The sequence below is a fragment of the Sinohyriopsis cumingii genome, chromosome 8 (genome assembly GCF_028554795.1).
Source record: "Sinohyriopsis cumingii isolate HCF-2022 chromosome 8, ASM2855479v2, whole genome shotgun sequence".
In the NCBI taxonomy this organism is placed as follows: Eukaryota; Metazoa; Mollusca; class Bivalvia; order Unionida; family Unionidae; genus Sinohyriopsis; species Sinohyriopsis cumingii.
This window is the reverse complement of record NC_142968.1, coordinates 60962569-61106747: the sequence shown is the minus strand read 5'-3', so window position 1 is coordinate 61106747 and position 144179 is coordinate 60962569. Positions and strand designations below refer to the sequence as shown.

At 35.7% G+C, this 144179-nt stretch overlaps 1 protein-coding gene and 1 long non-coding RNA gene across 2 annotated transcripts; one reads left to right on the top strand and one right to left on the bottom strand.

The window, feature by feature from the left end:
* Positions 1-24502: 24502 nt before the first annotated feature.
* Positions 24503-26102, bottom strand: LOC149793656 (uncharacterized). The gene is made up of 3 exons (XR_016422582.1): positions 25969-26102; positions 25387-25698; positions 24503-24569 (listed from the first exon to the last, which is right to left on the bottom strand). It is a non-coding gene; the product is annotated as an uncharacterized LOC149793656 (long non-coding RNA).
* A 57800-nt stretch (positions 26103-83902) lies between these two features.
* LOC149793655 (uncharacterized) lies at positions 83903-119208 on the top strand. Its single transcript, XM_089967633.1, has 11 exons — positions 83903-84014; positions 86894-86977; positions 91186-91485; positions 91812-91933; positions 93100-93286; positions 94149-94271; positions 105263-105334; positions 108978-109037; positions 111971-112033; positions 113882-113944; positions 117102-119208. Exons 2-11 carry the CDS (start codon positions 86905-86907, stop codon positions 117317-117319), a joined length of 1281 nt encoding a protein of 426 aa, XP_089823759.1. The 5' UTR covers positions 83903-84014; positions 86894-86904; the 3' UTR covers positions 117320-119208.
* The last annotated feature ends 24971 nt before the right edge of the window (positions 119209-144179 follow it).

The window sequence follows — 144179 nt, the reverse complement described above, 5'->3', positions numbered from 1 at the left end:
CTAGATGACTCTGAAATGAAATGAAACGATAAGTTAAAATTTCGTCTGCACTATCAACATAAATCAGTCTAACTTCTACTATTTCCATTTTCTGAGTAGAATCCGAAACCTTGAGAAAGATTACCCAGATGGCTAAATACTTGTCATATACTTAATTTTTTCATTGATGCGATTTATAAAAGTAATAATGTATACAATGCTGTCGGGCATTTCTGCGTTCCTAAAGTTTCCGTAACCAATACTGAAGCGAAACGCATACAGAATTCGACCGATTGACGAAAATAAAATACTGCAATGCTTACATTTGAAAAGAGGCAATCTTCACCAGAATATTCTGTTCAAAATAATATTAATTTTGGACACACGGGATACTACCCGCGTGTTTTCATGACTCGCGATATGTCGGCCTATTCTGCGCACTGCTTTGAAAAGATGTAATGTTTATCTATTGGGCTATGGAAATGAAATACATTACTTTGGACTGTTTCTTTCACCAGTTCAGTCGAGTAAATAGGTCAGATTTACAGCTAGTTTTACAAAATTCAACGTAACAATGCCAATAAATGGCAAGATATATTAAGCAAACTAAACCGATCTTGTAAAAAAGTTAGTAAATTTCAACATTTTATATAAAATAAGCTATATGTGGAAGAGAAACAACAATGAATAGGATGTAGTATGTTTACAACGTCTTGTTTATGGGGAAAAATTATTAAAGAATTTAGAAACAGACTATACCTCGGGAAATTTCTTGAGAATCCCGTTCCAGCGACAAGTAGACACGTTGGGTAGCAGACGATTTTGTACGTATGGGACAAAGTCTTGCAAAATTGGAAACTTGGATTAAGATGCAGAATTTTTTTAGGTATACATTTCCATCTTTTAAATAACGTAATTATTTTTATGATTCTAAAAGATACATTGTAAATATGATTTTCTGGGTTACAGGTTCAAGAAGATCATGGAGTGGGTCTTCATGTTGACATTTAGAATTCACATTTTCATACGCATTTCGAGTCCAAATATTGGATATTTTTGTACACTTTATGAATGTCACTTTTCTTAATTAAAGTACGATCGTTCTTTCTTGATACAAAATTGATTTTTTACTCAAAATAACACGTGATCTAATGTTTACAGAAATGACGTATCGTTGTGCAGAATTACCTGACTAATACTAAGAAATATAACATAAACACAACATCAAAACGCCCATATGCTTAACATCTGGGGCTAGTACTGTATCTATTGGAATTGAACAAGGTTTTTCTTATGGTTATATACGGAATTTTAACACGACGGGTGTGGTTTAATGGCTACCTGTTCACCAAGCTCTTTAAGACTAAAACGCTCTTCATGTACCCGTTTCTCAACATGCACATGTCCTATCCATACAGGTGTCAGGGGAATTGATAGTTTGTGCCAAACTTGCTTGTTGTCACTCAAGAAATTATCAAAACTTGATTATGCAATATGTTGTCAATTTTTAAATTATTTTCCCGTCCGTAATACACAAATCAAATTGTTTGCAAATATATTGTTTACTATGACAGGGTAAATCGCATTGAAATTCGTAATAGGCTGACGAAAGACTACATGTGTGACATGTTTAATAAGACTTTGGAAAAATTCTCATCTCTCATTCGCCCTCTCTATCTTAAATGCACTTGCACACGCGCAAATTCACGGTTGAGATGGCTTTCGTAATAAAAATAAATGATACAGTTTAATCATGAGGTCGTGAATGAGTACCAGTATCATATTCATTACGTTTAGAATCCGTTGTCAATTCTTCAGTATACGTCGCATTTGATTACATTTGTTTAATAGGGATTCAGTTTTGAAGCATGTTAAAGTACTCTCGCTGACAACAAACTAACGGTGACTGTGCTAAATTTATTTTACTTTTCACCAGAGGTTAAGGGAGAAAAGTGTTATCGGTTTAGCCTGTGAACTAAATGACTTTGTGGAAATGACTATCAACATTCTTAATTTCATCATTAAAGTTAAAGTATGGCTTCACATGCACATATTGCGAAGTGAAGCGAGGAAGACATTTAGGCTTTGTTTTGAATACACCCAGGACAAAACACTTTGACCACGAAAAGCCAAACATAGAAGTTGGCAATAACGCTTAGTATTCTGTTTCTAAAATGGTAGGTGGCCGTGACACGACCATTGTTTGATTACTGTCATCATTGAAGATGTTAACGCACATGAAATTTTCCATGACATGTATTTTTTCCATTCTCCATCACAAACGTCTTTGTATTACGGAGTGAGGAGTCGACATGGCTCAGTGATTTGAAAACCAGTGCCATGTCAAAAAGGGTTCGAATCCTACCATCGGGTCAGTCTGTATCAGGTATTGTGGTTTAGCCATAGGCAGGGCAATCCATTCCTATCTACGTGGCATTCAATAACCTACTTGTATTGATGTGCCGTAAAACTCCAATCCAAACTAAGACTGCATTTTCGAGTACTCCTTTAAGAGACCATTGTATTTTAATATATTTTCTCATAACAAATATGACGTACTCTGTTCTTTCCTTGACTACCCTTTTGATTGTCACACAAATGTACTACACGGAGTAATGGAGATGTGAGTGAAATACTGACACCAAGCAATATATTGATTCTTTGAGAACTGATAACAAAACTGGTGAAAATATGCACTGAATATATATAGTATTTCTGTTCTCTGCTGTTCAGGGTGTCTTATCCTCATTCTATTAATTGGTTGTTTTTTATCTACCAAACTAATTCGGGATGATGAATGACCTGTGTCTCTGGTAGTGTACAACATATGGAAGAAATAATTTAGGTTTTCAGTGAAGTACGAACGAAATGAAGTTGCTTGACAAGCATTCCAGATAGCATGCTGGGAAGCAGGGCTCAAAATGCGCACCGATAAAGGGAGAAGTGACTTATTTATACAAATAAAAGAGGGAAGAAAAGAGTTTGATTTAGAAAGTTAGTTTGAATGTATGTTTAATTCCCAATTCGCCAATGTATTATTATTAATTTCAACTATTTTGAAGAATGTAGTTGTAATTGTTGTCAATTGAACTATATTTGGGCACACATTAGAATAGAAAGCTCTACCAATATTTTTGGAGAAAAGATAATAGTTCTACATATTTATGCTTATAATATTATTGTTAAACGAACGATAGCGTTTTCTAAACGTTCGGTACTTGTCATGGTGAAAAACCGATATTATTAAGGAGTTATTTATACCTTTTGAAGACTGTTTACAACAACCTTTCAACAAGAGTATTGCAAACATATGTATAACTATTTTTCTGCATAAAATTGTGGTGTCCATAAAAAACCCCGAGAAGAACAGTTTATTTAACAGGAAAACTAATGTACCCGGATGTTGTGCATTGTCCATTGAGTGCCTGTTTTAAAAAGAAACACATTTTTTATCAATGACACAATGCCTACCACAAAAACATATCGCCAACATGATATATGTAAATAAAAAGCAAAAGATGAAAAAGAACACGTGTTTTAGTTTTATATTATGCAAATATGAATGTAATTTTCCTATAATAAGGTGTTGTAAAATATCCGAATATCAACGCTATACGGAGGATGTTTGGTTCTTTAAAATGTTTTCGTTTTGTCGACATAGATCTGATATGTTCACTGGCCTGCTACCTTGTGCGTTTTCGATAAACACTGGCAGAAAGAATGAGTTATATATATATATAGTCAACAATGCAAGGAGCAAGTTTATTTATTTTCTGTCCAATAAGTCTACTGGAGTAGTTGTTAATGTAAAGAATAAATTAATCTTATATCTTGTTGAGGAAGTAGGGAAGGAACTGTTGATATTGTCCACACAATCGCAGTTTATTCTTTTCCTTATTTGCTGCTAAAGTATAATTTTTTTTTTACTGGCCATGATATGAATAGCAGCAGAGAGACTGAGCCCACCGACTATTTCGTCAAACAGAACCTTCTATCGAAAACACTCTTGATAGAAGTATTGTCTTCACAAAATAAACCCTTCTGGTCAGAAAACACTGATAAATAGGCTTTCTTCGCTGACCAGAAGGGTTATCTCATGAAAAATATCTACCTATATAACTACTTCTCGATACAAGGGTCTACTAGACGAAACATTCGGTGTTGTTTCAGTCTCTCTGCTGCTCAAAATACAAAGTATTTCTAGTTAAAAATTGTATCTAACCCAACTCGATACCGTGTCCGAGGATCATGTAAATTTATTGTTACAAAATCCGTGTGGTTTTGCCTGAGCACGACTAAAGAAATTTCTGAATTTATTTATGTCCATGTCGCCGCTGCACCAGGTCTGATGAATATTTCGTAACGTGTGTGCGTCAACGCCGTTAAATACCGCGAGAACGTTACAGTTATCTCTGATCACTTTCGGAATTTGTGTATACCGCTGAGTTACATAAATCACATCAACGTTTTTGTGTCGTCCACGTGAGAATATCCTGGCAGGATTTGATTGTTTATCCAACATCACATCATCATACACAACTAAATTATCAATACTCCCATCAATATCATCGATACTCGGTGCTTCATCAATATCTTCAGTTATCGATTTTGCACTTTCGTTAAAATCTTTTAACATGCTGTAGCATCGCTGATCGTCCACAGATGGTGCTATCAAATATAATTTATCCCACTTCATCCACTTCATTATTAAATTAAGTAACAACTGTGTCTTACCCGACCCAGATGGACCAATAATAATCATTCGAATTGAATTTGGTAGCACTGATTTATGTTTAATTGGCTCTCGTCGTTTTGTAGCAGAAAAGTCAGTAATCTCCATTAGATATATCATAAAAATAATATGGATTTATATTGTGTGAAATGCCGAGCACGTACCCCAACTGCGGATATGACAAAAATTACAACAAAAAATAATCGACAAGCGCTTACAGGCAAGTGTGAACGATGTGGCACAAAAAAGTTTAAATTTATTTTAAAAAAAAGGAGGTGATATTGCAGCCAAGTTAGCCAAGTTACCAGGGACTCCGTGGGCTAAATACTCAGGAGAAAAACATCTTCCAGGATATAATTACTGTGGTCCTGGAACCCGACTTGATATCAGACTTGATGACCAAGATCAACCAAAACCAGGTGAGTATCCGATAAACGCTATTGATAAGGCGTGTCATGCTCATGATGTAGCTTACCGAAGTAAGGATTTGCAACAGCGCCGTCTGGCGGACGTGAAATTAATTCATGCGTTAAATGCCATCACTGATAAATCTTTCAAAGAAAAGTTAGCATCCTGGTTAATAAAATCCGCAATGAAATCTAAGCTTGTATTAGGCGCTGGTAATTAATTATAATGGAGTCGATTTATTATTCCCCAAGTGGATATTGGAGAGGTAGTGCAGCAATTAGTAAACTCGCTGAAGCAGCAAAAGTTACAAAAGTTACTGCTAAAAATTGGTTATCCCGACAGGCAATATGGCAAATTTATCTACCGCGCCCTAAACAAATTCACTTTGCACATTTTGATGTTGGTGTACCAAATGAGGTTCATCAGGCTGATATATTATTTCTGCCACATGATACTATCCGAAGACGTACATACAAGTACGCGTTAACTGTAGTTGATGTTGCAAGTAGATACAAAGATGCTGAACCGTTAACGACTAAAACAGCATCTGAGGTTGCTTCTGCGTTTAAACGAATTTATCAACGTGGTCTACGTTGGCCAAATCTATTACAAGTTGATCCTGGCAAAGAATTTCAGGGTGCAGTATCATCACTGATGAAACAACATAACGTCACCATCAGACGAGGACATACTGAAATTCATCGCGATCAGGCAATTGTTGAGCGATTCAATCGAACACTTGCTGAGCGGTTATTTAGATATCAATACGCGAAGGAATTTATTCAGGATACGAGATCTCGTGAATGGGTTGCAAGATTACCAAGCGTGATAGCTGCACTTAATAATGAGATTACACGAACAACCAACATGAAACCTGCCATCGCGATCACAAAAAGACATATACCCGTACGACGTGATTCTTCAGCACAGCCAATACTGGGTGATGTTACAGTTAGATATTTATATGAACCAGGTGAACTTGAAGGTGGTAAACGAAGAGCGACTGATCCTATTTGGAGTGTTACCACACACAAGATATCTAACATAACAAGATCCACTGGTAGACCAGCAATCTATAGGTTGGATTCAACTGCTCCTCAACGTGGATTCACACGTGAGCAATTACAGGTGATTCCTGAGGACACACAATTACCACCGCGATCACTTAACTAGCACCAAGGGTGCCTGCACCCCGACGTCGATTGCACTCAAGACAGGTCAACATGATATTATCACGTGTATGACCACGATTGATATCTTTTCTGTCTACGGTAAATTTTCTTGAATTTTTATTCGAATACTGCCATAGCATTATACAATTACAGCTCGCGCAGTGATTATTCTGCTGTTGTTTTAACTCAATAATAAATTCAACATCAAGATCAAAGTCGCGATTATTTTTTTTTGTCACTCTGTTTGTAACCAGAGAGTTTTTTTCTTATTACATCACCATCGGTGATGCTGTTGTTTTCATTATTAATTTTATCAGCTATTGAATCTTCCAATACAATTCTTCGCAGTTGATATATTCTTCTGACTCTGGATACAGCTAGGTAGACTAAGTTTGACCATTCGATTCGATCATCAACAATCCAGACAGTTGTATCACTGATAGTTAGTCCTTGAGATGAATGAATTGTCATTGCGTATCCTAGCGTCCACGGGGATTTATTCATTTTTAGTGCATCTTTGACAGCATTAATATCAACTAACACAATATCATTCAGTACTAAATTCTGTTTCTCTGTCCCTGACGCAGTCAGGCGCCCTGGTATATCAACATCTATATTCTGTAACCGCGTATCAGCTGGTCTATAACATAACGGCACTGGCAGCATTGGAAACTTTTCTTGTTGTAATTGAAATAACTGCTGTTGAAATGTGTCTCTGATTATATTTCTACTTGCTACTATCAAATCGTCTGGTTTCCACACGCCCCAAAAGTCGCTCATCGAAGTTTCAGGAATCATCTCGCGCATAATTTCACATTGAATTTTATTCGGTTGTAATCTGATTAATGTTTTAAATTCTTTCAACGTTGCATCAAGTGCTCTATGATCATCAGACACTTCTTCGTAATAATCAATAAAATCTTTTAACCAATCATGTGGAGATGCGCCGACAAACGGAGGTGGTTGACCGTGATCGCCGCACATAATCACTGCAGTATTTTTCGTTAGCAGCTAATCAAGAAATGTTTTTAATGTTTCCAAGGGCACTGTACATATCTCATCCCAAATTATTTTCTCGGGAATATATTTTGTTCCCATTCGATCTGACGTCCACACACCGCCGCTGTATTTGAAAAAGCTGTGATAAGTACAAGAATTGACTCCTCGTTGTTTCATCTCCCTGGCAAGCCTGTGTGTAGGTGTTAGCACAATCATATCCGATTTTCCAAATAATTCAATCGCTGGAGTTGTCTTGCCAGACCCACCCGGCCCGTTTAAGTAAACGGTTTTGTGTCTAGTGATTGGATCATACACAGATGGTGCGTTCGACATTTCTGACATTTCTGATTTACAATAATCATCCTTAATTGCAACATCAGCGGATTCACAATATTCGTGTAACATCTCCGCTTTTATTCTCCAGGAACTCCATGATTCATCGCAAAAGTCTTCGACTTTCCTTGTAAAAGCCAGTGATTCTGAATATTTTTTATTGATATAAAGTGAATCCGTTGCAACTCTAACTGCTGTGTCAGGAAATCGATTTATCATTGAAAGCAAATTTATAGAAACATAACCCATCATTGAAGATCTTAGATGTGTGTATTGAGGCGATTCTCCGTCGATATAATTTACAATTGTGCCCAACTTTTTCCCGTCGGACAAGAACACATCCTCCCGATTACAAAATATATTTCTCGCAACAGCGTCAGCAATTAAAAAATCCAATTCAGCATCATCGATAATCAGTCGCGAGTGATGTAGTTTGTGATCATATGCAGCACCTTGAGTAAATTTACCAATTATTCTTCGTCCGAGATCTTTTGCTATTTTTTCACTATTGCTATGTTTGATCTTGAGAACTTTAGGAGTTTCTTTAATAATGACATCCTTCGGGGTATTTGGACTCTCTCGTGCATACTCGCTAATAACTTCATCTACACTGACACGCTCCGGTGTTGGAAACCAAACTGAGGTCTGCGGTCGATATGATATGATTGCTTCACTGATAGTCAACGATACCAGTATTCGGCTGTCAAGCATATATCGCAATAACACTATTGGTGCCCAGCGCTTTTCACTGAAGTGTCTGCCAAACCTAACATAACAGCACGGATGAAGTCTCGCGACGAATTCAAACGAAGTCACATGAGCAAATCCCGTCAGGTCAAAATCGGGTAAAGGACCGTTTATAGCAACTCGTGTCATCGAGTTCGTGGGATGTCCAAATCTCTTAAAATATTCGCGGCACTCGCCCATCCCGAGAAAGCTTCCTGGGTAGCAAGCAATCATATCCACGGAAATCATATCCCGGTAGTCATACCGGGTATTCCACAACCCGCCATGTACATACTCGACACAACTTAATTGTATATCCGAAAGAAGCTGACTTCGGGTTGGTCTCCACGAATTTCTTTCTCTTGCGGCGTGAGCGGCAACACTTGGAACTGTAAAACAATTAACCAATAACTGCTCAATGTTTTCTTTCACATATTTCTCTGCTAGTTTTTTCATTTCTTGTTGCAACGACTCCGTCCGGTATAATTCACCGTTGGGTTTTACAAATTGATCATATTCGCCATCTTCGGAACTCTTAAATAACCACACTGACACAGGGTCGGTTTTACTCAGCATCTAAATAACATCAAATATGTTTTCCGAGTAAAATTTTACAACACGATCTCGTGGAAATATTGTAACCGCATCAGTCCAGGCATGAGAGTTATGATCAATAATTTCAATCGGTGATCCTGACTTTTTATAATGCTTCGAATTATATAATATTTCCCCGGTTAGTGTTTTTACTGTTATTGAAAATTTTAATTTACTTGATAGCACAGCAACATCATTTATTGATGCTCCAGTATCCTTGACTTGCTCAGCCCATGCTGTTATTTTTTCACGTCGCAGATCGGTTAAACCGTTTCCTCGTTTTGCGTTTTTAAAATGTTCCATTACTAGCTCGGCTAAACAATTTAACGAAGTCGTCAACGACGTCTTCATCGGGGTGAGTTTATCAATTTTTTTTTTTACCGGATAGATTCCACAAACGACTGCGGTCACAGGATACGCTCGAGAGTAATATGGTTTATCAATCCCGGTCAGCATTCCTGGTTTGGAATCTTTACTTAACAGAATAGACTTTCCGTTAGCAAGAACAGGGTCGAGTTTGTCACGGATAATCCACGTATCGGAATCTGCTTGCACAATAAATTTTATTCTGAAAAAATATTTCTTACCGCGTTGATGTTCATCACTTTGATATCCATCAGCGAGGTAATCAATAATTGTTTTTGCTCGGGCATCAGTCATTGTAGCATCGATGACTTCGTCAACATCGATGCTGTCATCGATGATTTCGTCAATATTGCGGATAATTTTAAATGACGGCCATACATGAGAAGCGCCGTCATCGCGGAATTCTTTTTTGGCATCCCTGATAATATTAAATAGATCAGTTAGATTTCGTCGTCGTGAGTCTCTGTTTAGTCTGTCAAGATCGAATCTCCCGGCGCCAAATAACTCCTTCATATTATATTTAAGACAAATATTTAATAAGAAATATTATATATACAAATGAATAACTGCAAGTGGTTAAAAGTTGGATCTGTAACAGTCTGTAATAAGCCCTGCAGGAAGGAATTCTGAGGTGAACACATACAAAGCATCAAACGAGGAAGCACAGGACCCATACCGTGTCTTCGATGTGGCATTGGGGTCAGAGATAAAACACAGTTATGTGCGGGATGCGGAGGTAAGCGATACCGTGAACTCAAGCGATACTACAATAAAAAAATAATGGAGATGCGCTGAAATCCGAGAGTGATTATATAACTAAGTTTTCAGACAAATTATAAATTAGACAAATATATTATTATATAAATGAATCAAGAATTTGTTCGACATCCAACCATTAAGAATTATGAAGCATCTCGCGAGGGAATAGTGAGACATCGTAAATTAAAAAACCAGTTGGTGTTGTTGAAAAATTTGGTTATCTAAGATTTACTGCTGGAAAGAAACGTTATTATAATCACAGGGTCGTGTACGAGTGTTTCTTTGGAGAGATCAAAGATGGTCTCGTAATTGATCACATTGATGGACAGAAACTTAATAATAATTTATCCAATCTGAAAGTTGTCACACAGCGCGAGAACTGTCAATTCGGAAACACTGGTTGTTATAGTAAATACGCCAAGAAGGTTGTATCGATAAACTTAGATGCAAATGAAGAAATAATATTTCAATCGTTGAATGCAGCTGGCAAGCATTTTGGTATTTGTAGGGCTTTGGTTCAACGTGTTGCAGAAAATATTATCAAATCAACTTTATCACGTAAGTTTGATAGCTGGATCATATTTTCTTATGTAGATAACTCTACAGCGACTGCGTGAAAGTCAGTGATACAATTATTTCCCCCTTGTCACCTTGACAGCGTCAAGGATGACAGCGCGCTATAACACTTTACAGGTAACAGCAGACGGTTTTCTGCACAAGGAAGTAAATAACTTCCCTTTATTTCCCCTTGATTTTATCAAGGTGACAGTGTCAAGAATGATTTTATCCCTGACTTTGTCAGGGACAAACGCGTATTTATCTTTTTTTACAGACAATATCACTATTTTATTACACTTGTTCGGGTTTATGGTTCATCTGAATTTTCCACACGATCATATTTAAGAAAAAACATTTTAAACAAGTCACGCTGAGCTATTTTTGAACTTCAAGGTATCAGTCGGTTTATATACAATATCGTCCGAATAATATACGGGGTTTCGAAACCCAACGAAGTTGCACAACTTTCTCCGTTATCGCCCCGTCAGGGGTGGTCTTTTACCACCCAGTGGGATTGATTTTGGGGATGGGGGTGCAACTTCGTTGGACGTAGAATATAACCCCGCATCTGTCTGTGTTGTCTATATGTTTGTATCCGTCCCTAGGATAAGTTAGAATTAAGTTATATGTTTGTACCGTCCTAGGATAAGTTATATAATTGTAAATACAACTGCTGTAAATATTGTAAATACAAGTGCTGTAAATATGCTTCTACTGTAAATATTGTAAGTACTATGTGTTTGTGCCGTCTTAAGATAAGTTAGAATTAAGTTATATGTTTGTACCGTCTTAAGATAAGTTAGAATTAAGTTATACTACTGTGTAAGCTTGCTAAAATGCGGTGGCAATTTAGAAGCTTTACAGATGTAAATACTACATGTTATGTGTTGTCCCTATATGAACCTTGCTAGCATATCAAATGGTAAGCTAGGGGGTTCACAAATGGGGAATGTCTCGTCGTTCGCAAACACACCCTCTGGGCTTTCTAGACTGTTATTTGATAGTTTAGGAGCTCATTGTTTCCGCTCCTGAGTTTGGTAGCCTATCATAGAAGCTCAAGGAGATGTGATGTTTTTTTATTTTAAATATATAAAAATATATATAAATATGAATCACGAAAATATCAATAATGTGATTGATGCTATTAAAAAATTGGAAAAACAAGGATTTAATTTATCACTAAATCCTGAAACAATTCTGTCTGATTTTGAATCATTATCTGAATCTAAATGCGCAGGGCATTATATTCTTCCTGCTCAGTATCGATTCATAAAGATGATTCAAAATAATTTGTATAAATCGCTGGCCAGCGTAGAAGAAGCACAAATAAATGAATTTGTTCCATTGTCTCGTGCAATTGAAAAGATCAGGCTGGCACTGGCAGCCGAGTATGAAACTAAAATGATAATAAATAATCGCGTTAGAAAATTGAAACATTGTATGTCCCTTGAAAATGCTTGCATTAAAAATCCTTTAGGATTTTCAGAAGTCAGTGACGAGGAAGTAAATACCTCACCTTGATTTCGTCATTGACTAAGTCAAGTACTTGGAAGTGAAATCGAAAGTAAAAAAAAATATTACTTTTTTTTACCGTCCGATTTACTAGTAAATACCCCAGAATAAAGTATTTGAAAACGCTAGCGTTAAAAGTGCTTGCAATATCTTATTAAGATGATCCCGTGAAATACACGAGTGAGCATAATTCATGATTTGGTCTGGAGAACACATGATCATTGTGATATGATTCTCTTGTAGTTGTTTCAACTGTGATTCTGTCAGTAAAAAATCATCATTACCGTATTTATCAATAACTATTTTAACTTCACCTATCAACGACGTTCTGCTGAATAATTTTTTGATATATTCTTCAAGTACTTGCTTGTCGTGTATGAAACATTTCACGTGCTGATACATGCTATATTTTTTTTTATCATTTAATATAATTTATTTTAATGGTGTTGGCACTGTTATTGTTGCCGACATCACTGTCGGTGTCGTCACTGTCAGTGGAAATGTCAGAGAGATCACTGTCACTAACAATAAAATCACTGTCGGTGCAAATGTCAGAGACACTTTCATCATCATCATCATATTTTTCGGAAATGCTTTGCATTTCTGGGAAGTATTTGATTTGAAAATCGAAGATTTTTTGGACATTATTATAATATGATATTATTAATTGAAATTATTTAGGACTTTACCAGCAAATTAATACTAATAGTTTCATTTCTCAGGTCCAAAAGTCTGCCCCGTTGGTCAGTGACTTTAAAATTCATCCTTGTCAGCATTGGACTTAAACACTGCAGAAATACTGGATTGATTGGCTCTTGTACAATCAAAAACACAGGTGGTTCTTTAGGAGTAAATGAGTATAGTATAAACCCTTGCTGGGCTTGATTTGATACTCTTGTGTCTATGTTGTAACTGCCATCAATTGCGTCACACACAAGATTGACCGCGACCACTTCAGTGATATTTACGATTCCCGGAGAAATATGTCTGCCATCACTGGCTGTGGAATTGTCATGTCTGAGGATAGTTGGCGGTGGTAGTATTTTTTTGTACTGGTCAAGTATGTCATCGAAGTATTCATCGACGATATCAGTAACAAATTTTTTCAAGATGACCGAGGAAACGTATCCTGGAAATTTATAATCCGGCAACGTGGCTTCCGTCAGTGAATATGCAGCTAGAAATCTTCTCTTAATATGATCTGTGTCGGTATCAGTGTGATCAATTATTACCTTAATTACTCGCTGGTTAATATATTCCATGTCTGCGGCAAGCTGATTTAACATTTCGATTCGTGAAATGATTTCGCTGCGTGAACCTGTTACATCGGAAATATGTTCTTGGAAGCGTTGCCGTAGATGCGTTAGTTGTGTTTTATGTAATTGATTAATTTCTTCAAAATATTTATTAATATCTTTTAGGTGAAGAATGAAAACATCTTCTTGGGGTTTCTCATAACCAACACCAGCACCCCAAGAAGCAGGGTCTGGGACTTTTCCTTTATAACCAAAAAACCAATAAAATTCGTCCGCACTGAGGGAGCTCAAACCACTATTCAACTTTGAATTTTTCATAATATCCAGTCGTTCTTTGTATGACGGGGTAATTTCGTGATATGACTGCGCGTCAGTGATATAATCAGACTTTTTTGGTTCAGGTGGTATCGGTGGTGTCGGTGGTGGATTTTCAGGCCATCCTAATACTGTTCTGATTGAACTGTTATAAATGTCTACGGCGTAACCCGGTGAAGCGACTTCGATGATCGTTGACAACGTTGGCTCGTGTGCACTTATTGATATTTTTGCTTCTTTTCCCGTGATACTCTTTATTTGACGCTGCATTTCTTTGTTGATTTCTTCTATCTGATAAGACCCTGTTGGCAAATGAATGACGTTCCAATCTGGAGTACCGTCGGGGTTATTCTGATACGAAAATACAAATGAATTATCTGGCAACTGTCCGTGAAATGATATCGACCTGATGCTGGGCCAACTGTGATATACTCGTAATTGTGCCAGTGCGATTTCTTTTACTGGAATTGCAGTTGGAAAATTCCGGTTGCGTTGAAGATATTGTTATGATTGATGTTTTTACCGGAGCTGTATTTGTGGCTATCTCTTGAAGTAATTCCGTCATTATTTATCTTCATCGTTTTCAAATCAAAGTTCTTTGTGTTTTCGTAATCGTTGTATTTCCTGGACATCAACGTGAATTCGGAATCGGATATAACTGTATGGTCAAGGCTGGATGATATCAACGAGGACAATTTCGAGTAGGTGCTTGTGGCCGCGCTGTTTGACTTTTCATACTTGTGCAATTTTGTTAACGCACACGAGGATATTTTTTTCGCAATTATATTAGCAACTCCTGCAATTGTCGTTGATGTTGAAACTGTAATTGTGACCGCGATTGCAGTTGTCACTGGTGTCAGCGCTGATAATAGCACCCCAGTAGATGCAACTACCGCGGATACCGAATACACTATTGTGTCTAATACAGTTACACGCCGTTTGTATTTTTTTTTTATCTTTGTTGCGCATTTGTCAATAGTGTTTTTTAACTCTGACTGATATTCGTGTACTTGATCATATCTATACTGCTGAGCATTTAATGACTCTGTCATTAGTGTTGTCGTTGATGCCATTTTATTATTTTACGCGGTAGCCAATTGAGGCGTTTCAGTTACAAATTCCAAACACCACCAGTAAGATGTTGCGGTTAATTTCTTGTCTGCGGCTTCCAGTATAAATGTTTCTTCGGTTTCCTTGTTTAATATGATAGTCACAACCCCGGAATACTTATCGGTGGAACGTCTCCAGGGATATGTTGTGAAGATTTCAAACTTAGCGGCACTGAATACAGACAGTCTATACACACCAGTGGCTGTTGCTGTATATTTGATAGTATTATTTTGTCGGGACCATGTTGCGAATCCCAATGATACCGTGTGTACGATGTTGGTGATATGCCCGGGGGTAACTTCAGGGGGGACTTTAATCAGACTGGTTTTGTTAACGATCTCAGGAATTCCCGATACGATATCTTGCTGTGTTTGTTTGATCGTGTCAATGTTGGTCTTGATATCAGAAAGCTTCATATCAACGGTGTGCGGAGTACCAAAGAACTCATCCGTGGTCTCATCGGTTTTTCTAAAGTTTCTACGGAGATTTGTAAACGCGTTTACATGAACATCATACTCGGCTCGCAACATTGTTAGTTTACTGTCAACGGCGCTAGCGCATGTATCAACATATTGTTTATTTGCGGCATCTTTCGGCGATGTTGGGTCTGCTAAAACAGTTATTTTATTGTTGCCGAGATTGAGTTCACCTGTCATTGTATCACCGGTATTTTTTAGCCGAGTAACGAGTATGCCTCCGACGGTTGTAAATAGCGCGTCAACATATTGTTTGTTTGCGGCATCTTCCGGCGATGTTGGATCTCCTAAAACAGTTATTTTGTTGCCGTTCATGCTGAGTTCACCTGTCTTTGTATCACCGGTCTTCGCTACACGTTCCTCTGCGACTTTTCGTGCATCATCTCGCAGCATCGCAATTGATATCAGCGAATCCCGGATTTTTCCGCTGTCGGTGAACACAGGGATGTTACCCGGAGTAGCTCCAATAACCCTACGAATTATTTCATGCCATTTGATATCGCTGGTTTTTAGTTTTCCGTGCCGGTCCTGAAAAATTACAACCTCATCTGGGTCTATTCCGGTTAGATTTAAAAGATTATCGATTTCATCTTTGGTCGCATACTTTGATAAATCGATATCTTTTTTTTCTTCCTTTGTTCTGCTTGATCTTCCGTAAATATCAACCATTATTAGTTATGTGGTTGTTTAAATTTGGAAATCACATCTGTGATTTCAACGTGTATTCATGCACGACTTTGTGGGGAGAAATCTTTGATTTCGAGATTGCATCAAGAACATTTAATACTTCACGGCCACATATCGGAGGATCGGTCAGTGTTTGTGTTGGTAACGTTGAATACCAAACTTTCCCTGTCAGGGGGATGTTTTTTGTATATCGAAGAAACTCAACTGGCGGTGCTAGCCCGTACGAATCAAAATAGATAATTCCACGTGGATCGATCGCGTAAGCAACCCAGTGAGTTCCTGGACCATCACTGTTATCAAGATTAATAATTCAGGTTTCTGGATTATTCGGTCGTGCTGGTAATTGATCTCGCATAAAGACGCCTCTGAAGTTCTTTATATTTAATTGTTTAACAGCATCAAACAAATCAAAATTAGAAGCTGGAAGCTTCAACATCGGTGTGAAAACACTTTGTGTTTTTAGAACCGTTTTGGGTACCATGAGGGTGGAGTTCCTGGAAGTCTTAACCCGCGTCCCTTTTTTTGTATCCATTTCCTGTTGCTTTCTTTAGTGCCATTCCAGCAGCGGTTCCAACAGCTCCTAACGCGGCTGCTTTTGCGACTGCGGGAGCAGCAGCAGCTATCAGTGCTGGTATGGCTGCGAGAAGAGGAAATATACCGCCGGTTTTAACCATATCTTTGACAGCTGCAGGAGAGAAATCAAGTTGAGTTCCAGTCGTTGCTTGCTTTGCTTTATTGAAATGTTTTAGTTGGGTTTTAGTTAATGACAGTTTGTTTGGACCGCCCATTAGCTGATCGTGTTTTAGTGTTATTTTTGTCCCACATGTGCTCGCGTTCTTCGATTGTAATTTCTTCACCTGACCAGGAGTCAGAGTGACATTAACATGACTGTATGACATTTTATTTAATACGAGATTGATCTAATTGCATTGCTAGCAGCGATGTTACATATTTTTGAAAATTACATATTTTCCACCGGGGCATCGATGACTCTCATTCGTCCACCAACACCTTCAAGTAGCATTGCTTTATCGGAGAGTATGACAGCAATCGCTCTGAAACCAGCAGGAATTACAGGTGGACCTGCAGCACCAACGGGAAACTCACCCACGGTAGCCTTGAAGTGTATATCAACGACAGATTGTTTGGTTAAATCAAGATGTTCCAGCGAAAAGTAATAAATCAGATACAACGTTGTGAAATCCAACTGTGATATCTGCAACCCGGTATCAATATTTTGATCACGTCCCATAAATGTCATCAGACGATGATACGCACGTGCGACTTGATTGCTTTCAAAATTTATCAATATGTCTTCGGATGGTTCTTGATGCCCGTTTATTCGCAGCGAAACTTCAGAGACATTAAGTTTGTCAAATATCATATGACTTTGTAATTGTGAATTTACTCTCGCATTAGCCTGGAGTGCAACGAAAATATGTCGTGGTGCTGACACTCCTTGCTGTGATGCTATGTGCCACGTGAATTGCCCGGGCCCGGCGCCCTGAATGGAATCTGTGGATGTTGTTAACCATGATATCAGTGATTTACCACCTGTGTCCATGAAAGAGAGTAGCCGTTGCTCTTCAGTGATCGATGGGGACATTACTGGCATCCACAACGCAGGCTTGAATACTATTACTTTACTGGCAGCAACGCCGTCTTCTCGCCAGATAGCGTCGTTATCATCACCTTTTCGTTGAAGTACAAGTGTATGTTTGGCTCCAAAAATAACCTTCCGAACACCTCTGCAAAATCCGAAGATGTGAGACAGTGGAATTACACATGAAAATTTTCTACGATTACCCGATAACATTAATTTACGTGTAGCAAAAAAAAGATTGTAATTAGGGTTGGGAAATGCTAAATCTTCTACTGTGTTAATAGCAACGGGAGGAGTATCACGGTTTGTTGGTTGTCTCACAATGATAGATCTACCATCTGGATGATTAGCATTATCCTTAGCAAACATCATAGTCGGACCAGCTGATCTAGTGTAATCATCTGAGTATCGTGCTAACCCGATAATTGTTGTAGCAACATCAACATTATCCTGAATTATCTCAATTTCCTTTCCATCGATGTTGTATGAAGCACTTTTGAATAGCGCCATGATGCCATTATTAACAAAACCAACTCGGACATTAGCTCCGTATTCTGTATTAGCGACAACATCTGTTACAAGTTCCCCCGTGACTTCAAGGAATGCTTCAGCGGGTAAGAAATATCTACTTGTATCATGAACTCGTAATTCAATTCGTCCACGTTGATTGGGTGTTGTTGCTTCATAAGAATAATACTGATAATCGCGCACAGACTCACCTTTGAGTACTGGTGCATCCAAATCGAACGCTGGATCTGATACACGTCTAAACATTTTATATAAATTATTGTCGTCTAAAACGAAGACCATTTCCTTATATCAGACTCGTATTTATTTGCTCGGGTATTCCCTGGTTTACTAAGTATGCTAGTTTTTGACTTGCGGCTTGATTTATTACTTTACTGACATCAGCGGGCATAAGTTCTGTGCTTGGTAATTTTACTGGTTGGACCGCTTTCGGTGAACCTCTTTGAGGTTTGCGTATTAACCGCGCCAGTCTGTCCTTGATTGCTGTGAATGCTTTACCCGCAAGATTACCAATTGCTCCAGAGGTTTTATCCTTGACAACATCAATAGCTTTCATAGATAATTGTTTTGTGATTGGTAATGCCTTAGGGCCCATTCTTCTAAACAAACCCTGAATAACATCACCAAGACCATCTCCGTAAGTTACTTGATAGACTGGTAATCGTGAGTTTACTACTCTGACTGGGTTAGGTTGAGCATTGTGTATGATCATGTTATCTAATTAATATTTCTCTAATCGTCGATGAGCTCATCAATAAATTCCCGATAAATATGAGAGTCTATAATTTTATTTTGAAACAATCTTTGGCAGATACTCGCGGCCTCATTAATTACTTCTGGTGAGTTATTTCCGGCACGTCTTCCTCCGATGAGAACTTCTAGCCGTGATACATGATTGATGATATTATCAGGACAAATAGCTAGACCAGATCGGTTTTAGGTTCAAACAACTCAAGATCTTCAAGAATATATTCTTCTGGAGTCGGAGGATCTGGGATATCTTGGTGTGGCACTGTAATTGCACTAGTTAGTGTTTTTGGTGGTCTTCCTCGTTTTTTTTTAGGTTCTTGTGCTTTCTGTTCCAGAGCTCGCTTTCGCTTTTCCTTCGCTTGTATTTTCGCTCCTTTTTCTTCTTTTTCTATTTTTCTTTTATCTCTCAATTGTTTATTATACCCAACTACACCTGTTTTTATAAAATTATAAGTATCGTCAGTTTTAGTTATTCGGGATATACCTCGATTTATTTTATACGCATAATCAGTCCACTCATCTTGAGTTATACCTTTTTCAGTAGTTTCTGGTGTTAGAAATTCATGTTTACGATGAAAATTATCAACAATCCAAACAGAAAACTGTTTAAGTTCCTCTATGTTACTCAGTGGAATATTTTTTATTTCTTCGATACCATCATCAGTAAATTTGTCTATAAATGATGCTTTGACAGTTACAAGTTGACCTACTGCACCTGGATCAGCTACAGCTTGTTGTTCACTAAGTTGTTCTATTGCTTGAAGTAAACCTCGCTGTGGTTTTCCACCCTCTCTTTCAACATCCTCGGGAGTTCTTCCTGCGATTGCAGTTAAAACTTTTCCAGTGACTGCAGTGACAGGTTTGAATAATTCCTCTGTAGACTCTACGAAACCTTCTCGCAATTGCTGTCTCGCTTGCAATTTTTCTCTGACACTATCACGAGCAGGAAGAAATTGTTTGATTGCTTGAAGTCGTTCTGGAGCTAATCTAGTTGTGAGAGCTTCTCCGATATTTGCCATTATTTGATAATTGATAATTTAATTTACAGCAGCAGAGTGAGGCGACACTTGCAAAAATTCCCGAAAAACAAACAATTATTTCAGCAGAAATACTTTGTATTAAAAATTCTAGAATTTTGAGCAGCAGAGAGACTGAAACAACACCGAATGTTTCGTCTAGTAGACCCTTGTATCGAGAAGTAGTTATATAGGTAGACATTTTTCATGAGATAACCCTTCTGGTCAGCGGAGAAAGCCTATTTATCAGTGTTTTCTGACTAGAAGGGTTTATTTGTGAAGACAATACTTCTATCAAGAGTGTTTTCGACAGAAGGTTCTGTTTGACGAAATAGTCGGTGGGCTCAGTCTCTCTGCTGCTTGAATGTATAAAACAAATAACTAAGACTTTCTATGGAACACTAACATTGCGAACGCACTATAGGCGTTATGAAAGATGCCGTAGCACGCTATGATCTTCAAATTGAAAGAATATTTTTAATTTTTAAAAGATCTCTATATTATTTAACAGAACAACCAATGAAACAAGTCTACAAGTCATTTACCTTATTTGAAGGAAAAGTGTATTTGTCAATACCTAATGCATACTCATCTGTAGTGTGTGTGTGTGTGTGATTTAGAATTTTAACTTAGTTTTAACAATTTTGCAGTCATATCGCTACGATGTATGCAGTGTGTCAGTTGATGGTGATGTTTTGCACTTGGGCATCATGCCGCAGACATATAGCATGATGTCCCACCCAGCCACTTTATCCTGACACCAGGCTGACCAGACCTAACACTAACCACTTAATGCTGAGCGCCAAGCAAGGGAGCTGTTAGTACCATTTTGATAAATCTTTGGTATGACTGGTCGGGGTTCGAACTAGCGACTTCCCGCATTGTATCATTTGTTTCGTAAGGTATATATATATATATATATATATATATATATATATATATATATATATATATATAGAGAGAGAGAGAGAGAGAGAGAGAGAGAGAGAGAGAGAGAGAGAGATACTGGGATTTACAAATCCACCTGACCCACTCCATGGACAAGCTCATATTTGGATTGATTCGAATCAGGTAAGCTCAAATTTACAAGTTACTCGTACAATGTCAAGTCCAACAAAATTCGGAGATAGATACAACAACAATATACATGAATATTTGTTGTCTGAGTAAATTACAGTAACTCCATTCGAACTAATTTACAGAGAAGGAGTCGTGCTCGCTTCCTAATTCGTTACATTCTACCAGTTTCCTACTCTGCGATCTCGCCTCCATACATATTTCAATACCTTTATTTAGAATTTGTATGCGGCACAGTATTCTTCTGCATACCTGACTATAGTTTCATTCATTTATTGGAGTGTTTCATTTTGATCTTGTAGTTAATGTCAGGGCCAGTCTCGATTTTTCAGACGCGATAACTTGAATATTTACTGCTTAACGCAAGTTTTGACAAATAAGAAAAATAAATAGATGTATAAAAACATCTCTGTAAAGTAAAGCGAAAAGAACTACTATACACGTTAATGTGCATTTACGATTAAATAGTCTTTTCCGTTGATGTGCAGTATTGTAACATCAAACTCAGTATGAATAATCTCTGATCGTAGAAGGAGCAGAATTAATATAGACTTGAAAGTGTTGGAAAGCCAATATTAGAGCGAAACACTCATCGATGGTGGAATAGTTTCTCTTGTACATATTTTTTATATATAGACAAATATCATAATGGATGATCAACGTCATTTTTATCTTCGTGAATCAATACGCCACCATCCACTGCATCACATGCATCTACACACATATTACTACTTTGGTTGAGGTATGGAGTTGAAATAACCGGTGCACTTTTAATTATGGTCTTTAATTTACCACAAACGCCCTGATATATATCAGAACAATAAAACGTGGTCATTTTACATAATAAATTGTTCAAGGGCTCATCCATTATATAATGCTTTGAGCAACATTTCTGATAATAACTGCCATATCCTAAAATCGCATCAGTTGCTTTTTACTGATTGGCACATGAAATTAGGAGATTGCTCTAACCTTAGATTCTACAGGCTTGACGTAACCATGCCCCACACAATGTCCCAAACATGTGACACAAGCTTGGCAAAATGCGCTTGTATTTTGATTCATTGTCAGATTTGCCTCTCATATTTTGCATTTCCGATTATGTCAATACAGTCCTCAATTCTTGGTAATGGAAATGAGTCTATTTTTGGCGATACTGTTCATTTTTCTGTAGTTAGTCCACATACGGAAATAATTATCTGGTTTCGGTACAGGAGTGCACGGCGAACTCCAATTACTTTTACTTGGTAGAATAACGTCATTCTGATGCAAATATTTAACTTCCTTCATCAAACATTCCTGACTGAGAGGATCCATCCTGTAAGGATGTTGGGTCACAGGCTTGACATTTACAATTTCAAAATCATGGTAGATTTGTTTGTTCAAGTTGGAACATCTGCGAACAAATGCCCATATTGAATTACCAGCTGTTTTTTACTCGTTCTTTTCGTGTGTCTGTAGATGTGATATTGTATTTCCGGATTCTTTAATATTTTAGAATTTCTAAAACTCTTTGAACCAAAGTCAATACATTCGGTCAGCATTTAAATATTCACTGTGTGGGGCAGGCATAACTAAATTGAATGATTTTCAGAGCTATCTCAATCAACATTCTCCTTAAACATATTTATATGACTGGTGATGCATTTGTTTCTGTTTTTGCACCCCATGAGTGTTGATAATATAAATTACTTTTTTTAACTTTATAGATTTTGAAATATTGGCAAGAGAAACAGACCCTTTTTCGCCAGGTTATTCAGTTCGTTCCATTGCAGTTGAGAGCAGCCTTAATTGTATTTTAGAGTGAGTAACCAGACTAATATGTCTTGCTGCTTCACAATCAGAGATATTCTGAAATATTATGTCATAATCCTCTGTCAAAAGAAATCTTTTCTAAAAAATTCAATTTGTCCATACACAGCATGTCCGAAAATAGTTCATAAGAACTTCACAAGCTTTGTCAGTAAGTAAACTCTGTAATAACAAAGTCCAGTGCTTTCTATGCCTTTTCAAATTCTACTCTATTTGATAACACTAAGAGATGATGTGTTTTTTATGCTTGCCAGTTCTAATACCTTTTCATTTTTATTGCATTTCCATCTCTCTTTGTTCTTTTTGTATCTGAATCTGCATTTCGTCACATTCCTTTTCTCTTTTGTCTTTCTATTATCTAATTTTTATGTTCAATTTTGTCAACATCTCTATTCTTGTTCTGAATTAGTCTCTCTTTCTTTTTCCTGCATTTGCATTTTTATTTCCATTCCTTTTTCTTCTTTTGAATTTGTCTCCCTTTTTTCCTTTTTTCAAGATCACGCTTTCTTAGGTTCATTTCATTCTTAATTTTAATTTCAGTTACATAACTTGCAAGTTAGAGTCAGATGAAGACTTACTAATCAAAATAACGCACTTTTATCCAAAATATTCTTGTATACTATATATTGCACCGAAAAAAGTTCTTCTTGTTTTACCAACGATGGCTTTGCTTTCGAAAGATCAAATTATCTCGCAATTCGGAGAAATTCATCCTTTTTCAAGACAGATAACTTTTCCTGGGTAAGATTTAAAACAAAATTCTCCACTTTAGAAGACATTGCGAAAGCTTTCTGGTTTCACTATGTAAACTTCAAAAGAGCAGGGACAGAAAAATGTCCGACATCAAACAAATTTACAGCATAAAAATGCATCTGCGGACTTACAACAGGAACATAAGAAATGAGAATGACTCCAAAAGAGTAATGAATCTGATCGCTCAATTCTCTCCTTATATACACCTTCTGTTATTACAATATTTCACAACATGCCCCACGTGAAAGATCTTGCTAATCAATTTGTCTAGAAATAGCCTATTCATGTGACTTTGTCCAACCACAGGGAAGTTACTGAATTCTTCTAGTACCGTCCTAACCCCATCAGCCAATGAGAAAGTAACCCCAGTCCGTCCTCATATCTTATTATTAGGGTTATTATTAGTAACTGTCAACACATACGTAAGCATCTATTTATATATCCTTGATCACGCAAGCAAAATCTTACTAAAGATAATCTGTAGAACTTATAAATATGAATAACAATTGCAAAAATTAGATAAAATCATATACCAGGAGTTACAAAAATATAGATGTACATTCCATTATACATTAATAACTATTCATCAACAACAAGAGGAGTATTATATCATGGATGCGTAAGCTGAATTTCTGGTGCAGAGACGACTTAAACTTTAACTTCTAATCATTTAATTTAAAAAAATACCTTATGACAAAAATATTTATGACGTTACCAATGCCTCATAAATCATGGTAATAACATTTTGGCATACTTATTGCAACACGTTTAGCACAAAAAATGAAGATAATTTGTGATTAGCTTGTAAAGAAACCAAAATTACCTATCTATATATGTGTATTTTGAGTGGGTGTCTTTATTTTTTCATATATAGCTTCTCTGTTTTGTTTTGTTTTATTTGGGGGGGGGGGATCTTATCTTTAGAACTAGGTCATCATATATACGTTTGATTTCGTGTACACATTGATGTCACGGTCTACTTAGTGTGGTAAAACTGTCAACAGATCACTGTCTTCAGAGTTACAGCTACTATTTGCGCACTCGCTATCTGGATCGTAAAAAATAAATATTTTAGAGCATGTCGTGGTCTTGCAAAATCTATATAAATCATCGAATATCTGATTAAACGTGGATAAGGCCTGTCAAGAGCATTTTCAGAAGTTTTTTAAAATTGTACAGATTTTAAAACATGTTACCTAAATATTCAGCAAAAGATTGGAAGTCAAATGTTACTCATTGTTTATAATGTTCTCTTAATTGTGTTTTTTTGCAAGAAACATCAATACAAACAGTATCTCAATCGTATGCAAGTCAATGCAATCTTGAGAAGAAAATTGAAATTTTTGTATTTAGTCCTCCTCAAAATGAGCGTAAACGAAGCACGCATACATTTATAGTTTGGCCTTCGTGTGTTTGGTGTTCGTATGCAGGACTTCATATAAAAAAATATCTTAATAATGGATCATAAATAGTTGCATGCAGTAACGTTATGTCATGGTTCTTTTTATTTGTTTGATTTTTCTTTCTTAGCATTGGTTTTCGCCCAAACGAAATTGGAATGTTATTGTATGCTATTATAAGGCAAAAAACTATGTTTGATTCTTTTCATTGGATCTTGTAAAGAAAGCAAACAGGATATGTTTTAAAATGAAGTTTCAAACTTATATTTTATTTTACCAAAGAGTCATACATTGATTTAAAGGATGTTTGGTAATTATTAGTAAACCAAAAAGATAATTTCCACTGGAAACGTTCATCAACATTTAGAAAATCAGCTATTTGTCTTGGTCAGCACTGTGTTTTAAAGAAATATATTAGAATTGAAACAATTGCTATTGATAAACTATTTTTGCCTTAGTACATACCTCTCCACATCAGCTGTTTTGCATACTGTATGTATGTAATTCCTTGTTTGACCCATGCTGTGTAATTTCCAATGTGATTTGTTGTGACGTTGATAATAGATAACACAATATTCAATTCTTTCTTTTCTTGCGATACTGTGCATTTCACAGATAGATTCTGCCGACTGACGCACTGGCCATATTGAACTTCAGCAATAACGTTCCCAGTAGAATCTTTGATGCTAACGACGTCTTCTTCGGGTGTAGATGACACATTGTCCAAATTCCACTCTAAACTGGCATTACCCCCAATAAATGCAAATACCTCTGTATCTATTGAAACATGCACAAAATATAAAGTAAGTAATATTATCTTATAAATTTAGAAACGTACAAAACATTAATAAGCAATAAATTGTCAAGTATTGAGAATGGTAACAGACTAATCGTTGACACTAACATTAGATACATTATTCTTTTCATGACAAAAGCATATAATTGTCTGGCCTTGGTCATAAGTATCTCATATTATTATCACATTTGGATATTATGCATGTTTGGATATTATGTACGTACGTTACGTACGTATATATGACTACCTACCATTACAAAGAGCGAAGTAGTTCATGCAACAAAAATACACGCAAATTGCTTCAAGAAAAAATCCAATCATTGCAGAAGCAGCAAGAAAAAAGTCAATAGCATGTTTGAAATATTAACAAATCCAGCACGATAGCCTTATGTCAGATTCAGTTGTATTCATTAGTCAAGCATTTAGCGAACCTCTTTCTGTCGTTGGCATGCGCATAGCTATATACTGTACTGTTCATATACAATGACCGGAACGTTGTAACTAATACGAAACTTATATAGTTTCCTCAACGCTTAGGGGTAAGTACGTCCTTCCAAGAGGAATAGGGAAAAAAAGGACAAAACAAGACATAAAATATATTAAGATGCTACAATGTTTATCTGAAGTCAGGATAGATAGTTGTAAGAAATGTTATTTACACACACACACACACACACACACACACATATATATATATATATATATATATATATATATATATATATATATATATATATATATATATATATATATATATATATATATATATGTGTGTGTGTGTGTGTGTGTGTGTGTGTATGTGTGTGTGTGTGTGTGACAATTCAAATTTGACAATTCAATTATATATATATATATTATCTTGGCATCCGTCCGTCTACGGGAGACGATGGCGTAGCTCCAAAGCAAGCTTTATATATATATATATATATATATATATATATATATATATATATATATATATATATATATATATATATATATATAGCGTATAAGAAAATCTGAAAGAAAAGTGCTCTGACTAACAAACGACCTACTCAAGATGTCAAAGTATCTGAGCACAGAAAATATTGTCATAGAACAAGATCAACATAATGAACATAAGTGAAATGGCAAATATCATTCATTGCAGTTTCAAATATCATGTAACAGTAGTTATGTAAGGTACAATAGAGACATATGCATTTATATGAGGAAAATAGCGGAAACATTTATAGGGACAAGGGGAATTTAACATGGGTGAAGTCACGGCACTGGACACAAGGGAAAAACGGCAACAGTGTTGCAAGTGGCTGACCTCAATAGGGTAGTGATTCAGTATCAGTGTTCGAGTTGATCTCAATACGCGCTACTCCTGGTACGTATAGAAAAAGCGATGTGAAAGTTAGATAGGGACAAAAGGGATGATAGGACAGAAGAGTTTATAGGGACAAAAATGGTTTTTGAAAGGACAGAAATGGCTTTATGTGGACAAACATAAACTTAGACATACACAAACAACAAATACACACTTATACAGTACAAAAACTTGTTTTTCTTTCTGCAGGAGTAGAATATGATATCCTTTCTAGGCAGGTGGGAAATGGAAAAGCGCTAGTATCTGTTTATAGCTTTATCTTGTAGGAAAATCCTATGGAAATCCGTAGTATCTGTTTATAGCCTTAACTTGTTCAAAGTCCTACGGAAAAACCCCAAAATATATTTATAGCCACAATTTGTGGGTAAATGCTGTGGAAAAAACTAGCATCTATTTTTAGCGATCTATTTTGTGAAATCCTATGGAAAACCTTAGTAAATATTGACAGCCTCAAAACATTGCAGTGTTTCAAGTTCCTGGCCTCAAATGGGCGTTGACTTAGTAACAATGTTCGAGTTGACCTCAATACGTGCCAGTTGAGGAAAGAATGAGAAACTCTATGTTAAACGGACAATAGATCTGATATGCGTTAGATTATATTACCTTAAAAAAGGGTTTAATGAGTGAAAATGATTTATAGGGTCAAAGTGGAACGGTAATGATATAAGGTTTTAAGTTTGAATTGTCAAATTAAACAGACACTCACACACAAACTATCAGACCAAACGAGGAAGTGTTAAAAGGAAACTACATCTAATGGCAAAAACCTGCTATCCATCACACCATAAAAATAATATCCATCACAATCACACCATTTATAAAATCCAGTATTATTCCCAAAACAATTAGTATCTAGTTATAACCTCAACTTGTAAGAAATTCCTCCGGAAAAACATAATATCTTTTTTTAGTCACAATTTGTGCAAAAATCCTATGAGAACCGTAGTATCTAATTTTAGTCTCAAAACACAAACCTTATATATATATATATATATATATATATATATATATATATATATATATATATATATATATATATATATATATATATATAGGGGTTCCGTTTTGTGTAGAATCTAGTTATTTACAACTTTACAATCAAAATGAATCAATCTCAAGTTTCATTGACAGAAGAAAAACGTAGGAGGCAACCACGTTACATCTCGCCTCGCATACGAGCTGAAGTCTTGGCTCAGATCCACGCCAGTGATTTTGAAGACGAAATGAGCTCGCATGAAACAACAACTTCTACATCTGCGCCCAGACCAACAAACCAGTAGCACCCGACAATTATTACCACATTTGAGAGACGGATAAAACGCTCCTCCAGAAAATGAAGAATCACGGCTTGCACGTACACGGAGAAGTTTAAAGATTTCAAGTTTGAAGTACCGCTGGATAAATCAGAATGGTTCGGCACCGATTTGTGGGATTCCCTGTCAAGCACACTGAAACGACAATGCCTAGTCAAAGAAGGCGACCGTTTGGGACTCTCCATGTATCAGATCAGTTTGAAGTCGCCCGTTTTGATAATGTTTATCAGCCATGCAGAACTGTCACCTTCCAAAGTCATCGACAAGATTCAACACGTCAAGGGTACGGACACAGAAATGTATTATTGCTAGACGAACTTCGCAGCACCAAACAACACAGCATCGTCCAAATTAACAACAGCCAATATCGAATGTGTTTGGCACGAGCCATCGCCGTGGGACGAACGCACGCCGACAAGAACGGCAAGGCAGAATGGAAAAGACGCCTAGAGAATATTCGAAATCGGACTGAACCAAACAACGAAAAGAGGCAGAACTCCTGTTACAGCAAGCTGGCAAATCCACAGAGACGGTATGTGGCGTTCCTGAAATGCAAAAAGTGTAATACCGCTTAGCTAAACGCTACACGTTAAAAGTGCACCCTCAGGGGTGCGAGGGCGTTTGGAGTTTCGTGGCAAAGATTTTCCGAACGGTAAATACATTTACGTGTATTATCACGAAGAACATTTCGATGTCATTACCAATATCACTGGATGTATCGGATGCGCTTATTATTGTGAGAAAAGTGATTGTAGCAAGATTCATGTAGGACGTGAAAAAAATATTTCGAGGACCTAACACGCTTCCCGATTTTGCCCGATGGATCTTAGACCATATCGACGACACGTGCAGTCATCATACGCCATCAAACTACGGATTTCATTTAATGTTGATTCTTGGTCAAATCTCTGCGCTAACTACATTACTTGTGTGACATGGAAGACAAATGGATCCAACATTCCCAAGACGGAGGATTCGAAAAGAAAATTGGAACGCATTTGGTGGACGATTACGACCGCCGTTTGAAAACCGCCCCCGAGTTTAAACGCTTCGCGGAAAGTTACAACTTGGTGGAGCCTCTTGACTCAGAGGACAGTTTTGTTGGAGTATGAACGAACCCCATATATGTTTTCGGTAACAAAGGAAGAGAAGAGAGAGAATAAATCAAATTCCTGGAAGTGTATTCACTGAATCCTTATGTACGCTAATGCCGTCACTTTTCGTTACTTATGTGCTGAAACTAGTAACCAAGATCAACATTGTCATCACACTCCGGAAGAACGCGCATTGGCACGAATTTCAGTCAGCGTGAAATTGTTTCGCGCACTAGAAATGGGATACCAAAAACTAGAAGTATTCGAAATTGACCACGTTCCCAAGACATAAAAGTGCCAAAAGTTATATGACACTCAGAAAGGCATTTTGCGGGCTACTTCGATGCCCCTTTGAAACTCAAACAAGAAGCTAGTGGCCATCCTTCCTGGTGTCAGACTCTCGACGACCACGACAAATTCAATGAGGAATACCGTTCAAAGAGGGGCATCTCTTGACACCACGTCCAAAAACGCTCGTCTGCCAAAGTCATGCAGAGTTGCTTGTGGAAAAAATGACACAGCCACCGTGCTTATGTAAGACTCAGTACTTGACAGATCCCTCCGCTGCTTCGTCATGATTCACAACGAAAAATAAATATATGAAAACCGTGGACGTCGTTCGCCAAGATCTGAACCTAATCAATTAAGAATAAAGAATAAGAACTAGAGTTTGTACAACCCGACGAATTTAGAATTGTCATTATTGCTGCTTACGTGTCGGCTCACGCTCCCTTAAATGTGCACGTACGCATGTTACGAGATCATGTCCTGTATTTTGACACTGAGAGTTGCATCTAAAGAAATCGCCCTAATCATCCTCACGATGAGGTTGAAGGAGACCATTTAGGAGAATGGATAGACGAACACCGTAAACAAGATTCTGAATGTTGCTAATCGTGGCCCTAACAATTACGGTTACGAATATTGAAACAAACGAGGAGAATTGCGCACAATCTGAAAAGTCAGAAGGTTGACGCTGACCCATCGAATGAGTCAAGTGGTGTAATTCGGTAGGTTTGAAGTCTAGACAGGATCAAGACATTTGAGTGACCACCTACGAGCCGCACAAACTGTACATTTACCCACTCAATAAACAGACAGCCGACCCTTGGAAGAATATATCAACCTGTGTACCAGACGGGAGTACGACTTCCCAACCACTTTTTCCCATACGGACACGCCAATATTGACCGACATATAAATGGAAAGACGACCAAGATCGACACATCATTGACGGAGAGAAATCCAGAGCTAGAAATATGAATAATTTCGCACAGACACAAGCGAACAATTGGTTCAGGTCCAGTGAAATCTGGAGTGGGATGTAGTGTCTTGCGATTGCAGCGATGTCATACCCTGCGATATCACAATTTAGTACGACATATACACTTATCTACTACCACAACTACAGCCACCATAGCAAAGGATGTTATGCGTGTCAAACTCTACTAATGCGAAAGCGTTGCTACTCATTACAGTATACCTTGCCTCTTTACTGGTTTTTATAATCATCGTGATACTGTGTGTTTACCACCCTACGGATTCAGTCCATGTCTGTGCAAAAAAATCGGAAGGTCACCACCACCTCAATGACATGCATCCGTGAACGAAGAATACACGTTCCCTGTGGATTTGTCTGGCTAGTACGACTTTGATATCGATTCCAAAGGTTCAGAGGAAAGTAGCTTAAATATATTTGAGGACCTACACCCAACGAATTAGCCAGAGCTTGATTTATATACTTGGCGGAAGGAGATAAAGTCAAATGATTCGGTTGCTGTGTATCACTTCACGAGTGGGAGCAGAATGTCTCGGCTTACCAGGAACGTGTTCGATGGTCTCCACACTGTAACTTCCTTCCCCTATTGGGACCCCAGTAATATTTTCATGTATACTCTACAGGAGAATATTTTGGATTGCCTCTGGATTTGAGAGAACGCATGTACTGAGAGATCATCAAGATAGAAGTGAAACGCAAAGAACAATTGCATCCTTTAAGGCACTGACGTTTTAACCACTGGTGCCAGAATGCTATAAGAATATTGATTCTTATGAAAATATTCATATGCTAAAACATTTATTAACTACTTGAGAATCTGAGGAGTCTGGATTTCGAGACCAGTAATGACGGACTTTAGAGGTTGAAAGCTACGCACAGGCTGAATGTGTTACAGGACATTCCAGACGACACATCCAACATGGAGGATTACATAAAACTTTTGAAGAAATAGTAGTGATGAAATATGAGGCTTCACGGTGTGTGGCCTGTATCTTGTTAGTGAATAACCCAGTTTCCTAAAATATACCACAAAAAGCTTGTGGCAAAGCATCGGCTATAGTTTCCAAAAAAGCACATAGGCTGGACTAAGGGACATTCAGAAGTTGCCTGACATGGGTATAAAAGCTTATCATCATGTCACGATCTTTATCGGTTTTAACATATGGAAGGACGTCAATGACCATAATCAGACCTTGGAGGATTACCAAAAACGCTTACAAGAACTGTTTCCTTTGAATTTCGGACACCATGAGGTGTGCATGTTAGTGACTGCGTTTCTGACATTTCGTTTACAAGCAGGTTCCTTGTGGACTATTTACTAACTGTACTTACACAGACATCATGATTGCTTCTTTAAATGTCCTCGAGAAATTCATTATGTTAAAAGCATTGCGCTTTTGCAGATACTTCTCGACCTCTGCGTCAAGAAAAGATTCGTTAAACTTTATTGACTTTGAATTTCGTATAATATCGCCATTTTTTTTATCAACGAATAAACTTGTCCTGACGTGTATAAAATCTCTTGTGTTGTCAATGTTATTTTCATACTTTTAAACACCTTTGCTTCGACTACATCTTCCTCCTCTATCTCTTCTTCTGCTCTCAAAGTCATTGGCGAGAATTAAGATCATTCCAGTTGGAAGGCACTGAATCTTCGACAACCTTTTAACATCTTGATTGGTAGACCGAGTGGTTCAGACAAACCCGAACGTGTCAACCTTAATCTACCAGAAAATCCATTTAATCGATTGTCCACTCCAACGCACCATGTGGTGTTACAAAGTGTGGCAATCGGTTTACAGCTTATTTCACGAAAGTCAAGGAGATTTTATTGTCTTTGTGGAAGGTATTCGTTGCGAAGATGACGGGATCGTGTCTGACACAGGTCAAACACATCTCGTCATCTTTGACGATATCTTAGGTGAAAGTGAAGAATAAATTAAACCTTGTTTTATACACAAAGGTCATCATCGTAATACCAGTGTCATTTCAATTACTCCAAATTTGTTTCAGCAAATACAAACCCATCTTATCATGACTCAGATAAATCTCAGGTGTTAAAGTTAGCCAAATGGTTAGGTACTCCTCGTCTAACGTATGCGTACGACGATGCCACTCAAAAACCTCAAGCCTATTTAATCGTTGATTTAAAACCCACCACACCCGACTATTTGCGATGTAGTACCCATCTGTTTCACAACTGGTGCCAACATGGATGACCAATCGTTTACACATCCTCGTCGGCTTCAAAAAGTATAAAAGCCTCAATCGTCGACATGACTTTCGTTCAATCTCATCCAGCCAAATCGCCCTGTGCGGAATCAGTCGCAAACAAAATACACAAGTGCGTGCTCATGTGCTAGAAGACATTCTTAGAGACATTTAACGATGGTTTACGATGACAGCGCATCAATTACTTCAAGAAACTTTACTCCCAATAACCATGATATTGTCTCCAGCAGCAGCTTCTTCCACTTCGTCTTTGCGCCTGATCATAGCCAAACTCGATCTGACACGCGTCGTTCCCAGTTTGATGAAAAATTGAAACCCATGTCGAAAGGAACTTCTCCACCGATGTCGACCTCATCTTCATTATCTATAGGCGCAGAGGCAGCCTGTAAACCCATAACCCCTCCCTATCAAAGCCCAAGAGAGATAGGAAGTGTAACAGAGTTTACCGGATTTATCCAAGCAAGAACTGTTACGTTTTAGTCCGTTGCAAAACTCTCGACGTCGAGTGATACCTGTCAAGAAAATGATACAACGTAACGACAATCGGTGAAGTATTCCCGTATAAGAAAGAGTCGTGCCAGACGATTTACTTCTGTGCTTTTGCGCTCCAGAAAGAAAAAAGATGTCACCCAAATGAAGTGCACACCACAATCATCGTCACTTTCCTGTCAAAAAAATTAAAAGGACTGCTTCCTTGCATAGCCAAACATTGGGACGTGTTCTTGGTCCTATCCAAAGCCCATAATGCGAAAACAACTCATTAAAACAGCCCCAAAATATATCATCGATACTTTGTGTAAATGTTGTTGGAATGTCTTGAAAGAAATGTCTTTGCCTAAACACCAGAAAGATTGCTTACCAAAGCATCGTAACGTTCTTCGCCAAATAGTCAGAAAGAAAATATCCATCAGTCAAAAGAAAAATATGTTGGTGCAATGTGGAAGATATTTGCTCATGCTGTTAGGACCCTTGGTTAAAGGACTACCTGGAGCGTTGCTTGGAGGATTTGTTGGAAGAGTTTTACCCAGCAGTCCTAAGTAATAAGAAAGAAGAAGAGAAAAAGTACCTATTTTGTGGAAACGTGTCATAAGTGTACTTTGGAATTTCGAAGAAGGACAAAAGCTTACTTTAGTGGCTACAAACGATGGATGGAAGTCCATCGTTGGAAAAGAACAACGTACCAATCAATTACATCCAAACCAATATCTGACGTAGATGTCAGGTTACAAAGTGAATTTCAATTGTTGATGGATCGCCCCGATTTGTCAGAAACGGAAATAATCGTAAAGGAACAGTCAGGTTTTACAAAGTTTTCAACTGTTTTACCAGAAAGCCTTAGACGAAACAGCTAAAAAGACTCTGAAAGATTTCAAGGCCATGAAGAAAAGTCAATCACCTCCACCGACAGTGACCAAGACAGACGTAGCCAGACGGATGTCAGAAGACGTAGACGCACGTGTGGTATTTCATACACCGTCGGCTCCCATCCATAGTAAGATTTCAGCGTCCTTTCGACATGGCAGTTTCAAAACAACTCCATCAAGGCAAGGGTATCATCCGTTTATAGTGGGTGACTTATTAAAGAGAGTCCCTATGCAGAATCTCTTAGCCAGCATTTATACAGTCCTGCCCATCCAGCAAAATTGTATCGTTCTGCCAAATCGCAACTGAAAGTGTACGTTTAGTCCAGGTGCAACGATGGTTACAAGAACAAGTCATGTACATATTACACAAATCCATTCGAGAAAAATTTCCCAGAAGTCGCACATAAGTGGAGCGTATGGATTGTCAATGGCAAGGCGATTTAGCCGATGTCTCTCAATTTGACACCTACAATCTTGTATACAAATATTTGTTTTGTGTCATAGACGGTTTTCCAAATTTGCCTGGGTCGTGCTTTTACTTCCACGACGAATTAGTGCGAGCTTTAAACATGGTACCGAAACTAAGCGGTCGTCACCCTCATTGATGGAAAACAGAGAAAGGCACCGTATTTCTGAACTAAGCTTTCCAGAAGGAATAGAAGGAAAGAGACATCCATTTGTTACCAACGAGAATCCCGAAACCAAAATCAGCATCGGGAAAGTTTTCAGCGCGCGTTTAAAGAACACATGTGAAAGTAATTTATGCATCGACGTCGTACAGTGCCTGGTTAAGGCTTACAACTTATCATTAAATATCTGATGCGTCCGTGAAGAAGTGACTCATAACAACAAAGTAGCCGTGTTTGAGCTACTGTTTGGTACATCCTATATTGTCCCCTAGAATGTTGGACCGTTGACGCCGGGAGATTGGGTGTGCATTGGAAAAGTCCAAAGTACCTTCGATACAGGTTATTTATCGAAGTGGACAACCGAATTATTTCGTGTCACTGTAAGAGAGAGTGGCCGTCATCCTCCCTTCTATAAATTGGAAGACATGAACACCCAAGTGTTAAAAGGAACTTTGTACTTGATCGACTTACAACGAGTGACCTAAAAGGAGGATGACGTGTACGACACCGAAAGTGTTCTCAATCAAAGAAACCGTAAAGTTGGATCTACGCTTCGCAAGTGATCGACTATAAAAAGCTATAAAAAGCCGTGACGGAAGCTGGCAATCTTCACTATGTGGGATTTAAAGAAAGAAAATAACAAATGGGCACCGTTTAGAACTGGACATTTGGCTGCAAGTCAAGTATTTGCTGAAAGGAGTGGTTGTCCGCCATAGACTGAGTCGATGCAGTGCCACTTTCCATCTGATGGCCAATTCGAATGAGTAAAAAACCATCATCCAAGAAGCTAGATTATAAGTCGAAGCGTGGAAGTGTTACCTAAAGTGGGAAACGACATCACTCACACTTTGAGCAGAACGACCGCCAAGTATTCGATACGACTAGTGGAAGCGAAAACCTTCACGATTGCTACTAGACTCAACTTTTCCAAGGACAGTTACCAAAACATTTACTCAGTGACATCGTCAACAAAGAAGCATTCAATGGATCCATCATTCAAAATCCTTTCAAGTTCAAGCATTACTAAGTGTCCAAGATAGAAGTCAGTTGAGATGGTCAGACCTTGTGTACCATACCCTTCAAACTTAACTTTGAGCAGAAGTTATTTGAGATCTTACTTGTCCCTGTATGAAACTACTGCATAATTAGGTTCCAACATCAGCCTCGGTATTTCGTACGACGAATATGCAAGAGGTTATGCTTTGTTGGGTTTTGATTTTACAACAGACCAAGACAACGACGAGGGATATTTCCACCCTATAAACTCCGGCCAACTTCGTGTAGAACTTCATTTAGCAGAAGCTCTACTCAGCACAGTGAACGGCATTTTGTATGCGAAATGTGACAATACTTTAGACGTCAACAGCTTGACAAAAGTAATTATATATTATTAGAAGCTATGGCAGAATTGTATCCCTCTTAGGAGCCTCTTTAGAAAAGCGAGACGACGATCTCGTTGAACCAGAACAAACAGACCAAAAAATACTACATAAAAAGGCAAATATATAGTAATGATGCCAGTATGGCGTGATGAAGATCATGTTTTATTCCCCCGTTTTACTAACGAGCTGGCAGAAACAATTAGATAGAACATCATTGAAATGGAATGCATACTCTAAATTTAAGATAATGAAACAAGAAGAAAAGTTGGAAAAGTATCGGAATGACGCTTGGAGTTTAATATCAGAAGAGAAAATATTTGAAAATTGGTATAGGGAATTGAACGATGAACTCAACATAGGATTGAGTCGCAGGAGATCCAACTGATCGATGATTTCTTCAAACAGATTAAGAAAACAAAGTGTGGTGAATCACCTTTTTTTGACGTATTTTCAAGGACAATGTGAGTCCACAATTGATAAAATTACATTACATTGAAATTCTTCAACCAAGGAATTGCGATTGCAAGGACCCGATTCCGTGTTCATTGTTGCTTATGTTATGTTTATTTTCGTCATCAGCAAAATCTTGGATATCCCTTAGAACATTTATTGGCTTATTCGGATAGTAACTATTCTAGAAATGACGATAAAGTAGAAAGATGGTGTTGTGAACATTATTATCTTTTTTGTCTTTAGCTATGAAACTTAGTATGCACCGATAGCCAAAAGACCTAGATAATTGGAAGTCGAGGCTTGACTTTGCAACCTTGCTAACCTTGTAAGTCTGTTCCTGTTTGAAAAGGAATTGATGACTTTTTGATTAGCATTATAGAAGTTTCTTGTTGTGTGTTTTTTTTTTTTTAAAATGAAGCTGTATGAATATATACTCTTTCAACTCTCTGTATCCCTCGGTCCCTCTGTGTCATATTTTGGTTCGAATGGAGATGGAAGTGATATTTTTCTTCAAGTACATTCAAGAGGGCATTCAAGTGGAAAAATGTGTCAGTCCGTTCATCCATCATTGTTGTGTCTTGGTTTTTATACTTTTAATAAATACTCACACACACGGACAATTACATTATAGAATGATGAGTTCAAGGGATATTGGATAGTGTGTTTGATGGATGTTGGAAGGTATTGTTGGTGTAATGGATAGTATTTTTGTGGTGTCCTGGATATTATATTTTGTGACATTTCGTTTTTGTGGTAAAATTCTAAGCGAACACGAAGCAATTTGAATAGTGTGTGGGTGGTTATTGGATGGTATAGATAGTGTGTGTATGATTGTGAGATTTCATCCCATTCTCTTAGTATTCTAAGTTAACATAAGGCGTTTAGGATAGTGTGTATATGGGGTGTTGAATGATATAGATTGTGTGACTTATGATGTATAGTAGGTTGTTGAGATTTCATCTCCTCTTATATTCTAAGCGAACAGCGTTTTGGATAGTGAGGGTATGAGTTGTTTGATGGTATAGCTGGTGTGATGAATATTATATCTTTTGGGGTGAGAGATAGTAGGATTGTGCGATTTCATCTCCTTCTTTCAGATCCTAAGCTAGCACAAGGTGTTTTGTATGGTGTGTATGTATGGGTTTTGAATGGCATATAAAATGAGTGATATTATTTTAGTTGAATTTCATCTTTGTATCTTACACTCTAAGCTAACACAATGAGATTGGTACAGTGGGTATGGGGGTGTGGGATGGTATAATATTTGTGATAAGTATGATGTTTGTGAGATTTCATGTTAAAAATATTTTTATTTAAGCGGTGTTTCCGGATTGTTAAGTTGTGGTGTATCATTATTGAAATATATCGAGGTGGCTGTAATGACTACAAAGATACAGTGTGCCATTGCATTCGAATTAAAGATCTGTGAATCGTAGTATCATTACTGACAAACATAGATCACACACTGAAATGCATCTGCAAAATTGCAAAAGAAAAATAAACACATTTTAATACTGGTACGCATGAAACTGCACGTGAAAGACTCCATTTAGGGAAACAGCACCAAATCTGGACTATGTAAACAACTAAATACATTCCATCAGGTTTTATGTACATTAAATCAGTTTATATATGTTATAGATTATGTACGTGAACGACGTTCGCATTCAGATACTTTACAACTGGTTGAAAAGCATAGCAAAACAAGACAGCGAAGAATTGAGACTAAACATGCAAAAGCAATGGTATTCACAGATTAAGGTGTAAAACACTTCAATATTACAAACAGCGCAAGAATATCTCAAAAAGTAATATATTTAAAGATGAGATCCGTGACAGTGATCACTTGACTGGAATGTAGTTCCTATCTGTAACGAATGTAATTTAATTTTCTCTGAAACAAATACAAACCATTGTTCAATGAGAACTAATCTGGTTGCGACAGTCATCTCTTCATCAAGTCTCATGTACATAATGATACAGCTGAATCAGTGAAAATAATGCCGAATAACGATGAAAAGTGTATTTAATGCATCAAGAATTTCATAGTTATGAGGTTAATAGATGATGTTAAGAAAAAATGTCAAAATAACAATTACATTTTCAGACTATAATAGCATTGTATGACAGTCTATAGAGCATCTGGAACAAATCTGCGTGATCAAATGTTAACAGAAACACTTAGACATTGTAGTGATGCAACGCTGTTGTGAAACAAAAGGTTCACACTGTAGGTACAATTAAAATAAAATATATGGGAACAAATATTTATTCTGATAAACATGAATAGCTATGAATGATTTAACGATAAAAACGTGCAACCAGTCGAAACATTACATTCTGGTCTAAGTTATTCCTAACCATACTATGACGATAAGCAGCAAGAAAATGCTTTGATGGAAATTTCAAGCTGATAACACTTATGGAACTATTTAACTGTTATGTCATGAAGGCATCGTCGATGTTATGGGACAATTTCGAGGACCTTTTAAAGTATTTATGAAACACTGCATTATTTTAGCGCGACCTGTTTAACTCATGATGACAATTTGAATCTTATCTGGTGTAGCATTTGAACCTCTTATTAACTGCGACTTATTTCTGATGATAGAAAGGGAAATTCGTAGCGGAATTGGTATGACACTACATCGATACACAAAAGAAAATATTACATAGTATGCGGACAATGAAGCTAAACTTTTAAGTTATGGCGACCAGGATACGTCATTGTCTATCATACCAAATTCCAATCATTGTTATGCGTTTTCCAAGAAATAACTGCCAACAAATAGCTTTCATATGTTGAATAAATGAGATGCGAAGATGAAATTTATTTTAAATTGCTTACTACAATAGCAATACAATTTGAGATTCAGTTACACATGCACCACGATCATTTGAAAGACCACTCACTGTCACAGGCAAAATGAGAAAAATAATTGCTTCAACGAGAATAATTCATCTTCAGTGCTACAATCGTTGATTAAAAATTAAAGAGTAAACTGTACGTACATTTATATGCACAGTGAAAAAGAAAGGCGAAGTAATAAGCTCTAGAAAATGTTTTGAAATGAATGTCTCATGCATTTGATAAACATGTGGAGAAATTGGTAGAAATAACAACAGTAAAGATAAGCACAAAAGAAAATAAATTTTTCCAATGGCAAAGATATATATATATATATATATATATATATATATATATATATATATATATATATATATATATATATATATATAATTATTATTATCATATTATTATCATTATTATTGTTATTATTATCATTACTGGATAATTGTATTAGGAGATATAACTTTACATTTTGACAGAAGAAAATAGATGAATACTAGGATTTGTTCTTCACAAAATAAATCATTATTTAATTTCTATCTAATGTTGGAGAAATTCAAATTTGAACGTAAACGACGTTGTGTTTATAATCTATGTAGTGTCAGCCAAGTATAGATAGATAGATAGATAGATAGATAGATAGATGACAAAACAATTATCATCATGAATATGACTAAGGTAAATAAAAGGCTTCACCAAGAGTCAATGTATGACCAATTACATGCATAAGAAAGCCCAGTAATAGTATCCAATGATCCCTAACGTTTACATAGTCATATACGTGAAACGTTTACTCAGATACAGAAGAAGTTATCACACACGTGTCGGCACTTCATTGGGTAGGTTACCCATCATAAGTGGCCTTATAAATGGTAGATTTTTTAAAACATGTTTTTAAACCATACCATCTCTACATTTTATAATTATCTCCGTGTAATGTTCCCTTTGGAACCTCTTTCGCCGTCAAAGTTGGTATGATTTTTAATTTGAATGTAGGCATTGAAGCCAGAAAATTACAGTTTAGTATGCATAATCGAGTAAGGGGAACGAGGATGATGAGGACACAACATACAAACATGTCCTTTTGATTTCTCGCTTAAATGTATTCTCATGTTAAATAGACATGGACTGAACTTTACAAATTATGTGAAATGCACAGCAATATAGAAATATAACTGTTGTAAGATAGTCAACATGCTTGTAGAAACAATGTGATATACCTGACTGCCAACTGCAGCAGTTTTGTATCCACTTTGTTGAAAGTGTTTATTCGGATGCAATCAAAATCCTGAAAAGTACCATAAGGACATGACGAACAGCATTAAAGTTATTACTTAAGAAGGTTCAAGAAAGCAAAAGAAATCGTTAAATGGCCTCTTCTCAAAAATTGCTCAACAGAATTTGACCAAATTTGACAGAATGCATGCTAACATAAATTTATAAAATCAAATATTATCTACCATCAAATATGGCTACTGATATGAAAACAGAAAAATCATTAACGACTTCACAACATTTTCTTAAAAGAATTTGACCAAATCTGACAGAATTCTAAAATAGAGGACATTAAATTTTATACAAATGATTTTGACCACTCTATAGTCCTAAATGAAGTAACAGAAAAGACTGAAAACAACACGTTTTATAAAATTCAATAATTAATTTACTTCTCTAGAATACAAAGTGAAAAATTTAAAAATAACTTACAGTATTGTGAACTAAATCCCAAAAACATAAAAATGTTCTATCACTAGTCCTAATGAATTAAGTTCTAATTAAATTCCAGTTGTATTCAAAATAAGATCCAATGCTGAAGGTGTTAAAGTCTGTAGTCTTGAATGTACTAATGTACCAGTAGTTTGATGGATGATGATGTGCTAATAGATTTTGATTAATCGCAGTAATATAATCCAAGATTTCCTGTTTGAATTCACTATAATTCCATGTTAACGTCTCTGTCCAAGAACATTATTGAGTACTTCTAATTCTAGAGAATAATAATTTAAATAAATCCAAATCAAAAACTGAACACAACAGTATCAGTGATAACTGCTTCTGATGTTATCACAGGAATGAGTAATTTTTTTAGTAAGCAATATTATATATAAAAACCTAAGATGCAAAAGAAAAGCCAGCATGTATGTCAAAAGTTCATTCCAAGAACCATCTAGGATGTTAACAAGACAAGACCTGTCACTAAAATTATAATAAAGAATGTGGTAAACATCAGGTGCACCTGGCTTATCCATGTGGGAATACCAATGTCCTTGGCTCGGACCAAGATAATAATTATAACATTTAACCGACACTCACAGAGAAATATAAGTTATGTATTTTGTTAACAGAAAGACTGACTTTAGTCAGGAACACAATGAACTTGATTTTGGATAAGGTCAACTAAAAATACAATTTCACATACCGGTAATCCATAATAATTGAGAAACAAAACTAGCAAACAATTCAAATTAAATTACATAGCATGATACTGATCTGCCATAATGTATGGCCACAGTTGATAACAACTGAAAAAAACCTTTAAAGCAAACAAAATTGAAACAATCTGGGATTTCAGGGAGGTAAAATCAGGAGTTAGAATCCTAACAGTACCCAAGGAAGATGCAAAGAAAATACAAACTTTCTTCTACGTCATGGGCTTTCTGCTCAAAAGTTGGTACAGGGGCAGTGAAATGGGCAGTGCCCTAGGTGCAGACAAGTGGGGCATAGTGCTAAGGATTGTAAAAGTCACCCAGCAGCACCCACCTATGCCATCAAAGTTGCAAATATCCAACAAACCCCAACATAGACAACCTGGATATAAACACACAAATAGTAAATCTAATAGAGGAAGTAAGAGGGGAAAGCGAAATAAACAATCCCAACAAGGAATGCTCTATCGATGGGAAATCAACAGAACAAAGTGAGAGAAAAAAAAACGAGTATCGATCTGACTGAAATAAGGGATGAAACACAAACACCCCAGAATGGGAAAATTTCCTAAGCCCAAACAAAACAGGGAAAGCTTCCACTCCATATAAAGAGGGGCATTTTGCACTAAAAACAGATTTGTGCTTTTGCTGGAAGATGAAAACTCCCTGAAGTGCGGGCCATAGACTTAATAGGACTGAAGTCCATGATTTCGACCCCAATACCTAGGGAAAATATTTAAAAAAAAGAAAGCTCCCAGGATCAAGCTCCTCACAGGGGAATGAAAATACCAAGACTGAGTTAGATACCCCACAAACGGCACACAACAAAATTGAAGCCAACATACTAAAACTAAAAAAGATTAGACAGGACTGTGAAAAGAACGTCGACAAAGAAAACGAAGACGATAGCCAGGAGAATGACAATGACAACGACAAGGACGACAGCGACAAAACGTCTGACACGGACATGGAAATAGGAACTGAAACAGATAAAGAAGAAGACTGACAGCAAACACGCTGAAGATGACATGGAAACAGATACGGTATACACTGACAAGACTGGAAATAACATGACAAAAGAAGAAATGAAAACTGAGAAAAAAAACCAAATTAACGTATTTTTGGGGGCGGGGCGGTGCCCCCTCAAACTAACTTCTAAATTATTATTTGATCCCCTAGGTGATATTTCAATTTTAAATTAAAACCAATAATAATTAATGTATAACCGAAAATTCGACAACCTGGTGGAGAGACAAAAATGGAGATAAAAAACTTCCGTGACAGCAAACAGCAAATGAAAACAGCAAATGTAAATTGAATAAATAGGGAAAAATTAATTCAACTAAGCAACGAGACAAATTATGATAAGATTTTCTTACAAGAAACCCATAATAAGTTCATTAAAGAACTAATAACTTTATATGAGGAAAAATTAAATGGGGTTATAATTGTGAATAATTATAAAGGAGAAGATGTAAGGGGATGGGTAGCTACTTTTATCAAGAATAAAAAGGGAGCAACTTGGGAGCAAAAAAAACGAGGGAAACTTTTTTGCGGGAAGATTGCTACATATTGTGATGGAGGACACTCATTCCATAAATGTATACATACCTGCTAATAAATACAAAAAGCAACAATTCATTGAAAACCTGTTAAATAGAAAAAATTTCAATGGAAAACCTCACATTAGGAGGGGATTTTAATTGGGTGGGGGATAATATAGACAGGGTGGGTGAACTTACTACTAATGATATAAGGTTTAAACCTGAAATAGAGAACTTTTTCACTAAACATAATTTGATAGATATATACAGAAGGTTAAATTTGCTCAGAAGGGATTTTACGTATAATTACAAAGACAACCAAGGTAGTAGACTACGTAAGTTTTATTGCACAAATTATGAGCACAACATTTACAAAAGTGCAGGGATCACAGATATAAAAAATATCTGATCATAAATTAATTTAACTGGAAATAAATACAAAAAGTAAACATAAATGGGGTAAAGGGCATTGGAAATGAACAATAAAATCCTGGAGGAAAAAGACTTTATTGAAGAAATCAGGGAAGAAATATAAAGTTTTACAAACAAAGGGAATAGAGATATAATAAATAAATGGGACAATTTAAAAACCACTTTCAAAAAGAAAGCGATAAGAGATTCTGCAATAAGGAGAGAGAAACAGAAAATGGAAAAAGAGGCAATTAAAAGGCAATTAGAGAAAGGAAATATAGGGGAATTGGGAAAAACACTTAATGAGAAACTTGACAAAATACTTGATAAGGAAAATCAGGGAATCGAAATAAGAGCGGGAAAATTTACGGGAGTATATAAAAAAGCGGAAGGATTATATAAAAGGAGGAATTACGAAGGAGTGGGAGACAAATATATGGAAAATTTTTAAGATAATGGGAATAAAGCAATATCGGAGAAAAGGAAATCAGCGACCTATATTCATCACAGACGATTGAAAATGAAACTATAGATGATTACTTAGAGGGGATAAAGTGCGAAATAATATCATCAGAACATAAAAGCCTATGTGATGATTTCATCTCCATAGACGAAATTAAAAAGAGTATAAGCCAATTAGCAAAAGGGAAATCCCCAGGTGGAGATGGACTCGCCGCAGAATTCTATAATAAGTTCCAAGGTGAGTTGTCGCCCATCCTAGAATGGTTATACTACAACATACTACTGAGAAATGAGACAATGTCTAAAACAACGAGGGAAGGGATCATAATTTAACATGTAAAGGGAAAGGGGATAGGGAAGACCAAAACCTTGAGGCCCATCTCCCTCCTAAATACCGACTACAAAATTTTAAGTAAAATATTAGCTGAGAGAATTAGAAAAGGAATGGATAAAATTATTAACTTTAATTAAACATGCGGGGCAAAATGGCGGGGCATATAAAACATCATATTGAGCATAAGAACTATTATATATTATTTACAGGAAGCAGGTTTGAAAGGTGCTATTGTACTTTTCGACCAGAAGAAGCATTCAACAGACTAGAACATAACTATGTACAAAAAGTATTGGAGAAATTTGGATTTGGAATTAATTTCCAAAAATGGACTAAAATCCCGTATAACAAAATAACTGCAAGATTACAGGTAATTGGCGCTAACACTGGGAAATTTGACATCCAAAGATCAGTAAGGCAAGGTTGCCTACTATCAATGCTATTATATGCAATAGCGATTGAAATTCTAGGCGTAAAAAAAAGACTTAATAGAAATATCGAAGGTACTAAAAGTCCCAAATGTAAGGGATGAAATAAAAATATTACAACATGAAGACGATTGTATAAACTTTATGAAAGACCCAAATTCCTTCAAACATCTAGAAACTGAATTTGAATTTTTTTTTTTATAGCATCAGGGACTAAAATTAATAATGATGAAACCGAAATACTTAAAATATGGAACTGGTGGGGAAATCATCCAGGGTTACCCCACATTTGATCAAGGATCGAGCAAAAGCTTTTGGAATTTGTTTTGAAAAAGGAGAAGAAAGGGAAAACTAAAAATTTATGAAGAAAAAAAACAAAATAGAGAGCAATGTAAATACCTGGGTACTTACGCCACTATGTTTAATGGAACGGGCCCAAGTGGCCAAGACATATATGTATTCCAATATTAATTATATTTTAAAATCCATTGACATAGAAAATAAAACAGTACATATAATAGACAATAAGATTATTAACTATATATGGGGTTATGAGACCCATTATGTAAACAAAGAAACCTTATTTAGAGCAAAGGATGTGGGGAACTAGCACTACCTAGTTATATCATAATTAAATGAGTACATTTCTTGAATAGAATAAAGAAAATTAACTCAGAACCAAAATGACTGTGTGAGGGCTTATACATTTATTGGTTTGGGATTTCAATGAGGAATGGGGGGGGGATATTTATAAAAATAACAAGTTGACTAAGAAACTAGAGGTTCCGAGAAAATCTAAATATATAAAAGACCTATTAGGTAAATACAGAGATAAGAAATAACAATGGGAACAGGATTGCCAAATGTATAAAATGCAAAGTGTGACAGGAAAACATAGCAGTAAATTGGGATAGGGCATGGGGACACTGGTTAAATTTAAGCTCCCTGAAAATACAAAGCCTCTGCTATAAGGACATGCATAATGCGTGGCTAACGCAAGAGGTAGCTATTAGGAGACACATGATTAGAATATCGCCAAAATGTCTGCTATGTAAACAGGCAAGCTTCACCAAGTACCACACAATGACAAAGTGTGACAAAAGGAAAGAAGAGAGAATAAAACTGATAATGGAAATCAGCAAGAAAGAGAGCTACCGGAGGGATATATTATATTTAGACGGGAACTTTGGTAAGAAAACTTTATATATAATCACGGATTATATTACAAGTACCATGTTAGCCTGTGGACAGGCTATCACAACTGGACGATAGTCTGACCTTTACAACAATAAAACCAGGGATGGGAGGTGGGGAAGGGTCTTCGGTTTACCGCCCACGTATGGGCTTGTACCGCCAAGCGCGAGATGGAGCCCCGGCCTCACCTTTCACCCCAGGGAAAACAAGAAATGAATCAAAAACTAGATAAGAGCCAAGGTGGGTCCGGTTTACCTCCCGTTTAGGGGAGTTGTACCGTCAAGCACGGGCTGGATCCTTGACCTTATCTTCCCCCTCATCGAGGAAAATAAAAATAAAAATACTTAGACTTTTTCAAAACCTCTCCTGTGCCTCCAAACTACTCAACCAGGAAAACTAACATGCTAATCAACAAATATAGAATATGAGATTCTCTAAGCATGAGGCCACTAATATTTAATATCTTTCTCCCCCTTTTTTGCTCTATACTCTCTGACTAGTAAAAGGGACAGGAAACCAGCATGCTGGCAAGGTATGAAACATAGACGCTACAGAGCTATGCCACAAGGCGCCATGTGAAGTGAACAGGTCTGTAGCAGAGCCTCGGAAAAGCCAGCATGTGGACATGGACAAACAGTACATGGACAAGGGGTATTTTTTTCTTCAAACCAACAATAGATTAGAATCCCTTATAAAATTAGGGACTAACCTTTTTTGAACCTTTTTGGGTCCTTTTTAGGTAATTAGGATAAATAATAGAAAGAGAAGGACTAACTCGAGTCAGGAGAAACATAACAAAATAAAAGAAATGTGGATCCTCACTCGGAAACAGCCTGCCTCATTTCAATAAATAATAGATTAATGCGAGAAACGACACTGCATGAACACCCACATAAAACACTATGTTTTCCTTTGAGTAACAAATTAACCACTGTTTACTCGCCAAAATTCTAAATGGAAATTAATATATATATATATATATATATATATATATATATATATATATATATATATATAAAATCTGGAATAAAGAGAATACTTAGACAAACCAAAGGGGAATTAATTTGACATAAAGGCTGCCATTACATATATATATATATATATATATATATATATATATATATATATATATATATATATATAGCATACAAACAGTCTAGCAAAATACACATAGCAAACACAGGGCATATGGAACCTCTAGCATAGGTCACAGAACTTTTGGGGAAGGAATTTCGAGCTAGGTGAATGAAAACTGGCTCGGATGAACAACACTATAGATAATACTAAGAACAATAAATAAATACCTCATCAAAAATGTAACTTAAATAAAAAATTTATGAATCCTTTCTTTTATATGAAAAACACAACACACCTTTAGGGGAAACACTCACACATAAAACACCTTTTTTTCGGCAAGTAGGGGGAGCATCTGTCTAGTGACCCCCCCCCCCCCAAAAAAAAAAGAAATATCTGAAAGCATGAAAGAAATAAGAGCTTACATATCAATGCAAATGATGTCGATTTCAAACAATATTGAAGAAATTATGCTTCCAGAACACAAATCCAAAACCATTAAGGATACCTCTTTGAATTTTCATTACATATATAAGTGATCCAAAACTGGATGTGCCTTTCTCTATTCATTGTTGTTCACTTTCAATATTTCTAACGTTTTGTCAATATGTTATTCATCTGCTGTTTAATTGTCCTCGGAGCAAAACTCTAAAACTCACAAACTCTTTATCACATTTAATACATTTATTTGACTTATGACATGAATGTGCCCTTTGTTATTTAAAGTCTCCATTTGTTATATATTATACATGTTCCTGTCCATGAACCATCCACCACACATAGTTTCATTTCTAAAGAACATTGTAATGGCAATCATTTCTCTGTTATGTTTGGATATGAATGCTGTATGTATGAATATCAGACCAATCAATGTGTCCCAGCAGACATTTGGGAATGTGGAGTACTTCTCGATTTTTATTTTGTTGATTTTTTATTCTCTTTACACCTCCTTTATAGTGGAATAAAATGGGGTAATATGGTGGTAGGAGTCAATAAAATTAATAGGACTTGAGAGTGGGGTGGAATGTCATACCTCATGCAAGCGAGTCTGGATGCCTCTATTCCATTCGCATGGGAGCACCTTTTGACGCCTCTACTCTATTCGTATGAAAGCGCCTTTTGACGTCTGCTGTAAACATCAGCCATTTTAAGCTGGTTTTCGTAGAGCCACCTTCGGGGAAAACCCACTATTTGACACTGAAGTCATTTCTGCGAATGACCATTACGTCAGATCACGTGGTCACTGTTTATGCTCTGGTCGAAATCTAATTTTAAAGTAACTGGGTCGTATTCTCCACTCTCCCAAATGGAGGTCACGGATTTCGTACTTACGAAGTTTTCACGATTAGAATCACAACTATGAAAACTTCATTAACTTAGGTAAAGGCTCTGATATTGATGTAGGCAGCTATTAGTTTTTATGAATTATAAAATTCAGATGACTTAGTTATGTAGACGCAGACAAAAAAACTTGTAAATTTCGAGAATGAGAAATGGCAGCTATGGTTGGTCACGCGGCTTTACTGACTTGACGGTGAATGAATTCTCTCAAGATTTTAAAGCACATAAAAAATTCTTCCGGTAAAAATAATTACACAGCTATAACAATCAGACTTTACTCTTAAATTTTTCCGCACATAATAGATGTGTACCAAAAACGTTAAATAGTTAAAATTGCTGTTAAACGTAACATACGCAACATTGGTAAACAGTTAACAGACAGGCCTATGCGTATGGAGTCGAATAGGTAACAGGTGTTCTATTTATAGCGCACTGCACTGGGTAACTTTGCTCTATGAGGCAATTAGGAACTTAGTCACTGACATCTATTATACGAAAGGAGGAATCTGGACTATGTTTATTTTCTAACCAACATTTAGGCGGAATGAAGAACTTAGTCATTTACATCAGTTAAATAAGGCATAATTAGGACTTGGCTTTTGTGTGCCTGTATAGTTAAATGACTGAAAATATAGTGATATTTTGTGATTGTAATATCACTGACAGTTCAATAAACATATCAATAAGATATAATAATATTTATTGTTTCTTGTACAATTTGAACAATTTTCAGCAGCATTTATATTTCCTGTTTCTGATAGCTGTAATTTTATTGTTTATTTTGGGCACAGTTTATAATTTCTTTTTACAGCTTCCATGTTAAATTTCTTTTTCAAATTTGTTGTTGTTGTTGTATTTTTGTTTAACTTCAAATGGATTTAACTGCCCTCGAACAAGTTTTCATCTTGTTTTCCGTTTTAAAACAAAATTTCGCTTTTCTCCTGACCCGAATTTCCTCGATATGGACCCATTGTTTAATATCGTCTCCGAAACTTTTTTAAAATAATGCTCCATCCGGTCCCATTCCACAACGAGCTTTCAAATAAGTATTTTTTTCCGTTCATTGTTGAACAGATGATTGTTGTATAAAGCTTTCTGATTGGCCAAAATATTTTAATTGACCAATGAATCGTCGCGTAACAGAAACTGATGGGAAAGAGCATGTTTGCTAAACATGGCGATTCGAATTTTTGAGCGGGACGAGAGATTGAATAACCATTTGAAAAATATGCGGCAATGAGAATATCCTGAAGGCAAATTTGATGGGAACATAATTGATGAATCTGTATGAAAACTGAACGCTAGTTCAAGCATTTTGCATTTTGTGCCATAAAGAGCTTTACAGTAGCGGCTAACGTGCTAAATAAGACAAGGAATTGAATCAGGAATCAGGGTGATTTCGAAGTTATACAACTCCAAACTGATTAACTTTAAGGAGGGACAACGTGTAGATCACTGGTGGGAATTGTTGCCAGATATCCATGTCTATCACAGATAGTCATATCTTTGCGGAATTTTCTTGACTGAAAAGTAGAATATACTTTCAATCTCGTGAGGCATTATTGTGTATATTGTCAAAATATTCTTGGTGTGTTGAAATTCAGTGTAAAATAAGAGTAATTATATCATAATAAACGTTTGTCACGGCTGCTTATGGAACAAGGACTAATTCGAGAGACCACAACAGCATCATAGTTTGTGCAATCAAAAATCCAGCCTACAGTACAAGTCACTTCAAGGTCAAATCAAAATTGGCGACAAAATATTGAGGTTGGCGATTTTTTTGGCGACAGCTTTTTAAAAGCCAGGACCATCCCTGAAGTGACATAAGGCAGGCTCATAGCTTTTCTTCTTCTCATAATCAAATTGTCTCAAATGGATGCTTTTCTGTAATTTTGCATTATTTTCACGGCTGAATTTTTCAATGCAGATTAATATTTTATATTTTATATATGTTTATGTGTTCACAGATGCCTGTGCATATGTTCCAGGGGGCCCCGAGTGGCCGAATGGTCTAAAGCGTTCGCCGTTATGGATCACTGCCATCTCACCTCTGTCTGCACTGGTTCGAGTCTCAGATTCAGCCAATGTAGATATGTGAGAAAGCATGCCAGTAGCTTCTCGTGGGTCGGTAGTTCTTTTCAGGGTTTTCCCGGGTTCTTCCTCCACCATTAATACTGGCCGCCATATATGGCCTATCGTGTGCTGAAAAATGGCATTAAACCCCACAACAACAACAACCAGGCTTGATACTTGGATTTTTAAAACCACTTAATTATTTAGTGTCAGATACTTCATATCATGTTGTATATACAGTATATGTTGTACATCACAGAAGGCCTCAAGGTAGTTCTGTAACTAATTGAATTACCTTCTCTAAATAAAGTCATATAATAGTATTATTATTATTATTAACTCCCATTTCTCTTGCCTTGGATGTCATATAATTACAACATCAGTATAATTGTTTTCATGCACACTTAAATATCACCCTGGTTAATGAAGTCATGTTTAATTCATATCCATTATTTCTTTGAAACCAGATGAAGTGTCTGAAACACCAAAAAAAACTTTAGTAAAATGCTATATAATGATCAGAATTTTAGTGAAATCTTATTAAAGTTTTAGTCAGTTTTTTTTGTGAAACCTCACATATTTCAAAGAAATTTGAGTGAGACCTCAAGAAGAAAGAAAGTTTTGGTCAAAATATTTGTGAAATCTCACCAAACTTTAAAGTGAAATGAAAAATACTTAAGTGATGCCATGTTGGATAAGATTTTGTATGCAAGAAAGAAAATGGCATTGCCCCTTAGGACAAGAAAAACCTAAATCTTATTTGATAATGTCTGTCAAAATAATATTTATGATCCATTTTAAAAATTACTGTGAATATTTATCATTGATTCCCAATAATGCCTAAAAATCATTAGACAGTTTAGGCCGAAATTGCTTAAAAAATCCGCCTTGACATTTTCATTATTGGATGGGGTTTCTGCGGGTATTTCCATCTAATTAGGCAGAAGTAAAGATTCCGCCTACTAACAGTAATTTGCGTATTTCGAGCTATATTCCACCCTGAATCTGTCTAAAAGTGATAATAGGGGAATCTAGGCTAAATAAGCGGAATAAACAAGATTCCGCCTAGTAGGTGGAATAAACAAATACCACCTAGTAATAGATGGACTAATTTGCATATTTCGGGCTGTATTCCACCCTGAACCCACCTAAAATTTATAATAAGTGGAATCTAGGCTTTAAGTGAAATCCGCTTTAAAATTCTACCTGGAATCTGGTTAAAGTCAAGGCAGAAGTTTTCGTACAGGCGGCGTCACTTGGTCGAGTGAAAGACGAGTGATAGGGTTTTGAATATTGAATTTCATTTGAGGAATGACTATCTGTAATTGAATGGCATTAAATTTGTTGTTTATTTGAATTTCATCTTTTGTGTATTCAGTAATTTAACTGTCAGCATCGCTAACTGGGGGCTCGGAGCTTTACATCTCTAGCACTACTTCAATTTCTAACAAAAACGAGCCAGGGTGGGTCTTCTGTAATAATTAAAGATAATACTGGTAGCACCCCACCCCAGCCTAAGGAAGTCTACGAGACATTTACACGTACACAGCCATTATGGAAGCCATGTTGAAAATTGTTGTTCATGGTCCCCACGCTTTTCTTAATATAAATTTCAGGTCTTTTCCAGGTTTTTTCCAGGATGAAATTAATTTTTTAAAGGTTAACATATGACCATTACTGAATGGAATTAAAGAACATTTTGGATTATAAAACATACATTTTCCAAATATGAAGATGTTTCTCTTTTAAGACTCTCAAAAACATATACATGTATGTCAGAAAATAATTGATCATGTACAAAAATTTATAAACCGCAAAATGAGTCACACGAAACAAATCTGACTATATTCCTATAAATTGGCATTCAAAGCAATTTCAATGTACAGAATACAAATTCTAACTTTACTTTGCTGACCTGCATTATGTTGCTACGTGGAAACAACATAATGAGCATAAATCGTTTTTTCAAACCTTTAATTCTAAAGAATTCTAGAGCAATATATGTGCATTTTATACAAAGTGAGCATTTCCTATCACAGTATAAAAAATCCACAATAAATGGAAAGCATTAGAATCTTATCTTGTAATGAAAAAAGTTTAACCCTAAATTTGTATGTGCCAATAAAATCTCAAACAAGATTTTTCAACCAACCTAAACCCCTTAAGACTATTTGGTTCAAATTATAAAGACATTTACAAAAGGAGTGATTTAAATTTTGCAGAAGACCTTCAAAGTTATATATTGCTGTATAAACAAGGGCTGAATTTTCTGTAAAATCAACCTGTCTTCTTGTAGTTCAATAAACCAGTCCCCAAACCTTTATTGATACATGGGCTCTTATTGTTTCATAATATATAATAAAAGGGACAACAATTTCCCATTTCTCCTGTGGTCCATTTAAGAACTGAAACCAATGCTTCAAGCTACAAGTTACTGTGTAATAATTTCACACCAAAGACCAGCTCAGAGATTCAACAATTTTCTAATCCGGGTTTCTCTGAATATTCCAAACCCATTTTTCACATATGGACATTTAGGATGGTGTGTGGGTTCAGAGCAATTACATATAAAAAATTTGGAATCCGCCACCACCGTAAGATAGCTTACCAGTGGGCCTAGCAAATTTAAACTAGTATTATATTCGTTATGTCTTTAATCCACTGACAGACTAGATGAAACTCAGTTTAGATGAAACCTGACCCAGTACTTGCCATTTGCGTTAATATTCACAACTTCACAAATCTCAAACAACGACATCGGAAGTCCAGTAGTCATGTGATATCAACAACAAATTCTTTTCCATTGTTGTTGTACACAATTTCAGTTATATTAAAGGAAAGGGGATAGGGAAGACCAAAACCTTGAGGCCCATCTCCCTCCTAAATACCGACTACAAAATTTTAAGTAAAATATTAGCTGAGAGAATTAGAAAAGGAATGGATAAAATTATTAACTTTAATTAAACATGCGGGGCAAAATGGCGGGGCATATAAAACATCATATTGAGCATAAGAACTATTATATATTATTTACAGGAAGCAGGTTTGAAAGGTGCTATTGTACTTTTCGACCAGAAGAAGCATTCAACAGACTAGAACATAACTATGTACAAAAAGTATTGGAGAAATTTGGATTTGGAATTAATTTCCAAAAATGGACTAAAATCCCGTATAACAAAATAACTGCAAGATTACAGGTAATTGGCGCTAACACTGGGAAATTTGACATCCAAAGATCAGTAAGGCAAGGTTGCCTACTATCAATGCTATTATATGCAATAGCGATTGAAATTCTAGGCGTAAAAAAAAGACTTAATAGAAATATCGAAGGTACTAAAAGTCCCAAATGTAAGGGATGAAATAAAAATATTACAACATGAAGACGATTGTATAAACTTTATGAAAGACCCAAATTCCTTCAAACATCTAGAAACTGAATTTGAATTTTTTTTTTTATAGCATCAGGGACTAAAATTAATAATGATGAAACCGAAATACTTAAAATATGGAACTGGTGGGGAAATCATCCAGGGTTACCCCACATTTGATCAAGGATCGAGCAAAAGCTTTTGGAATTTGTTTTGAAAAAGGAGAAGAAAGGGAAAACTAAAAATTTATGAAGAAAAAAAACAAAATAGAGAGCAATGTAAATACCTGGGTACTTACGCCACTATGTTTAATGGAACGGGCCCAAGTGGCCAAGACATATATGTATTCCAATATTAATTATATTTTAAAATCCATTGACATAGAAAATAAAACAGTACATATAATAGACAATAAGATTATTAACTATATATGGGGTTATGAGACCCATTATGTAAACAAAGAAACCTTATTTAGAGCAAAGGATGTGGGGAACTAGCACTACCTAGTTATATCATAATTAAATGAGTACATTTCTTGAATAGAATAAAGAAAATTAACTCAGAACCAAAATGACTGTGTGAGGGCTTATACATTTATTGGTTTGGGATTTCAATGAGGAATGGGGGGGGGGATATTTATAAAAATAACAAGTTGACTAAGAAACTAGAGGTTCCGAGAAAATCTAAATATATAAAAGACCTATTAGGTAAATACAGAGATAAGAAATAACAATGGGAACAGGATTGCCAAATGTATAAAATGCAAAGTGTGACAGGAAAACATAGCAGTAAATTGGGATAGGGCATGGGGACACTGGTTAAATTTAAGCTCCCTGAAAATACAAAGCCTCTGCTATAAGGACATGCATAATGCGTGGCTAACGCAAGAGGTAGCTATTAGGAGACACATGATTAGAATATCGCCAAAATGTCTGCTATGTAAACAGGCAAGCTTCACCAAGTACCACACAATGACAAAGTGTGACAAAAGGAAAGAAGAGAGAATAAAACTGATAATGGAAATCAGCAAGAAAGAGAGCTACCGGAGGGATATATTATATTTAGACGGGAACTTTGGTAAGAAAACTTTATATATAATCACGGATTATATTACAAGTACCATGTTAGCCTGTGGACAGGCTATCACAACTGGACGATAGTCTGACCTTTACAACAATAAAACCAGGGATGGGAGGTGGGGAAGGGTCTTCGGTTTACCGCCCACGTATGGGCTTGTACCGCCAAGCGCGAGATGGAGCCCCGGCCTCACCTTTCACCCCAGGGAAAACAAGAAATGAATCAAAAACTAGATAAGAGCCAAGGTGGGTCCGGTTTACCTCCCGTTTAGGGGAGTTGTACCGTCAAGCACGGGCTGGATCCTTGACCTTATCTTCCCCCTCATCGAGGAAAATAAAAATAAAAATACTTAGACTTTTTCAAAACCTCTCCTGTGCCTCCAAACTACTCAACCAGGAAAACTAACATGCTAATCAACAAATATAGAATATGAGATTCTCTAAGCATGAGGCCACTAATATTTAATATCTTTCTCCCCCTTTTTTGCTCTATACTCTCTGACTAGTAAAAGGGACAGGAAACCAGCATGCTGGCAAGGTATGAAACATAGACGCTACAGAGCTATGCCACAAGGCGCCATGTGAAGTGAACAGGTCTGTAGCAGAGCCTCGGAAAAGCCAGCATGTGGACATGGACAAACAGTACATGGACAAGGGGTATTTTTTTCTTCAAACCAACAATAGATTAGAATCCCTTATAAAATTAGGGACTAACCTTTTTTGAACCTTTTTGGGTCCTTTTTAGGTAATTAGGATAAATAATAGAAAGAGAAGGACTAACTCGAGTCAGGAGAAACATAACAAAATAAAAGAAATGTGGATCCTCACTCGGAAACAGCCTGCCTCATTTCAATAAATAATAGATTAATGCGAGAAACGACACTGCATGAACACCCACATAAAACACTATGTTTTCCTTTGAGTAACAAATTAACCACTGTTTACTCGCCAAAATTCTAAATGGAAATTAATATATATATATATATATATATATATATATATATATATATATATATATATATATATATAAAATCTGGAATAAAGAGAATACTTAGACAAACCAAAGGGGAATTAATTTGACATAAAGGCTGCCATTACATATATATATATATATATATATATATATATATATATATATATATATATATATATATATATAGCATACAAACAGTCTAGCAAAATACACATAGCAAACACAGGGCATATGGAACCTCTAGCATAGGTCACAGAACTTTTGGGGAAGGAATTTCGAGCTAGGTGAATGAAAACTGGCTCGGATGAACAACACTATAGATAATACTAAGAACAATAAATAAATACCTCATCAAAAATGTAACTTAAATAAAAAATTTATGAATCCTTTCTTTTATATGAAAAACACAACACACCTTTAGGGGAAACACTCACACATAAAACACCTTTTTTTCGGCAAGTAGGGGGAGCATCTGTCTAGTGACCCCCCCCCCCCCAAAAAAAAAAAGAAATATCTGAAAGCATGAAAGAAATAAGAGCTTACATATCAATGCAAATGATGTCGATTTCAAACAATATTGAAGAAATTATGCTTCCAGAACACAAATCCAAAACCATTAAGGATACCTCTTTGAATTTTCATTACATATATAAGTGATCCAAAACTGGATGTGCCTTTCTCTATTCATTGTTGTTCACTTTCAATATTTCTAACGTTTTGTCAATATGTTATTCATCTGCTGTTTAATTGTCCTCGGAGCAAAACTCTAAAACTCACAAACTCTTTATCACATTTAATACATTTATTTGACTTATGACATGAATGTGCCCTTTGTTATTTAAAGTCTCCATTTGTTATATATTATACATGTTCCTGTCCATGAACCATCCACCACACATAGTTTCATTTCTAAAGAACATTGTAATGGCAATCATTTCTCTGTTATGTTTGGATATGAATGCTGTATGTATGAATATCAGACCAATCAATGTGTCCCAGCAGACATTTGGGAATGTGGAGTACTTCTCGATTTTTATTTTGTTGATTTTTTATTCTCTTTACACCTCCTTTATAGTGGAATAAAATGGGGTAATATGGTGGTAGGAGTCAATAAAATTAATAGGACTTGAGAGTGGGGTGGAATGTCATACCTCATGCAAGCGAGTCTGGACGCCTCTATTCCATTCGCATGGGAGCACCTTTTGACGCCTCTACTCTATTCGTATGAAAGCGCCTTTTGACGTCTGCTGTAAACATCAGCCATTTTAAGCTGGTTTTCGTAGAGCCACCTTCGGGGAAAACCCACTATTTGACACTGAAGTCATTTCTGCGAATGACCATTACGTCAGATCACGTGGTCACTGTTTATGCTCTGGTCGAAATCTAATTTTAAAGTAACTGGGTCGTATTCTCCACTCTCCCAAATGGAGGTCACGGATTTCGTACTTACGAAGTTTTCACGATTAGAATCACAACTATGAAAACTTCATTAACTTAGGTAAAGGCTCTGATATTGATGTAGGCAGCTATTAGTTTTTATGAATTATAAAATTCAGATGACTTAGTTATGTAGACGCAGACAAAAAAACTTGTAAATTTCGAGAATGAGAAATGGCAGCTATGGTTGGTCACGCGGCTTTACTGACTTGACGGTGAATGAATTCTCTCAAGATTTTAAAGCACATAAAAAATTCTTCCGGTAAAAATAATTACACAGCTATAACAATCAGACTTTACTCTTAAATTTTTCCGCACATAATAGATGTGTACCAAAAACGTTAAATGGTTAAAATTGCTGTTAAACGTAACATACGCAACATTGGTAAACAGTTAACAGACAGGCCTATGCGTATGGAGTCGAATAGGTAACAGGTGTTCTATTTATAGCGCACTGCACTGGGTAACTTTGCTCTATGAGGCAATTAGGAACTTAGTCACTGACATCTATTATACGAAAGGAGGAATCTGGACTATGTTTATTTTCTAACCAACATTTAGGCGGAATGAAGAACTTAGTCATTTACATCAGTTAAATAAGGCATAATTAGGACTTGGCTTTTGTGTGCCTGTATAGTTAAATGACTGAAAATATAGTGATATTTTGTGATTGTAATATCACTGACAGTTCAATAAACATATCAATAAGATATAATAATATTTATTGTTTCTTGTACAATTTGAACAATTTTCAGCAGCATTTATATTTCCTGTTTCTGATAGCTGTAATTTTATTGTTTATTTTGGGCACAGTTTATAATTTCTTTTTACAGCTTCCATGTTAAATTTCTTTTTCAAATTTGTTGTTGTTGTTGTATTTTTGTTTAACTTCAAATGGATTTAACTGCCCTCGAACAAGTTTTCATCTTGTTTTCCGTTTTAAAACAAAATTTCGCTTTTCTCCTGACCCGAATTTCCTCGATATGGACCCATTGTTTAATATCGTCTCCGAAACTTTTTTAAAATAATGCTCCATCCGGTCCCATTCCACAACGAGCTTTCAAATAAGTATTTTTTTCCGTTCATTGTTGAACAGATGATTGTTGTATAAAGCTTTCTGATTGGCCAAAATATTTTAATTGACCAATGAATCGTCGCGTAACAGAAACTGATGGGAAAGAGCATGTTTGCTAAACATGGCGATTCGAATTTTTGAGCGGGACGAGAGATTGAATAACCATTTGAAAAATATGCGGCAATGAGAATATCCTGAAGGCAAATTTGATGGGAACATAATTGATGAATCTGTATGAAAACTGAACGCTAGTTCAAGCATTTTGCATTTTGTGCCATAAAGAGCTTTACAGTAGCGGCTAACGTGCTAAATAAGACAAGGAATTGAATCAGGAATCAGGGTGATTTCGAAGTTATACAACTCCAAACTGATTAACTTTAAGGAGGGACAACGTGTAGATCACTGGTGGGAATTGTTGCCAGATATCCATGTCTATCACAGATAGTCATATCTTTGCGGAATTTTCTTGACTGAAAAGTAGAATATACTTTCAATCTCGTGAGGCATTATTGTGTATATTGTCAAAATATTCTTGGTGTGTTGAAATTCAGTGTAAAATAAGAGTAATTATATCATAATAAACGTTTGTCACGGCTGCTTATGGAACAAGGACTAATTCGAGAGACCACAACAGCATCATAGTTTGTGCAATCAAAAATCCAGCCTACAGTACAAGTCACTTCAAGGTCAAATCAAAATTGGCGACAAAATATTGAGGTTGGCGATTTTTTTGGCGACAGCTTTTTAAAAGCCAGGACCATCCCTGAAGTGACATAAGGCAGGCTCATAGCTTTTCTTCTTCTCATAATCAAATTGTCTCAAATGGATGCTTTTCTGTAATTTTGCATTATTTTCACGGCTGAATTTTTCAATGCAGATTAATATTTTATATTTTATATATGTTTATGTGTTCACAGATGCCTGTGCATATGTTCCAGGGGGCCCCGAGTGGCCGAATGGTCTAAAGCGTTCGCCGTTATGGATCACTGCCATCTCACCTCTGTCTGCACTGGTTCGAGTCTCAGATTCAGCCAATGTAGATATGTGAGAAAGCATGCCAGTAGCTTCTCGTGGGTCGGTAGTTCTTTTCAGGGTTTTCCCGGGTTCTTCCTCCACCATTAATACTGGCCGCCATATATGGCCTATCGTGTGCTGAAAAATGGCATTAAACCCCACAACAACAACAACCAGGCTTGATACTTGGATTTTTAAAACCACTTAATTATTTAGTGTCAGATACTTCATATCATGTTGTATATACAGTATATGTTGTACATCACAGAAGGCCTCAAGGTAGTTCTGTAACTAATTGAATTACCTTCTCTAAATAAAGTCATATAATAGTATTATTATTATTATTAACTCCCATTTCTCTTGCCTTGGATGTCATATAATTACAACATCAGTATAATTGTTTTCATGCACACTTAAATATCACCCTGGTTAATGAAGTCATGTTTAATTCATATCCATTATTTCTTTGAAACCAGATGAAGTGTCTGAAACACCAAAAAAAACTTTAGTAAAATGCTATATAATGATCAGAATTTTAGTGAAATCTTATTAAAGTTTTAGTCAGTTTTTTTTGTGAAACCTCACATATTTCAAAGAAATTTGAGTGAGACCTCAAGAAGAAAGAAAGTTTTGGTCAAAATATTTGTGAAATCTCACCAAACTTTAAAGTGAAATGAAAAATACTTAAGTGATGCCATGTTGGATAAGATTTTGTATGCAAGAAAGAAAATGGCATTGCCCCTTAGGACAAGAAAAACCTAAATCTTATTTGATAATGTCTGTCAAAATAATATTTATGATCCATTTTAAAAATTACTGTGAATATTTATCATTGATTCCCAATAATGCCTAAAAATCATTAGACAGTTTAGGCCGAAATTGCTTAAAAAATCCGCCTTGACATTTTCATTATTGGATGGGGTTTCTGCGGGTATTTCCATCTAATTAGGCAGAAGTAAAGATTCCGCCTACTAACAGTAATTTGCGTATTTCGAGCTATATTCCACCCTGAATCTGTCTAAAAGTGATAATAGGGGAATCTAGGCTAAATAAGCGGAATAAACAAGATTCCGCCTAGTAGGTGGAATAAACAAATACCACCTAGTAATAGATGGACTAATTTGCATATTTCGGGCTGTATTCCACCCTGAACCCACCTAAAATTTATAATAAGTGGAATCTAGGCTTTAAGTGAAATCCGCTTTAAAATTCTACCTGGAATCTGGTTAAAGTCAAGGCAGAAGTTTTCGTACAGGCGGCGTCACTTGGTCGAGTGAAAGACGAGTGATAGGGTTTTGAATATTGAATTTCATTTGAGGAATGACTATCTGTAATTGAATGGCATTAAATTTGTTGTTTATTTGAATTTCATCTTTTGTGTATTCAGTAATTTAACTGTCAGCATCGCTAACTGGGGGCTCGGAGCTTTGCATCTCTAGCACTACTTCAATTTCTAACAAAAACGAGCCAGGGTGGGTCTTCTGTAATAATTAAAGATAATACTGGTAGCACCCCACCCCAGCCTAAGGAAGTCTACGAGACATTTACACGTACACAGCCATTATGGAAGCCATGTTGAAAATTGTTGTTCATGGTCCCCACGCTTTTCTTAATATAAATTTCAGGTCTTTTCCAGGTTTTTTCCAGGATGAAATTAATTTTTTAAAGGTTAACATATGACCATTACTGAATGGAATTAAAGAACATTTTGGATTATAAAACATACATTTTCCAAATATGAAGATGTTTCTCTTTTAAGACTCTCATAAACATATACATGTATGTCAGAAAATAATTGATCATGTACAAAAATTTATAAACCGCAAAATGAGTCACACGAAACAAATCTGACTATATTCCTATAAATTGGCATTCAAAGCAATTTCAATGTACAGAATACAAATTCTAACTTTACTTTGCTGACCTGCATTATGTTGCTACGTGGAAACAACATAATGAGCATAAATCGTTTTTTCAAACCTTTAATTCTAAAGAATTCTAGAGCAATATATGTGCATTTTATACAAAGTGAGCATTTCCTATCACAGTATAAAAAATCCACAATAAATGGAAAGCATTAGAATCTTATCTTGTAATGAAAAAAGTTTAACCCTAAATTTGTATGTGCCAATAAAATCTCAAACAAGATTTTTCAACCAACCTAAACCCCTTAAGACTATTTGGTTCAAATTATAAAGACATTTACAAAAGGAGTGATTTAAATTTTGCAGAAGACCTTCAAAGTTATATATTGCTGTATAAACAAGGGCTGAATTTTCTGTAAAATCAACCTGTCTTCTTGTAGTTCAATAAACCAGTCCCCAAACCTTTATTGATACATGGGCTCTTATTGTTTCATAATATATAATAAAAGGGACAACAATTTCCCATTTCTCCTGTGGTCCATTTAAGAACTGAAACCAATGCTTCAAGCTACAAGTTACTGTGTAATAATTTCACACCAAAGATCAGCTCAGAGATTCAACAATTTTCTAATCCGGGTTTCTCTGAATATTCCAAACCCATTTTTCACATATGGACATTTAGGATGGTGTGTGGGTTCAGAGCAATTACATATAAAAAATTTGGAATCCGCCACCACCGTAAGATAGCTTACCAGTGGGCCTAGCAAATTTAAACTAGTATTATATTCGTTATGTCTTTAATCCACTGACAGACTAGATGAAACTCAGTTTAGATGAAACCTGACCCAGTACTTGCCATTTGCGTTAATATTCACAACTTCACAAATCTCAAACAACGACATCGGAAGTCCAGTAGTCATGTGATATCAACAACAAATTCTTTTCCATTGTTGTTGTACACAATTTCAGTTATATTAAAGGAAAGTCTAATACCTTTTGTAAAAACCAGAAAGAACATATAATTCTCAACATTTTTATTTCGAGAACAACTACAAGAAACTTTGCAGTCTGATTCATTAAGCAGAGTAGTCTTGTTCACTGCTTCTTATGCTCCCAGCGTGAGAGCACATGTCAATGTGGTAGTCACGTGATACAACAAAACTCTGGAAGTTGGTCTCAGAGTAAATATATAGAATTTGGTGCCCTTTTGTTTTTGTAATTTATTTCAACGACTTTCATTTAAATTTTTTCTACAGTATTTGAAAATGACGGTTGTGAGACTGTGTTCTCGTGTGACTAGCAATCAGAATCGCTAATACCAGCTCAAATTTCATCAATGCATTTGTTTTATCGTTATTCAGCAGATTAAAGACATAATGGTTTTAATACTCGCAATTTCTGAGAAAATAATTTTCATATCGATTTCATGCAGGTATAAATCAATTTAACAATGTTTAAGTTTGCTAGCCGTCTGCTAAGCGGTTATGCTTTAAGGACACACGGTACTAATTATACGGAAGAACTGTGAACCAGTCTAGAAATGGGTGAAGAAATAATAGAGTATTTACGGGTTTGGTGGTCCATAATTGGTTAATAATGAAAATTAAAATTTTAGTAAAAATATCTTATGAGAACTTATTCTGTATGTAATTTTAAAAAAATATAGACAAATTTCTACTCCTGCAATTTTAGCATTTTTACAGGCTTGACTCAGGAGTACTCAATAATGAAAATAGCACCTGATTCATTTGGTGCAGAATCAATAACATGTGTTTCATGCACATGTATGTAAACAAAATGCCGCGGCTCATATGGTGTTTTCCAGACATAAGCTTGCACCAAGGTTAGATGTGCATGGAGAATTATAGGTCTCATCATCAGCACCCAGAAATTTTAAGTTATTGAATTTTGAATATGATGGTGTTTCCATATATTTACTATTGGAGTTGAATTAGTACCATGTGTCCTTAACGCCACCATGTTGGCCTCTTTTGATGCTAGACTGGTTTTCATAACTTCCATAAAAATTAAAAAGTACGGATATCAAGCTGTGAAACAAAAAGTCTACTAGATGAATCTAATCCACTGAGCATTTGGATTGTCTCAACAAATATATTTATGGCAAGCACCCAAATGATTCATACTGCAACCACCTAATATTCTGGTTCCAACTCGATAAATTTAACTCACAATTAGTTCAGACTCAATCACATAATTGTTTGGGGCGTCAAGTTGTGGAGAAAAATTCCCCGTTTTTTCCAGACTTTCGTCAATATTTGCAAAATTCAAGGACTTTTCATGGTCGGCATTAGTCCTACATATAAGACATAGCACATTTTGATTTTGATTAGGACGCCCACAACATAAATATCAGCGTCAGGTCTTACATGTAGGACTAGATCAGGATAAAAGTTACCATTTCTCCTAACTTTTTCACGATTTCCCAATAGGGTGGGAACCCTGTGTTGTTACTGCTTCTCAGTGGATGTTGTAACAGGATTGAAACCGAATGGATTTTTTGACTGAGTGACAACACAACACAATGTAAGAGAACATAAGTTTATGAAAAATAGATATTCATGACAATACATACGCAAGTAGATTCACAAACCCACCCACTATATATGATATATAACTACCATACCGAACATATTATAAAAAGCAAACAGATTCATATATGAAAAACATATGAATATGGTTCACATCCACAGTATATGAAATTAAATGAATGTGATTCACAGAATCATATGATACAAAGGAATAAACATGAGTATGATTCACAGAATCATAAGTTTTAAAAAAAAGTATGGTTCACACAACCATATGATACAAAGAAAATTGTGGTTCACACAGCCATATGATACCAACAAAAAACAAATTATGGTTCACATAACCATATGACACAGAAAACGTATGTATGGTACACACAACTATATGTCCTTGTAAGCACACCACAATGTATACTGCCCTTATCCAGGGTTCGGAATTGCTATTCCTTGGCCTTCTCTAGAATCCGGAATTCCTATTCAACAATTCATGTCGTGTAACACATACACTGTTGGGTGAAATGGCTTTGCTGCCACATTGCAGGTCATGGCCTCACCATTCTGGCTCTTCCAGCCCATCCATCCAGCTACAAATATACCAAACTGGTCATAAATAAACTAAATGCAGAGAGGAAATTCAAAAATACATGCTACCACATTGTTTTATGTCACAATAAATCCCTTAGCAATAATTTGTATCAGACCAACAATTTTCTAGTGTTTTAAATCTGAAGAATGACAAATAAAGACGGTATATTAAAGAGAGACATTTAAAATATATATATATATATATATATATATATATATATATATATATATATATATATACACATGCATACAGTTACATGTTATTATTTAACACTTACCCCTATGGCTGTAGAAAGACATAGGTGTATTGACACTCCTTGACAAGATCCAAGCGATCACTGTGTCGCATAAGACAATATGTCTCCTATAAATGCAGAGGAAATAAATGTACATGACCAGAGGTAAAGTACCGAAGCACATCATGCTATATGGGTATCTCGCCACAAGTGACCTACGCCAAAAACACATGTATTGCCCAGTCACAAAAAAAAATTATTAACTACCCTATGTGCGTAATCTAATGCCCACTATGGCAGCCATTTTGAAAATCTTGTTGCTAACTTACCTGATAGAAAGTTGTCTTGACATGAGCTTTTAAATTGAAAATCTTATTATAAATTTCCACCAGAACAGAGAGTCACATCAACATGGCATTTCATTTTTTCATTTTCATCAGAAGACTTCTAACAATTTCTAACTGGTCCTAAATGAAAATGGTTACTCTATGACATCCAATGTGGCTGCCACAATGGCCATCTTGACAGTCTTGTTATTGCTTGCTCCTTGCTTGATGGTCATATCAGCATGGGGTTTTCATTAAAATTCCTATGAGGTAAGGTTGCCCCCAAATGAAATGGTGCAAATTTGACATCAGATATGGTCACCACAGCATCCCTTTTGAAACTATTTCTATTATGTCCACCGAGACACCATATTAAAAATTTTGTGATATCTAGTTGGTGCTAAATGGTAATGGCAATAATCTTGAAAATTAGTTATTGCCACACACCCATGGAAAGTCAAATGTTATTGTTTTCACCAGAAGACTAATTATTATGTTTAGTTGGTCATGAATGAAAATGGCATCGATCTCAAGTATGATTGCCACAATGCGCATATTGAAAATCTTTTAATTAATTCCTGATTGAATGGTTATATCAAAATGTGGTTAACCACAAATGGCTGTCATAGTGCCTAATTTGAAAACCCTATCACCCAAGAAATTTTAGTTAAGGTTTCGACACATTCTTTTCAGACAGTAGAGTAATGACCTGTTATAATGCCCTCAGCTTTGATATCACAGAATGGTCCTTTTGATATTTTAACATGTTGTATGCCCCATCACAGTATATTTTTATATGCATGGTTTTTAACATGTCTGCACATCACTATACAGTGCTGATTAAAAGATGCATATAAAATGAGAAGATCCTTTGCTTTTGATCAACTTTCAGATATACATATCTATATTAATTAAATGCATTGCATTTGATTGGCAGAGCTTATCATTGCTCTCTGGTAGCAATCCGATTTTGATCAGGATGGGATTATGTTTGTGTCATCAAACTCTTGGACAGTATCAAAAGTGAATCAGATACATGTTAATAATGTGATTGGTTGATCTTGTTGCCACTCTTAAAGCCATATCTTCTGGTGATTTTGGCCAAACTTCAAATATAGATAATATTAATGAGACACATTGAACCTGACTGGCTTGGCATGTTACCTGTCTTGGTCTGGATGCTATAATTATCATGCAATTTCTATGCAACATGGTAACTGAGTTTGTAATTTCTGGAGAATAAAAACAAAACTGGCGATATAATGACGTGTTGAGTTATTGGAACATAAGGTGTCCAACTCATATCCTTTTGAAAATATGCATTTATGCATTTTAATTAATTTTTATTCCATTTTTCTGTAATGCTTTATGATGTTTTTGTATCTACTACAATATGTGACTATCTTATTAAACAATAGAATTACAACCATGTCATAAGAATATTATTAGTGTCATGTAATAAATGTTTTAGATTTTTGTATTTAATTATTAAACAGTTCTCACTTATGCAGACTGTGACCTTAATAATTTAATCTGTTTAACACCCCCCCCCCCCAAAAAAAAAGGTTGGTTTATTTGAAAGGATTTATGTTTCTACTTTTACACACTCTTTCTACCTTTACTGCTACTGGCTACAGACCACAAGAGCTGGTGGGAGGGTCTGTTGTCTACCACAAGTTTGTCTTGTACGACTCCTAATCTACTTGGAGGACTGCCATGAAATTTTATACACACATTTATTCCCTGGTCTAGTAGGTCTTAAATGAAAATGGTGCATCAGCCATCTTAAAAACCCTTCTGAATTAACGGTAATATCAACATGGGGTTTTCAGGTATGATGTGCACATGGAGCTGGTCCTAAATAAAAATGTTGCCCGGCTGATGTCCAATATGGCCTACACGACAGTCATCAGGAAAATCTTGTTATTGCTAAATGGTCACATCAGCATGAGGTTTTCACTTAAAAACTTCTAGGCATGTCTAGATGGTCTTAAATATAAATGGTGTCGACCTGACATCCAATACGGTCACCATGGCAACCATCATAAAAATCTTGCTATCAAAATTATACTCAAACAGGAAATCATATTGATGTGGCACTTTAACCAGAATGTCAGTCTTCTTAAGATGTCCAGTTGGTCCTACATGTGTAAATTAAAATGGTACCAATCTGACAAATGATATTTGTATCTACTACAATATGCGACTATCTTATTAAACAATATTATTACAACCATGTCATAAGAATATTATTAGTGTGACTTTCACAGCAGACATGTTGAAAATGTTATCTCTAGCCCATTCAAAATGGATGTCTATATCAACAAGAGGTTTTCACAAACAGACTTCTATGATACATGGATGGTCCTAAATGAAAATGGTGCCAGTTTTGCATCCAATGTGGCTACCATCACTGACTAACTTAAAAATCTCATCACTGCACCCCCTGAATGCATGATCATTATGACATGAGATTTTCACTAAATGACTTTTAATGATGTATACTTTGTCATAAATAAAAATAATACTATGCTGACATCCAATATGTGCACCACAGCAGCCACATGTAATTTAAAAATCTTGTTATAGCTGAAGAATACTGGAGATGGTTCAACATTCAACCATCAAATGAAAGACATAGTCTTATCTTGAATTCTTGGAAATTCTTTTTGCAAAGTAGTGCATGTGCTGTCAATGAAGTTCCATATGATCTTTTTTAATGTTTAAATAACTTAAGTAGCTTTTAATCTATACCATAAAGTCGATATTTTGCTGACTCTCTGGTAAACTCTACACATGCATACTTGAATGAACTACGTGGAAGGTGATGAAACTTGGTATAGCTATTTATATTTATGAGTACTTGCATCTTGATACAAAATTAGAATAGTGACCCATTTTTCAAGGTCAAATCAAACTGTATTTGACAACTCCATTTCAATAAGATCATTGTGTGTACATTCCTGAAATGGTCACTTTCAACTTGATGACAGAAGCCTACTTTTCAAACTCCAGTCAGGAGCCGATCCAGACATTGTTGCGGCAGGGAGGGGGGCACCTACAAGTAGGCAAGGGCAAGTAGGATGGAACCCTAGCTCATCCAAGCCTCCAGAAGCACTAACATTTAAAGCTTTTGGGGGGTATAATTTAAACCATTTATCTAGATATAAAACTTGCCTTTAGGAAATGTTCATGGCATCATTTTACAAAACAATATAAGCCTATTATTTTCCTAAGTTTTTATTTATAACAATCGTATGTGATTATGGGTGTTTCACTAATGAGAATTATGAATTTTTTTCCTTACATAGTTGCATAGCTTTACGACAAGTCCCAGGCTGGCATAAGTGCAAAGATTTTTAGATAAGTATGTTTGTGGAGAGTAAGAATCAGAGGGACAGAGAGAATTAGTTTGATATGCGCCTTCAACTTTGAATATATACCAAATAGTGAGTCTTCTCTAAGATATTTTCAAACATATTTATTAATGGTCTCTGTAAAAATAATTCTGTAAACATTAATATATGTTGAAGCATGAATGAACATTGCATTTTTGTCAAGAGTTTGGTCAAACAATGCAATTAACTGAATCAAAATTGAAATTAAAACCCAGCTGAACTCTTTTCGTTATATTGCAATTAAATAATTCAGAAGGTTGTAACTGAAGCAAACAACTGCATGCAAGGTTGCATTTACCTTCTCATTTATAATGGTGGACTCTGCTGGTTTGTCACTGGAAATGTCAGCATGAGGGCCTTCAAGTTTATTCCTGTATTTGAAAGACATACAAGTCTATAAATATTACGATGATATTAGATAAACATTTTGATACAGATAAATACAGAAGCAAGATAAATTTTGAAAATTCGTCTGCTACTAGCTTGCCAATCTCTCTACGCACACACAGTGTTACAGTTTTCCCTTTAGGCAGAAAAGGCAGCTGCCTAGTGCAGAAAAATTCAGAGGCAGCAGATTTTTAAAGCACAAAATTCTGGATTTGTTTACAAAATGTATTTATTTGGCTTATAAAGAAATGCTCAAGTTACAATTTTTAAGGTATTTAAAGAGCATAAAGGTCTTTACAGGTTCCACTTTTAAGGTTTTGTTTTGGGCAGGGTGGAGGTGGCATAACATTTAGACAGTGCCTAGGTGTGACAAAATCATAAATCCATCACACACACAATAAATATATGTGTTTGTGATTTGGATTTTTAACATAGCTTTAACAATTTTCCAGTCATATTGTTACCATGTCTGCAGTGCAGTTTACTTTCCTTATCAACATCATTCTCAAGAGATTTCTTTGCCATAGCTCTGGTAACTGCATAAGCTGTAAATACATCAGGGAATTCTTTTTCAATTGGATCGAATTTCTGATCCATTAGCAAGGCTTGTCAGTTTAAAGGGGACCAACATGCAAAACTGAAATTCGCGCAAACTTCATATATAGTTTCCTATATGTATAAGGTTCATTTTCTGAAAATTTGTGCCTTTTATTCTACTCGTTACGAAGAAATTTATGAAAAACCGATCATCTCTCGCAATCCGTCTTGAATAGAACAACTCGCTTCCCTCCCCTGTAAAAATAGCCCGTGTGACGTCATTTGAGACACTGCATGTACACTGGCATTGTTGATAATGAATTATGGAGAACTCATCCCAGGTGAAGTCGCCCCACCGCGCCTGAAGTTGCCCCAAGGATCATATATACTAATTCTGAGATGTCGCCACGTGGTTGTTAAGGCTTTATTTATTGTTGTTTTTCTTCAACTTAATAACTTATTAAATCTTTAAAATTTGCAATTTTTCAACTTTTCCATTTGATCAACTCCGCTTCTGTACTTAATGAAATAGAAGTGGTATCTCCCTTTTGCTCTGCTCTTCAGGTCATTAAATGCATTTTAATTGGTAAAATAGAGCGGGTGTAAGCATGATGTGACATCTGCAGTTTTATACATGAAAGGGCTCCAACCTAATAACTAAAGTCATCCTGAGACGACTTTATGGCATGGACCTCTATAACCCGAAATCGACTGAATTCTTGCTGACCGTCAATAATGAGAAAGGGTTAGAGTATCATTTCTCCAACTGAACAATTTAATCTGATTTTTCATTGAGATTTGCTAACCATTGACGAATGATACTTGAATTCGATAAAAAGCATCACTGACGCCTACTCAGGAAATCCGGTCGCTATTGAGTTCAACATAATGGCTAATGCACATAATTCGGACGGTTTGTGAAAGCTCACATGTACTATGCCCACCATTTAGCTTATTTCTTCTTTTTTGTCAGTGTTTGTAATTTTATTATTTCTCAATAAAACAAACTATTTAAAGTTGAACGAGAAGTTTAAAAACTATTTCACTGCTAAATTGCCGATGCACAATAAACATGATACCTCATTTTATTATATATAACAATACCATAATCACGCGTACTAACGGGATTTTGTTACTTTAACCGCATATTTGAACTGCTCAGCGTACTTGGGACATAATGGGAAGATCATCTTTAAAAAAAATGTCACATTTAAATTCTGGACTAAACTGAATAATATTTCACATGGTCCGAATCAGCTTGGCAGTTGGGAGAATCAGCCAGATATATGGGTAGAATCAGTCAGCGATTTGTACCGAATCAGCTCTGAGTTTGAGAGCAATTACCACTTTAATGAATGATGTTAGTATAATAGATTTATCAATCAAGAAAGTTGACAGTAACATTTGTTTAAAAAATGGTATCGGGGTGTTCCGGTGTGTGTAGTTATAAGAAAACTAACGAGTTTATACACAGACTTTCAATTATAAGTGATTTATTGTTCTATCATCAACATTACACAAACAAGATGAATGCAGAATGGGAAGGAGGGGTTTTATTATACAACAAGTGGAAAACAGTCTTGAACGTAAGTGTGGAAGAATAATGCATATTCATCCAATGCATTTACATACAAAATTAAACGTGCATGATAAATTGATTTTGGAAACATTGAATGAAAAAGTGTAAACATTTCATTAATGTTATTTAATTTGGTAGATAATTTTTTTACTTTTCAAAGATGGAGAAATAAAAAGAGTAAAATAATTGAGCATTGTTCTAGAGCTGCTATGATTTACACAATTTAGAGCTGCGCATTGAACCATCTTCTTTCTACTTGACACTTCGCTGTACAAAGTGAATACAACTCTTATACGTTAATCGTCTCAAATGATGTCACATCCTGTTTGTATGAAAGGGAGCTAACAAATTCGGGACAGGATCTTTCCACCTGATCTCGGAATACAGGACAATATTTTGTATGAAATGTTTGTGCAAATATAATAGATGCAAAGAAAAAAATAGTCGGGATAGATTATATACACAAAGTACTAAATATCCTTCTATTTACAATAAAATTGTGGAGGTCGGGGTTTTGGTCCCCTTTAAGTGGATTAACCACAACTTTGTCTCCAGCTAGGTCATTGCCTAGTAATAAATGAATGCCCTCAGCGGGTAAAACAGAGACCATTCCGAAAGTCATGGGTCCTGAAACTAAGTCTGATGACAAATTTACACAATGGAAAGGAAAATCAACAAAGCCGCATTCTACTCCCTGAATAAGAACACTCTCAATAGAAGAAGACTTTTATGAAAAAAGGCAAAGTACCCGACAATAAAAGACTCTGAGAAGCTCCTGTGTCCCTTGAAATGTTAATAGGGGTAGGATTGGCCGAATCACCCAAGAGTGATATAGAACCCTTCGATATGAATGGTTCATAATTTTCCATAATCAAATCAGATTGGGGTTTATTAGACCCAACAAATATATTGCTTTCAATACATGACCATGACTGTGACCTATTATAAATAAGAGCATTTGGAATAGGTCTGTCTTGATTCTGATGCCTATTTTTCAATTTGTAGCAATCAGAAATAATGTATCCTTTTCTCTTGCAATAGGTACACGTAGGAAGAGACAAGGATCTTGAATCAAGCTTCTCCAAATTTTGAATTTTAGACGTTATGCCACTTTGAGTTTTAGAAGGGCTTGTATAAGGCTGAAATACTTTTCTGCCAAAAGACTCTTGAGTAGAAGACTTACAAAAAGAACCTTATGAGTTAAACAAGCACGAGCAGCATTTTCTAAGGTTTCAATCTGATGCTCATCAAGATAAGACTTAATTTCACTATGGACACAGTTCTTGAAATCTTCTAGTAATATAAGTTGTTTGAGACTTTCATAATCTTGTTCAACTTTCTTGGCTAAGCACCATCTATCAAATAGCTGCTCTTTTTCTCTAGCAAATTCGACATGAGTTTGTCCAGTTTCTTTTCTATAGTTTCTGAATGTTTGCCGATAAGCTTCAGGGACTAACTCATAACCCCTTAGGATGCATTCTTTAACCACATTATAGTCACCACTTTGGTGAACTGACAGTGAATTATAAATATCACTAGCCTTACCAGTGACTACACATTGGCCATTTCAAATTTTCAGCAACTTCTTCAAAACGAATAAAATATTTGTCTACTTCTCTTTTTCTGAAAGGGGGCACTAACCTACTGTTCTTTGCAAGATCAAAACTTAAATTTGGATTTGAAGTATGAATGTGCTTTTCACTTGTCAGTTCCATTTCTTTCATTTTACATCGATATTCCCTCTCTTTCTTCCTTATCTAATTGCATTTGTTTTTCTTGTAACTGCATTTGTCTTTTTTTCTCTTTTTCTTCTGCTTGCAAATGCATTTGTTTTTCTTGTAATTGCATTTGTTCTTTTTCTTTCTCCAATTTCATTTGTTGTTTCTCTTTCTCCAACTGTAACTGCATTTGCATTTGTTTTTCTCTTTCTTCTTTCTGCAGTTCCAGCTTCCTCAACTCCAATTCCATCTTGTATTTTAATTCTAATTCCTTCATTTTTGTGTCAGAGTCTGATAAAGATGTACTGATTGAAACCAAAGCACTTTACTGAACCAAAATATTTCTTATTTCCTGTTTCGTTAAGGAAGCCTTTGCTTCAGAAAGATCGTATTTTCTGGCAAGTTGAATCAAATCATCTTTTTTGAAAAGATCTAATTGTTCCTGGGTAGGATTTGAAAGAAAGATTTCTACTTTTGATGCGACTTTAGAAAAAGCTTGTTGATGTCACTAAAGATTTCAAAAACTAGGAGAATTCAAATTTAAAGGAACACAAACTTTTCTGAAATATTTTAGCCAAAATTCAAATATCCAAGGATGAGCACCCAATTTCTATGTTACGTGTTTAGGCTTTTGTCTTTCTTTCTCGCTTTCTTCTGCTTGTATTTCTTTTTCTTTTTCTCTTTCCTGTCTCTCTCTCCTCTTTCTCAAATTGCAACTTTGTTTGTTCTTTTTGTAATAACATTTGTTCTTTTTCTTTCTCCAATTTCATTGTTCTTTCTCTTTCTCCAATTTCATTTGTTCTTTTTCCAATTACATTTGTTCATTTTCTTTTTCCAATTGCATTTGCATTTGTCTTTCATCTTTATCTTTCTGAAGTTCCAGCTTCCATAACTCTTAATTCCATCTCACATTTTAATTTAATTCCTTCATTTTTATGTCAGAGTCTGATACAGACTTACTGATTGAAACCAAAACATTCTTTTCTACCAATTGCTGAATTAAAATATTTCTCATTTCTTTGGTGTTTAGGCTTGAATAAACAGTAACACAGAGTGAAAACAACAAACTTGTTAAAATTTAACAAATAATTTATTTTCCTGAAAAATTCTGTAAAAATAAAAAATGGAGAAGAATTTATGGTTTCAAGAATCAAATCCAAAAATAATCTAAGAATAATCCACAAATTAAATTACAAAAGTTCTAGTAATTAATGTTCAAATAATTTCAAATTCGAATCCTGATGTAAAATCCAAGATGGATGACGATGATGTATGCTGTAGTCAGTACTGTGCTTATCTACAGTTCCTTGTAGAAATACAAATAATGGCACTCCGGTATTGGAAATCCAAATTAAACTTGTAAACAATATCTTTCCAAAATCTGTGTAAGCACTCTTCAAAAATTTCCAGAGAATAAAGAATTAATCCTTTTTAAATCCAAATGATCTGAACATAATTAACTCAAAATCTGGCAACAACAAAGAAAACAACTTGATACCAAGTGTAAAAGCCCGAAAACTGAAAAATCTCTCTCAAAACAAAGATTATATTGTATCATAAGATGCAGTTTTGAAATTCCCCCAAGTTGCGAAATCAGAGGGGGGTCACATGATCACGTTTGTATCATGTACACAGAATATGGTCTTGATTAGACCAATATTTTGTTCCCAGAATAAAAATTAAAAAGCATTTGCTTCTTAACTCACATAGTCCCATCATGACCTTGACAACAACCAATCATTTTAAAATAAAATAGAATTTTGTTTACTATTTGTGAATCCAGGTCAGAATTTAGATAAACACCTAGTGTTTATAAACTAACTGTCAAACAATTTTCTGAAAAAGTATCATCTTTAGTGGAAAAAATTTACATTATAATAGAATAAAAAATTTAAAACTGACAAACAATTAGCACATCTTTCAGGAGAAAATACTAAGGAAAGTTTCAAACAATACAGTATCAATACCATAAGTCATCAGAGATGAAGTTCAGCTACAAGTATTCAACATTTATATGAGAGGGGACTTAACCACTTTTGGTATTTGTGTTTAAGATTGGATTGTTCTCATTGTATATGCATAAAGAATTCTGACCAAGGTGACGAGGCTGCAGAATTTACCAATGGGGTGTTAGATCAACTGGCAGAGGATGCTAACACTGATAACAATTTTGTTCCAATTGTCAGTGAATATCTGCTTCAGAGTATGTTACCACACCCTCATATGAACTATTGCATAATTTTATTAAAGGTCAAGCAGAAATATCATTTGGAATCACCCTGATGTACCACTGCCAACTCAAGGCCAGCTCGGAATCATCAAATCAAATGTGATGATGTGACAAGGTCTGCCGTTTGTGCAATTAAAATATGCAATTCTGTTATTAACAGAAGAACTATGACAGGTCCTTAGTCTCACCGACTTGAAAAATTAATTGATGAGGAACAACGGCTGCAAGATTGAAATCACCAAGAGAACAGTGCTGAAACATGCATGTTTGGTCATAGATGCTATCTGCAGGCATGATGTGGTAACAACTGTCAGTGTTGGTGTGATTAAAATCATGACAACATCCACCATCATAGGTGCACCAATTGGTATTGTTGTAGGAGCTACATTAATAATAACTGGCATCTCTGGTGGTGCGAGCAAGTTAATTTCAATGCGACTGCATTCCTGGGTACTTGTTTATTCCAAATTGCTTGCCGAGGCAGTCTCAGTATGATCAGCAACTTGTAATCGGTTGCAGTTGACAAATAAATAACCAGTGAGGCTCAGTAAGAAAGTGTGCTATCGGAAATGGACAATCACGGACAACTCCGAGCACAGATAAGAAAACTCGTGGTTGAAGATTTACGGACAATACAAATCAAGTAAAAAAACAACAATCTTCATGCAGTGTGTGTATATTGATCACTACCATAGACTTATCTGTCTGAGTACATCATCACTTGCTCAGCCAATGTGGGCATGTGAGAAAGCTTGCCAGTAGCTTCTCGTGGGTCGGTGGTTCTTTCCGGGGTTTTCCGGGTTCTTCCTCCACCATTAATACTGGCCGCCATGTATAGCCTATCGTGCTGAAAAATGGCGTTAAACCCCACAACAACAACAACAACAACATCATCACTTGCACACTCTGTGTCTCTCTCTCTCTGTCTCTCTCTCTCTCTCTGTAGGAGTTCTGTCATCGCTCTTACAATGTCTGCAGACTAGAGTAGTATGAATGGCTGGATTTTGCTTTACTGGCCCTCACTTTGTATTTCCATCCAGACAAGTCTCTAACCACCATGACTAAATCAATCATTTCACGTGGATACCTACTTGTGTGCACAATCAAACTTCAGAGTGAACAACATGCATTGCTCACTTAGGACTAAACAGTCTTAATTGGTAGAGGCAAGGACAGGAGGTAAGGCTGCAAAATGGGCCAGTAAGGCAAAACACCCGATTCTGTACTACTACATTTTACGAATTTCATGGTTTTCAACACTTAGGATGCGTCTCTTAAAATATATCAGTACATAAATACCTTACAAAAGAACCAGTTCATATGTGGTTTGATACACAAAGAAAGATATTAAATTATTATACTGAAAGGGCAAGTGAAGCTTAATAATGCATTTTGTAGGTCTATGGACAAGAAGGAAGCCCAATTTATATTACTCCGATGATAACAAAGACAAAATTAGAAGTTGGTTTTCATCACAGATGCAATAATTCAACATTGCTTTATAATATAATTTCAGCAATCTTTGGTGTATATTGGCATGCATATTGAATTTATATTGTATGCTTAAGTTTTGTTCCTGATTGAGAGTTGTGAAAATGGAGCTTTTGCCTACCTGACTCTTTTGTCATATTTTTAAAGATGTTTATTAAAATTTGAGTTCAAGGTAATATAACCTTGTTATAAACTAAGAATGTTCTGAAAACAAACTGTTTTCCAGTTTGATGGGATTTTCCATTCGAAATGGCACACCTACATAATTACAGAGCAATCTGTTGCATCACAGGTCAAGCAAAGTTTGTATGTATAGACATTTTGTAACACATATTTATTCTTGTTTTATATTAGTTTTTGGAAATCTGTGAACAGAGCTTGCAGTTCTGTTCAGATGAAATTTGATAGCATTTATTCAAAAGGTTCATTGGTATTACAAAGTGCTCATTGCTTTTTTTGAGTAAAACTACTCTGAGATTATCGAGAACTCATTCAAAGACATTCTGAATTATATAATTGTGATACGTCAGGAGTCATTTAAGACTCTCGGTATTTTAGAATATTCAAGATTGTTGGAATTCATTCTAATTATTTTATATACTCTTTGATTATGATAGAACATTTAGGATTATTTGTGATTTAATTAATATTTATGTAAGTGTTGTTTGAATTTTATCCTTTGCAGTCAAAGGAAATAATTTGTTTGTTGAACTTTACGCAGATTGCTTGTTTCACTTCCATTATTTCTTTTAAGACCAAGTCTTACCAGGAATTGAGGGTTCATGAGGGATCTGAATTTCTTTAAAAATGATTTGGAGATTTTTTTAAATGTCTTTTAAATTTAAATTGACTTTGTGTCAGATTTTTCATTGTTCCTGGTTAGGATATTTATTTCACACATTTGAAAAATCTTTAGTAGAACTAACAAGCATTCACAGTGTCAGTTAATGCAGAGAACATTGTTTCAAGATTGGGTTACAGTCTTTAGCTTTCCAGATATTATGATCTTCCTGCAGTGAAATCATTTTCAGGAAAGCAAGAAATAAAGAAAACTGAGTCAGTATTTTTGGGAGAGGAATGTTTGTTTGATAGTGCATTGAGTTTGATTGATAAATTTAATGCCTTAGAGTTTCATAGGTCATTAAATGGATTAAACAACCAGATAGAACTGGAATTAGTAGGGATTCATAAAGTTTCATCTTTAGAAAGAAATGAAATAAACACAAATGCAGAAAGAGGAAAAGGAGATGAAATGCAGAGGGCAGGAGAGAGAGAAAGAGAGAAGCAGAGAGTAAATAGAGAGACAAAAACAAATGAAGAAAGAGAATACAAATGCCTATACAGAAAGAAGAGAAGCAAACTCAGATGCAGAGAGAAGAAAGGGAAATGTGATATAGATTAAAAGAATTAGAACTGGCAGGCGGTGCACTCTCCTCTCCCACTTTACGCACAAAGTCAGGTTTTGTTGGTACCATAAATACAGTATTAGGTTAGTACCCCCTTGTCAGGAAAAGGGGTAGATAAATACTTTCTCTGCTTCGAGAAAATTGCCTAAAACTTGAAATGGACAAGAAAACATTGAACTTTATTACTTTATTATTATAAAGTGTACTTATTGGCAAAGCTTGTGAAGTCCACACTTCACTGCCTGTACAACAAAGTGCTCATTCTGATAATGATACAGGATTTATATTGAAGTGCTATGAATTTGTACATGAAGTATATTGATAAAGGTTTAGGGATTGTAGAAAAGAAACGGGAAAAACCCCATGTCAAATTTGTAAGGGAAAAATAATAACTATTTGAAAAATGTGATGATTTTATTCCACACTCAGATGTATTTTATGAGAGAGAGAGAGAGAGAGATCATGCATATGAGAGGACTGTCAAGGTCACTAATGATTGAAAATTAAGTCGTGAGCCATTTGTTTCTAGAAAAAAAGATTCTGCTTTTTATTTCTATTATAATATTAAGAGAATTCTTTTATGATTCTTATCTTTGTTGCTTTGTTCAAACTGTCATAAAGATGTCTTTGTCTAAAATAAAGAATTCTTTTCTTTGGTGATTTTTCCTTTACTGGCAACTAATACACAAATAATAAAATGAAAACGAGAGGTAAATGCAGTTATATAAATGCAGTGGTTCTGAACAAGGACCTCTTGAAATATACAAATATAAGCACCTCACATAATAACTAGCTGTTGTGTGGTATCATACATAAAAATGATGTTAAATAATTATACCTAAAGAGCACGAGAAGCTAAACTATCAGTATGAATATATATTAATATCTATGGACAGGAATGATTTTTACTAGGGTCTTTATAAACACAAATCTACAAGAGATAATGTGTGAACTTCTTTTGGATCTCATCTTGAATGTTGTGAGTGATGATGTAAATGCCTATTTATCATGCTTTAGCATCATGTAGAAAGCCACATGAATTTGTTTGGGACTTAACATTTCTTTTCATGTCCAAACTTATTTTCACACATGCATTTTAGAGGGATGTGTAAATTTTGCCAATGTTCTGCAACCCGAGTGTTCTAGCTGAAGAAGTTATGGGGAAAACAAAATATAATGTGTTCTTTAATGGAGCTATGAGTAGAAAATCACTTTTTCCATATCAACAGAAGAATTATAAATTAACAATGGTAACTCTTACTTCATGTTTAATTTCATGCAAACAATTTACTCAATAACACTAGGGAACATATATGATGAATTTGACATTTGACTTGCTACCAGATGGATAGAGAGAGAGAGAGAGAGAGGTGTATTATCAAATAAATAATTTTACTTTAGCATGGAAAAGAAAAAGAAATGATTTTAAATCCCATTCCTCAAATCACATAGAAATTTAATAATATCTTTGGTGCTGCTCAGAACTATATCCTAATGAGAGAGAGAGAGAGAAAATTTTTTCTTACTTTTTATTAAAGGTACTGTGTAACAGAGATTTATGCATTATTGAGGGATGACTTGTAGCATGAAAGCAAGTTGTTTTAATAGCATGTTTTGATTGTGCAACATCACTCTATGTATGTATAGCCTTGTCATGTGCCATCACATCAGTCAAACATTTCAGTCATGACCTTTTATTATACAATACAATAGCATATAACCATTTGATTAATATTTTAATTATTTATCTTTAATAACAAGGTGATTTTCATACTGGATGACACCATAATGTTTGTTTCAAAAAGTTAATTGCTTGTCCGGCATCTGATCTAAGTCACTGATGTTTCTGTCGACTAAAGTATTGCAAAAATAGCTCCATTGAACAACACTATTCTTTCACTTTTACCTTAAAGTGAAACTTGTTCTTGCAGACACATTTATAAAAGACCTGCTTTTAAAGACAATATTTCTAATTCACATGTTTTGTATCATATATACTAACCAATAATATGCCTGATAGGGATATAATGTTTGAGTGGTACCATGTCCTTTGCAGATAGGTTTCACTGCTAAGTTGCTTCCCCTGATACTGCTACTATACAAAAGTCATCAGATTGAAGTAGTTTCATGCAAGAAATATCAGCTACTGACCGTAGACATCTGTTCATGGCCACCATATTAGGTCACGTTTGGTACCAGAAATAAATGTTACACAGTTCACGCCTAGGTGCAAAGTGTTGCCCTTTGACTTTCAAAATCAGGAATTTTGTATGTTCCTAATTTATGGTTATATAAGGCTTCCAATTTCTGTCACTTTTCTCTGTAGGTGTATGAAATATTATGCTTAAGAATTCACCTTAAAATGAATATCATCATAATTCAATCACGTCATTCTTAATAGATTGTGCGGACTGTTGTTTTAGATCATTCAGTATTGCATATTGAGGAAACCTGATGAGATGATGCACTAGTAGGGTACACATCATAATCTCTAGGTTACGTCACTGTAACATACTTTGCCTAATTGCTTCTATTATGCATGGTCAGTGCTTGTTTTCACATCTCTGTCAATCAGCACAATTATACTGATACTTAGTGTGTGAAAATGAAAATGAAATAATTTTGTTTTTGCCTCTGGATGCCATTTATTATCATTATTTCATGTTTAGTTTCTTATGAGTTGGACTTTAGAGTGATATTTTACAAAAAATTTCAATACCTTAGAAATACAAGGAGCATTTATTGGCATGATTAAAACCTGGTAAAGGCAATACTGAGTTATTTTTCAACCATTCAGTTTATATTAATGAATTGTATTGAGGCTACCAGTACTTTGGGATAATATAATACATACATCTATACATTGTATCTATATCTATCTATGTATGTATGTATGTATGTATATGTATATATATATATATATATATATATATATATATATATATATATATATATATATATATATATGTGTGTGTGTGTGTGTGTGTGTGTGTATACTCACCATGTAAGCCAATTCTACATGTCGGGTAATTCTGCGCAAAGATACGACATTCTTGTAAACATAGGATCATGTGTTGGTTCTGGTTGAAAATCCAATTTGTATCTAGAAAGAATGATCATCCTTTAATTAAGGAAAGTGTTTATCATAAAGTGTACAAAAATATTCCACATTTTTACCCTAAACCCATGAAAATGTGATTTCCAAATGTCAACATGAAGACCCACTCCATGACCTTTTTGAACTTTTAACCCAGAAAATCCTATTTACTATATATCTTTTAGAATCATAAAAATAAATACATGATATAAAAGATGGAAATATATACCTTAAAATAAAACTGCATTTTAATCCAAATTTGCAAGCTGTTGTCCCACATATACAAAATTGTCTGCTATTCAAAATGTCAACTTGCTGCTAGAACGGGATTCTTAAGAAATTCCTTGGTGTATACTCTGTTTCTAAATTCTTTGGTATATTTTTTTCCATAAATGAGATGTTGTAAACATATTACATCCTATTCATTGTTGTTTCTCTTCAACATAATAGCTTCTTTTTTTAATAAAATATTGAACTTTACTAAATTATTCTACAAGATCTGTTTAGTTTGCTCTCTTGACATTTATTGTTACATAGAATTGTGTAAAACCAGCTATAAACCTGACCTACTTACTCAACTGAAATGTTGACAGAAATAGTCCAAAGTAATGTATTTGATTTCCATAGCTCAATGGATAAATATTACATTTCTTTTCAAAACTATGCACAGAATAGGCCAACATATTGCGTGTCATGAAAACACAGGGGTGTTATCCCATGTGTCCAAAATTAATATTATTTTGAACTGAATATTCTGGTGACAATTGCCTCTTTTCAAATGGTAAGCATTGTAGTATTTTATTTTCATCAATCAGTCGAGTTGGGTATGCATTTTGCTTCAATATTGGTGATGGAAACCTTTAGTGTGCAGAAATGCCAGACATCATTGTATATATATATATATATATAAACACACACACACACACACATATTTGGCCATGTATGATCAATGCTTTTGTTAAATTGTTTTTGTCTACACATTCTGGTTCGGGCACATTACTGCCTTTATTAGATTTATGTAGAATTATCTTTATACGGTACATTGTACTATCTGCTTATACTACTAAATAAATCTTATATACTAAAATCTGAAAATGGGGTTTTAAACAAATTATAATTTAGTTCCGTATCACATATCAATATTATATATCTATATTATCCTAACTGTGTGAACTTCACAAGATGAAATATATTTTAATATTTTTGTTTTTGTTTTCTCAAATTCCAATATATCATTAGTTGGTCTGCAAGTTACTACAACTGAACACAACCACCCCAAGCAATGCAGTTAATCTTGTTTTTTTTTTCTTTCTATTTATGCTGGTTTGAGTATGCTAATGTTTATATATATATATATATATATATATATATATATATATATATATATATATATATATATATAACTACCAAAAGAATCGGGTATGTTTTTCCACAATTTTTTTTGTTGATATGTCACATGGTCCGAAGCAGCCTAGCTTTTTTGCCGAATCAGCCTGTAATTTGGGCCGAATTATCCATGGGCCAAATCAGCCAGCAGTCATATGTGTTGCAATTAACAAATAGCTTAAATGTAGCACATTCATCGTGTTCAGAAGCTCCTGTCAGTAGACAAATATAACACAAAACCGATTTATCTTTGTCATCCCAAAGCCCAATCGTAAATATTCTTCCAGAGTTACATGTCTTTTTCAAACACATTCCCCAACTAAAACAGTTAAAAGACGGACCGATTTAACATCAGCTTTAAAATTTCACTTTAATTTTTGTCAAATAAGTGTATTCGATCAAAATAATTTTTTTTCTTCTTTTTTCTTATCAGTACATAGAAATTCCGCAATAGTCTTTGTAACATCCATTTTGTTTACACTAGTTACAGTACCAGTGACCATTTTGTAAAGGTGGCACTCTACAGTTTCGTATGATTTTAAAGAAAAAGAATTTCCCTGGCTTTCCTCACTGGTTATACTGGCTTTTAAAAAGACCTTGTATATCTTAGGTATAATTCAAAGAACCTTTAATTCCCTTTATTTTGGTGTATGATTGATGGGTGTACTATGGGTTATAGAGTATAAAGCTTGGCCTTACTTCAGATGTGCATCTTTCAAAAAAGTTGTAGCTCTACTTGGTCATTTTCACTTCCTGAACGTCAGAGGTAAATTGTATAAAAAAGAGCTGATAACTTTTTTTTACATTTTATATATTTGGTAATTCATTCATTGCACTTTCAGAAGCTGGTATTGTCTAGTCTGGCAAAATTCATTTTCCCTATTTTAATAGCTGCTATGTAGAGTGTACTTGAGACTAATTCAGGCTGATTTTTTAATACAAGGGAGCAGTCATTTTAGTTAGCAGTGTGCTTAAATCATGTAAAATTTCCAAAAGTACAATATCCAAGAAATATCATCCACATTACATTAATGTAGCATAGAGGTATGCCAACATTCTCTCCACTGTGCATGTTTTAAATGCGAACTACTTCACCTTACATACGTCACTCTCTCAAAAGTACATATTAACTGGTGAGCGCCCCCAATAGAAGTAAAGGTCCTATACACTACTGTTATGTGCAGTATGACACAAAATCCGGGAACCAGGCTAACAGTTGTTATTGACTTCCGGTTTCTCGAAGGACGTGCGTACTGCATAACATGGTCGTTCAATGCAAGAGAATCACAAATTAACAAAATACGAAGTGATCTTGCAAGATATGTAAGCAGTTACATACTTTAGAAGAAGATAGTTCATTTATCTCAGCTGTAAATTGCAACTGTCGCCAATCGTCATAGCTCGAAATTATGAGTTTCTTTTCACTAACCCACTGGATCACCAACATACAAGTTTCGCTCATCCTGTCGGTGTGAAAAAGAAACCAGCACAGTTTCTAATTCAGCATATATTATTTATTAACATCAGCTCAGAACAATAGCAACTGTATTTCACCAATAAGACCCACAAATGAAGTACTCGGCGCACTTTCGTATTTCTCCGCATACCCAGTATAGTAAGTGCACAACATCACAACCTCTGGTAGGACATACTTCAGCCATTTGTGGTCATTTTCCCAGTATTTCAGGCCCTGTCGTAGTCTCTTCTCTTTGCCATGCTGTATCTTGTAATTTCTGCCGTTTCGTTGGCGGCTACGCACCTGGCAAATGCTTCCACAGGTATCCATTCGTCACCACACAATGCATTGAATTTTTACAACCAACAATATAATTATCAATTACTTGGCCATATTAATTTTTTCAAATATTTTGTTTGGCATACTCTTTGTTATCATCTGTAATGAATCATTGCTGGGGGCAGTACACCATGCTAATTAATATGCATAAAGACTGCATTGACACTAATTGCGCTAAATTAATTAACTCATTAACTTCTGAACCAAACAGCTAGGCATTCTCCTACAACATACTTGCAGAGAGATCACCTTGAGCAGTGTTAGCTTTACCACTTCCTGTATCCTGAGACTTACTGACAGCACTTGGCTTGCAGATTTTTACAGAGGGGGCTACTTGCAATAAATGTAATATTTTAAAAAAAATTTATATTCCTTTAATTAAGTTGAAATTTGGCACAGCAGTTCTCAATAAAATTATGTAAATAATGGTATAAATTTCGTGCAGACATGCAGAAATAAAACTCGAGTTCAAGCTTAGACAATGATTGCCATATTGCATACTAAATTTGAAGATTTTTATAATATTTCACACCACTTGTCTCCCACTGTCAAACAACATTTTGCATCACTGCACATTTATGACTCATTTCAGATATTTCAAGTTTTAAAAAACTCATTTTCATCAATTTATTGGAACAAATAGGAAATATTAAAGGTCCAGCAGGCTAGTGCTGTCCGTGAATTCTTGTTTTGGAACTTTAGTACTATTGCATCCTTCACAGCTCATTTCTTTTAGAAGTGAACATTAATCGGGGACAAAAGACATTCAGATACAGAAAGTTTTATTTTCAATTTATAATCATCATTACCACTGTCTACAGTTAAGAAAATTAAATAGGTAAAATAAAAGTTAAATATTAGAATTCTCTTAAAGTATGATTGAAAGTTTACTGTTTTTTAAAGTATACTTTATTTGTCCTCATGTAGAAAATCCTAATACTTCGATATACAGTACAGCTTATGCAATTTTTTGAACACCCCATGCTTTGTGGTAGGATTGGAGAGAGAGTGGAGGTAGTTAAGAAAAAAACTTAAGCCATCTCTCCATGCATCCTGACAGAGTTGCCATGGACTCTCATGAAGAATAGCTTGCACACCACCTTTTCTCATAGACTCGCATTCAGTGATCACTGTAGATAATATGGGCATTATTTCATGTTTATGACCTCTGCACGCATGAACTAAAGAGGTTAAGAGAGAGTGGGGCAGCGAATTATCTACTTTGATATCTCCTTCTGGGGCAGTTTGCTTTTTGATGCTGAGAAAGATTTGATCATTTAGTTTGTTATAAACATTTCCTAGTTCTAATGAAGATATGTAATGATACATAATGCCAGATGAAAGTTTCAGTAACAGTAGCCTAATGATAATGACCCACAGACTGTATTAATACAGTTTGTGCAATGAATTGAACTATTTTTCAGTTCTACGTTATTGGAATCTACAGATGCATTCGTATACTTATATCTCGTGCAGTTTGCACAATATTCTTTTGTAACTATCATATGATGTCAGTGATATTGTACTCCCTGCAGTGAAATGTATGATAAACATCAAACAAATTAATAAAATAATCGCATTCATACCTGAAGTTAAATAAAATTGTATAAGTTCCCATAGATATCCCATACATAGTTCTCATTAACATAATGGATGATTTCTTCTGATGTCCAATCACAGCTTTTTACAATTTACCAGTACAAATTATAATTAACTCATTTATGCAGAATTTTAAAACTCAATATGACATCATGTAACCGTGTGCCATCATATCTGAATGTGATGCCTACATGGCCCATTTGGATTTGTTGAACTTGCGTCCACTTTCTTAATGTTATGTCTCATTTTCTTTAGGAAGGTAATAATGTACATGTAAAATTTGGAAGTCCAGTGGTATACATAACTCTTTTCCACATTTTACCAGTGCCTGATTGTAAGTTTCTTAAATTTTCACTCATTATACATTTAGCCATTCTTTTTACCCAAGCATAAATAGGAAAACATATACTTTTGTATATCATGGAAATGCATCAGTTGTTTAACTTGAACAAATCATCACTTCTGGTCCTCTAAGATATGGTGATTTCTTTGACAAGCATCCTAATATCGAAAGACACTAAAACTACCCAGTAAATATTTGGAATTAGCTTTGGTATTTCTTTGTTATTTTTTTTTTTTTTGTCTTTGAATGCTTGGTGTATATGTGAAGAGGAATAACTGCTTGAGATACAAGTATGATCTATGCTTATTTACTAACTAAAGGTCTAGGCATCATGAGCTTTTCAAGTCAGTCATACTCATTTTTTTTTATTAATTAGCTTTTTCATCAGTGTAAATATTATGTTTTTTCTCTCTCTGCATAAAAAGCACAAGAGTTTTAATAATTCTAATGATTCTACATTTTCAGAGTTCTGTTAAATGTTTGCAGAGAAAGTAGTTCAGATGATGATCATCAGCTGTCTTACAATTAAAGCTGAAACGCCTCCTATAGGTATGTAGAACATATAATTTTCTTTTTAACCTAAGTTACTTGGTAATCATATAATATTGGCAAATATGTACATTTCTTTATATGCAAAACTATACTAGAACACTGGTGATAGGAATTGGTCAGAACTCCATAATCAATGATCAGTTCCATTTAACCAGCTTATAATCAATTATAATAGGTTACTAGGGGCAAATTTTATTTTTTCTTTGTGTTACAGTTTTATCTTTGCTCAAGAAATAAAAATGTTAATAAATGTACAGGAGTAATCTCTTAGATTTTTTTTGTAATGTGTTATTTTTGTTCTGCAGCTTTGTGAAATGAAATATTCTGTGGCTGATCAGTTTTATAAAACTGAAAAATTTCTGCAATCTCCCAGAACCCATTAATACATATATGATGTGTCTGTCATTAAAGGTAAAGAAGAACATGATTTTCTTGTTTGTCGTTAGTTTCTAATACCACAGTGAAAGGATGTTTCATTTAAACTGAAACAAATCATCAAAAATTGTTTAAATTTATTAACTCAACAATTTAACAGCAAAATCATGTAATCATGGTTAAATTTTTCTCGTTTATAAAAGTCTGCACCTATGGAATATGGTAGGGTTTTATATTTCTAGCTATGAAGGGAATAGATAATTCAGCTTGACTGTAGTGAATCAGAAGTCTTATAGCTTACCGCTTACACAGGAGTTTTACTAACCTTTGTGTTTTGCATGTAACTAAAAAGAAGAAAATAAATGAGGATACTGGTTGCCATATTGCAACATGAGCTGGAAGCTATGACTAACCTTATGGCATGCACTGTCTTTATCAAGGCTTTTTTGGTGCAACTCATACATCTCCACCATGATGTTGTGTTAGACCATTTGAAGGTCTTACTTGGCCATAGTAAATACCTTCTCAGATCTTCTCCTTGGGAAGTTGAGACCCACTTAGGAGGACAAATTCGTACCGTGGCTTCCCAAGATATGAAGGATCACCAACATACATCCACTGCACCACCTATAGTCCATCTCAATTGGCTAGGAAGCATGGTAATGCAAATTGTCTTCAAAGGTCATCCACAAGTTCTTTAAACAGATGCAGGCTCCCACCATCTAATCCACATCCTCAATTTAGACCTCCTCCTTGACCATTGGGTTCAAGGCATGGTTGCCTAAGATCCTCAAGAAGAAAATTCACTTCCTCAATCCATAATGCATCTGTTGACATTGACTTTCATCACTTGCATATCCTGATAGATCCTCTTCATTCCAAATCCCTCCAGCTTTGCTTGGACCAGGTTTTGTTCTCACAACTTAATTTTTTACCTAATAAATGGGAGTAGTAGCAGCATATCTCCAATTAATGGCAATTCTGGTTTTCCACTACTTCGATGAATGGCTGATTCACAATGTTTGGTCACAGCCATTCCATCAGGATCTGTTCCAATGCTTATCATTAGTAGCTTGCTTGGGTCTTTCACCAAAGCTCAAGAAGACAGCTCATTTCACCTCATGATTTTGTTTATGTTTGGATGAGTTCTCTCACAAACCAGAACTTAGTCTAGGTCCCATGGTCCTAATAAAATGAAATCTGGCACTTCTAGTGGCACTACAAGCACTGACATCACTGTCTGCTTGTTTATAACTCTTCCTACTTGGAAACATATGCACTACTGAAGATTTGATACCCTTTGGACATTTGTGTCCCATACAGTTTTTTTTTGCAAGAGGAAACCAGAGTTCACTCTCAGTTGTCCATTCATTAGGACCAGATTTCAAACACCACCTGCATTGGAGGATGAATCAGGAACTGGGATCTTCATGCATGCACTTGATCTTCAGATTGTATATTCTTGCTTATTGCCAAAAATATTAGATGTAGATTTTGCTTTATTCATCACTTTTACCCAATCTCCTTCTTCCAAATCACATTTAAACAAGATATCCATTGCTGTTCTATTTATTTTGACCCAGTCATGTGCTCAAGAGTTACCATTATTCAGAGATATAAGCAATCCAAGGAAGCAATTTAAATCATATGAAATGACATTCTTTAATTATAGAAGTCACTTAACCAGCATACAGTATGTTCACATAACTAATCATCATTGATACATTTTAGTTTTCTGTTTCAGCTTATTGTAATACAAATTTGTAATTTTCATCATAGTATTAGTATACATTCCTCCTTTGGATTTGGACAGCTGGTTGTTTCAGCATTTCCTTTTGTTCATAATTGGCAGATTTGTCTTTGTTTTCACACAGAAGACCAGGTAATTGCTTGAACCATGAAACTGGTTTGTGAAAAGGGGGATTTGTGTCTGGCAGCAATGCTGGTAAACCATTTGTTCCACAACATTAACCCACACGAATCAACTGTAGTTGTAAAATCTAAAGTGAGTTGAGCAGGATGAGATGCCCTGCATTATGGCAGTACTAAATTATTTGGCCCCCCCCCCCCAACACTTTATTGGACTGACTAACAATTGACTATCATTGTCAATCAATTAAGGTATGAACACTTGCTCAATAGAGTAACCAAGTAAACGGGTACTTATTTATGTCCACTTATATCTAAGCAAACAACGTCAGAGTGTTGAAGATAGGTACTTATTTATAGGTCACTTTTATCAAGGCAAATTACGTCTGAGTGTTGAAGATATTACAGTATTTTTTAATCATTATTTCTGAAACTTCTTTATTGTATTATGGAGGTATTATTAAAGTTTAGTGCAATCGTACCAATAATTAAGATCCAAGGGATGTACTTCATTAAGTGCAAGTCAAAAGCTTCAATGTACATATAGTGATCTGTGATGTAAACATGCTAACTGAATGTGAGCATCAAACCAGGTGCTATTTTTGTATGTTCTTGTCATACTGGGAGCACAGTTTTTACGAGTTAGGTATTTACAATTTTTGGCAAATGAAAACATCATTGATGGTGCATGGATACAAGATTCTAATGCAATAATGCTTTACAAAAGAATAATAAAGAGAAGAAAAAAGGGATAGGTTATTGTTGTAAATGCTCACAGCAACCCTCTAATGCTCAACTCTTGTTGGGGCCCCGTATGGCTGAGTGGGCTAAAGTGCTTACTGTTACAATGATTGCCAGCTCACCTCTTTCTGTGTGGGTTCATGTCTCAGGTTCGGCCAGTTTGGGTATGTGAGAAAACTTGCCAGTAGCTTCTTGTGGGTCAGTGGTTCTTTCTGGTGTTTTCTTGGGTTCTTCCTCCACCATTTATACTGGCTGCCATGTATAGCCTTGTGCTGAAAAATGGCGTTAAAACCTACAACAACAAGCACTCTACCCTTGTCATTGATCAAATTATACACATTTGAATTGGGTAGAAATAATAAGGAAATTGAAGAAAATTTAATATATTTATTGACTTTACAAACGAATATTGAAGTTGTCCCAAGACTTATTGTCAAATGAATGTTGAAGTTGTCCCACGACTAATAGTACATGCAAACATTGCTTTAATTTTGTGTCTCAACATTTATTGGTCATAAAAAATTTACTTTTGAGAATAATTTAGGGTGTCAAAGGACTTAAAGTATCATAAAATAGACAGTCATTACTGGTACAGGTAAAGATTGGAGCCCTGGGTTGAGGCCATTACTGGTCTAAAGTGCTCACATTTACCAGTCACTGCCATCTCAGCTGTGCATGGGTTTGAGTCTCGTTTTTTGCCAGTGTGGATATGTGAGAAATCTGCCAGACTTAACTTCAGGTTTGTACACATTTCATAAAATTTCCCTTTGATCGTGTACCCAGGTAAACAATCATTTGAATCGATGGGTACTGGGTAGAAGTTTTTCTAAAATTTTGACAGCTTTTGTCCTATTGATTTAGGTAATGTTTTTGTCGGTTGTATTCTGGCTTTATCATTTCCGCCACCACTGAGATTTCATTATTGTGCACAATCTTTGCGTTTTGTGTAATTAGCATTTTGACATTCCATGTCATATATTGATTACTTAAATTAAGAAAACACATGACATGTAATTGATTGCATTTATATAATGTAAATTATATACTTATGGAAGCTATAATGAGTTAAGGTACTTTTTATCAGGGTTTACACTGTTCTAGATAGACACAACATTTCTTTCTGGGTCCCAGCTATTGAAAGGTTTGTCATGAATCATAAAAACAGTTTGTTTTTTCATTAAGCACTGTTCACTGAATTTTTTTCATTTTGTCCAATACAGTACCAGGAGGGACCACTAAATCTGAAACAGCTTGTGAAGGTAGAGACCAGCAACTGTTCGTAGAATACTATGATTCTTTATGGCATGACTGGTACTTCAACACAACAATGATTTGCCAAGTCCAAGGAAAAGACGAATATCATGTGAACCCATCTTACAATGGCAAAGTTGAAAAGTGTAACAAAATGGGGATACACCTAAGAAACCTATCTTTAACTGACTCAGGAGATTATTCATTGCAGTCCTATAGAGAGGAAATCCAGAATCAGTATAAACAGATGATGTCTCTTACAGTGTTAGGTTTGTAAAATAATTGCTGTCATTCTGCTTGTCCAGCTCATATGTTAAATGTTTGTACTTAAATCATAATACACTAGGTCAGGAAGTATAATGAATCCTACATTATAACAAATTAAATTGTTAATATACATTTCAAAATGGAATTTTATAATGAAAAGTCATGTCATGTAAATGAGCAAAGATTTCATGATCTTTTTTTACGAAATCATAAAGTAGAACTTAAATATGGAAAATAGGAATATGGAAAATAGGAATCAAATGGCATCAGCAACCTATTTGATTGCTGTTATTAATAAATATTATTGTATTGTTATCCATTTGAACAGCTGCACCAACAAAAGAATGTACCCCATCCATTGAGATGCATTCTAAAGATGTGTTAAAGTGTTCAACATCTTGTGGAAATCTTGACCCAGAATGGAGATTAGATAAAACAGGAACCACACTGGTAAGTTACCATCAAGGTCATATAAAAATGATCACAGGACATTATTTTTATTTACTTTGCATTTTGCCTTGCAGTAGCATCTTTTAGTGAGATCAAATGTCTGTTAAATTAAAAACAATTGCTGAAGTAATATAGCAATCAATATGTTGCACAAAAAACCTGAAGCATACATGTGGAGCAAAATAATTTGTTTATTGCAAAATACTGAATGCTTTCTGGGCTTAATATAAGCTATCATTGATCATGCAGTTGCAAAGATGTCTAGCGCCTGCCTCTCAGATGTATAGTACTGTACATTTCTTTTATTGTATACATATATATATATTGCCATTTCGCCCTACCCTTTGGAAAAGTTGTAAAAATGTGCTTTAAAGCCAGGTTTAAAATTGTCTTTATTTGTTCCAAAATGGTTTAATGATTATGAGTCTGCACAATGATTTCTACAGCTGTCCAATTCATTTTACATAGATTATTCTGCTTGAGAATTTTAGATTAATATTTCTTCTTTTTTTTTGATGAGCATAAAGCCTTAATACACTTCTAATGCACAGTTGTAATATTCATTGGGAATAAAGCTTGCTGACTATTTAAATTAAGGGAATGACAAGAGAAAGAGAGAGAAAGAAACATTAACAGTTAATCCTAACCAATTTCCCCCACCCAGAATCTTCATTTGAAACATTTATCCTTTAAAGACAACTTGCATTGTTTGCAGAAGTTTTCACAGAATTTTGTTAACTTGAATTCTTTCATTGAGTCACTGCATAGACAGTGCAGAAGTGGGAGGAATGGAAATTTCAGAACTGGAGAATGTCCACTATTGGTCAAGTAAACTGAAGCATCATCTCCTGTCAAGTGTTTCAGTGATAGTTCAGAGCACAAATTATCATGCTTAGACATAAAAACTGAATGAATTAATGATGTCATTGTCATCCTCAAACTTGAAGGATGAGCAACAACAACAATATACTTGAAATGTTTAAATAACTCATCCATACTATAGCCATTACCAGCTTTCTTCAAATGGTCTTCAGTTCCATTAGACTATTTATTTATTTATTTAGCTGTTTTTTTAAATTTCCAGTCACTCTCTTTAAAGTTGAATCTGTTTGATGTCGGTGATGAAGAAGATAATGTTTATGATGGTAGTTGTGGTTTCTTTACAGTGGGATGGAAGCTTTTTGCACATCAATTGTAGCTGGAAAGTTGAGCATTTGTGGTGCTGTCCACAGGGACCAAATATGAGATGCTATCAGGGGAATGACTCTGATTTGTGTGCGTCAGTAAATATCAGCAGTTTATGCTCAGAAGATAGTTCTATTGGAAATGACTCTGAAATCCATCCTCCTAAAGGTACTGAACCTAAATTTTTATAAAATCTATGAATAAATAATAGAACTTTATTTAGAGGTTAATGATGTATTAGAAAACCAAATGGACACTACAACATAACCTGTATGGCTATAATCATCATTAGACATTTAAAGACTTGATGCAGTGTATATTATTAATTAATTTTCAGACTTTTACTCGTACATTTGATTATTGTTATGTAAATCAATATACAGTAAGTAAAGCTTTTGATCTGACACTCTTGTTTGATACCTTGATGTGAACTTATAGGTCACTTTAATAGGTGGGATGTGATCGGTGTGAATGATTCTTAAATGATCTGATTCAGCAGTTAGTTTGGAAATTATGAACTGGACAGAAAAAAAACACTGTCTGAAAGCATTGTTGGCATGATGTGTTCAAACACAAAGATTTGTGACTTAGAGCCATCTGGCATCATTTCATTATATGCCCATTGTAAGCTTTCAAATTGATGAATTTAGCAACAATTTCTTTTTGGAATGCCACAGCAAGTTTCCATAAAAATTTTGATTACATCACACATTGTTTACTTCATAGCAATCTTCATCTTCAGAATATACATCAGGAAAAAAACTCTGCTTAAAAATTATCTTCCGTTTCTGAGTGTGAATTATTGAGAGCCTAACCATACATATTCAGTTGGAGCCCTGGTATGATTTGATAAACGTAAGTGCAGTTGTACAGTTGCAGTGCGAGTTTAATTATGCTTTCATATCCTCAGTGATTGTTTTTGATTTTTTTTCTCCAAATCTTTCTTAGAGTTGTAAAATCGAATGTTTTATTCCACTTTGAAATTCTCTGTCTGACGCTAATGTGGAGAAAACACATTTTGCCTTTTCAGCTCCAGACAGCAGTGGCATATCTTTGGTCGTAGTGACAGCTATTGGAGTCATCATTGTCATCATCATCATAATTGTTACCGTCATCATTTTCTGTTGCTGTGTGAGGAAAAGCAACAAGCAACGTAAGACCTGCTCATTTTACATCTTTTAAGCATTGATCATTTTGACTTGACATTTGACGATTTGCATCTAAAGTTTTCAGGAACTTCCATCAACCTTTCTCAGAATTAAAATTCTAAACACATTTATATTCCAGGCATTTTACAGCACCAGATCTAGATTAAAATCAAAGTACACCTGATCCTTGGCTATCATTTGATAAAATGGCAATGAATGGTATCTGATCATTCTTTTGCAAATAAAAAGAGAAACTGAATTACCATAGTGTCAGTTTCCATTTCTGCCTTCAAAGGTTTTAAGCATTCAGTTACTTAGAGGAATGAACATTTAGTTAGCATTACTAGCAGCTTTATTAATGTCTTGACTAAGAAGGCCCCGAGTGGTTGAGTGGTCTAAAGCGCTTGCTTTTACTGATCACTGCTGTCTCACCTCTGTCAGTCTTAGTTTGAGTCTCAGACTTGATTAATGTGGATATGTGAGAAAGCTGCTGGTAGCTTCTCATGGGTCGATGGTTCTTACCAGGGTTTTTCCCAGGTTCTTCTTCAACCAGTTTTGCTGGCTGCTAGTGATGGGAATCAGTCAGAATTTCATAATCAATAATCGGTTCCACTTAATTAACTGATAATTGATTATAATCAGTTACTTAGAGCAAATTTTAAATTTTGTTTGTTATACAGTTATATCTTTGGTCAAGAGTTCAAAATGTTAATAAATGTACAGGCTTAATCTCCTTTAATGACATGTATACTTTAAGCTGATTAAAATATTACATTTTTTTCTCCTGTGTTGTGATATCTTTGTTCTAAAACTTTGTTAAATGAAAGCAGCTTTTTATTGCTGATCAGTCTTATGTAACTGAAATTCTATTGCAATACCCTTTCATTCATATGCGATATGTCTATAATTTAAAGCACAGAAGGACATGGTTGTCTTGTTTGTCATTATTTACAAATACAACAAAGGATTTTACATTTAAATTAAAATAAATCATCCAACTATGTTTAAATTTATTAATACAACAATTAACAGGTTAATCATGTAATCATGACTATAAGTTCCTAATTATGAGAGTTTGCAGTTCAGAATATGGCATGGTTTTATATTTGTAAGTTGTGAAGGGAATAAATAATTCAGATCAATCTTAGCAGATTAAAGACCCTATTTAGCTTACCATCTACACAAGTTTTACTAACCTATGTGTTTTTCATGAAAAAAAGGAAGTAGTCTCCCTTTACACACCATCAATTATAATTGATAATTGGAACAACACTACTGGTTGTCATATATAACCTATCTTGCGCAGAGAAAAGATGTAAAAACCCCAAAACAACAACAACTTTCTAGAGACATCCAAATTATAGTTTCATATGAAGGGTTATTTTCATTGGGCATGTTGCAATTGTGTTCACTAAATAATATTCTTTTTGTTTTATGAATATATGGATGTTGAGAGAGCTGTACAGCCTGGTGCTACCAATTATAAAATCTGTGAAGTAGACAATTTACTTAACACATAACAGATGTTGTGACAAACTATTATACCTCTCAGTCACCATGCCTGTTGTCAGTGTTAAACAGTGCAAAGATGTTGATCGAGTTATTATACCTCTCCTTATTTTCAACAATTTCCAGATTTTCTTGAATCTTATTGATTTAATCTCGAGCTACTTTTATGTTTACAATGAATGCTTTGATGGTGCTTCAGATTTAATAATGAATGCTGCCTTTACTATTGTTGAGTATATGAATCTTCCTATTCACCCATAAGGCAACTGCAAAAGATCTTGGGCTATTTCTTATGACCAGGGTGAAACTTATGCATGCTTATTATGATATTGGTTTGTTGCGTTGATATTAAAGCCATTTAAAACAAAATGGCTTCAACAGTAATATAAACATTGTTTATTGAAGATCTTTCATAATTGAAATAATAATACAAATCTGCTATTTACTTAAAAGATCAAATGTCATCTTTTGTAATAAAAAGAAGAGTACAATAACAGTTATCCTGTCTTATATGTTGTGCTGAGAGCATTAATGCATCAAAGCTTGAGAACCAGTATTCTAAGATATCTACAGATTAGCAGTTGAAACCATAAAAGAACTGACAATAATGTTTGAAAACATGTAATTTTAAGACATCTTCAAAATGACATAAAGGAAATTAAAAATAAATATAAGAAAATGTTGGGTATTTAATCTGTGATTCCTGAAGGTTATGTAGCCTATGTTCACTTTCAAGGCAGTAAGTTAAAGAAAATAAACAGATCATGTGAGTGCTAATAATAAAATACATTGGACTGAAAGAGTGGTTAACTAAGCATTTATACTCTTAAAATGCAATAGAAAAACAAATATATACAAAAGAATTTACATTAACCATGTACAATGAGAAACAGATATTGTTGACATGCATGCATATGAGAAAATGACAATGACTGGTACAAATGTAGTTTTGGGAGTGTTTTCTCTTGATATGAAACAGTAATTGAACAGAGGAGATGATGCCTATGAAAATGAATTACCACTAAACAACACATATTTCAAACATCGAACAGTTATCTAGCTATTCTAAAGAGATAATAAGAAAGATTCTGCAGTAGAAAGAATTAACGTACTTAAAGACAGGATTGTGGATATATTTAATGCAAAAGCAAGATTGTAAAATGGACAGATAAGCTGAAAAAATATCTTCGATGTATCAACAAGGTTCAGGCTCAAGTCTGTGATTAGAAAAGGCAAGGAAGTTTAAATTATGGATCTTATTTGGATACCATTCAACTGGCCCTTGGGTTGCCTAAATATAGGCTTATTCAGAAAGCTTCGTACTACAAGTCAATCTATGCAAAATGTTGGCGGCTATACAACACAGACAAAAATATTTAAAGGCAGACAAACTATCTCAGTTAATCTAGTTGCTGGCAGATCAGAACATTATCAAAGATAGGAGTTAGAGTGTTATGAACAAGAGGTGTTGCTTTATGATAAAGCAGAATTGTACATGGTGGAAAATATTTGACAGCCTTAAATATGAATGATAAAATGATATGTAATGGTGAAATGGAAAGGATATGGGGTCATCCATTAATTATGTCAACAAAATGGGGGGGGAGGGGGTTTGAAGAAATTTGACAATTGTTGACATGGGGGAGGGGGAGTTCAAGATAAATTGATGTCAACAATGTTATTTTTTACAATAAATTTAATAAATAAAAAAATAGGAAATTAGTCGGTTGGTCAAACCTGTTCTTATTATGTCTCTGGATGGACCAGATGAAAAGCCGAGGTATCAAAAAGTTATTGATGTGGCAATTCATCATTTTGTGAAGCAGAACCTCGATGCTTTGTTCGTTGCAACGAATGCGCCTGGTAGGAGTGCATTCAATCGAGTAGAAAGGCGAATGGTTCCTTTGAGTCGAGAACTGTCAGGCCTGATTTTACCACATGGGCATTTTGGAAGCCACCTTGACTCACAAGGTCGAACAATTGATGAAGAATTGGAAAAATCAAATTTCAGATATGCTGGCGAAACATTGTCAGAAGTATGGACACAAGTAACTATAGATAATTTTCAAACAGTGGCAGAGTATATTGTGCCTGAAGTGTCTGAGCTTGAGGCAGAAAATTTGCTAACTAAGGATCAAGATTGGTGCAAAAACCATGTAAGAACAAGTCAGTACTTTTTACAAATTGTAAAATGCCATGATGTAAATTGTTGCCAACCGATTCGAAGCTCGTACTTTGAGATTATCGCTGATAGATTCATTCCACCACCAATTCCAGTCTGCCAAACTAGTGAAGGCCTTAAAGCACCAGATGCATCTGAGAGTGACTTGCACAGATTTCCATCTCTTTTCTTGAATCAGTCTTTGAAAGTTGATAACATGCTACCTCGATCGGCAAAGGCATTCAAAATTCTTCCATATAATCTATATTGTCCTTCCATTCAGTTGTCGTTGCTTGAACGTATCTGCAAAATCTGTCACCTCTGTGTTGCTTCACAAGTCATATTGAAGAAGCATGTTCAACAGCACCGACAACGCGATCTTGGGCCTAGGCAATAACCACATGCTCCTCAACCGCAAAGAATTTCGGCCAGTAGGAGTGGCTGCCAAAAGACAGAGAGAGCTGATGGCAATTATTGCTCATGGAGAGATGTTAAGCGCAGAATGGTTAGACAAAGATGATGTTGACTTGTCGGGTGTATCGGTTCCACAAGAAATTAATGAGTCAGCCACTATGCCCATTATAACAATTGAGGAACATTTGGCTTCCCCATGGGAAGATGATAGAAGCTAGAATATAAACTGTCTATTTTTTCATGAATTCAAAGTGTTATAGTGAATTTGAAATCTCTTAAACAAGTAAAAAAAATGTATTAAAATTTATTTGTAGACCTTTTAATTTCCATAATTCTATTTTTAGCATAAAAGCCAGCTGTATAAAATATTGTTAGTTTCGGGGGGGGGGCGTAAAATTTTATGGGGGGGGCACTGAAAGTTTGACAGTTGTTGACAAGGGGGGGGGGGGGTAAAAAATTGCCTAAAAATTGTTGACATAATTAATGGACGTCCCCTATGGCAATTCTTGAAACATTAATGCTTCTTCTAATTTCATATAAAACATGTAATAACTACATGATAAACTATGCCTTTTCACTGTTGAATATGTTCCTTGATCACATTAACATTGGGAATTCATCTTTATGTCTGTATGATTAAACAAAGTGTGATATCTCCTTCCCATTCCTTCCCCTTGCTGCCTTCAGGTGGCACCAGTTTAAGTTTTTGCTTGTGAACTAACAAGACATCATTCAGTGGATATTTGTGCTTTTTTTAGTTATATCCATTGAGTCTTTTCAGATGTATTTTGGATTATTCTAGAGGTGGTATACATCATTTTATTTTAAAAAATTGACTGTAATTATGTGAATTTATTTCACTTTCTGCTTTCTCTGACCTCATGGCTCTACACATTTACATTGTATATGCATATGTTAAAAATTATGTTCACCTACACTATTTATCACCTCTGGTGTGGTGCGTGTCTTTGACATTTAGTGCATTTAACAATAAGATTTAACATAGGTACAGTTTAAAGAACTTTTCAACATAAGCCAGACATGATTTTTCTGCTTTAAAGGGGAATTCCACTTTCCTCTTGACTTGAATCCAATTTTTCTTGATATAGTCCAGTTTTTTTTATCATCTCCAATCTGGTTTTTTAAAAACGGTCTATTTGGTCCCATTCCGCAGTGACCCTTGTAACGTATTCATTGCATATATTAGTTAGCCCACAACTCTCGTAAAGAGTATTCTGATTGGTCAAAAGTTTAAATTCATCCCATGAATCCTCATGTAATGGAAACTGATGGCAATGGAAAGAAGAAGTGTGCTTGCAAAACAATAGCGTCCCGAGTTGTTGAGAGAGACCATGATATGAGAAGTTTAAAAAAAGGTTTAAAAATTGTATGGAAATGGGTATGGATGGAGCGAAAAAGTCGACGGAAATTTTGTTGGTCAGTTTATAAGAAAACTGAATGCTAGAGGACTGGGATTTTGTGACTTATGCTCTACGTTAATAGGGTTGGAAGAGTTTGGAACGGCACCTACAAAAGAAGCTGCATACAGAAAAATTGAAGCTCAAAAGGCATCTGGAAAAAGTGCAGTTAATTGCTATAAGAAGAAAGATTTCTTGCATGAGAGAACAGATATAGCTCTCTGTCAGAATATGCGCACTGCATGTCGCCAATTCAGGCACCAGCTTGAAAGGAAAAAAGGCTATCATTTAGAAGGAAAATAAACCATTGCACATTGAGTTAAAAAAGTCAATCAAAAAGGAAGGCTAAACAAATCTTTGCCAAAGCAGGAAAAAGAGCTTGACTGGAATATCAACAGGTTGTGTCCATTGGAGAAAAAGACAAATGAATGTATATAGTTGATGTACTTGGGTGTTTATTTTGCATATTTGTTATGAAATGAGAGAAGTATGATATATTTGCTGCAAAAATTGCGAAATTGTTGTGACTTAATTACGATGTGAACACTGACATGTACCTGAAATAACTTAAGCACCAGTAGTATTGGAGAACAAATTCATGTGACAGTATTGTGAAATTATTAAGTCAAGTTGAAAATTTTGGTAAGTTTGTTAGTTTTTCAGATGATTATTTTGTTATATATTATGATCATAAGTTGCACCAGGAGCAGTTTCTTATGATTGTAAAATGCATTTTTGGCTGAGAGCCTTTGGCACCCTGGACCCACTGACCCCCAACACCCCTCCCCCCAAACTTTAAAATTTTCAGCTTATTTTGTGGAATACCAAAATCATGTCTGATAAGCGCTAATGAGCTTTCACCAATGTATTCAAAGGAGAATGAAAATAATTTTAAAAGCAATTGCAGAGATGAATATGTGCATTTTTTCTTTTTCTTACTTTGTCATTTCAGAATCAACCATGATGACTATGTATGCTAATGCAAGCCGATGAAAATCTCATGACTCATGTCTCACATATACAAAGATTACATTGTCGGCTATGTGCAGCATGTATGCCATTTGGTCAGACAATACATGGTTGACAGTTCTACGGAAAATGTACAAAATCAAAGGGCCAAGAACACTACTGTTTTTGGCTGGCCTTGTTGGGGACATTGTTATATCTGGAAAAGTCAATACTTGGGGGAGTTTCTACCCAATTCTAGGCCACCCATATGGAGTAAATCCCCCAACATGTTTGAGATTGGTCTTTGGGTCTGGTAATCTGGGTACATGGAGTTTATAAATGACTTGAATAACCATTTCTGTCATTCTGTCTTCCTGTTTTAGGTGAGATTTTTGAACGTGGGAAGTTTCTACCCAATTCTAGGAAGTGTAGGTGGTGTAAGTGCTCCCACATGTTTGTGCATGGTCTTTGGACCTTTTAGTCCATGCGCATGGGGTTTCATTTGACCAAAATGAGTGATGTCAAATAGCTGCACCTCAGTTTTGATATGGTTTCGGTTGCTGCCCATACTATCCAGCCATGTGGATTGTGATTGATACTGTTTCGCCGCACTTAAGATTTTGATGTCATATCAGCTGCCAAATGTACCATCTAGCCATACAGTTCTTGATCCATTCCATTATTGACCGTATGACTTCCATTACATATCATTCTATGCGTCACCAAGTAGAGCCATGGAATGTTCACATTGGCAGCAACCAGATGGACAGATCCATCCAGCTGCTTAACATTACCGTTACTCCATCAGTATAGCCATGTACTCTATCGTCCATACACCTGACACACATACTGAATGGTTTAATTTGACAAGCTGTCCTTATTGATTCATTGACTATATCTTGTGGTTAAACCTAGCTATTACTCGTGGCTTACCCTCCTGGACGATACTGTGATAGCTTTATAGATGAAGTCTACACCTCGTATATGCCTTTGGGATACTATCTGGATAACGATCTTCATTCCATTCAGGGTGACGCGCACACTGAGTGTGTGGATGAACCTGATGATAGTTCATACTCCGATCCCACCAAAGAGCGGACTTGAGCATGGCTTCAAGGTGTCAGTAGAGGAATTTATGGGTTGCTGCTGAATTCAGAATGTCCATCACAAGTCCCTCTTCTATACCAGCAAGGCTTCATTTGGTTATGATGATGGTGGAGTCAGTCCTTTTGTATTTCCCCACAGGTGGGAAATTTTCTCAAAGTTGGGGGGAAAAAATTGCAGAGTTTTACCTGCAAAGATCACTGATCCATGCAATTCCAAAACCTTCTTTTATCTGAGAGTCAGCATCACATGTTCTTTGCACACTTGCTGGTACAAAATCTGTTTTGATGCCTTCTTCACAGATCTTCAGGCATTAAACAAGAATTATACTGCTGTAAATCTGATTTAGTCTGCTTCTCTGGTGAATAAGACATTCTGCCAATCACTTTGAAGCTCATTGGCAATATCGTGGTCATGTCTTCATTGTTTTCCAACTTGCAGTCACGGCCAGCAATGCATCCTGCCCTGACCCCGTAAACCTCCTTCTAGATAACCTTTGCTGTTCAGTGGCAAGATAGATTAATTGTGGAGGCCGGCAGTCCATGAACTGCAACTCTGTTTCTCTGCAACCATCACTTTATACATCTCCGATTCACCCTCATTGAATTGATGTCTGGAGACAATGAGATACAGAATTGGTCATTGATCAACCCAAAAGCCAGCTGTGATTCCAATCCTATGCATGGAAGCAGTCTGTTAATCAGTTTTAGAGACTCGTATTAAGGGAATAGAAAATGGTTTCTCTGGCCCCCCCCCACTTCTGCTCTCTGACCACTGACTCGTGTTACCAGCTGTCTGCAGACAATCATCTTGCAGGCATCTGACTCACTGGCACTGGATTGGTCTTTTTTCTCTCCATTTCTGGTGGAAGTACTATTGGACTTAAGGGACACACTTGTGTAGCAAGAGTTCTGGATGCTCATCAGGAAGTAGGCAGTGGAGATTATTAGGAATCCACATTATCCATAATTTTCCTGCAAGCCTTTTTTGGTTAGGATCACTAGTGTCATTTAAGATGGAGACAGCAAGTCTAGATCAGTCCAACTCTCCATTCATCCGACCAAATTTGCTATCTGTCTTAATCTGATTGATATTTAATTTCATGTTCAAGTCTATCCATCCTTATGGAAATTCCTGCAGTTTACATACAGAGGAAACTTTTATCAGTTTCTCATGCTCTCCAAGATTGAAAATAAGCCATTGTTACTTATTCCCAGCTTTGTATGCCTTATCTGTTTCCATGTTGGTATATTTGGAGGGCACCTATCAGAAACATATGATCTGTTTCATTTTAGTCAAAGGAAGAAATGATCTTGTTTCTATTCTACACTGATTTAATTTCAGAAACTGGCAACTTACCACAGTCTTGGCGAGAAGTGATACCGGTGCCTCAACCAAAACCTGGAAAAGACCATGCTAACCATTTCAACTGGCATCCCATATCATGAACAATCTGTATTTGCAATACCATAAATTCTGTCAGAGGATCATTGTAGATTCACACATCAGAGAAAGGCAATAGTCAGTTTTGTCTGGCTTGAAGCATTTATCAAAGAAGCTTTGGTAAAGAAAGAACACATAGCTGCCAATTTTTTTCCAACTGGAGAATACTTATGATATCATGCAAAAGTATAATTAAGTCATAATGGCAACCTAGCTAACTTTGTATCCATTTTTTAAAAGATAAGGTAAAGTTGATAACATTCATTTTGAAACCTATCCTCAAGAGATTGTTGTTACTCAGGGCAGCTTATTGTCCATCACCTGTTCAACATCAAATTAACAGCATAGCGAAATACCTTAAGCCAGGAACTGCTTACTTATATCAATACAAGAGGTGGAAAATTGATACAAAATGATACTTACCATATGCTAGTTGTTTTAATCTTCAATAAATATAAATAATTATTAGTAGTTTGCATTGTTCTTTAAATTCAGAATTCATCTGAGACAGCTGTTGCAGGTACAGGCACTCATTTTTGTTAGTAAAAATGAAAAAGGCTTGATAACACTAACTTAATTCTACAAAATTAATACAGTTTTGAAAACTGCACTACTGGTGCCACGCAGTGAAATGTTAGTGACTTTTCATTGGTGTTTATTGTTTGTTCTGGTCCAGTGTAAACTAAAACCACAGATCTAAGGTAGTCTATTTGTTCATGACAAATAGGAAATATTGGCAAAGCAATATAGAAACTTGGTACAGAAGTTGAATATTAATTGTTCTATGTAGCACATAGACAGAAATGCTACCAGTATGCAAGAATACAAAAAATTGCATGCATTAGTGCACTTTGAGTTGAAATACACTAGAACTTCCACAGATTAGTTGAATGTCACGCACATGAAATGTACTCTGTGCATTATACAAGTTTCATTTAACCATTCACCCTTAAAGTGCTTTTTGCAACAATATATTATTCTCACAACATCCTGTTTGTTTGTGCCCTCCCACACCGATTTTAACTACATCAGGGATGTAAAAGAATACATAATACTTAGTCATTTCATTCATTGATTTATAACTTCTAACCCGAATGTCAGCAGAGGGTCCCAAACATTGTCAACTTGTTGGCATGTCAAACCAAACAGGAGTTTCTTTAACAACACTGTCGGGGCCCCGAGTGGCCGAGTGGTCTAAAGCGCTCACCGTTCCGGATCACTGCCATCTCACCTCTGTCTGCGTATGTTCGAGTCCAAGGCTCGGCTAGCATGGGTACGTGGGAGAGCCTGCCAGTAGCTTCTCGTGGGTCGGTGGTTCTTTCCTGGGTTTTCCAGGGTTCTTCCTCCACCAGTTATACTGGCCGCCATATATGGCCTATCTTGTGCTGAAAATGGCGTTAAACCCCAGAACAACAACAACAACAACAACAACACTGTCACCATATTTGCATGGGCCAGTCTATGTTTTCAAGTAAAAGATGTGATGTAGTTCATTGTCTTTGATAATCTCAATAATTCTGTACATTTTGGAGTTCATCTCTTTGAACACATGTACACAAGAATTCCTCCTTTTTATTTGTCCAGTTTTGTTTTAGAAATATTATAACTAGACACTGCAGATATTGAATGCAGATGACACAGTTTTCAATGAAAAAGACTATTATAGAAACCAGAAGCAGACAGCAAGCAGTCTATCTGCTTATTTATGTTAGGAGCTTCTGTTTGCATTGAAATGCCAATAAGTTGACAGTGTTAGGGTCTCCTTGGCGACAATCATGTCAGAACACTACTTCATGTATATACATACTTTCTTTCTTATGGCAGTTCTTGTTAAGATGCAGAGACAGATCCCTTTCCTTGCATCTGCTTTGCTGCACTTTGTTTCAGCAAAAAAAAAAAAAATCAGAAAATCAACAGCCTTTTAGTATATGCTCATCTTATATTTCATTAGTCAGGTAGTCCATGTCGACAAATAACATTTTACAATATGTCTTTCCAGAACAAACTTCCCAGCTGGCAACAAATCAGACTGTAGATTCTACACATATCGAGTTATCCGGTAAAGAATTAGGTATGAAAGGGCTGATTTTGGCCCCCAATCAGATTCCTATGGAACTCACATGGATAAAAGAGGTCCTTCTGTCCACCCAAAATATGTATTTAATTCTTATCTAACTTCATTTTTTTTAAATAAGAAAACATTGACTATTAATAAGCCAATGGTTTTCTCCTCTGTTGTTTAACCAACAATATTCAGTATGGCTAATAATCCCCTATGAAGCTGACTGCTGAAAGAGATATAATTCTGCATTTGCACCAAATATGCCAAATAGTCAATGATAGCATGTAGAAACATGCCTTGACATGGGAGGGGGGGCACAACATGTATACTCTGTAAAAGAATTAACATGTTGTCAAATGTTCTATTAGATTTGAGGACTTCATAGGGACTGAAATCTGGTAATTTTGAGGGTTTTTTTTATATTGAACACATATCTGTTTAGGAACAAAATTAACAGGTAATTGCACACTATTTTATTATATCAAGTGTATATATGTTGCAGTTGATATATCCTGGATATGGCATATCCATAACACATACCATAAATAAACTACCAGTAACAGACAATTTCAAACACTGATTTTACATGTAAGATTGAACATTACATTAAGGGTCCCCGAGTGGCCGAGTGGTCTAAAGCGCTCTTCGTTATGGATCACTACCATCTCACCTCTGCGGCGGTTCGAGTCTAAGATTCAGCCAATGTGGGCATGTGAGAAAGCTTGCCAGTAGCTTCTCGTGGGTCGGTGGTTCTTTCCGGGGTTTTCTGGGTTCTTCCTCCACCATTAATACTGGCCGCCATGTATAGCCTATCGTGCTGAAAAATGGCGTTAAACCCCACAACAACAACAACAACAACAACATTACATTAATGCCATTGATTAGGAAGAGTCTGTTTTAGAATCTATCCATTTTCTTTAAAATTAATGTACCCACACAAGTGAAACAACATAAAATTTTCAGAGACTTCATTTTATCTACTAAGGAAAATTTCTTGAAAGTTTCTTGTTGTTTGATGACTGTGGGGATAGTTTAATTTGTATAAATACTTTCAAGTCAACTTCACTTTTCACATTTTCCACATTCTACGCCTTGCACATGAGCACTGATGACATCATCACACACAATAAATGTTAAGAAATACACCATATTTTTAAAGACAAAGGGGACCCTGAGTTGCTGAGTGGTCTAAAGTGCTTACCATTACGGATCACTGCAATCTCACCTCTGTCTACAGGGGTTCAAATCTTGGGTTTGGCCAGAGCGTGTAAGTGAGAAAGCTTGCCAGTAGCTTCTCATGGGTTGGTGGTTCTTACTGGGGTTTTCCCGGGTTCTTCATCCACCATTTATACTGGCCGCCGTATATAGCCTATCTTGAACTGAAAAATGGCATTAAACCCTACCACAACTAAAACTAAAGACAAAGGTATATCTATACAAAATATATAAAAGAACTTTTAAAATAAAGAAAATAAATTTTCGACAACTTTTGAGGCCATTACAGAGATCTAAAGTTACCTTGTCCATTACGCTTTTTTCCATTTTAAGAGATTCTTGGAACATAGCATAGATACAGAATATAAAATATTTCTGTCTCATCAGCTGTACAATATTGGCATAGCCCATTATACTGTGGAGAAAACATAGATTTAATGTAACCTTTATTACTGTGCTGTGAGTCACTTTACATTTGTGTGTAATTTTTGGCTTGTTTGGAAGATATTTCATATATTTGTGATTTGAAGAAAATATTAATTGATGATGTATATCTTTTGTAAAACAACTACTCACAGTCACTTTCATGCACATACCAGCAAACTTTTTTCCACTGCTGTAATTAAGTTCAGGAGTTAGCTTTGGTACCAAAAAAAACAACTGAATTTACCATATGTATCATAATATTAGAAACTTGAAAAGATGGCAGTAAAATGAAGGAATCCATTCAATCATGACTCAGATATTACATTTGTATAATTATATATCCTTGACACATTGAAATAAAACTGCGTTTCCCAGGCAGTCCTTTTTGTATGTGATAAGTATTGTCAAGAATTACTATTGTAACTGAGCAGACACAATTATATTGCAGCTACTTGCTAATTGGAACAATAAAACTTACTCCGTCCACTACGAGTTTCGATATTGACAATCCACAATGACCACTACATCCTGTCCATGATGGAAAGAGGCAGAAAGGATTAAGGTCCAGAGTGGGAATGTGGATTTTTCATAAGCTGTGATACATGTTTTATATAGGATTATGATGCTTATGCCACAATATATTGCACCCTATTTTGCCAACACTCATGAAATTGATGACTAAATTCATCTCAAGAAGAGCAACTCAATCAAACTAAAGTTGGTTGCTTTTACCCATGTTCTTTTTTAAGTGATTTACACCTATTTTACCTACACCCAAGAAAATTGCTACAAGGATGCATGTTGAGGAGAGTATATATTTTACCAAAACTTGATGATTGTAATGTAACTTGAATCCATGATTGAGAAATAATGATTGAGAAAGGTTGGTATTTTCAGCTGAGCATCATATCTTTGGTACCATCGTCCATATTACAGCTGGACGAAACACATTGTGTCATAACCCTGCACTGATGAAATTGTTGCTGCATTCAAATAAAGGGGCCCAGAGTGGCCGAGTGGTCTAAAGCGCTCTCCGTTATGGATCACTGCCATCTCACCTCTGTCTGCATAGGTTCAAGTCTCAGATTCGGCCAATGTGGGTAAGTGAGAAAGCTTGCCAGTAGCTTCTCATGGGTTGGTGGTTCTTACTGGGGTTTTCCCGGGTTCTTCCTCCACCATTAATACTGGCCGCCATGTATAGCCTATCGTGTGCTAAAAATGGCATTAGACCCTACAACAACAACAACATTCAAATAAATGAGTAGTTTGTTGTAGCAGTATTTTCTTGCAAATAGTGAATCGGTCATTAGCTTAGACTCAGCAACTAGTGGGTGATGGGTTCGAACACAGTCAGAACAGATTATGTCAGCCATTAAGATTGTATCCTATTTCAAGGCTCCAGACTCCCACCGCCTAAGTAATTCTTCATCCATGCTACTTTTTATATTGTCAGTTATTCCAGATAACATGTCTTCTGGAAAGAGAATTTCCTGTTTAACATTAAATCTCTTGAGCTTTGTGGGTTTTTTTTAATTTTGTCAGGCACTTTTAGTTTAGAGGGATTTGTTGTTGCAAAATCAAAGAAAACCAAATAATGTCACTATAACATTTCAGATACGTTGATTTCTAAGTGTGTATGACACCTCATTCCACCATGAAATCTCTTTTACCTATATAACATAATTTATTTTCATTGCTCAAAGTTTTTTGTTTCGGATCAGCATCTTGTCCACTCTTCTATATAGGTATATCTATATAGTTTGTAATAAAATTATCTATTCAGAGTACTTTTAATGAGCTGTTCAGAGACTGCCTTGTCTATACTACCCAGTTCACCTATTTATTATATATGCTGATATTGCTGTACAAAAGTTTCTGTTTTTTCCCTGAAAGGTTGATTATTTTTTCAGTGTTTTTTTAAAATGTTTTACCCATATTATAAAATAAATTTTATTAAAATAAAACTTAAATATATTTTTTTATATATTAATCTGATGTCTTTTCTTTCCAGATGAAACTGTTCTACAGTTAGAAAAGGAGACAGAAGATTTTACACCTCCACTGCCGTCGGGTAAACTAATCCTTTTTCCATTCTAAGAATCTTGAAATATAATGTAGCATTATGTGTGGCCTTCCTTCTCATCACCAGTACAGTTTTGGCACATGCATTTTAGGAACATTACTGTTGAGAAAGCATGTATTTCATATGGGGTGGGGGTTGAGACTCAGAATGTGTGTTTTCAGGTTCCAAGTTGGGTCAGTGTGCATGTCCCAAAAAAGCATCATCATCAAGATGTGGATAAGTGATCTTTTCCTATCAGCCTATACAAAATAATAGGAAATTCAAATCTGAATAAAAGAAAATAACTTGTCTAATTTATTTAAACAGTTAAAGAATTTTGTACACTTAAAAGGAAAAATTAGTTGGCAGATTTGCATTGCCAGACATCATCAAAACACACACACACACACACACACATGCAAACACTTAATCATAGTTACACTGACATTAAATAAAAACATATAAGTTTCCTTATTTAAAGTCATTGGATGGCAAAATATAGGCTAAATTAGATTCAGTATTGCTGCTCTCAGTTGTTAAGTAGGGGTTTGAAAGTAATGCAAGGGTCATTTGTGTTCATCTTTGCATGCATTATAGACTGGATTGTACTGTCGTTCAAACTTTCCTGCAGGATTATCTGAGTGAATCCAGGTCAAAACCAAATCGCTCTTGATGGTCATAATGTTAGCATTCTCAGAATTGTATCTGATGTAGTTGGACCATAAGATATGCTTGTCTTGTTAGAAAATTGAATATACATCACATTAAGAACTGACCATTTCACTAATGGGGGGGGCAACATATTTCAAGTTTAATCAGGGCCTTACAGGTACTAAAGCAGCAATAAATGCCTCTCATTCCAGTACAGGTGATGATGCTTTATTAGTACAAATCAACTGTACAGAAGTGAGCATGTGCTTATTATTGTCTTTCAGTCAGTTTATTTCATGGCTAAAATCATCGTGAAAAGCACTAGTTAATTAATAGTTTATATTTTAGCAAGATTAAGATAATAAATACTATAATAAAGGGAAGTAATCTGAATGATCAGTTCAGTGTGTTGAAGATGGTCTGGTTTGTCCTGATGTTGAACATAGGTGGTGCTCCTATTTCGACCAACGACCAACACTTTACTTTCCAGAATGACTTTTTTCAATATGTCATTCACAGTATGTGCAAAGAATTATGTGCAAGGCAAATGTCTATCTGCTGGGAGTTCTGAAATTTAGTTTTCCTGGGGTTTGCTTGCTTTGCTCATAACTTATTACTTCCTGAATCACAGGAAATGTGTTTAGACATTTGTCATTCATTCATGAATTATACTTTTATACTGTTCTTGATGACTGATATAACTGTGCCTTGCATTTTATATATGGAGTAAAATCCATCAAATAAGAAATATTGCCACTGTTTATAATCTGGCTGTAAATCTTAAGTATAGGTGGAAACATTCTCATTCAAGGCAGTGATATGTAAATAATTTTTGTTCTTCAACACACATCTCATTAATTAAACTTAAAATAAATTGGGTTCTTCCACTTTGTGAAATTTATCTATGCAAATTAGTGTAATTGGCTGCACCACAGCAGTCTTTAAAAGACTTAACCCATCATCCTTGCTGCTGTCATTTAAATAATATGTAAAATGGTGGTTGTTTATACCTGACCACTTTAATGTTTAATTGCCTTTATGACAATTAGCTGTTTATCTGAACTCTAATCAGGACTGACACCGCTCCAGTGGCCTAGTGGTTAGAGCATCCACCTTGGATGCGGGAGGTCATGGGGTCAAACCCCAGCTCAGTCATACCAGAGACTTATGAAAATAGTACTAACAACTGCCATGCTTAGCACTCAGCATTGAGATGTTATAGTTAGGACTGGTCGGCCTGGTGTCAGGATAATGTGACTGCTAGACATCACTATAAACTGCCACACTGCAGACATAGTCACGATATGACTTAAAATTTTTTAAAGCTGTATTAAAATTCCAAATCACTCACACACAAACTAATCAGGACTGTTTTTGGTTTATGCATGCTAAATGTTATGGGCATATATAGATGTAGTAGTGGTGGGGTTGTTGGGGATGAATATTGCTGAAAATCGTGTTTTTTGAAAAACAACCATGTTAGGAGTAAAAAGAATCATGTTTCTAGCATGGAGTGTCATGTTATGCAGGGACTGAAAAATTTACTTTTGACTTGTTGTCTAGGACTAGTAGGACCATCAATTGTCCAGGTCTGCATTAGCAGGGTTGCATCTAAGACATGCGATCATGCAAATCCCCCTCACAAATTTAAGATTTCCCACAAGATTTTCAATCATATGTTGTCAGAATTGTGCAAAAAATAAGGATTGTGCACATTTTTATTTAAGAATGCATTATTTTTTTTATTTTATTTTTTGCTGTAAAATTCCTGGTTGTCACTCTCGGCGAATATGTTATACTTTTATAGTTCTACATGTAAATATGTCACATATTTCTGTGTGTCATGTGCTCAGTTCTGATTGGTTAATAACAAAGATCAGAAGAGCATGTTTGATACAGAGGCTGGCTTGGCGGGACAACATATTAAATGGCTAAATCAGTTAAAACTCTGACACTTTTTCATTATTTTAGCAGTAACACTTCTAATAACAGTCAGGGTACAGAATTTGCGTACAAAAGTATTACTTCCTTGCTGCCTGAAGGGCAAGTTATGTATTCAGTTGGGTTATGATATTTTACTATTATTAAGAAATAAGTTTTTGTAACAGTTTGGGCTTGTCTTCTGTCAGCTCTTATTAAAATACTACAAGAGGTCCTGCTTGCTTTTATTCTGCTGCTTTAAAATAATTGAGCAGGCAACCAGTTTCTTTTTACTATTTGATGAATTTATATTTCAACGACCAGGTAGATCTGTCAGCAAATTATATTTTTATTTTATGATTATATTTTAGCGGAAGCTGTTCCACTGTTAGAAGACAAAGAGACAGCAAATGATACACTTGCCCAATTATCAAGTAAGCCAACCCTGTTTTTCATTTTAAGATCTTCTTTGAGTATAGTATAGCCATATGTGGCTTTCCATCTCATCAGCAATACAGTTTGAAAATACTGATTTACTATTCAGCAGCACAACCTCTTCCTACCATGTTATGAATCACTATCTGCTATCTGTTTGTACTTTAATTCTTACTGATGATCTGCTCTATTTAAGGGTCATAGGTATAAACAATTAAGAAATTTAAAACAGAAGAAATATATGCAACAAAGTTTAGTATTAAAAAATATAATTATCACTTTGTTGGATCATGTGTGTATGACAAGTTATGAATAATTAAACAAGTGACAGCATGTTTTGTGCCATATTCAATCTACACAACATTTGGAGTGTAGCTTTGTACCAAAAAGTACTGCTACCATGCTCAAATTAAGTCATTATGCCATAATATTGATGCTTGAGTTATTTCTGTATGTTTTGTTTTATGTTGCTTATGCCCCCAATACATTTCACTCTATTTCACAAACACTCGTGAAATTAGTGTCTAAATGCATCGCAATGAGAGTAACTCACACTGAAAGAAGGTCACTTTGACCCAATGTTCTTTTTCAAGTGACCTCTTAGTTTTACCCATTTTCTACACCTAATTTATTTACACAAATGAAAATTGCAGTGTTGATGCATGTCTTAAGGAGAATGAATCAGTCTTACAATACTTGGTCATTGTAATCTAATTTCCATGCTTGAGAAACATTGGCATTTTCAGCCTATTGTCATGTCTTTGGTATCATTGCCCTTAATACATATGGATGAATCACATGTTTTCATGATTCTACACTGATAGAACTATTGCTGCATCCAAATGAATATATAGTTGTGGAAATTTGGTTATATTTCCTTTCTGTATACAGTGGTGTGGTCAATAGTTGTCTCACAGCCATTGAGTTAGCCGTAAAAGTGTATTGCTTTGCAAGACTTATATCTCCTTTTGCCTCAGCATTTCTTCACCTCTTGTACTCAGCATGTTATCATTTGCTCCAGCTGCAACCCTCTTGAAAAAAAAATGCCTGTTTACCAGGAAATATCTTAAGATTTTGCAGACACTCTTAGAAGGTTCTGTAGTTTAATGTATGGATGGATAATTAAGAAAACTAAATCATGTCCAAACTAGATCAACATGGCTGGATTTAACACTTAATTGACTTTATATACCTGGGGCAGTTGGTCAATATGTCGTGCAACATTTTATATAAAGTAAAGTATCATTGGTTGCAGCTTATTAAGTTGAGTACTACACCATCTCATCACAAGTAGCTATCTTGCATCTTTGACTTTGAATAATGTATTCATTTGAGTCACTTTTTAGGCAGGGTTGTTTGTTGGTGGAGATATTCCATTATATATATGACACCATCATGGCACTATTAAGTCACAGTACTCAATATTTCATACTTCATTGTATAATTTTTATTCAGAAGAACTCCAAATAGATGATAGAATTTGCTATTGAGAGGTTTCAATACAGCTTAGTATGGCTGTAATTTCTGCAGTTGAATGAATGCATTTGATATAACAGTGTTTGACCACATGTGTTAAGGGGTTCACCTGCATTATACTTATCATCAATAATAGATTTTAAAGAAGCGTTCACCTGCATTATGTTTATCATCTATAATAGATTTTAAAGAAGCTTTATCTAGTTATATTTCATGTTTGCATTCATTTATGTTCCTAATGTGTTCTGCAGTTCATTTTTACAGTTTAGAACTTTGCCTTTAGTTGGTGCAGTATAGCCACAGTTGTATTGATGTGCCTTAAAACTCTATTAATGTACATACATACATGATGTCCTCATATGTATTTCCAGATCACACTGCTTCCCAGAAAACAACAAATCAGACAGCAAATTCTACACGTATCCAGAATTTTGGTAAACTTATCATTTTCTCCATTTTGAGATATTCTTGGATTATGTCAACATCTCTGTTTTCTTTCCCCTAATCAATCATGCAGTTTGGCATAGCCATTTTATGACCATTACTTTAGAAAACATTTACATTTAGATTTCATGTAATGTTTATTTTATACTATGAATTACATTAAATATGTGTATGTTTGATTTTGTCATTTGGCTGAAAGATAATTTGTGTAATTTTTCATTAAAAAATATGTTGATTGATATATCCCTTTATGAAAGATTATACTGACACTCAGTTTCATGAATATTAAAGTAAGCAAGCTTAATCCCTATTGCATTAGTTAAGTTGATCAGACAAGTTATTTGTTGCTGGCAGTAGGATAAATTCAAGAAAGATGCTGAAATCGTTTTGCACACACATGTACTTGGACTTAAACTTAAACTTCCACTGTTGTAATTGATATTTGGTGTTAGCTTTGTTACCACACAAGTAATAGTGAATTCAGTATTATGTATTATATGAACAGTACTGGAAATTTGTGTGATGTCTTCTGTAAGAATTTCTATTTTAATAAAGGTTAATAGTAAATGCCTCAGTTTCTACATGAACAATTATATGAATGTAAATAGTATATTTGAAGAAACTTTCCATTGAAAGTATTGTCTTCTCTTTGATTCAGAATACCAACAATATTAGAAAGAAACTAGTGATTATGGACAATACCTTATAACTGTGCTTTTCAGTAGGTCATAGTGTACATAAGATTGTTCTGGTCTTAGAGTTAAGCTCTAAAACACACAGCATGGTCATGTGAAATATCAGAATTGTAGTCGCTGTTGGTTAGTAGACACAATTGGTTTTCAATTTTATTCTCTATATATCACAATCCTACTATGATCCACATATTTATAGAAAATATAGCATCCAAAAGCAAATGTTTTGCTTGACTAAATAAAGAACTGGCCAGAAATACATGACTATTAGAAATATGGATCCAGTGTCAAGCAGCACAACCTCTCACTACCATTTTAAGACATCAGCATTCAATATATATTTATGTGTACATAAATAGACCCATACATACATACATACTTTTCAAACTTTTAAGTCTTCCCATTTTGTGCCTCATAGATATAAAAAATTCAAAAAATTAAATTTGAAACAAAACGTATACCAAACAAAATTTAGTACAATACATAATTATGAGGTATATTGTAACATGTATTTATAAAAAGCATTGAAGAAATACAGGATTTATGGTAAATATTTAACCTACACATAAAGTTAGAGATGTATCTTTGTGACAAGAAGAATCTCTACTGTATCTAAATTAGGTCACTGTGACTTAATGTTGATGCTTCATTGTGCTCTGTATGTTTAACTTTCTGTTGGTTGCTCTCCAATGTATTGCACATTATTTCACCAATACTCCAGAAATTACTGTCTGTATGCATCTCAAGGAGATCAACTCGGCCACACCAAAAGCAGGTCACGTCCATCCATTTCTTGCAACTATTTTACCTACACCTGTGAAAATTGCTGAGACGATCAATGTTAAAGAGTACATCAGCCTTACCAAAACTTGGTCATACATTTCCATGCATGAGAAACATTAATATGTTTGTCAAGTCTTTGATATCATTGTCCCTATTACATCTGTTCTAATGGGGCTCCGAGTGGCCTATGGTTCTCACCTTTATCGATCACTGCCATCTCAAATCTGATATGGCATAATAATAATGATATCTTTAGTGTAATTCATGTATTAATTAGACTTGATCAGTATTTTGTCTGTAGTTTGAAACCCATATTCACTACAGAACCTATTTTCAGTGTAGTAGTGTTTTAAAACAGGTTTTGGATCTCAGGTATTGATATAGGTCACATTCTGTGTCCCATGACATGATGATGTTAATGTCACTGTCACACACGAGTGGATGTGCCATAAACTACAGCAGCAAATAAACCAAAGGTGAATTATAGTGGTTTACTCTGATTATTTTTGCAAAGTCTAAATCAGCATGTAGCTATAGGATCAATAGCTTGCTTAAGTCAAAACCACATCAGTAAAACCTATCATGAAAGACCACTTCTATGAGAGACCACTAGTTTTGAGAGACCAAGATCTCCATGCTCCAAAATTAGAACTGATGAAAATTAAACACTATCCATATAAAAGATATTAATTAATTATTGTTATTTTCATATGACATATATTGATTAAATGTGATAATATAGTAATTATATTAAATACTTTTATGTTGCTATTTTCTCATGTGTAGAACCTGTTTTCTTAGGCTCAACATGTCACCACATTGCCTTCATCAACATATTTGTATTAATGCATGGAATTTAGAAAACAACAGCAAGTGGCCTGAGATGATCATTGTGCAGTAATTCCAACGGTCATAACACTTATAACTTTTATCTTGATTTTTCTTTTCTTTTCTAATGTGTCAATACATTCTATGTAGATAATTATTCAGATTTACATGCAAAAGTAGAAGACTTAATGACCTTTATGTAAAGTGAAAAAGCAATAATAAGTGATTAATACTTTAATGTTGATTCTGCTAATGGTATTGCAAAAATGCAGGGTTATTTTAAATGGAAAAAATTGGGCGACAAATATAATCTTATGTTGATGTTTATACCAAGACAAGGAAATCTGAGTTGCACGGTTACATTATTTGTCTCCACACTTGGAAGAGCCTCGTGGGGAGACAAATAATATAACCCATTGACTGAGATTTCTTTGTCTTGGTCCAAACCCCAACACAGATTATGTTAATCTCATGTCTTCAGTGTCCATAACCATAGCATAGTCAACAATCCAAATTCCATGATGTATGCACTGTACTCCCCCTTTCTCAGTATGTTGTAATGTGAGAATTATAATGTTAAATTGATATTGGACTTTATAGTGCTATATGGGTTAATGTTAACATATCACTTACTTGCTAATTCATTTATATATTTTTGTATTTTTCTAAATACATTTCTAAATACATTTATTAATGTGGTAAGTTAGATTCATACTTGAAACTTGCATGACAAAATTGGTACACAGTTATTCCTTAGGTTGTTTAAGGTTGACTAAAATATTATGATTTAAGGGTAGTTTGTCTCACTTTCAAAATCTTCAAGAGCACTTTACTTCCTTTGTAGAGCCAGAACACAAGACGGAAGTGGCAGAAACTACGAGAGAGCTCCAGGAACTGCGTGATGCTGCCATTTGTAAGATCTGCTTTGCCAGCGAAATGAGCATGATTTTTATGCCTTGTAGTCATATAGCAACATGTGACAACTGCAGTATTTCTTTACAGAAGTGTCCAGTCTGCAGAACATCAATTGAGAAGATGATGAAAATACATTTTGATAAGTAATGATAAATATATAGACTACGAAAAAAAAATGATATATGTTTGTAAATTGAATTTATATTATTAGAGAGACACAGCTTACCACAAAATTTAAAGATCTAACAAGCAGTCATGATCTGTCCATAAAAAGAATGTAACCTCAAGCCCTATAAAAGTATTTAATTAGTGGTCATTATCACTTTTCAGAAGCAAAACAATTGAAACATACAAAAGTAAATGAATTCACAATACATTACATTTGGTAAACACGTGGTGTGTATATGAAGAAATTAATTTATGCATGAGATTTGAATCCTGTATGCAGACCCAGAGTACAATTTTAAAAGGAACAATTACACATTCGAGTTTCATCCCACCTGACGAAAGGCCAAATGGGCTTATGGTTAGGCCATGTGTCAGCATCTGACATGCGTCATCTGTTGTCTGCCTTTCCATCATTACTTGTTGATATGATGTACACTTTAGGGGCTTCATTTTGGGTCTGCCCTGGAATTTATGTTGATATCAACAAGATCTTGGATGATTTTGATTATGAGCAACATATATTATTGAGGTGAACTTGCATATGACTACAGGAGCTTGTGAACACTCTAGAGGCCATATATCTAATCAGATTTGATCAGAATTATATGTATGGTTATATCTTGAAGATCTCAGATGCATTTCATTATGAGCAACATCCATACTAATTAATGAGATGATCTTGCATAGAAATGTCTGAGATTATAAATGCCACATAGGCCTGGTATGTAAAGTTTTATCATGAACATTTCAGAGAGTTTGGTTATGAGCATGGTTAATGCATATTAATGAGGATCCAGACTGAAAAGAAGGTCATAATTAACTAGCAATCTATTGGTCATAAGTCTAATGCATTGACCACTGAGCCACTAGCTCTCTTGGGTGTGGATGTGAATGGTTTCCAAGTTGCAACTCTGTCAAAGGTGTGAAGGGGAAACCCAGGAATCCATATTATCTACATATATTATCTCCCCTTGTAATTTCAAGTAAGTGTATACTTGCAGTAATTTTATTGACTGATTATCTGCTCAGCATGTTCATGTAGCTAAAAGCTTGTGCAACAAAATATTTGTTTGTTTGGATCTAGTTCTGCATAATAGCTAAGGTATGAACTGGTATTTTTTAAACTCATTTCCAACATAGTTATGACGACTCGAAACAAATTTTAAGTTGATCATTTTACCAGAAAATGTTTATATATTTATATTAAAGCAGTATATTATCTTGATTTCCTTTGTTATAAATATGTGTTACGAATAATCTATTTTCCTTGATAAAGAGGAAATTCACTTTTTGTCTCAAAAAATAAAATGCATTATCCAAATAAGTATCTGATTGCAATAATTAAAAATGATAATGGACTATATTGAATAAGGTCGTTTTCTACCCCCCCACCCACCAATTTGTATTGTGTGATACATATTACAAGTATGAGATAGTTTGATTTAATTTTTTATACAAGTTCTGTGTGCAGTTGCTGGTTATCAAGGAAAATGTGTTAAGAAAATATTAAGAATATATGTTAACTTTTCAATATATTTACTATTGATACTTTCTGTCCATAAGCTATTCTCTAAATTTATATATTTTTGTTATTTTTCTTGTATGAATTGCATTAAATAAGGTTTTAATTTATGAAATAATAGCCAGACCTAATTCCTAGTATCAGTTTATGAATAAATCCCACTTACAAGTCAAGAGATTTCAAATTATATTGCAGAAATAATACATCATTGGTGAAATTAAGAACAGCATATTTGAAATATTGTTTGTGTGATTTATTAGATAATGCGGCTTTTCTAAAGGCTTCTGAGTTCTCTTATTCACCGAAGATATTGGTGTTTCTTGAAATTAAAGATATTCTTTCACAATATTTTCCATTATTTTTGTGGCAACACACACACATATATATATATATATTGTCTACCATAAGAAGTAGCCTCTGAATGATTTAAAACTTGGTTGAGTCACATAGTTTTATTTCATTTTCCTTGTCGGAAACATTTTTATGCCTGTATAGTTTTAAAGTGGACATATGGAGGATATATATTTATTGATTTTGCATTTCCTTAGTTGTAAAGCAATGCTATCTCTTACTGGAGATCAGTGTGCACCACAAATCATTCTGTCCTATTAAAGGTGATTGTACAAGAAAAATAAGAAACCCTAGCTTTATCTTAAGTATTCTTTGTATATTTAATTTTGAATATAGAGGGTCACAATAATTTATACAGTGGTAAATTGTAAATAAGAAAAATTATTTTGTGGAACAGTCAAACTGACTTCTCATATTAATCTTTAGAAATATGAGAGGAAATACAATTGTGATGTATATACTAGTTTCAGATATCATGTTGAAATGAATTCTCCTTTTTTTTGCATTTTTACTCAAAACTCTAAATTTGATTGTGGGAACATATTAAATGCTTTGTAGTCTTAGTATATCTTATTAGAAAACAAACCATTTAGGTGTAATATAAAACATTACAATAACCCTAAGTTGGATCAATAAAATAAAATGAAACAAGTGCATGTTCTTTTATCAGCCTCTGGTTGACATACTCATCATGCAGCAGTTAAATTTTAAAACAAAGTTTTACTTCAGAACCAAAATATGTGACATGTAGTGCTTGAGAGAAAAATACTGTACATAAGGGATCCACTTGTAATCATTCTTGTGAATGTAGTCTTAGTTTACAGGAAGATGGTCTACCTGAGATCTTATCATAACTCATAACTAAACAGGTCCAAAGCTCAATTCTAATGTGCAGAGTGCAAACAATTGCCGATACTCTACCCACCCACTCATTTCATGGTGTTGATGCTACTGAAGGATTCTTAATTGTGTGTACAGAATTTTAGAACCTCTCTAGTAGAAAAACTTGCTTCATTTTTGACAGCATGTTTGCACCTTAAAAATGAAAACTTGCAAACTGAGATGCTAAATATCACATATTTCTTAAATATCACATATCACATATGAGACCTACAACTATTGATCTTTCCCTCTCTCCAACACACATTCCCCTATCCAAGATGTACTTTAAGGGCTGATCAGTTTCTTTTTAACCACTGGATAAGTGGCTTGAGAAAATTAACTTGTCTTACCTAGATGTATGGATTTTAATCCATATTAAAACCAAAAGAATTAATGTACAAGATGTTTCAAAGGACATTTTTAGTTATTTTATTTTAGTATTGCCAAGGTATACTGAATACACTGTTTCTTTCTCTGGCATGGTAGCATCAGTATTTCCATCAGCAAGAATAGAAAGGAATTTACTGAAAATCCAACCTTCCCTAACTCTCAAACTCTATTCCCAGAGTCTGTTCTTTTATGTAGCTCGAAGATCAGGGTTGGTTCAATCCCATACCCCAACATCCAGGATTATTCATTTTCGAAGTTGGACAAGTACAATTTTCCAAAGTGATATCCTGACACTTGTGCTTATTTCCTATTTCAAAACAAGTGGATCAAGCCCTTATTTTCATACTTTAATCACTTTATCTATCTTTATCTGGCAATTCATGCCTTTGTAGGCAGGTGCAATATCTGAATCTACCTCCATTTACTCATTTACATACTGTGATATTTAAGTAAGTAATCATTTTAACTGTTGCATGCAAGCAAATTTATATTGTGGCTTGGCTGCAAGTTGTTCTAAGCAACCAAATAATCATCCAGTCAAAATACTTGAAACAAAACAAATCTATTTTGATTAATTAACAATGTTATAAGTGACCTTAATTTTTTTGTGCTTGCTCAACCGTATTACTCACAAGTGGATTGCCCTCTCATTTAAATCCACAGTCAGTGCAGTGAAATTCTTGAAAGACATTTTGTCATCATAATTGCCCGTTACCTTTATGAATTGATTAAATAACAGTAATGGGTCTTATTTTAATTGATTATATAGACAATCAACTTTAACATGTAATATTCTTTTGGCATGGAACAATTACTGCTAATTGGTCATGCAGGATTTGTTTTATTTTGAATTGTTTTGATTAGCAGATAATTAGGTTGTTACACCATATATTTTGTCATATGATGTCAAATAAGTAGAAACTATTCATCATAATTATTAATAGATTACACGATAATCATTGCTAATAGTTTTTAAAAAAATTAATTGCCACCAGAACACCTATTTTTTTGTTTCATAAACATCATTCAATATTAATAACTAAATCCAGGTTATTTAAAATTTTGAAACAATCCCTATAAGTCTACATGAGACAAAACCAGTGATCACAGATGTTATGGTTGATTAACTTTACAACCACGTTTGATTGGTCAGTTCAGAATTGAATCTCTTTTTAGCTTAGTGAGTTTTTATGAAGTTTTTGAAACTAACAAGATTTTTTTGTTTTTGTGGCTTTATATGAAATAGTTTTTAAAATTTACCTTTAAGCAATTACCATTATATAATCAAGGTACTATTAACTGTTAGAATTGCAGTGTCTAGTTCTTACTATGATTATTTGATGGCCTTTGTCCAAAATATGTACTTTATATACTTGGTACAATGTTGACAGTATGGATATAAACCTTAATTGGCCAGATATGAAAAGATTACATGCCTGTGTGTGCATATCTACCTATCTCTCTATCTATATATATATATATATATATATATATATATATATATATATATATATATATATATATATATTGCTATTTAATAATTGTTAGTAGTTATATTTCAATTGTGGAAGGAGTCCAGTTTGTATTTCTCATACTTGGTTTGGCATTGTCATATCTTGGGTCTGCAAATTCATGGTACTGTATTTCATGGTTTTTTTTTTTGTACACGAAAAAATAATTATTAACTTCAGTGCATGAAAAATTATATGTAAAATAAATAATTATCATTTGGTGGTACTGACGATGTACGAAAAATAAAGGGATCGTACCTGAACATGTTCTACAAAACACACGTTACTAGACAACCTAATGGTACAAACTTACAAAGTAAACATATTTTCTGTCTTATTCTGCTCTCAACTCAAGAATCTAATTAGAATAAAAATAAAAGTACTCAAAGATTTTTGTTATTAGTGAACAAGAGAGAGAGAGAGGGAGTGAGAAGATTATGTCTCAGTGTGCAAGCTCGTCTGCATTTACATCATATGTAGCTGTTGTGTAATGTTGGCAAAATGATTAAGATGGTTTGAACATGTATTAGTTATGGTATTATTTATTAGTAAATTGTACACAACGATATGAGACCACACTGTCAAGAAATTAAGTGCAACTTGTATTTTTACATTAACAATAATCTCATTATCAAATTGCAATAAAATATAAAGAACTTGAAAACAAATTTTAGTTAATGCATGTTAGCGCACGCACGTATATGTGTGTGTGTGTGTGTGTGAGAGAGAGAGAGAGATGAAACAAAATTTTGTCAGTGTACAAGACCGTATTTATTCAGAGAGGTTTTTATTTGTAGCGTTTGCAAAGAGAAGAAGAGACTGTTGCCTGACGAGTGTGATAATCCTTGTGTATTACGACCCTACTTTATTCCATTATCAATAAACACTTCTAAATAAAGAATTCATTCTTCTTTTAATTACGATGTAGTCATTGTCACAACAACCACATGGCTATGCAGTGTTATTTACACAGTAATTAAACTTGCTTAGCGCTTTGGGTTATTCCAGTTGAAACCAGATTGAGTGCAGTAATCCACAGAAGAGGTCAAATCAGTGAGGCTGCCAGTAGGGAAATGAGGCTGTCTTTAGGGAAATGAAAATCTGTCAATATGCTATTGAAGCCGTTGTCCATACAGATGTTATAAGGACAAGCGATCATATGCATTACTTGTTATACGAAATCGCCAATAAAGATAATAGTGAGGTGTATCATAGAATAGATTTATAATAAAATGTTAATTATATCCAAGTCAAAACAGAACAAGCACTTAAAAGATAGTATATGTATATATATGAATCGATTTAACGGAGTCCGTGACTTCCATATTTACCATAGAAAATGACTAGGTTTTTATATTTTATATATTTTATATGTGTGTATGTCTATAATGAAACAATAAGACTAGTTGACCAATGGTCTGTGGTCTTCACTTTAGCATGTACTGAGATGTAATTTTTGTTGGATAAGAAAACATCAAAGGTCTTCCAAACTCAGTTTAAAATGCAATTGGTGTTTTGTTACGGTGACAGACTTAATAAGGAGAACTAATTAATGATAATATTTAAAGGTATGGTCTGTGAAGTCCTTTGTCCCTTTGTTAATAAAGACCAGTAGATATTGTAATGACAATAAGAGAGCTTATACACATGGGCACCTGCAGGATTTTTTTTTGAGGGGGGGTCAGTCAGTCACAGCCAGGAGAGTAAGTATAGTAAGCTGTCTGAAACCAAAGCTAATATTTACTAAGCATTTTGAACAGAATCTTGTGACATATTTTCAGCTTCATTTGCATGATTAAACTTGTAGGAATATATATATATATATATATATATATATATTTGCAGTATGATTTCGGGGGGAGGGGACATGTGACCCCCATGACTTATACTGCAGGCGTCCATGCTTATGCATCAATCATTGTATTTTCTCACCAACAATTATTAATTTTTGTTAAAACAAAATGGCAATATGCTATTTTCGATCTTTTTTGCAAACGTAAATCTTCTTAGTGGAAATTTTATGTCTGATAATTTAATGGATTTTTTTGAAAAATACAAAGTGATATGTACAAAAAATTATGATACATTTAAATAATTATTTCGATAACTGGATTGTGTACGAAAAATTAAAGGGTACAAAAAATACATGAAATAAGTTATATAGCAATCAGAAAGTCTGTAGTATACCAATGAAAGATTTGAATAATTATTGCCTTGAATGTATCAACCATATTTGAATTTGTTTTCAATGTTACATAAATCTCATTAGATCTGGATCAACTGGTGATTGTTTGTTTGTTGTGTTTAAGAAATACCGACTTGTGGTTATCTTTATGTAGAATGTACGACATTTTAAATGTTGATCACATTATCAACTTAATTTTTGATTATACAGGCAGCCTAACAAGAGTTTATCCAAAATACTATAATATACTATTATAAGGATGTATTGGAGGTCAGCCATAAATTGATATGTAACAATATTTGAAACTCATGTACTCTGTAATTTTTTGTACCTCACACTTTTAACTACACCTTTTATCTAAAAAAAATTATTCTTTAATTTTTGTACCTATAACCTTGAGTGATTATTAAATTTTGCAAGCATTTGTTCTTAAAAATTGGCTTAGAATGATGACAAAAGTCTATTTGTCGGTAATAATTTGTGAGTCTTCAAAATTATTTAATAAAATAGTTAGCAAGATACCGGTGATACTTCTAAAATTTGACAATATGGTGAGAGTTGATATTAACCTCTTTCTGTATTCATCAATGTGCATTGATGAACAATGAAACAAATCTCTTGGATTTGCTTTTTAGCATGTGTTAGTATGTTGCAGATTGTGTGGATGTTGTACTGAATCATAACCATGATTATGCTTAGTATCTATCAACAGGTTTACGCAGAGATGCATCTTTGACACCTTTTGTAATGTATTGCCCTCTTTGATGCAAAATATTGCAAACTAATTGTTAGCATCACAAATATCATATTCTTTCAGAAATTATTCTTGAGTGGACACACTCAATTCAGAGAGAGAGAGAGAGAGGAAATATTACTAGAATTTCCAATTTTTAAAATATATTGGGAACCATTGTCCATAGTTGCATTCTTAAAGAAGCATTCAGATGCATGAAGTTTAAACATTTACTGTTTAAAATGAATAAGCAATGTACACTTACAAATCTAAAAGTGTTTTAAAAATATCATTATTTATTTAGAGGTATTAAGTTTATTGTTAAATATATTTTTTTGGTAATATTTCTTTACAATTGCTCATAATTACCAAAGTTTGACAAAGATGATATAAAATGTAATATTTTCTTTTTTCTCCTTGTATTAATTTTTTTGACTGGCATGTTTCTTTATAATAAATGTGACATGATTGTTGATTATTATGAAAATATGTTTGATTTTCATCTGGAATAACAGAAACTTTGAGAATACTTATCCTTTAGTATTATAATCCACCTTATATTGCAACTCACATCACATAGCTGAAACAGAGGCATGGTGGGTCAGTGATTAGTATGCTAGACTTAGAGGGTTCCGGTTGAGATCCTATCAGCATGGTTATGCTATCTATTTTGGTGTTGCCTTGGGCAACTCCAACTGCCTCATCACTACATAGCCTACCTGAGTTGCTCTGTCATAAAATAAAAAACTTGAATCACTTAACTGAAGACCATATGAGCTTTAAGCTTTGTCTTGGATTGATAACATAAATATTTCATTGTCACTTATGTCAAAGGCTGCACATTACTGCTTTTTGATTACTCAAAAAGACCATCCATGGTATTTGTTCATCTTGCGCGCTTGCAGGATGTGTCTCGATTCCTCTAAATCAGCTTTTTTGTTCTCTTGCACTCTCTTGCTCTCTCTTTCTGTTTGCACAAGTAGAAAATTGTTGTGCACCCTAAAAATCTACCATGGAATAATTTACTGTCATGTATTTTAAAGTAATGACATTAAAACTGTAAAATTATTGCACATTGCTTTTCTTTCTTTTAGCTCACATGACAATGCCAGCCCATGACATGTTATATATTGATTCCCACCTTCTGATTTGGGCAAGAGTATGGCATGAGTTTTTTTATTAGAAAATCTTAACAACAATATGAAAACGTTAAGCTTAAATGAGGTGTATACGGCCCTTGAAGCTGGTCTCCAAAGTGAAATACTTAAATTCCTGCCTTGCAATTTGCCAAGAGTGGCAAGAGTTTGTTGCTGCCATCAATTTGCATGTAGAAACGTGTATAGAAGTTCATATTTCTATGGCCATCAGTCCTTGCAAAATCAAACATTATCTCAAAAAGCTGGACAAATATGGACTTACAGATGTACCAGATTTTGGGCTGAAGGTTGTAAGAATAAATAGACAATGGCAACATTCATGAGTTTGAATAAATGTTTTGGAGCTTAAGAATTCCAACATACAACAGTTGATAACCAATTTGATACAAGCCAGATCTACTGGTTATCCTTTTGATACAGCTTTTCATGTACACTCAAGTTTATAAAATGCTTAAAAAATAGCTTAAGTATTTTTCAAACTGTACTACTTCCTTTTTAGGCCTAAGCAGACTGCAGACTATATGAAAGAATTATTTACCTCGGAAACTGATGATTTGAATGAGCATGGGCAGTTTTGAGTATTATATAATCGCATGTTAGCACATACTTATAAAGAAACTGATGTGGTTCATGTTACCATCAAGACATATTAGATTGACCTTTAATAGCAAGTCATCACAGCAAACAAAATAAAGGTTTAATTGTTTGGAACTCTTTCTTTTTAAGCTCTTAACATGCATACATGCCTGCCAAATGACCTGACATAGGGATACTAAACAAAACTGCATAATGAATTGCCAGGTAGCAGACATCTGAGACATTTAGACTTAACAGTGATGGTGTAGAGTGGATTAATAGGTGTGGGAAAATGTGCAATAAGAATGCAACTTTTTACATTGAGTCTGCTAATAAACCTCAGATGTGTATCTTTGCCATCATGAACTATATTCAGAACTAATCAGAACATCACAGCCATTTCCGTCAAGTTGAGAAATAACCTCTAAGATAGTTGTAAGAATACAGATACATTTGATGAGTTTGGCGACTTGCGTTCTGCAGCATGCCCCACATATGCTTTGACACAAAAGGTTTCAAAAGAAATGAAAACATTTGCAAAGTTTAAAAAATCTTGTTATCAAGAATTTTCATCATTTCTGTGTAAACAGACTGCACTAATAAATAAGATGTTTATGCTTTTGTTTCCTTTATCCTGAATTTTGTTGTGTGTTCAAAAACAAAAATACGGTAGAAACAATTTCTTAGAAAAGTCATTGGACAGTAATGTTAGATTTATGTATCTGGATGTCTCAGTAACTGAGTGGTTATACGTGAAACATTAACTGCATTAGGCCATATATCATTGGCTGTCTGGTTTGAGCCATGTTGATGAAGCAGATGTGAAACCTCTTTGGTGTCCACTTACCTCTGATGTCACAATTGTTCCTTCGGTTACTCCTGTTTTTTATGCCTCACATATCTGGCCTCCTGCTGCTCCCCTACTTTAGGAATAGGAATTGGTGTGGTTGCAAATATTACAAAAGTTGGAGTAGCTGCCAACCACTCTAAAGAAACCACAAAATTATTAGGAGCTTTGATTTGTAACACTGAAAATACAAAGAAGAGCATTGCCTAAACTGTCTGGCAGGCCACTGAAAGAATCTGATGCAGATATGTCAGAATGGATTGAGGATTCTTCATGTCACCTGAAATTTAGGTAATGATACACAGTTGGATTTTTACTAAATCATTTGACAGGCCATGCAAAGAGAAATGGAGCTCAAATTTTCTCTTGAGAAATAATTTTAGGTTACTGTAAAAACAGCTTGTTGATGTACCAAAAATGTTACGTCATGTAAAACAAAACTGTAAGAACAGTCAATTATTGAGTAAATATGGTCCTAGTACTGATTGTTTTTTTTTCTTCTTCTTTTAGGGTATGTGTGTGTTTTTTGCTATGATAAAAATAACTAATGATTAAAGAGGTAAAATGATTTCTGAGTCTAACCACAAGGTAGATATATTAGTTCACAAAATATTTGTTTACATCCAATTTCTTGTTCACTTGAGAATTCCAAGGTATAGTAACCTTTGCTAAGTTCCATTGAAACCAACCAGTTATATTCCCATCTAATTCAACCAGACATCCATACAGTAGTGTACTTGCAAAATAGACATGTTTAGTGTAAAGAATCAATTGTTTCATTTAATTTTTGCAGATGTGTGATTTTGTTTTAAATAGTCGTCAAATAGTTTGAAAAATATGCTTTTTGTGATTTGTAAAAGAAAATAATAATGTAATTTTTATTAGTTGAAAAAAATTTGAGGTTGAAGAAAAATATATCCTGGCTCGAAAAACCATCATTATCTACTTCTTCCCACTCCTTCCCAAAAGTCAAATGGTCAGTACCAGATCAAAATCGATAATAAATGTGTTTGGTTACAACACAGACAAGATCTGAAATTTTGGATATGTCCCGTATTGTTAAATAATACACCTGGGAAAGTAATTGATGATGTTGAGACTAATATTGAAACTTCATGTTAGAACAGAATACGAAAAAGTTCAATGTTGTCCCAGAATTAAATGACATTAATAGAGGCTACTTTTGGAAATTAATGCTGATGATGGGAATATAAGTAGGCAGCAAAAGAAGAATAGACAAGAACATTGCAATATTACTTTTCAGAAACAGTTTTGTTAGAAGGACAGTAATTATGCATTAAGTTAGCCATTGAATAATGTATACATATAACAGGTGTTCCAAAGACAAAGAAAACACCATGTTTAGAAATTGTTTAGGCAAATTGTTATCAGGAAATCAAGCAGTGCTGATTTAGCATCAGCAGTGACATTTGAAACAAAAGTCTTACACTTTATACTGAGTATTGGCAACAGAAGATGCATATCCATTACTGAGAGGAATCCTTAAATACACTTTATGGTTCAGAATTCTTTAGTTCCACAAAGCAAACACACAGCAACAGTGAGTTTCTATACATGAAATTGTCAGTCATAATAAGATGACATTATTTTAGGAATTATAAGCTTCTATGAATATATGTGTCCATATTTGGATGTTTGTATATTCCAGATATCAGTGGAAACTCCAGTCGACCCAGGAAGCATGATTTAAAACTTAAGCCATTAAGACAGCATCTCTTGTGGAAGAGGTAAACTATATATAGTTCATTTTGTCTCAGAAAGTTTAGGTGGAATCGAACCAGACCTCCCAAATGAATGGGTAATATCCACCACTACCAAAATTGTATTTAAAAAGTAAAACACTTAATGGTTTTATACTACAGTGGCAGACAGCTGTTTAATCACTGTGGCAGAGAACTTTGTGTGACGGGATGGAACAATCAAGGCGGGTAACCGACAGTGAGTCTAAAAGGGGAATTTGGTAAAGGTGTTCATAGTACATGGCAAAAACATTTCAGAAGAGAATGGGATTGCATGGTGGGCATATAAAGGGGATGCTGGTATTGCATGGCAAACAACTTTTTCAGACTGGCAAGGATGCTATGGCAACGGCGCGTGCACCGCATGACAAGAAAGCTTTCCCAGCGGATAGGGGTGCTCACGGGATAGTCAGCAGAAGGGTACCAACGGGTATTACTACTGGACCTATAATTTTTTGCATGTGGTCAGACCATTATTGGCGCTAAGGAGCTCATCTCGGCTTGGCGCGCCAGGTGACTGTATCAACCCGTCTCTAGTTGTGGGGAGCTGTCGAGTATGTGTTACGAGGTGGAACAAATAGCCCTAATGGAAGGAGTGCCGTGCCAAAACAGCAAACTAGCCTTTCTGGGAAGAACATGTAAGTTGGCAGGCAGACTCCTGCCGAAGTTATAAGTATTTCGGCGCCACGCTGCGACGGTTGCCGAAGGCAGTGAACATGTATTCATGGATCTTAGCCGTGTCATTACCGACTATGCTCAGGCCTATGAGGCGTATGCAGCTCGCAAAATGACTAGAGCTAGAGTGCGTGAACGGCGTCTTTTTCATTGATAACCAGTTAAATGGGCAAGATGGACAGTCTCAGAAAGCTAGAGGGCATAGGCAACAAATGAGCGACACAAAAATACGGTGGGTCGGTGTATATCTCGAGTTCATGCTGAACATCGTCTTGCACCTATTTCTAGAAAGAGGGTTCAGAAAGGGCATATTAATATTCAGTAAACGGCATGCGAAGTCCAACCACCCGACATGTGACATGTCCCAACTACCATGTCTGAACACCGACGAATTGGCTCACGCACTCGGATCCAACAAACGTATCGATGATGCAGAGCCTGCGAACATGCAGTTTCATGTAGATCGATGCCGCCTATTCTCTTCGCACACAAAGACCTGGGATACCCAAAGGTGCTACAGAAGGATTTCGAATGCTATCGGCTGGTGAACAGTGTGTGTGTGTACGTCTATGTGATTGTGCAAACACACCGTGTGCATGAAGTGAGTCCCAATCATGTGGTTCAACGAGCGATATTGATCTATTACCAGAACCTGCAGTTCTACAACCGGCTGAGGATGCATGTGACTAGCGTTCGCCAGGCACTGGAGTTTGAGTACAGTGCAAAGACGGCATCTTGCATACAGACATGCACCAGATTGCACCCTAACTCGGCCTCGAAGTCTGTCCCCAAGATCAGGAAAACAAACGGGATCACAAAATGGCACTCAAGACCAACAGAAAACACGCCCGAAGGAGTTCCTCAACACGCGTTAGGAGTACTGACTCGATGTATATCTCGTCGGGCGGAGTCCACACCACGGCATACAGCCACTACTGAATAGTGAACGATATAACCGACATGGAGAATTACCTCAACGATGTCTTCACATGATAAGAAATCCCTTTCTCGGTAACTGATCACCTTCAGTCATAATCTGTAGTTCCTCGCCAACGACGATTCCGCGTGGTGAATAACTATCCAAAAGACGGTATACAGATGGTTCACCTGCGAAGGCAACCTATCAGCCATGGTGAACAATTCGAACAGCACAGCTACCCACCTTTCAGCGATCAGACGCTGATGACATCTGGCTTTTTGCCAGTGAGATGTGTTACCTCACTGTTTAGGGCCACCACATCAGAAGGCAGCCGCATAATTACTCATTGCTACGCACCGCAATGTATATTTCGGTAATTAGCATATACTGGGCATACTGGCCGGTGTAAGGCTGAAACTCTCCACAATGACATTGTAGCAGTGACCGCAGGGTGTGCCTTGCCTTACACGCACGCTTGCTTTGCCAAGAGCTGCGACATAGCGTTCATAAACAACAGACATTGGACGATCTGTAGTAGTTTGGGACACCTCAGTGGTACCCGCCTTGCTGATGCAGCCCAAAGCGCTGGTAAGCTTGGAAGGCTGTTTGGTGGTCAGTGACCACCTCCTGTTAACAAATGCCATTATCAATCACACGGTCAGCGCATACATGTACGTGGATTAAAACAAGAGGTCTGCCTGGGGTATCTTCTTAGGATATGGACTATTAAACCATGATGTGAGGATTTAGCAGGACGCAGGTAAGTAAATCTGTTACATGACCTGCAGCTTGGGCCTCATTGACGAGGTCTTTCGAGGCTTTTTCAGCCGCTGACAACTTGCTGAGCGCTGCCACTCCCTTCCTGTAACTCATATTTAGAATATTGCTGCTAGCTTAGCATTAATGCATCAATCTGCTGTTCGGCTGTATTGCAAACGAGCAGTTCATGCTCGAACTTGACATATCATAACATGGCATGAAGATGCTTAGCTAGATATATGTGTAGGCCACAGAAGATACAGTGACTCCCCCTCATCGTCCGACGATAAATATAATTTCATATGTTTGCCGCTCGGACGAGACGCAGCGAAGTAAAATCTTGGACGCATTTACGAGCTTGGGGCTAGCTACTGTGTTAAACATCAGGTTATACTCGTGCACATCTCCGACTATTATTTGGAAATTTCTTTCGAGACGCTCTTCGGGGCGTAGTCTTTCATTGCCATAATCGAGATGCAAGTTTCGCTCATGATGGCTGTCGCATCCTGGAGTTCCTCCGTCACCTACTCGTTGCAAAGTTATTCGGCATTGTTACAATGCAGAGAAGATAGACACGGAGTCAGAAAATGCAAGAGCGTTAACAACTATCAGCCTAGCATCAATCGACGGCTTTCATTAGGCTGCCGTGTTGATATTAGCGGGAGTGAAGCCCTGTTTAATCAGCATGTCTTTGGCGTATGGGGGTAGACATTTTGTTGCGCGCACTGCTATTCCATATCGAAAGGATCGGGAGCGTGTTTACTGGTGGATAATGACGCCTGCTACATCTGTCGTTGGGACAGTCCCTCCGCTTTTTGCTGATACTTCGGTGCGCCAAAGAATGAAGCGTGCGGTAAAGTAACCGCCAAAGCTATACAGACCTAGAGAATGCATGATGGCGTCGCTGATGGAGCATCGTGCGTGTCAGCAGCATCTTCTTTTTTTTTGCTTTGTATTTTTTCATTGACTTGGTAAGCCTTTTGCCAGCAGCATCTCTGGGTGTTTAATCTTGGTGATTTGTTTCAATTCCAGAGCCAGTACAGCTGGTGCATTTTCCTCAGTGATGCTGACGCATCATTTCCCAATTGTGCTGATGTATACATCGTCGTTTGCGCTGACTTATCCTTTGTCGGTTACGGTGGAGCCATTTCCAGTACTGCTTGCAATTTTATGCAGTTGTTACTCTTCAAAAGCGACTCGCCTGTATTGTATCATTATATTTAAGATATTTACTATTACCTCGCTGCACCCAAAGCATAGATAACTGCTGAAGCTTGCCAAAGATTCTCAGACTAGCAGATCATTGTTAAGTCCCTCGTAAGGTGTTCCAAGTTGCATATGGACAAAAAGTGGCTCATGACCTCCATGTACAGGCCAAGAGACAACTCCAGCAAAACATTCATTGTGGCCCTCATTTTAGCCTCTCATTTGACAGCTATTCGATACTTCTTAATTGCGATCTTCACGAGGCCCGCAAAGGCAAGATGCCGGCATATGTATTTCTTTGCTGTCATCATTTTGTTTTCATTAGTATTCACCTGATGTAAGATTTAAATGTTCTAGATTTTCATCTTCCTATTTCTCTTATCTTTTTTACCTTTAGAAAATCCCAAGAAGGAATTAGTGGTTTCACCTATTATACGAGAAACGATTGAGATACAAAGTCATGTTATTTCCACTCAAACTGCTAATAATGATATTTAGCATAAAACTATATTGGAATAGTGTGCCTGGAAGTTCCAAATAAAAAGTAAATGGACTTGATTAGTTATGTCTTATAGTATTGTATATTTTAGCTGTGTAAGTGGACACATATAGATCTAATTGATGGCAGAACAGAAATGATAGTGTCTGATCGGCCTTTAACTATTCAGTCGGATCATTGCAGAACCACGATCAGGGACGTTTACGTTCGATAACTGATTTACATAATTATTTTAACCTTCTTTGTTGAAAAAGAAGCAAATCACGATGTTAACACAAAAGGCCTAAAATTGCGAAAGTAAAACATTTCAAAATAATGCAGTCTTGTAGCAGGGACTGCATATTGAACCTAACCCGCTGATAATCTTGCGTAATAAGGCAGGAATAATATGCAGCTTCCTTGTCTTGGACTTCACTTCATTGTATTGGCCAACTCCATCATATTTTCAGGGGCCCCGAGTGGCCGAGTGGTCTAAAGCGCTGTCCGTCACGGATCACTGCCATCTCACCTCTGTCTGCGTGGGTTCGAGTCCAAGGCTCGGCAAATGTGGATATGTGAGAAAGCTTGCCGGTAGCTTTTCGTGGGTCGGTGGTTCTTTCCGGGGTTTTCCCGGTTCTTCCTCCACCATTAATACTGGCCGCCATCTATCTTGTGCTGAAAAATGGCGTTAAACCCTATAAAAACATAACAACATATTTTCATTTCCATTTCTTCCCCTCCTGTTAAAGGCGTGTTTCTGCCATGACTGTATATATTACATGCAAATGTCAATACATGTCCTACGAAAGTTATCCTCTGCAAGTTTGGAATATATTGGTTTTTAGTTAGTGTTTGGTATTTTAGCAGGCACATGTAAAAATATGCCCAATGATTTTTCAAGTCTTAATATCTTCTTGATATTTCACTGCCCTTTGTGTCTGTGCCTGAATAGATATAACATGTATTTGTACTCATATAACCAAACTGAACTGTGAGTGTTTCCTTATTCTGTAGAGCCAGGTGATCATAATGGGTTTGCCCCGATGAAGGATGCGAGATAAATGGAAGCCACTATGTATACCATAACAGTTTTACTACTGCACTGATGCATATAGGGGTGAATTCTCTTGCGTGATTGTGAATACATAAGCGACGTTCCCTTTTTGAAGTTCATTATCACAGTTTAATTTCAAAAGCAATACGCATGTGTTTGTTGCGGCTGCTTATGTTAAAGGATATGGGACGTTGGTCACACACTTGGGAACAATGATATTGTTTTGTTTACTTTGAACAAGGCCCAGTATACATTTTCACAATGGAAGCAGGATCAGGGCTTTCATTTGATATGTCTGACTGATATGGTTTCCCGAATAAAAACACAAAAATGCAATCACAGTTGTTTAATAAGAAATCATAAGTGTCCATTGCATTTCATGGCATATTCTGACCAAGGACAATATCTGACACTGGAAGTCATCCAACCTGAGATCATCAGTTTTGCATATACAGAAATGTAGTGCTTCATTTCAATGGATTCTTTCATAATGAGTGTCAATGACGCACGTATGAAATTAGAACTTGTGTCTTTTCCTGTTTGCTCTCTGACTACCCATTTTCATTTAGTAAAACTGCCATAAACACATCGAACCGCTTATTCCTCTTCATATTCCTTGTCTCATTTAAATGAAAGTCCTCTAATTGTAAGCGTGTGTGATTATAATGTCATATAGCACATTGCATTTCCTGTAATCATGAAACAAATATGTTACCCTCATTGCACTTCACAGGCTTAGGCAATATTGGGTCAATATAGCTTAATTTTCAGTGGTCAATATCTATCAGACCTATGCAGATTATTTGTACATTTTAATAGCTGTAACTATTACTGTGGACTTTGCTTTACACATCACACTTCTTGCCAATTAGATCATTGTTTACAGTCTTAGCAGGCATCCTTGTGTTGTCCGTTTGTTTGGTGTGCTGCTTGTGGAGTCAACATTCATCACAATAAAACGTTTATATAAATATACATCAACTGGCAAGTTACACATACAATAACTTTCTATTCTGCAAAGATGTAGAGAATATACTTTCTGAGTAGAGAAAGGAAATCTTTCACGATTGAAGTGGACAACATTGTATTGTCACAAATGGCTTCGACACTCGTGACAATGCAGACTATTTCCATTTCACAAGTGAAATATTTCCTTAAATGTAAAAAAGACGTACATTTTCTTTGAATTATATAGTTTTAAGTTCAAGAGCCGTCACTGTGCATGGCTATGTTCTACATTCTGTTTCAATGCGATTAACGTCTGTATAACTACAGCGACAAAAAGAAGTTCCGAAATTTACAATAATTTTAGGAAGGTGACCTTTTACAAATTGCGCTTGTAAAACATGATGCTCGAATTGGGTAATTAGTCAAATCAATGAATATTTTGTGGCGATATCATTTTCCTCTCACTGATATATTTCGAGATCTTATTATAAATTAAATATTTTTAAAATATTGTGTTTGAATCTTGCAGTAGATCACTGTCATTTTGCCTTAAATATACTCTCTGTCGGGATGGCAAACATTTAGTAGCATTCGCAGAGCCTGGTGTCATGAACTCCTTTTCATTGAATAAGCTGCGGTCAGCTGTACTGTCTACCTCTGCTATATTAATCGTATATGAGTGAAAAAGAAACAAGAAACGGTCGATAAAAAGTACGTCATCAGATACTGACAGTCACGTTTCCAATTATTTCTTTTTTTAGAGAAGAGTTGTTTCCAGTTCTCATTACGACTATCTACAGCCAGCACTTACTTTCTCGTTTGTTTGTTGCAGACGTTTTGATGAACGGAAATAGCCCTGGTATAACTGAAATATTTATATGTGCAGTTATTATTGCGTCTAATAGAATATATGTCCCATAGCAAGAACTTTTGCACAGACATGCACAATAATCCCTTTGACAAAAAGATGTATTCGCATAGTGGATTAAGTCCAAATACTTATACCATCAATGTCGTAAGATATTAAAAGGAATTATAATCGATGTGCTTAGGCACCTAGGTCTTTCCGTGAAAACGAAAAATGCTATTTACATGTATTAATTTTTAACTGCAGGGACATCTAATTTTAATTTTAAATGACCGCAAAATGCAAGCATATAAGTGTACATATTTTGGTCGTCCAACATAAGTTCCATATTTAAACAAGCATAAGATTCTTTATAGAAAGATGTGATATGTCCTGTGGATAAATATGCATGCAAAAAAACTATTAACGTAACATTATAGGTAAATGTAAAATTATACATAACACAGTTCTTAAAAGGAAGAAATGTAAATATAAAACATAAGAGCTTATTGTCAGACAACTATTCTAAAGGTTTATATATAATGGAGACATGATAAAGAGAGTCAGTTTAATCATGATTAAAATTGGTATGTGCAAAACTAACAGTTACAATCAATTTAAAGATGCCACAGCAAATATTAAAGCAAATTTAGTACTCAAAGCTACAAATGTAGCGAAAAATTCACCAAATCCGAAAATGATATCTTTAGCGGGATTAGAACATTAAACAAAGCAAATATAAGATGACCTGGTTATAGTTAAAAATATTGCTAACATCCATCAATATGACTTTATTTTGACCAAAGTTTATCCTCACTGCATCTTCTGAATTGTATGATGTGCTATACTATTTAACAGACCATATCCATATAATGCAAATCCTACATGAAAACACATCATAAAATGTTTAAACTACATCGGTTTTGAAAGTTTTCAGAGTTAGTATATAGTTTAGGAACTCCATATGTAGAAACATCTAAATATATTAAGTATACCAAGGGAGATTCTTCACATATAATTATCGAAACTTGATACATCTATGTACTAGTCGTAGACCCACACATTCAGCTGAAGAAAAGTTTAGCTACATGTCCGTGGTTTCATCTTCCGCATATTATGTAGAATATTGTACATTTGCTTTCCCATATCTGCCTCAAATGCATTTTGTCAAACATCATATAATACAACAAGTGTGTGGTATTAAGTTACATACGCAAGTAGTGAAGTGGGCCACTTTAGCGTCAATGGGAATTAGCATTACGAAAACCCCTGGGCCACTTTAGCGTCAATGGGAAATTTAACATTACGAAAACCTCTGGGCCACTTTAGCGTCAATGGGAAATTAACATGGGAATAAATCGTGGGTCTGTTTAGCGACAAGGGAAATTGAACATGGGGAATAAATCGTGGGCCTGTTGAGCGTCAAGGGGGAATGGAACAGGTCGGGACCCTATTTTAATAAGGTCCCGACCTTATGGGTCTATGGAAATGGAACATGGGAAAATTTAAACAGGGAAGGTCTCAATTTTTTTTTTTAAAATAAAAAATAAAAAGGGGTAGGCAATGAAAGTCAAGATCTTTTCGAGATATAGGAGTGGCCCTGAAAAGGGCCTTTGGGTTTATATTAACATACCCTATTGTTAACACAGAAGGCACTGCACTGGTTTTCTTCTTGTCCTCAAGCTGCGCCTGACTGCAGGACCGTAAATGAGAACTCTCTTGAGGCATCCATGCCTCTCCACATATATTCTTCTGATCCACAGGCTGGTGTCTGTCCTGTGGACAACTGTCCACTTGAATCGGACATACATCGGCATGTCCGTCCCGAACATCATGGAAGATATACGTGTTGATGATTGCACGTCGGTTCACATGTTGCTGGTGCCAATAACAGGTGAAGGAATGCAGTGAACTGTGCTTATTTATAGGGAGAGGAAGGATTGAAACGGATTGAGTTCATTGACCAATCCAAACACGCGTTACAAAATTCAGTCAGCCCACGTCCAATCCGAAGAGAGCAGTCTGTGACGTCACATGTCCTATATTGATTCGCTAGCGCCTGTGCGCAGTCAATACATGCGACAGTTTTTCAATAGGACGGAGACTCAGAAAACGATAAATTGGGGTGCACCAGCAGTGGAGACTACGCAAGGGAACCCGGACTTACTTTCAGAAGAGGTGAATTGGGATTTTGTGGATTTTCTTACCTCGCAAGAATTTGTTCCGGAACCTTCGCCACCTTCATTACCACATGTGGAAAATTTTAGACAGAGACAGAAAGAAGAATTGGAGAAATTTATACAACAGCAAAAGGAAGCGGAACAAGCTTTTCTCCTACAGCAACAGCAGCAAGAAGAAGAGGTAAGAAAGAAACAAGAAGAAGAAGCAGCAGCAGCAAAGAAACAAGGGTGTGAAAGTCAAACGGTCACGGTACTGTTAGACATTTTAACAGAGTTAAGAAGTCTGAAACAAATGTAGCAGACTTCTTTATTACAACTGAAGAGAATACGACCTTCCCGAGCTAAACACTCCAACCCTGTGACTAAGCCTACCGTACCACCCTTAGTGATTTCAACCACATCATCATCATCATCAAAATTACGCAGTCCAGAATTAGGCCTTGGCCGTGGCAAAGGCTTAAGGCAGTTAAAGTTGATTGTTTAAGCTCACTCCTACACCAAAAAGGCCCTTTTCAGGTCCAGACATGTCTCTCGAAAAGAGATAGTCTTTCAATAGCCAACATCCATTCAAACTCAAAAAAGCCCCATTTTACCCCTATAGTACGTGTCTGTGTATGAGTGCGTGAGTGTAGCTTCTTATTTTAAAATCAAAACCCAAAGACACTTACCTTTTATATCTAATTTATTCTTTTATAAATATTTACAATCCAATTCACAATTCACAACATAGCACTTTAAAAAGTTCATAGACTTCTTCTTTTTCATTGTTTACTCTCTCTGTTTTTTCAATTTCTTCACAGTCACAGTCTTTTCCTCCTCTTCCTCCTCACTTTCTTCCCTTCTTCTTTTCTTCTCCTGTTTCTTTTTCTTCACCCGTCTGCTTTCTTCCTCTTCTTCCTCTCTATCACTCTTCTCTTCTTCTTCTTGCTCCTCATGTTTCTTAGGGCAATCTGGAGACCAGTGTCCTTTTTCTTGACAATGATAAAAGGTATCTTGACTTTTGTCTCTTTTTACCCCTGTTTTGCCTTTTTGACGGCCTGGACACTCTGAAGACCAATGCCCTTTCTTCTGACAGATATAGCAAGTATCTTGACTTTTATTCGAAAGGAAGGAGAGTAGTCCCTCGACTGGTCTGAAGAGAATTTTCTAATGACCCTTCGCAACGCTCTGATGAAACGTCCGATTTGTGTAGTCTTTTCCATCGTTGTGCTCGGTTTGAGAGTGAAATGAGTAGTGAAAGGACAAGACACATACCCTTTATATACGTTTGTTTGCCATGACTATAAAGTAGCCCATGGTGTTTAAATTTTAGTCATTTGACGTTTTGATATCAAGATGAAACGATCCAATTCATTCAAGAAGAAAGAAGAAGAAAGTAAGAGGCAGAAACGTGATCTATCGCCTCGTACCAGGGCAAATTCATGCCAGTGATTTTGAAGAGGACATGAGTGAACCAGAATCCAAACCCAGAGAGTTTTCCTCTAAACAAAGTTCACCACTCTTTGTCAACCCTGAAAAATACTATTCCATTCGAGAGACGGAAAAGCGTCCCTCTAGAAAATTTAGAACAACGGCTTACAAATACACGGTGAAGTTTAAAGATTTCAAGTCCGACGTACCGTTAGAGAAAGCAGAATGGTTCATCACCGAGATGTGGGATTCTTTGATCACCACACTCAAGCGACAATGTCAACCCAAATAAGACGATTGCTTGAGACTTTCCATACAACACGACGGTTTGAAATCCCCTGTTTGGATCGAGTTTAGCAGCCCTGCAGAATTGACTGCTTCCAAAGTCATGGACAAGACTCAACACGTAAAACAATCCAATGACCAGTTTGACATCACCGATGGAAAAGCCACACTGGACATGACCCACGTCTCTCGCTCTCAAGGGACTGGCCGCAAAAAGGTCTTATTGGTGAACTACCTTCGTAGCACCAAAAAGAGTATCGTCCGAATTAACAACCCTCAAGACCAGATGTGTTTAGCCCGTGCCATCGTGGTGGGACGAACCTATGCCAACAAGAACGACACGGCAGAATGGAAAAGAGCCTGGAAAACTATTCAACAATCGGACCGAGCCAAACAACGAAGTGAAGCAGAACTCCTGTTACAACAACCCAACCTGTCCAAAGACACACCCTGTGGCATTCCTCAAATGCAAAAATTGCAAGATGTCCTAGCTCCACGCTACACCTTGAAAGTGCATTCTCAAGAAATGCGTGGGTCTCTGTTGTTTCGAGGGAAAGACTTTAAGGATGGAAAATACATTTTTGTCTATCATCACGATGAACATTTCGATATCATTACCAGTATCACCGGATTCCTGGGATACAGATATTACTGTGAGAAATGTGACTATGGCTATAACAATCGAGAGCAACACAAGCATTGTGGATCCAAATGCTCATTGTGTTTGGCCTCTCCATCCTGTCTGAGCGAAGGACAAGAACGAGTGCATCGTTCAACTTGTCTCCGCACGTTTGTCAGCCCTACCTGTTACCAGCAACATTTGAAGACGCAAGGTTCACACCAGATATGTGTTTGTCAACTGCTGAGATTGTGCCCTACTTACCAATAATGCCAAGGCACACGTATGTTCAGGAAAGAAAAAATGTCACATTTGTCACCACATCGTGTACTTGGAACACCAATACTACGTCAAAAATACCAATCCCAACAAGAGAAAGAGGACGGTCACAAGAAGAAAGGCAATTTCATCTTTTTCGATTTCGAATGCATGCAAGAGACCGGCATTCACATTCCTAATTTCTGCGTGGCTCATCGAGCATGCGAAAAGTGCATTCAAGAACCTATCTTGAGTTATTGCCCTCACTGCAGTAAGATTCCTGGAGGGCGTGAAAAAATCTTTCGAGGACCGAACACGCTAGCCGATTTCGCTCGATGGGTCTTAGACCCCATCGACAAGACTTGGAGCCAAGAGGACATCGAACGTTACGGAGATTGTTATCGCCATGCCACGGTGATGGCTCACAATTTCTCCAGATACGGTGGACAGTTTCATTTGAGATACTATACGGATCATGGCACCGAACGTCCTAAAGTCACTTTGAACGGAGCCAAAATCATTTTCATGCAAGTGGGACAAATGCAGTTTAAAGATTTGATGAGCTATTTGGCCATGCCTTTGAGCCGAATGCCTAAAACGTTTGGAATGACAGAAATGGCTAAATGGCTAAAGGGTACTTTCCACACTTTTTCAATACGGAAGCCAATCAACACGCCGTTCTACCCCATTTACCTGAGGCTCACTATTACGACCCCGACAACATGCGTACCGAACAACGAGAAGCTTTCTACGCTTGGTACCAGGCTCACGCCTCCGACCCTTTCGACTTTCAGGAAGAAATGCTAAGGTATTGTCGTTCCGACGTGGACATTTTGTGGCGTTGCTGTGGAAAATTTCGAAAACTGTTCATGGACACGGAGGGGTGGATCCTTTGAAAGAAGCTTGCACCATTGCCAAAGCGTGTTTCTTAGTGTACCGACAACGATTCATGCCTGAAAACACCGTGGCTGTCATCAGTCCTCAAACGACCAACTATGTCAAACGTCAATACTCGGTCAAAGCCCTACGCTGGTTACATTACTTGTGCGACAAGGAAGACAAATGGATTCAGCATGCTCGCAACGGAGGAGACGAAAAGACCATCGGAACGCATTCGGTCGATGGCTGGGACTTAGAAAACCCCGAGATCGTGTACGAGTTTAACGGCTGCTTATTTCACGGATGCCCCGTCTGTTACCCTGATCGTGGCACTAAAAATCAGTTTTAACAACCAACGAACCATGGAAGTCTTTTACCAGGCTACTTGTCAGCGACGTCTAAAGTTAGAACAGGAAGGATACCAAGTGGTGGAAATGTGGGAGCACGAATACGATCACCTTTTGAAAACCGATCCCGAGTTTAAACGCATCGTGGAAAGTTACCAGTTCATGGACCTCCTGAACCCGAAGGATAGTTTGTATGGAGGAAGGACTAATGCCACCTGTTTGCTGTACCAAGCTGACGAAGAAAAAGGAGAAGAAATCAAATACTTGGACGTGCGTTCGCTGTATCCCCACGTGTGCAAATATTGTCGCTTTCCTGCAGGGCACCCAGAAGTGTTCACCGAACACATCGACCTGAAAAACATTCGACAATACGAAGGCTTGATCAAGTGCAAAATTTTGCCTCCCACGGACTTGTACCATCCCGTCTTACCTCACCATTGTCAAGGCATACTGATGTTTCCTTTGTGCCGTACTTATGCTGAAACCTGCAACCAAGATCAACCTTGTCATCACACCCAGGAAGAACGGGCCTTGACGGGAACCTGGGTCAGCGTAGAATTGTTCAAAGCTCTCGACATGGATACCAACTGTTAAAACTGTACGAAATTTGCCACTTTCCCAAGACACAACAATACCACCAGGGTGACTCCACGCAGAAAGGCATTTTCGCAGACTACGTGGATGCCTTTTTGAAACTGAAACAAGAAGCCAGTAGCTATCCTTCCTGGTGTCACACTCCCGAAGACCAAAAGACCTTCAAAGAGAAATACTGGGCACAAGAATGCATCACTTTAGATCACATCGAGAAAAACGAAGGCAGGCGATCGTTTGCCAAAGTGATGTTAAATTGCTTGTGGGGAAAAATGGCACAACGACCGAGTTTACCCAAGACGGAATATTTGACAGAACCTTCCCGCTACTTTCAGATGATTCACGACAGAACCAAATTCATGAAACACGTGGACGTCGTTCGCGAGGATTTGATCCTGGTCAATTACGAAGAAGATCTGGACTTTGTAGAAGCCGACCCCTTTGGACATGTCATCATTGCGGCTTACGTGACAGCTCATGCTCGCTTAAAATTTTACGAAGCTTTAGAACTGTTAGGGGAACGCGTCCTGTACTTTGACACGGACAGTTGCATTTACATCGATCACCCTAGTCAACAGCACCCTGACATGGAAGGAGACCGTTCAGGAGCCTGGACAGACGAGCACCCCAACGACAAGATTCTAAGTTTCGCCAGTGGCGGTCCTAAAAATTACGGCTAGGAATACCGGGACAAACAAGGAGAAGTGCACACGAAGTGTAAAGTGAAAGGATTGACTCTGAATTATCGTACCAGTTGAGTGGTGAACTTTGACGTATTGAAAGAAGCCTTGCAGTCTAGAGAAGATGAACACTTTAAAGTGACCACCTATCAGCCCAACAAGATTGTACGTTTACCCACTCACCACATCGTCAGTCGATCCTTAGAAAAAGTCTATCAAATCGTGTACCAGAAGCAAGTGCAACTTCCCAGTCACTTCAACTAACCGTATGGACACGTTGGTATTGGTCTGTATATAAAAAGGAACCCTAGGCAAGATCGATAGTTCATTGTAACTAACAAGACCAAGCGAACAAGATGAATCTTTTGAAAGAGACATCGTTCCAGTTTGGGGATTGTAAAAAGGTTGTATCTTCCCCATGTGTGACTAATATTGGATGGATAAGACCCATGCATTGCGAAGGAAAATATCCGGAAGGAAACTGCAAGTGTCCACGCGGTTACCATTGTAATTGCGTAACGGAGTTTGCAGACGAGTGCGATTGTGAGCCTTGCGATGGGAACGATACGTTGTGACCTTAGCGATGCCGTAAAGCATCATGGGAACTTTAGTGTCACTACCCCTATCATGGAAAGTGATGTTGTGCGAGTCAAACGTGAGGGATGCGAAAGCGATGCAACTCGTCCTCTTGGATATTTTACTGGGTTTCGTTTTAAAGGTGGATGTCAACCTTCACGTCTACCCCCTTATGGATGTCATCCAGCCCTGAGCAAACTCCTGTCCATGTCAC

Coding starts and splice junctions, on each gene's coding strand:
- LOC149793655 (XM_089967633.1), top strand. CDS start 86,905: ATGTTTGCAGAGAAAGTAGTTCAGATGATGATCATCAGCTGTCTTACA. Junction 91,934..93,099: donor ATAAAACAGGAACCACACTG/GTAAGTTACCAT, acceptor GTTTCTTTACAG/TGGGATGGAAGCTTTTTGCA. Junction 105,335..108,977: donor GTTATCCGGTAAAGAATTAG/GTATGAAAGGGC, acceptor TTTTCTTTCCAG/ATGAAACTGTTCTACAGTTA.